This window comes from Nicotiana tabacum, chromosome 17 (genome assembly GCF_000715075.1).
Source record: "Nicotiana tabacum cultivar K326 chromosome 17, ASM71507v2, whole genome shotgun sequence".
NCBI lineage: Eukaryota > Viridiplantae > Streptophyta > Magnoliopsida > Solanales > Solanaceae > Nicotiana > Nicotiana tabacum.
Genome location: NC_134096.1, coordinates 128,870,721 through 129,014,899, shown reverse-complemented (window position 1 = coordinate 129,014,899; position 144,179 = coordinate 128,870,721). Strand labels below are relative to the sequence as shown.

General features: G+C 37.5%; 3 protein-coding genes, 1 long non-coding RNA gene and 2 pseudogenes across 8 annotated transcripts; 1 reads left to right on the top strand and 5 right to left on the bottom strand.

The window, feature by feature from the left end:
• Nucleotides 1-47,007: 47,007 nt before the first annotated feature.
• On the bottom strand, nucleotides 47,008-51,289 carry LOC107810728 (alcohol acyl transferase 1 allele RGa-like; annotated as a pseudogene).
• A 705-nt stretch (nucleotides 51,290-51,994) lies between these two features.
• On the bottom strand, nucleotides 51,995-63,100 carry LOC107785816 (cationic amino acid transporter 1). Its single transcript, XM_016607194.2, has 4 exons — nucleotides 62,799-63,100; nucleotides 61,942-62,375; nucleotides 52,982-53,632; nucleotides 51,995-52,879 (listed from the first exon to the last, which is right to left on the bottom strand). Exons 2-4 carry the CDS (start codon nucleotides 62,363-62,365, stop codon nucleotides 52,122-52,124), a joined length of 1,833 nt encoding a protein of 610 aa, XP_016462680.1. The 5' UTR covers nucleotides 62,366-62,375; nucleotides 62,799-63,100; the 3' UTR covers nucleotides 51,995-52,121.
• On the top strand, nucleotides 53,743-59,391 carry LOC107785817 (uncharacterized). 3 transcript variants are annotated; one of them, XM_016607197.2, is made up of 2 exons: nucleotides 53,743-55,872; nucleotides 56,940-59,391. In XM_016607197.2, exon 1 carries the CDS (start codon nucleotides 54,824-54,826, stop codon nucleotides 55,817-55,819), a length of 996 nt encoding a protein of 331 aa, XP_016462683.1. In that variant the 5' UTR covers nucleotides 53,743-54,823; the 3' UTR covers nucleotides 55,820-55,872; nucleotides 56,940-59,391. The 3 variants fall into 3 exon arrangements, with proteins under 3 accessions (XP_016462683.1, XP_016462681.1, XP_075091163.1); XM_016607195.2 differs by lacking the exon at nucleotides 56,940-59,391 and adding an exon at nucleotides 56,193-56,652 and having other exon boundaries at nucleotides 53,744-55,872; XM_075235062.1 differs by having other exon boundaries at nucleotides 53,746-56,834.
• A 4,855-nt stretch (nucleotides 63,101-67,955) lies between the features above and the next one.
• On the bottom strand, nucleotides 67,956-92,447 carry LOC107785819 (cation-chloride cotransporter 1-like). 3 transcript variants are annotated; one of them, NM_001325409.1, is given in 13 exon segments: nucleotides 67,956-69,237; nucleotides 71,793-71,954; nucleotides 73,433-73,833; nucleotides 74,671-74,865; nucleotides 75,008-75,122; nucleotides 76,525-76,752; nucleotides 77,013-77,074; nucleotides 77,216-77,316; nucleotides 77,587-77,701; nucleotides 78,030-78,121; nucleotides 89,586-89,664; nucleotides 91,226-91,372; nucleotides 91,981-92,444. In NM_001325409.1, coding segments are annotated over 13 exon segments (2,973 nt in total). In that variant the 5' UTR covers nucleotides 92,178-92,444; the 3' UTR covers nucleotides 67,956-68,158.
• Nucleotides 92,448-103,096: 10,649 nt separating this feature from the next.
• On the bottom strand, nucleotides 103,097-103,195 carry LOC142172183 (small nucleolar RNA R71; annotated as a pseudogene).
• A 38,398-nt stretch (nucleotides 103,196-141,593) lies between these two features.
• Nucleotides 141,594-143,113, bottom strand: LOC107785820 (uncharacterized). Its single transcript, XR_001647973.2, has 2 exons — nucleotides 142,951-143,113; nucleotides 141,594-142,278 (listed from the first exon to the last, which is right to left on the bottom strand). It is a non-coding gene; the product is annotated as an uncharacterized LOC107785820 (long non-coding RNA).
• Nucleotides 143,114-144,179: the final 1,066 nt, after the last annotated feature.

Genomic DNA, 144,179 nt, shown 5'->3' with positions numbered 1-144,179 from the left:
TCAAGGTTTCACGTATTGATTTTGATGGTAACAAACCAACATAATTATTAATCAAAGAATATTTACTTGTGATAATCTTATTCTTGCACAGGTTTATTCAAGAAAGAAGATGCTGGTAAAGATCCAAACAAATATGAAAAAGAGAATATCATGTGATAAATTTATGAGTGAAAATATTATTATCAAGGAAGATTATTTTCAGAGATTTAATCTCCAAGCGTCATAGAAGGAATAATATTTGAAAGTCAAATTTCAAATATTAAATGGCTTACTATAATATAAGAAGAAGAATCTATGGAAATTATGGAAGGAAAGTTTTTCAATATCTTCAAAGGAAAGTTGCTAAAATAATGGAGAAGATCTATTATTTTGTGGAAAGAAGATACTAAATGGAAGAGAAACTACAAGGCCAAGGAAGAATATATTTTCTATGGGGAAAGAAAATATATTTATGGGTATAGTATAATCTATATTATGGAAAGTGCTTTGGTCAACTAAAGAGAATATTGGTTAGCAAGGAAAGAAAATTCAAAAAAGGATCATCTACTTCAGATTCGCTGAAGTGCTAAGAAGCAAGGAAATTGTTCGAGAATGAAAAAGGATATTCACCACAATTTGTAGAGGAAAAAGAAGCTGCTGAAGATTTCATTTCAGACATGGCAAGGAAACAAATCCAGGAATATCTATTTGTTATCTGTCAAGACAAGGAGTGTGATTCTTATTCAAATCAAAGGTATCCAATAATTAAGATATTATGATAAGTTGCTGGGAAATATTGGCGTATACGGTAAAAACCGTTTAGTCCTCCGTACGAACTGGTTTAAATGGTAATACATCGGATTGGAGAAGCGTCTTCATAGTTTTAGGTTGAGGTCCGAAGTTAGGCCACCAAGCTTCGAGCCCGAAGGACCTATCAATGTCGAGCTCGATGTTATTATCTAGCCCGAATCCAAGTCGAACTATGATGCAAAGTAAAGTTATCGAGCTTATGATTCAGAGACCGACCAACACTGACCCTGAATCAGTACAGGGATCCGAATCAGAATCGATGTCGAGTCAAGATCGAGAGCTCGAGTCAAGACTGAAAACTCGAGTCGATATCGAGCTCACAGACAAGAGCCATTGCAATCCCACTAGAGGAGAGGATCCTGGCAGGAATTATGGAAAAGCTGATTTGTCATGGATCTCCACTATGTATTTTTAATTATATCTAAAAGTAGGATCCTCCACTATAAAGAGGATGGCTACATTTCTGTAAAGGACATGTTTTTGGCTTACATTGTAACTCAAGCATCATATATTCCTATACTGAAGAATTATTCTTTCAAGGTTCATAAATTGATTCATCTTGCTTAGTCCCAAAAGTCATCTTCTTTCCAACCTCGTTTATTCTGCATACTTTGCAATCTGTATTTGATATTTCTATTTATCCTACGATTTGTATTAAGCTTTACCATGTAATCTTAGAACTACGTACAAATTCAACTCTATCTATTTTTCGGGTAAACAGTTTGGCGCCCACCGTGGGGCTAAGGATAACAGTGGTTATTTGATACGAATCTGCAAAAACACATCATTTTGCGCTTGTTTCCGATAGTATCTTGGATTTCGGATTAGCAACGACTAACTATCAATCAAATGGCCTTACCTATCGACAACGAAGCTGGTCTTCAAGATGAGAATAACAACTTGACACCCAATATTGAAAGACCACTTGCCAACGCCATTGGAGCTCGAATCGAAGTGCCGATAGATATCAATTCGCATGTGGCCATTAGGGCGAACCTACATTCTGAACCTAAAAATAGCATTCATGATGGCACTCGGTCTGCAACTCGATATACCTATAATGTCGAGGACAACGGCGTCAACTTGCGTATGATTTTCGAAATGTTGCAAGCTCAACAGGCAGCAATCGCTCAGTTGCAGAGTCAAACCCAGATACCGAGTAGACCGGAGCCCAGTCAACCCCGAGAAATTGCCCATACAACGGAACCTGCTATAGTGAAATCAAATGAGTAGGAGTCGGGGACTAATCCCGAAATTGCTAAGATATTCGAAGAACTGAACAAACAAATAGAATCGGGAGAAAGGAGGATCGAAGCAAATGACAAAAAGGTGGAGACATGCAACTCCAGGGTTGATCAGATCCCGGGGGCACCACCAATATTGAAGGGCTTAGATTCCAAAAAATTCATACAAAAGCCTTTTCCCCCCAAGCGCGGCTCCTAAACCGATCCCAAAGAAGTTCTGCATGCCCGAGATTCCTAAATATAACGGAACTACCGACCCCAACAAACATGCCACCTCATACACATGTGCCATCAAAGGGAACGATCTAGAGGATGATGAGATCGAATCCGTATTATTGAAGAAATTCGGTGAAATCCTGTCAAAGGGAGCAATGATATGGTATCATAATTTGTCATCTAATTCTATCGATTCTTTTGCTATGCTTGCGGATTCCTTCGTAAAAGCACACGCCGAGGCCATAAAAGTCGAGACCAGGAAGTCGAACCTGTTTAAGGTAAGGCAAAAGGATAACGAGATGCTAAGGGAGTTCGTGTCTCATTTTCAATTGGAATGAATGGATCTACCCCCAGTCACAGACGATTGGACTGTTCAAGCTTTCACTCAAGGTTTGAACGAACAAAGTTCGATGGCTTCACGGCGGTTGAAACATAACCTGATCGAGTACCCCGGCTATCACTTGGGCCGATGTGCACAATCGGTACCAATCAAAAATTAGGGTCAAAGATGATCAGTTGGGGTCTGAACACGCTGCTCGAAGGGATATCAATCGAGAACAAGGTCCGATCAGGGATCGATACCGACCGTATAATGAAAACCACAGAATCAATGAATCGAGACGTAGCCCCAGACAAAGCAACAAAAGAAATGATCGAGGTCAAGGGTCTCGGGGGCTGATGAACAGAAGTGGGTTCGACAGGCCTACCATACAAAGTACCACATGGCCATGATAATAAGGTGTATAAAGTGTATTAAAAGTGAGTAGAAAGTATTTTAAGTAAATTGATATAATTCTTAATTATGTGAGAAATTAATTAATTATTGGGTAACGGGATATTACCTAATTAACTAATGAGTTATGGATAAAGATTAAAACCACCCCACCGCCACGAGGTAGCAAGCCACTACCAAACCATATGACTCTTAGTCATTATGGGTTAGGTGGAAATCAATTCATCATAGGGCCTTTTAATTTAAAGATAGATACGTATCTTTCAACCACTTTAAAAGAATAGCAAAGATTCTGATTTTGGTCTCTTTCAACAATTTAAAGAAAACAAAGACTCTAATTCAAACAGAGATTTCAACAAGTAAGCTTATCAAATTCATTTGTTGTAAGAAATTACACAGAAAGGAAAGAAAAGGAATGAAGGTGACGAAACTTTTGAAGTTCATATGAGACTTCATAGCGATGGCAGTTCTTAAATTTGTAAGAAATTCATACAAAATTGCACTGCGTAATAGCAACTTGAGATTTTGAGATTCTAAGGAAGTACGATGCAATCTTTTTCCAGAACATCATACGTATTTTTCCCTACTTTAATCCGCTGTTACGCGTTGTCGCAATCAATGGTGTTAAAGGGATTGTCAAGATAATTGGTTCAGGTATGTTAAGGCTATCCCTTCTCTCTTTTTGGCATGATCTATACGACACGAACGAAATGAGCAAATGCACAATTTCCATTAATGACTCTATTCATAGAAATATTAGGGGTATCTATATTCTTGATTCCCCATGTGAATTATTATTATATATTTTGTTCATGGATCTCAGAAAAATACGTATTTGATAAAATTTATCCGAAAGGCATATTGATTTTTATGACAATCCGAGAAATCTTATTAACGTATTTCTTATGCATTTCATGAATTTATACATGTACATTGACCCATGACCAGATGGCGTTATATACGCGTATATATGTATATTATATTGGTAAAGGTTGCGGCGTTATATACGCACCACCACCTGATCAGCTGGTATACGTTGATGATTTGCCCACAGTGGCCGAGATGATATGATGGGATGCCCTCAGAGGCTTGAAGATTTTATGAATACATATACCTATGCATGGTATGAAAATTATACGCATATGCATGACGTTATGAAAAATGAAATGATTCACAGAGCTATGCAAACGTACATGTCGAGTCTTTTACTTCATGTTTCTCTCATGTCTATTATTTACTGATTTTCATTCCTTACATACTCGGTATATTATTTGTACCGATGTCCCTTTTGCCTGGGGATGCTGCGTTTCATTCCCGCAGGTCTCAATAGACAGGTCGAGAGTCCTCCAAGTATGCGATCAGCTCAGCGGAAGATGTTGGTGCACTCCATTTGCTCCGGAGTTGCTTGTTTAGTCAGTATAATTTAGATGTGTATTGTTTGCTATGGCGGGGCTCTATCCCGACCTTTATGACAATTATGTGTTCTTAGAGGCTTGTAGACAAATATCATGTATGGATACTGGTATGGCCTTGTCGGCCTATGTTTTGAGTTTACAAATGATCATATTGGCCTTATAGGCACGTATGTCACGTATGTAAGTTTCTATATCAGGTTGGGTCGTTCTATGTTTATTCTGGTTAGCCCATGGTGGCCCGTTTGGCCCATTTGCCAATGATAGTGCGATATGAAAGATACGGTACGTTGGTACTCGGTTGAGTAAGGTACCAGGTGCCCGTCACGGCCCATCAGTTTGGGTCGTGACAAAAGTGGTATCATACCAGTTCTGTCCTACGGAGTCTACAAGCTGTGTCTAGTTGAGTCTTGTTCATGGGTGTGTTGTGCACCATACTTATAAGCAGGAGGCTACAGGGCATTTAGGATTGTCACTCTTTCTTATTACTCTAGATCGTGTGGTAGAGCTCACTTGTAAGAACTCAATTTCCTAAACTCTATCTCATTCATAATACGACGATTCCCACATCCAGAAAGATGGTTGGTAAGAGATATAGCTGTGGAAGAGTTGAGCAGAGGAATTCGATTTCTGCATCATGCTTATGATGGATAAATATGAGGTATCAAGCAGATCATGTGTGTACAAAGATGTGTGAGTTTCTTGATAAGGATCTCTAAGGCAAGAATGTCTATCCACTCTTACGGTAAAAAGGAATAAGAGAATCGGAAGGTAGACACAAGTTTCAGCAAGTAAAAAAAGCAAGATGAAGAGGGGTATGAGGTACTCAGCTAGCAAAGATTATCATTACTTACAATTCAGGAAGAGATATATAAGCATTCTGAGTTACCTTCAACGGTAACAGAGGTATGTACAATTGGCCACACCCATCTTAGTTATGCCCTCTAAGAGCTAACAGATGTGGCTTAAGAGAAGGACAAGATATCAGGATCCGACTGGAGTTAGAGTAACCCAAAATGATGGATGAATTGTTTGCGTTAGTTGACATTTCCGAAGGATAGTGCAAATATGCTAATAGATCTCCTTGTGAGACACCCAGATGGTGCACTCTAAAATAGTACAGCTAGATATGAGTACTACAAAGATGGGCACAGGAGTGGAAAGGATAAATATTACCTTAGTGTAGCTCCCGTCCCTAGTGGAGAAAGAATGTTAGGCAACCCAAAGAGCCAGTAGATGGAGCAAGGGGAGCTAAAAGCAAAAGAATGTCTTTTTCGAGTTTTTAGAATAAAGTACAACAACAACAACAACCCAGTATAATCCCACTAGTGGGGTCTGGGGAGGGTAGTGTGTACGCAGACCTTACCCCTACCTTGGGGTAGAGAGGCTGTTTCCAAATGACCCTCGGCATCCTTCCCTCCAAGAACTCCCCACCTTGCTCTTGGGGTAACTCAACTCACAACCTCTTGGTTGGAAGTGGAGGGTACTTACCATCAGAGCAACCCACCTTGTCACAGTTTTTAGAATAAAGTGATAGACATAAATGTTAGCGAGAAATAAGAAGAGAGTTAATAAAGCATTATAAGTAAGATGTGATACATGGATGACAACGGTAGATCAAAAAGATGACAGTATTACAGAGTCTATAGTCAAGTGAAGGAAAGGACGAGAGGTGACAGGCCTTGAGACAACAAAAGAGTATAGGCCATAAAGTCATATCCTCATTTTGAGAAATAAGCTCGTGACTCCAACACGACTACCAGAAGGATAAGTTAGACTCTAGAGTAATAGAAATCAGTATGGGCTGGTGAACAAGATAAACTAAACATGAACTAGGGACTGAGTGATATAATAGTCGGTGTCGTGAGAATTTCAGATTTCGTTCCGGCGATTATAGAATGAACGACAGAAGAATAACCTTTAAAGGTCATTCAGGAAGACGTTTTCCCTAAAGCAAGCAATGTGAGCAAAGTTAAGCTTAAGGGACTATGGGTGCCAGATACACTAAGTGTCACCCTCGCAAGTAAGGTATTTTGTTATCCTTGGTACCGAAGGATTGCTGCAAAGGCGAGTAAGGGTCATCGATGATGTGAAAAGATGCTAAAGATGACGAGATAAAATATCTATACGTAGATCATCGTAGCACTAAATCTTAGTACTCCCCTAAAGGGGGAATATGCAGTTATATGGCATTAAGTCGGAATTAAGTAATTCTAGTAACTATGGAATGGTAAAGGAAGAGTGCGACAAAAATGAAAAGGGGATGATATTGCACTTATTCAAATCCTACATATGTGCTACGATTCCAGAATATTATGCAAGCACGACGTCAAGGAGAGGAAGTAAGGGTTCCTGCCCGAGATGTTATTAATAAATAAGGAGCCAGTGCGAGAGGTAAGTTAAGACAAAGGAAATAGCCCAAGAAAGTTTACGCGGAATATTGATATGAGAATGGGCCAACGAGGAGTTAGTAGTTGATCCAGGAAGAGCCTAGTTATATATAAACAAGAAGACACATGCAAATCAACAAATTGTGCAAGATGAACATAGTAAACCCCAACATGGGGAATTCAGTCTTACAGATATGACATCGTGATCCTTGAGAAATATTCAGATAGGAGTTGGGGTAGATAAAGATATAGTATGAGTGTTACGGAAATAAAAGAGAGTACCACTGGGAAGTAAGTCAAAATAATAGTTCAGAAGCAACCCTACCAGCACAAGGATGTGGAGATAAGTAACTACGGATAATTATAGGCGAGGAAGAACATCAAAAATTCCGTCAAGCATACGATATGATAAGCTCGCAACTTTATAAGAGTCATAGGGTCCCCCATAAGTACTACAATGAAAGACTAGCTGAGGAAATAAGGAAGAAAGCTTCAACCTAAGCACAGTGACCTAAAGAGGAAATGGTCGTGTAACAATAGTCTCACTACAAAATTGTATGCACTCCAAAAGAAAGTGGCACCTACCATGGTAATGAGCAGGGAATAAAACCAAAAGTAATATTCGAGACCATATGAGTTGCACAAAAATTTTGGCATGCATGAGAACTCAGATAAGCTAAGTATGCACCCAACAAGGGGGCAAAATGACCAGGAAAAGCAATTGCTTACGTTTGAAGAAAGCTGAGATGGAACAAAAGGAATTATTCGATTAATGATCAGCCGTAGAAGACTCCGGTATAAGTTAAAAAAAGGAATTGGGTCTAGGTCATAGACAAAGGATTGAATCATTAGAAGATTGTATCATGGTTTTCCATAGCGTCTATGAAAGGCTAAATTAATACCATGAGCCGCAGATCGGAAGATAGTTTATGCCTACATAAAGGTTGATCAGAAGAAAGAAAAAACTAAAGAGTTACATCAACAAAGTAAATCAGGAGTCTGATTATTGGGCACAAAAAATTATAGAAATCATTATTGAGGACACTGCAGAATCACTCTTAATATCAGAGGTACAAGAGAGATAGTACAACAATCATATTCTATAACGGCTTTACGAGAAAGCCAGTTAGAAGAATACCATCCTCATAAGAAGTCAGTATGAAGCTCCCACCGGATTGAGAGTGCACCAGAGGTACAAGTATTATAATAGAGCCTCAAGTTGTGGATGTGAATTATACCTATGTGGAAGGGAAGTCATAAAAGATATAGAAGATGTGAGGCGAGATTTTAAGGTAAGTAAGGTAAAGGTGAACAACGTACGAGATACTCAAATGCAGAAGATTGTGAATAATCCATACTACAGATAGAAGGTTAAAAGTGCTGGGATTCAGTATCCAGGAATAGTAGTGGCATCGTCAGTAGCATATCTTCCAACCTATGGTTTCTAAGTATCGAAAGGTCTAATTAAGAGAGTAAAGAAGAGTTAGAGATGATGTTATGTCTCTCTTGATGTTCCAGAATAACACAAGGAAATCTATGGTGCAAGCAAGTTGAAGGAAGGTTGCGAGTAGTACAAACGAATATGTTTAGGTCGCAAGCTAAAGTATGGTAAAGCGACAAGGGTTTAGGAAGATAGGAATAAAGATAGGAAAGGGCGAGTGAGAAGGTGACGAGAATGGATAAGTCATCGGGATTAAGCCCATAAAAAAGAGTGCTTATGGTTTCTCTAAGTCATAGAAAGCTCAGTATAGCCTGAATGAACTCAAAGTAGTCTAAGACTAGTAGCATTTAGAAGAAATGGAATACTTCCCTGGTAGTAGAATGAGGGTGTAATTGTGATAGATGAAGGATCACGTTTGGGCCTTCGATTGAGTAATGATTTCATGAATTGTACAGGATTAAAATACCTATGTAAGGTGAATCACATTGGGATACTATGAAATACGGTTATGGGAGTATAATATCGCCCCTAGGTGGATTAATCTAATTACTTCAAATGTTCCACGATGCAACGTAAGCCCTAGTGATTATGTAAGAGGTTTCAAGTTATCAGTAGTAGATTGTAGATCAATATTGAGGTGAATCAACAATAGATGGATAAAGTTCCAACATATGAGAGGAGATAAGGATTCCATCCTTTAGATGAACAGTAATAAGGAAGCATTTAAGGACTTGGATTTATACATCTATGATTAAAAGCAATAAGAGTAACATAGCAAACCTATAGATTGGCTAAAAGCTGGAGCAAAAAGGAGAGAAGAGTCGCATAGGCGCACTTACAAAGTCAGAGTCGTACAGGCTACATGATAAAAGGTAGCAACAGTTACAAGATTGGAAGGATTTCGACCACTAGTCGTGGTGTAAGAAAGAGGCCTAAAGGGAGGGGGAATGCCCTGGCCTTTGGATTTATTTATAGAACAGTTGACGAGATGGCAAGAAGAGTACAAAAGTATTCGGAAGACATAGGTTATGAACATGATAAATGCATCAGTACATTCGAGGACGAATGTTTCAAAGGGGGGAATGATGTTACACCCCATATTTTCGTACGTGAAAGTACGCCATAATTAAACTGATATAAGCTCGGAAATGAGATGTTACATCCCGCATTTTCGTACGTTAAAGTTTCGTCGTAAGTTAATCGACGTAATTCGGGAATGGGATTATTTTGAGATTATAAGCATTATGTTATTTCAAACAAGTGACGAGTAAATTCATGAAGGTTAGAGGGTAAGCAAATCGAAGAAAATAAATTTCATAGAAGTTTGACATTTTGGATAAAATACGACCCGAGCTAAAATACCTGGTATTTATGGACTAGTACCATATAAGGTACCACATGGCCATGGCAGTAAGGTGTATAAAGTGTATTAAAAGTGAGTAATATTTTAAGTAAATTGAGATAATTCTTAATTATGTGGTAAATTGGTTAACTATTGGGTAACGGGATATTACCTAATTAACTAATGAGTTATGGATAAAGATTAAAGCCACCCCCACCCCCACCCCCACCCCCACGTGGCAGCAAGCCACTACCAAACCATATGACTCTGATTCAACATAGGGCCTTTTAATTCAAAGATAGATATGTATCTTTCAACCATTTTAAAAGAATAGCAAAGATTCTGATTTTGGTCTCTTTCAACAATTTAAAGAAAACAAAGACTCTGATTCAAACAGAGACTTCAACAAGTAAGGTTATCAAATTCATTTGTTGTAAGGAATTATGCAGAAAGGAAAGATAGGGAATGAAGGTGATGAAATTTTTGAAGTTCATATGAGACTTCATAGCAACAACAGTTCTTAAATTTGTAAGAAATTCATATCAAATTGCACTGCGTAATAGCAAGGTGAGATTTTGCGATTCTAAGAGAGTACGGTGCAATCATTTTCAAGAACATCATACGGATTTTTCCCTACTTCGATCCGTCGTTACACATTGTCGCAATCAACGGTGTTAAAGGGATTGGTAAAAGAATTGGTTCAGGTATGTTCAGGCTATCCCTTATTTATTTTTGGCATGATCTATACGACACGAACGAAATGAGCAAATGCACAATTTCCATAAATGACTCTATTCATAGAAATATTAGGGGTATCTATATTCTTGATTCCCCATCTCATAGAAATATAGAGATGATATGATGGGATGCTCTCAGAGGCTTGATGATGTTATGAACACATATACCTATGCATGGTATGACATTTTTACGCATATGCATGACGTTATAAAAAATGAAATGATTCACAGAGCTATGCAGACGTACATGTCGAGTCTTTTACTCCATGTTTCTCTCATGTCTATTATTTACTGATTTTCATTCCTTACATGCTCGGTACATTATTTGTATTGACGTCCCTTTTGCCTGGAGACGCTGTGTTTTATGCCTGCAGGTCTCGATAGATAGGTCGAGAGTCCTCCAAGTAGGCGATCAGCTCAGCGGAAGATGTTGGTGCACTCCATTTGCTCCGGAGTTGCTTGTTTAGTCAGTATGATTTAGATGTGTATTGTTTGGTATGGCAGGGATCTGTTTCGACCTTTATGACAATTATGTATTCTTAGAGGCTTGAAGACAGATGTCATGTACGGATACTGGTATGGCCTTGTCGACCTATATTTTGAGTTTACAAATGAACATGTTGGCCTTATAGGCCCGTATGTCACGTATGTAAGTTTCTATATCAGGTTGGGTCGTTCTATGTTTATTCTAGTTAGTCCATGGTGGCCCGTTTCGCCCATTTGCCAATGATAGTACGATATGAAAGATACGGTACGTTGGTACTCGGTTGAGTAAGGTACCAGGTGCCCGTCACGGCCCATCGGCTTGGGTCATGACTCCGATCCTGCCCAGAGGAATCCCAATCAAATATGCAAATATCATGGCACCCATGGCCACCGAACCGAAGATTGCAGGCAACTAAGAGAGGAGGTAGCCCGATTATTCAATAAAGGGCAACTTCAAGAATGTTTGAGCGACAGGGAGAAGAACCATTTCAAAAATAGGGATTTCGGCAAACAAAACGAACAAGAAGAACCACAGCACGTCATTCACATGATCATCGGCGGCATCCATACCCCTCAAGGGTCGGTGCCTAAACGCACTAAGACATCGATTGTGAGAGAAAAGCGATCTCGAACTCAGGATTACGCACCCATAGGAACTATGTCCTTCAATGATGAAGATGCAGAGGGAGTCATACAACCTCATAACGATGCACTGGTAATATCCGTACTTATGAATAAAACTAAAGTTAAGCGTGTGTAAATTGATCCAGTTAGCTCGGCCAACATCATTAGATTAAAGGTCATACAATATCTCGGTCTATAGGACCAGATCATACCCGCGACCCTGGTTCTAAACGGATTCAATATGGTATGTGAAACTATCAAAGGCGAGATAATTCTGCCAATAAACGTAGCCGGGACCGTCCAGGGAACGAAGTTCCACGTAATCGAAGGTGACATGAGGTACAACGCCATTTTTGGAAGGCCATGGATCCACAACATGAGAGTTGCATCTTCGACCCTACACCAGGTTCTTAAATTCCCTAACATCGAGGGGGGTCAAAATAGTTTACGGAGAACAACCGGCCGAAAGAGAAATGTTTGCCGTCAAGCAAGCGAATCCAATATCCTCGCCTTCGCCAATAAAGGGATCGGGCTCAAAAGGGGAACAAGATGCCAAATAGCAATCACATACATCAGCTTTAACCCAAACAAAAAATCAGAAGATCGATGAAGATGATGATCAAAGGATCCCTCGATCCTTCGTGCTTCCCGATGATTTCGACGCTACCCAATTAACGATTAAAGAGTTGGAGCAAGTCATACTAATCGAGCATTTGCCCGAACGAAAGGTATACCTGGGAACGGGATTAACCCCTGAACTCAGGAACATGCTTATTCAATTTCCTATCGATAACATGGATTGTTTTTATTGGTCCCATTTAGATATAACAGGGATCCTACCGGATATAACGACGTATCGGCTAAACCTGGACCCTAGGTTCCAACCAATAAAGCAAAAGAGAAGGCCCCAATCCGAGGTAAAGCATGCATTCATATAGGATGAGGTAACTAAACTTCTCATAATAGGGTCCATTCGGGAGGTGAAATATCCCGAATGGTTAGCCAATGTAGTTGTAGTCCCTAAAAAGGGAACAAACTTAGAATGTATGTAGATTACAAGGATTTAAACAGGGCATGCCCCAAAGATTCTTTTCCACTGCCTAATATCGATCGCATGATCGATGCCACGGACGGACACGAGATCCTTACTTTTCTCGATGCCTATTCCGGGTATAATCAAATCCAAATGAACCCGGAAGACCAGGAAAATACTTCATTTGTCACCAAGTATGGAACATATTGTTATAATGTGATGCCCTTTAGGCTAAAAAATGCAGGAGCTACTTACTAACGCCTAGTAAACAAAATATTCGAGGAACAAATAGGTAAATCAATGAAAGTTTATATTAATGACATACTAGTTAAGTCTCTGCGCGCAGAGGACCATTTGACCCATTTGCAGGAAACATTCGAGATTTTAAGGAAATACAACATGAAGCTCAACCCCAAGAAATGTGCTTTCGGGGTCGGTTCTGGAAAGTTCCTCGGCTTCATGGTGTCAAATCATGGGATCAAGATTAACCCCGATAAAATCAAGGCCATCGAAGACATCACCATCGTGGACAACGTAAAAGCCTTGCAGAGGCTAACGGGACAGATTGCAGCCTTAGGCCGATTCATTTCAAGGTCGTCAGATCGAAGTCAGAAATTTTTCTCTCTACTCAAAAAGAAGAACGATTTCTCTTGGACCCCGTATGCCAATAGGAATTAGAGGAATTAAAACGATATCTATCAAGCCCACCACTGCTTCATACTCCAAAAACAGATGAAAAACTTTGCTTGTACTTGGTAGTATCGAAAATAGTGATAAACGGTGTCCTAGTTCGAGAAGAGCAAGATACACAATTTCCTGTCTATTACGTAAGTCGAACCTTAGGAGATGCAAAAACTAGATATCCACACTTAGAAAAATTGGCACTTGCACTGATAAGCGCCTCTAGAAAGTTAATACCGTACTTTCAATGTCACCCCATATGCGTATTGACCACTTACCCACTCCGTAATATTTTGCACAAACCCGAACTATCAGGCCGATTGGCCAAATGGGTTGTCGAACTCAGTGGGTACAATATCGAATATCAACCCCGTACGGCTATCAAGTCTCAAATTTTAGCAGACTTCATGGCCAATTTCATGCCGACCCTCGTATCCGAAGTTGAAAAAGAACTCTTATTGAAATCGGGTATGTCATCGGGGGTATGGACTCTTTTTACGGACGTGGCTTCGAACGTGAAGGGGTCCGGGCTAGGCATCATTTTAAATCCACCCACAGGTAACACTATTAGGCAATCTATCAAAACTACTAGGTTGACTAACAACGAGGCCGAGTATGAGGCCATGATTGCAAGTCTCGAGCTAGCTAAAAGCTTGGGAGCATAAGTCATTGAAGCCAAGTGTGACTCTTTGCTGGTGGTAAATCAAGTAAACAAAACTTTCGAAGTTCGAGAAGATAGAATGCAAAGGTATTTGGACAAACTGCAGGTCACTTTTCACCATTTCAAAGAATGGACTTTACAGCATGTTCCACGAGAGCAAAATAGTGAGGCCGATGCACTTGCAAATTTGGGATCAACGGTCGAGGAAGGCGAGATAAGCTCGGGGACTGTCGTTCAACTCTCGAGATCTGTGATCGAAGAAGGTCATGCCGAGATAAATTCTACAAGCTTAACCTGGGATTGGAGGAATAAGTATATTGAATAATTAAAGAATGGAAAGCTCCCATCGGACCCTAAAAATTCGAGGGCCCTACGAACCAAAGCTACTCGATTCACATTAACTACAGATGGAACGTTATATCGAAGGACATTCGATGGACCATTGGCAGTATACTTAGGTCCAGGAGACACCGACTACGTCCTACGTGAGGTACATGAGGGCACTTGTGGAAATCATTCTCGTGCCGATTCATTAGTCCGAAAAATAATCAGGGCAGGGTATTATTGGATCGATATGGACAAAGATGCAAAGGAGTTTGTTCGAAAATGTGACAAATGTCAAAGGTTTGCACCAATGATCCATCAGCCCGGAGAGCAACTTCACTCAGTACTATCCCCATGGACATTCATGAAATGGGGAATGGATATCGTCGGCCCTCTGCCATCGCCCCCAGGTAAAGCTAAGTTCATTTTATTTATGATTGACTATTTATCTAAATGGGTTGAAGCACAAGCGTTCGTGAAAGTAAGAGAGAAAGAGGTTATAGACTTTATCTGGGATCATATCGTATGTCGATTCGGGATCCTCGCCAAAATAGTGTGCGACAATGGGAAACAGTTTGTCGGCAGCAAAGTAACGAAATTCTTTGAAGACCACAAAATAAAAAGGATATTATCAACACAGTATCACCCCAATGGGAACGGACATGCCGAATCAATGAACAAAACTATCATTCAAAACCTAAAGAAGAGGCTGAACGACGCTAAGGGAAAATGGAGAGAAATCCTACCCGAAGTTCTTTGGGCATATCGAACAACATCAAAATCTAGTGCGGGGGCAACCCTGTTCTCCTTAGTATATGGCTCCGGAGCCTTGATTCCGGTTGAAGTCGAAGAACCCAGTGCCAGGTTTTGATATACAATAGAAGAGTCAAATAACGAGGCTATGAACATTAGCCTCGAATTATCGGATAAAAAACGAGAAGCTGCTCTCGTCCAATTGGCCGCCCAAAAGCAACAAATCGAAAGATACTATAATTGAAGAACCAAGCTTCGCCATTTTAAACTCGGAGATTTAGTGCTAAGGAAAGTCACCCTCATTACCCGAAATCCAAATGAAGGAAAACTAGGACCGAACTGGGAAGGACCGTATCAGGTTCTCAAAAACATCGGAAAAGGATCATACAAGCTCGGTATTATAAACGGCAAACAACTATCAAGCAATTGGAATGTGTCGCACCTAAAACGATACTACTGCTAAGGTACAACCCTCCCATATTTATTTACATTTCGAAACTAACCCCTGCAGGACTCCGATCAGGAGCTAGGATGGATCCTTCAATACGAAGCCCTAGATCTGAAAGCACGCATTGCACTCTTTTTCCCTTAGATCGGTTTTATCCCAAATTAGTTTTTCGGCAAAGTTTTTAATAAGGCAACCATTGATCGTGCTAACTTATAAACAATTCGACAGTAACTGAGGCCTCTTTACAATCGACCACGAATACTGGGGGGCATTAGCCCTCAAATATATCAAGTTCGATGCAAGAAAGTTACTTCATAATAACAGGGTTCTGATAGGAACAATTGTAAGAGCTAAATGGTCAAAACGAACCATGCTCATGTAGTTGGCCCGAGCCCTGACACAAAACATGGACACATGTATAATGACTTGCAAAGAAAAATTTCTTCTTTACCGATATCTTATATCCAAGAAAGATTCCTCTATTTCGAGATTTATTGCGCAAACAGGCTTAAGGTAAATCAACGAGTTCGAGCAACACTCACTCAACCATAAATCCTACGGGCTACATTACTTCGAGTTCGAAATCACTCACTCGACTATTAAGCCTACGGACTACATTACTTCGAGTTATCACTCACTCGACTATTAAGCCTACGGGCTACATTACTTCGAGTTTAAAATCACGCACTCGACTATTAAGCCTACGGGCTACATTACTTCGAGTTCGAAATCACCCACTCGACTATTAAGCCTACGGGCTACATTACTTCGAGTTCGAAATCACTCACTCGACTATTAAGCCTGCGGGCTACATTACTTCGAGTTCGAAATAACTCACTCGACTATTAAGCCTACAGGCTACATTACTTCGAGTTCGAAATCACTCACTCGACTATTAAGCCTACGGGCTACATTACTTCGAGTTTGAAATCACTCACTCGACTATTAATCCTACGGGCTACGTTACTTCGAGTTCAAAATCACTCACTCGACTATTAAGCCTACGGGCTACATTACTTCAAGTTCGAAATCACTCACTCGACTATTAAGCCTACGGGCTACGTTACTTCAAGTTCGAAATCACTCACTCGACTATTAAGCCCATGGGCTACATTACTTCGAGTTCGAAATCACTCACTCGGCTACTAAGCCTACGGGCTACAATACTTAGAGTTCAAAATCACCAAGCCTACTTTCTACATTACTTCGAGTTCGAAAATGCTCACTCGGATATAAAGGGTACAAAATACGAATTCAATCAAATTGCCTAAAGCCTTATGAAAACATTCATAAGACATGAATAAAACGAAACCTTCACAAGACAGAAAATAAAACAAGAGGCAAGACAGGAGAAGAAAAGATATTTGTATATATTTACGGGATTGTTTACATAATTATTTGCAACATCCGGAATAGAAACTAAGGGACTAAGTTTCTTGGTTATCCCCGGGGGCGGTCTCTTGTCCATCGGGCTCCTCTCCGCTCTCGGACCCGCTCATGATCCCATCATCGTCATCATCATCATCGTCATCATCGGAAACCAAGGCTTCAGCATCGGCTTCGAGCTCCTTATCCCTTTTTATCTCTTCAGAGAGGTCAAAACCTCGAGCGTGAATCTCCTCGAGGGTCTCCCTCCAAGATCGGCACTTAGCAAGCTCAGCAACCCAATGTGCTCGAGTGTTAACGATCTCGACTGCCTCTCTTGCTTGTACCTGAGAAGCTTCAGCATCGGCCTGATAAACGACCATGAATGCATCCGCATCGGTCTTTTCCTTTTCGGCGTCAGACTCGGCCTTAGCAAGTTCAGAGGCCAACCGAGCCTCAAGCTCCTCTATTCTTCTTACTTGAACCGAGCTTTTCTCCTTTATACTTTGAATCTAGTTTTCGGCCGATAACAATTGGGCTCGAGCAACCTCTTTCTCTGCAGCAAAGCGTTCCCTACCTTATTTCCACTTCAAGGACTCCGCGTTTATCACATCAACCTCCTCAGGGAGTTTCCCGATCATCTCAATTTTCTGCTGCAGCTACGAGACCGAACAATTAGCCATTGTTCCGGTATTGAGCCCATAGGCTTTTAAAAGTATCACTACCTGCTCAGACATATAAGTTTGATCTTGGTGAGCCTTGGCTAGCTCAGCTCGGAGGTCTTTGATTTCCTCTCCCTTTTGACCTAAGAGGAGTTTGATGGAGTTCCTCTCCTCCGTGACTCGTTGAAGATCGGTCTCGAACCGATGCAACTCATCTCGAGACCAAGAACATGCTTCTCGATAAACCGCCACGACCTGCGAAGAAGGAAGAAAATGAGTAAGGAAAGAATAGGAAAATATGAAAATAATATCAACAAAGGGAGTTAAGGGCTTACCGATTCAGATCTATTTGCGCTTCACAGAGAAGGCCCGAAACATCCCTAGAGCCAGCAGCATCCTCGACCCCAGTAAACAGATCACGGAAAGGGTCCTCCCCTCCATGAGACCGGATCATCTCGAGGGCCCCCAAAGCTTGGGCTTCCCGAATAGCCCCTTCGAAAAAAGCAGGAAGAGTGGGCGAATCTCCTATTACTATTGCCCCGGGTGACTCGCTTGGGGCATTCTCCTCAGTTCGGAGAGCTTCAGGACCGGCCCCTTCCGATGTACCCACCATTTGCTGGCTTCGGTAGGAAGCATCCTCGATTTCTAATGACTCGGGGACTTTTCCTGAACCTTTATCCGATATCTCCTCGGTTCGAGACGGAGCCTTATGAATCACCATCGATTCAGCCGCGTTCGGGGCATCGGTGCCTTTCTTCATTCGGGCCATCAGCACGGACCCGTCATTTTCTTCTTCTTCTTCTTCTTCGTATTCATCCCTTAGATGCAAAACTGATTCCATGGTCAAGGGAATTGTATTCTTCTTCAGCGTACGAGTCATCCACTTCTTCGGTTTTGGATCTTCGGGAACGGAGGCCCTTTTCCTCTTATTATCCTTCACCGGCTTTGGAACGGACGCCGAAGCCTCTTTCTCGACGGACGAGGGCCTCAAAACCGAATCCTTGTCCACGCCTACATACTGGAAAATTTATTGAAGTATATGGAAAGCATCTCGTTCGAACTACCAAAAAGTACGAGAAAGGGGCTTACCATAATTTTTGGCCTCCCATCGGCCCTTTGACAAATCACACCATGAGTGCTCGGCGTATGTGGAGGTCGAAACCAGAGCTCGTACCTAGTTCTTGAGATCAAGAACTACGCGGGGCATCCAAGGAACCGCTGCATCACAAAAAGGGGAATGTCGGTGAGAAAAGAAATGAAAGGGAAAAATAGAAGGAATTAACAGAAGAATTACACTTACGTTTCATATTCCACTCCTCGGGAAAAGGCATATTTTTAGTCGAAATCAGGTCTGACGTCCTTACTCGAATGAACCTGCCCATCCAGCCTCGATCCATGTCCTCGTCTATGCTCGAGAACAAAGCCTTGGTAGACCGACGCTTAAACCCTCCTCAAAAAAAGCAAGGACGGTACAATTGAATGAGATGGTTGAGGGTGAACGGCATCCCCTCGATTTTGTTCACAAAGTATCGAATCAAAATAACGATCCGCCAAAAAGAAGGATGGACCTGGCCTAGGGTTATTTTGTATTGATGGCAGAAGTCAATAATAACAGAATCGAGGGGACCTAACGTGAAAGGGTAAGTATACACACTTAAAAACCCTTTCACGTAAGTGGTGATATCTTCGTCAGAAGAAGGGATTATTATTTATTTGTTCTCCCAATTGCAACCTTTCTTTAGTTGTTTGAGGTGCCTCTTGGTTATCGAACACATGTACCTCGATACTGGCTCACATCGGCCGGGAACCGATGAGCCTTTATCAACCTTAAAATAAGAGGAAAGAACACACGCCCCAGGAATGCACTCCTCAGGTCGTGGCTCTACCAGTGTTTCGCCGGCGGTAGATTGTAAAGATGAAGCTTTCTCTTTCTGAGGAATGGTTTGTGATGTTTTCGCCATTTTTCAATTTAAAGGTTGAAAATAGAAGAAAGTGACAAAGATTTAGTAGTTTTGAAGAAGGACTTTTGCAGAGAGGAACCACAGATTTGCGAATAAACTTAGAGGGTACGAAAAAGAACTTGGAAAATTTGGAAGATTGAAGATGTAAAAGTGACAAATGGTAAAAAGAAGGGCTATTTATAAATTAAAACAATGGCGATTATAAATCAGCGGTGGCCGACCACCGTCTGACATAGATTAATTGCCTTGAAAAACTAAACCGACGGGACAGCTACCATGTGTGTCATAGTCGAGCCCAATGTGAACGTCAGCTTATAATCTGATCGAACCGTTGTGAAATCATGTCGTTTCTCGCTACATCATTCTCGAGAAACGAGGAGACTATCTATGTACGGTAAAAACCGATTAGTCCTTCGTACGAACTGGTTTAAATGGTAATACATCGGATTGGAGAAGCATCTTCATAGTTTCAGGTTGAGGTCCGAAGTCAGGCCACCAAGCATTGAGCCCGACGGACCAATCAATGTCAAGCTCGATGTTATTATCTAGCCCGAATCCAAGTCGAACTATGATGCAAAGTAAAGTTATCAAGCTTATGATTCAGAGACCGACCAGCACTGACCCCGAATCAATATAGGGATCCGAGTCAGAATCGAGTACGAGTCAAGGCCGAAAACTCGAGTCAATATCGAGCTCACAGACAAGAGCTGTTGCAATCCCACTAGAGGAGAGGATCCTGGCAGGAATTATGGAAAAGCTAATTTGTCATGGGTATCCCACTATGTATTTTTAATTATATTTAAAAGTAGGATCCTCCACTATAAAGAGGATGGCTACATTTCTGTAAAGGACAGTTTTTTGGCTTACATTGTAACTCAAGCATCATATACTCCTATACTGAAGAATTATTCTTTCAAGTTTCATAAATTGATTCATCTTGCTTAATCCCAAAAGTCATCTTCTTTCCAACCTCGTTTATTATGCATGTTTTGCAATCTGTATTTGATATTTCTATTTATCCTACGATTTGTATTAAGTTATATCACGTAACCTTAGAACTATGTACAAATTCAACTCTATTTATTTTTTTGGTAAACAATTGGATAATAGAATTCAGAAAGATTACCTATATAAGGTATGGTGCACGTAGAAGGTATACAAAGAAGCCGAGATTCTCGCTTTTACACAAGCAGCAGAACAAGATAAGCAATCAATTAATTAGCCGTGAAGATTTGCTATCTAATCGAGATTACAAGGAGCCTTGCCAAACTATCTAAGACTATCAGAAGCTATTAAGGAAAGTCTAGCAGTGCACAAAAGAATATCTCTATTCAAAGACTTAGTGGCTATGTATGGAAAGAGCAGAAAGAAAAATTATTTTGTCCTGCAATTAAGGAGAGACCCACAAGGAAAGGATTTCAAGTTAGACAAAGTCTATATTCTGTCCAAGTTAATAAGAAGCAATTCAACTTCAGACAAAAATCCACAAATCATACTGGTACGAAGGAGGATCTCATGGGGTGACCAAATTTATATCAAGGTTAGATATGGAAACAAATATTTCTCCAAGCAAACATCAAGCAGCAGTCAATATCAATTATGGAAGCAAATAACTTCAAGAAGAAATAAATCAAGGAGTTGACATTCAGTAATCAGAGAAGATTTACTCACACGGGTCCAGAAAAAGATATTACTCCAAGATTCAAGTAAATAATGAAAAATGGATGCAGCGAAGAGTGCTAGAATATTCAAAATTCCCTTGGATCATGAAATAGCCGGAACAAGTTGAAAAGGCTATAAATAGGCGCTTCTAAGAAAGAAGAAAAGTACGCAACCTTCTATATAATTGTCTATCCAACTACAAATTCTTTATTCTACTATTAACAAGCATTGTAATTCACTTTTAGTAGATTTACTGTGTACACAAAAGAGTGAAGACATATAAAAAAATATTGAAGAGGCAGTGTGTTCTTAGAGGTTGTGTCATTATTCGTTTCTTTGGTGAGCGAGTGAAAACCAAAGAGTCGTTGTTGGTGAGCGAGTAAAAACCAACCTTTTGCGTTGTTGGTGAGCGTGTTAAAACCAACCCTTATTCGTTGTTGGTGAGTGAGTGAAAACCAACCTTGTAAACGTTGGTGGTGAACGTTGACAATCACACAAGCTGTACTCAACTCATATTACAAAGTGATCAAGAGATAACATCCTTGCAACCCAAGGAGACTGGAGTAGGATACCACAATGGTTCCGAACCTGTATAACATTCCTGGTGTTATTTACCTTACTGCTTTCATATTTTATTATAAGCAATTATTATTTGTTGAGATTAGTATTTGATAATCGAATTACTAACAATATTGTGCAGGTTGTCTTCGTATTAGTCGACTAGGTTTGAGGAGTAGTCGATTAGAAATTTCAAAATGCTACAATTCAACCCACCCCCACCCCTTGTACTTTCAATTGGTATCAGAGCAGGTCTCACATCTTTAATTTTGCTTAACAGCAAGTGAGAAAAGATCCGTGGTAGGTCATCAAATTACTGGAACCATACTTCAAGAGGGTTACTCAACAAGAAGGCCATCGTAATTCAATAGTCAATACTATAGCCATTGGAAAGAAAGAATGAAGGTTATGTTCAATCAATGGATTATCGAGCCTGGCTAGTTATTCATAATGGACCAAGGCCTATTCGAACAACAATGATGGAAAGAATCTTGTAAAAGGGGAATCTATATTTGACTACATAAAAGAACAGTTGGATATTATGCATGCAAACAAATGCAAGAGCAATCAACATGCGCTATTGTGCGATTAATGAAGAAGAATATAAGAAAATATCCACTTGTGAGACTGCTAAAGCTATATGGGACAGATTGGGAAATATGCATGGGGACACCACAAAGATAAAGAAATTGAATCCAAGTCAACTCTAGAAGACTCTGAAAATGGTGAAGATCGAGAAGACTTGGCAATGATACCCTGTAACGACCCGACCGGTTATTTTGAGCATTTACGCTCCTTTCAACTATTTAAAGTTTTGAATAACTTCTTACGAGGAATTATGACTTGTGTGAATTGTCGGTTTTGGTTTTAAGATATTTCGGAGTTAGCTTGGAAGAATTAATTTTCATGTTGGAAGCTTAAGTTGAAATAGTTGACCGGATATTGACTTATGTGTAAATGATCTCTGAATTTAATTCTGATAATTTTAATAGATCCGTATGGTGATTTTGGACTTAGGAGCGTGTCCGGAAAATTATTTGGAGGTCCGTAGTGGAATTAGGCTTGAAATGCCAAAAGTTAAATTTTGGGAAGTTTGACCGGGGGTTGACTTTTTGATATCGATGTTGGAATCCGATTCTAGAAATTGGAATAGCTTTGTTATGTTATTTATGATTTGTGTACAAAATTTGAGGTCAATCGGACGTGATTTGATAGGTTTCAGCGTTATTTGTAGAAATGGAAAGTTTCAAAGTTCATTAGGCTTGAATCTATGTGTGATTCGTGTTTTTAGTGTTGATGGATGTAATTTGAAGACTCGGCTAAGTTCGTATGATGTTTTAGGACTTGTCGGTATAGTTGGTTGAGGTCCCGAGGGGCTCGGGCTTGTTTCAGATGGTATTCAGACTATCTTCCTTCATTTTTGCACAGCTGGTAGCTGCTGATTTCTAGTGTTTCAAACCTTCTTCGCAATCGCGATGATTGGGACGCAATCACGTAGGGTTAACTGGGGCTGCTGATTTTTGTTCTATGCAATCGCGTGAAGAGGGATGCGATTGCGTAGCTCTAGGATTTTGTGACTCGCAAACGCGTGAAGAAGGTCGCGTTCGCGTAGAGTAAGTGGAGAGGAGGTAAAAGTCACTCGTTTTGTGCTTCGCGATCGCATGGACGAGTCCGCAATCACATAAGGTCTGTGATGTTGTGCATCGCGATCATGTGGGAAAGTCCGCGATCGCGTAGGGTTAAATCTGGGATGTGAAAAAATGTTTTTCGCGATCGTGTGGGAATGTTCGCGATCGCTTAGAGCAAATGACTCGGCAGAGAGTTTAAGTTATGAAAATGGGACTTCGTCCCATTTTTCAATTTTAACGGATTGGAGCGCGGGAAGAGGCGATGTTTGGTAGATTTTCAGAGAAAACAACGGGGTAAGTGTTCTTAACTCAATCTTGGTTAAATTACCCGAATCCATAATTATTTTAACATTTAATAGGTGAATTAAGTTAAAAAATTGTGAAAAACCCTCTTGGTTTAATTTGGAGATTTGAGGGTCGAGTTGATGTCGGATTTGAGTAAAATTTATATGGTTGGGCTCGTTGTTGAATGGGCGTTCATATTTTATAACTTTCGCCGGATTTCAAGACGTGTGCCCCACGAGTGATGTTTGAGCTAATTTTTGGGTTTTTATGAAAAATTAGTATTTTCTTATGGAATTAATTTCAATAAATTTTATTGACTGAATCGAATAATTTGTGGCTAGATTCGAGGAATTTGGAGACAAATTCAAGAGGCAAGGGCCTACCGGAGTAAAGAATTACACGGTTTGAGGTAAGTAACATTTCTAAACTTGGTTCTGAGGGTATAAATCCCTGAATTTGGTATGATATAAATTGTTTGTAGGTGACACACATGATAGGTGACGAGTATGTAGACGTGCACCATATAAATTGTGTCTTGAATAAATCCTGTACAGTTGTAAGATTAATGAATCGTGTTATTATTTGAACATTCTCCGCGTGTTAGAGAAATTGAGTTGAGGCTCCTATTAAAGATCATGTTTAGGCTAGGTGCCAATATTTTGGGACCCATGGGGTCGTGTTGCTGTTGAATTAATTGTTCAAAAATATACATTTCACACTCAGTAATATTTGTCCATTGTGAGGATATTTATGGGATTGAGTTGCGCGACGATGCAGACCATAATAGCTTTATACAATACTATTTTATGGATCGGGGCTGCCCGCCTGCGGCATGCCTTATTAGCTGTATTATTAAATGAAATAGGGATGCCCGCCTGCAGCAGGCCTTATTGGCTTTATTATTATACAGATCGGGACTGACCGCCTGCAATAGGCCATATTGGCTTTATATTACGCTTGGGCTGAAGGAGCCCCTCCGAAGTCTGTACACACCCCCGGTGAGCATAGATGATTATGTATATTCGGGATGGATTTCCCAGGGCATGGACTTGGCTTACTTATTTGTATTGTAATGAGTTTACCTGGACATGGATCTTGTCCGTATCATTTATATTTGGGGATAAATTATCCCACGACAGGATTGGCCTTATACGGTACTGGTGACTGACTGTCAGTCGATGTGTATTTATATACGAGTTGGAACACCCTGAGCTGGATTGGCCATAAACAATACCGAGTAACCGGATAATTTGTGACCAGTATTTACATGGGGTCTTTCTACTGAGATGTCATATTCCTCATATCGTGCAGTATTGATCTATTTCACGTGTACTGAGTTTAACTGTTAAATTTGAAAGCATGCCTACATTTTGTACCATTATTTATATTGGATTGTACCTGCGGAGCTCGTCATTGCCTTCAGCCTAGAGGTTAGTCTTGTTACTTATTGAGTTAGCTGTACTTATACTACACTCTGCACCTCGTTTGCAGATCCAGGTGCTCCCGGATATGACGGCTGCTAGATTTCAAAGTTAATGTTATTGGGAACTATCAAGGTAGCTGCTTGACGTCCGTAGACTCGATTCCTTTCCTGTTTAATTATTGTACTATTCTATATTTTCAGACAGTGATTTTTATCCGTCAGACTTTGTATTCATATTAGATGCTCATGTACTCAGTGACACCGGGTTTGGGGAGTGTTATAATTGAAATTGTGAGTTTTCTTCCGCTGAATTTAATTATTTTATTCTCAAACTTAAAAGATATGGTGATTTATTGAGATTGTTGACTTGCCTAGTATTTAGATAGGCGCCATCACAACAAAAGAGATTTTGGGTCGTGATAAGTTGGTATCAGAGCACTAGGTGACATAGGTCTCACGTGTCATGAGCAGGTTTAGTAGAGTCTTACGGATCCGTACAGAGACGTCTGTACTTATCTTCGAGAGGATGCCAACCCCTTAGGAAAATTTCTCTTTCTTGTATTCTGTCATGCAAACTTGTTGATTCCGGAAACTAAAAATCCTGATATTCTATTCTCTCACAGATGGTGAGGAAACGTACTACCGGATCGGACGGTCAGCCACCAGTGCCACTAGTTAGGGTCGCAAGAGGCCAGGATTGTGGTAGAGGCCGAAGCCGAGGTAGAGGTCGATGTGTAGCTCGTACCACTGTGGGACCAACACCTGTAGTACCACCAGTTGCACCAGCTGTGCCCATTGAAATTTCAGGCCTTCAAGAGACTTTGGCCAAGATATTAACAGTTTGCATTGGCCTCGCTCAGGTGGTTTCGGCTCAGGCCGCACCTTCCACTTCGCATGCTGGGGGAGGTACTCATACCTCTATTGCTCGTACTCTAGATCAGGTAAAATAGGGACTTCAGATATCGGGGGCACTACCAGCCCAACTTGTTATAGCAGCTCAGGCCCCGGTAGTCCCTGTTATGTCAGATGATGAGCAGAGAAGACTTGAGAGATTTCAGAGGCTTCAACCTCCACCATTTAGCGGCGTTAAGTCAGAGGATGCTCAGGCTTTCTGGAAAAGTGCCAACGGATGCTTCGGACAGCAGGTATTTTGGAGACCAGTGGGGTCTTGTTCACTACTTTTCAATTTTCTAGGGTTGCCTTCAGATGGTGGGAGGCTTATGAGAGGCACAAGCCGATTGGTTTAGTACAACTCATATGGCAGGAGTTATCCGTTCTCTTTTCGGAGAAGTTTGTGTCGTAGTCTCGCAGAGAGGATCTGCACAGACAGTTTGAGCAGTAACATCAGGATGGCATGTCCGTGACGCAGTACGAGATTAGATTTTCTGAGTTGGCTCGTCACGCATTTTGGTTGGTTCCCACTGATAGGGAGAGGATTAGGAGGTTCATTGATGGCCTCACGTATCAATTTCAGTTTCTTATGACTAGGGAGAGGGTATCTGGTGCCACATTTGATGAGGTGGTTGACATTGCTCGACAGATAGAGGTGGTTCGTAGCTAAGAGCATGGTGACAGGGAGGCTAAAGGGCCTCAAGGTTCAGGAAGGATTGGTGGGGTACCTTTTGGAGGGCAGTTCTACTATAACAGGGGTCATCCAGTGCACCGTGGTTCATCATCCAGTCATGGTTCATACAGTTCTCATCAGCGTCAGTCATCTCTCAGTGCACTTCCAGCCCCGAGTACGCTCCGTGCACCATCAGTTCAAGGATCATATGTACCAGGTCCTTCTGGTAGTTATTCTGGTTCCCGAGGTCCGCCTCAGAACTCGTCACCATTCTTCAAGATGGAGTGCTATGAGTGTACAGAGTTGGGCCATGTGAGGAAATATTGTCCCCACCGTACGCGAGGTCCAGTTCAGCATAGGAGTCAGGCTACTACTTTTGCACCAGTTGCTCCACCACCAGCTCAACCAACTTAGGGTGGAGCTCAGTCAGCGAGGGGTCGCCCAATAGGGGGAGGCCGATCCGGTGGTGGTCAGGGCCGATTCTATGCTTTTCCTGCCATACCAGATGTTGTTGCTTCAGATGCAGTGATCACAGGTATTGTCTCAGTGTGCCACAGGGAGGCATCTATATTATTTGACCCTGGTTTCATATATTCGTATCTTTTATCATATTTTTGTTCATTTTCTGGATATGCCCCGTGAGTCCTTAGTTTCACATGTTTATGTATCTACGCTGATGGGCAATACTATAATTATGTACCGGGTGTATTGGTCGTGTGTGGAAATTATTGGGGGACGAGACCAGAGTTGGTCTTTTATTGCTTAGTATGATCAATTTAGATATTATCTGTGTATGGTGAGATATCAGATGTTTTGTTATATGGACTTGGGCCAAGTGGGAGAGTTTGCTATCTACGATTTGATTACGCGATTATGTGCGGCATTGGTTTCGATCCAAGGTACACTTGTGGATTAGTTATGACTTGCAGAGGTTGAGATCGGGGATGATTTGAGAAGAAAATTTCTTGAATATGGGTTATATTGCACTTTATGAAAAATTATGAGATGATTAAATTATTATTTTGAAGGATGTAGTGCGCACGGAGTATGAATTTGATTGGTGGTGTTAAGGCAGAGTTACTTCTTTGGGGGCTTGTGTCTTTTGACCCGTTCGGGCGGTGCAATTTAGATTTGAGCATAATGGGTGACTTTCTAAAGGGTTATAATGGATTCAAAATGTATATGTGGCAATTAAAAAAAAATCGGATTCGTATATCGCTATAATCGATTATTTACATTGGATGTTGTCGGAACTTGCGGTAATTATGTATGACTATGGATTCTACATTTTTAATATAAGAAAGGAAAGAGAAATAATTTTAAATTCACATAAGGTATTTTCAGAGTGAGTGTTACGGTTGTGGTACTTTTGTGGTGCTTAAGAATAATACAATGACTTATGGAACTTAGGATAGTGTGGTTTTATGTTGGGATGTCTTATAGTGAGCTTTGGGTAAGGGTAGTAGTGTTCTGATAAGGAGAAACATCAACTTGAGGGTAATTCAGGAGAACCTCAGAGAAAATAGGACCACTGGGTAGTAGGCTAGACCAGTATGGTAATGGCATGCTCAGTTCTTTTGGGTAATAATGATGTGGAAGCTTTACAGATGTTTTGGTGGCAATATTTTTGGGTTTTGGTGACCAGCGTGGCTTGGACGAGATAGAGGAAATTAGTTCTGTTAGCTTGATTAGGTGAAAATAGATTTCAAAGTGTTCTTAATGGTTTATACCATGGTTTGAATTGGATATTTTCTACCGATGTGGGGAACGTGTTGTGCATTGTGATTTCCTCCTAGAAAGAAGCAAGAGAAAAGTTTCCAACTAATAGGGTATGTAATTTGCTGGTGACTCAGAGTTTATAATGAGATTCTTGTGCTTTTCACGTGATAGATGTGGTGTTTTGTGAGGGATTTAGATTTATATGTACGAGGTGGCAGTTCATTCTTGAAAGCAAGATCACGAATTCTGAATGGAATGGTCAGTGTTATATATTTAGATGAATGTTATAGTTACTCGGTAATCCCTGAGAAGGGTGTGCGGTTGAAAGGGGCATTGTGTTTTGATTTATAGATGGTCATTAGTATTACGGTACTCTCCTGGTTGATAGACTGTTAATAATCAAATTATTGATATTATTGGCACGTGAGTTGTCTGTGCAGGTTCACATATTAATACTATAGCACGTGAGTTGTCCGTGCGAGTGATGGTAATGTGAGATCTAAAAGAGATGGTACTGTTATTAAACTTGTGTGTATTGGTTGTACTATATATAATGAGATTATAGCATTACACTTCTCGTGGTGCTTGTTGAACTTACAATACGGTTCTCTACTTTGAGACATTTTCCATTTTTGGGTACAAGGTTGCGCAGTTGTGGATTGAGTTGTATTGGTGTGGCATGTCAATAGGATAGTTGTGTTTAATAATATAAGGTCATTGGACCTAGAATGGTTACTATCAGGTTGGATTCCGGTATATTGGGAGGATAATATTGAAGGCCGGCATAAAAAGTGATTATATCTGGGGTTATGGTTATGGTTTGATACAACTTGTTCAAACTCATACAGTGTGTAGATGTGAGATTCAGGTCTTCTGAATGTTGGAAATTGAATTCCAAGATTTATGGGCTAAGATTGAAGTAATGATTTTCAAATATGTTGTGTGGTCAGGCCTATATAGAATAGGGTAACGTGAGATCACCCCCGGGTATGTGCGTGGTAAGGTGGAATAGAGATTTGAAGGTTAAGAACAACTCTTGGCACATTCGAGGACGAACGTTTGTTTAAGTGGGGGAGATTGTAATGACCCGACCGGTCGTTTTGAGCATTTACGCTCCTTTCAACTATTTAAAGTCTTGAATAACTTCCTACGAGGTATTATGACTTGTGTGAATTGTCGGTTTTGGTTTTAAGGTATTTCGGAGTTAGCTTGGTAGAATGAATTTTCATGTTGGAAACTTAAGTTGAAATAGTTGACCAGATATTGACTTATGTGTAAACGACCTCGGAATTTAATTTTGATAATTTCAATAGCTCCGTATGGTGATTTTTGACTTAGGAGCGTGTCCGAAAAATTATTTGGAGGTCCGTAATGGAATTAGGCTTGAAATACCGAAAGTTGAATTTTGGAAAGTTTGACCGGGGGGTTGACTTTTTGATATCAAGGTCAGAATCCGATTCTGGAAATTGGAATAGCTTCGTCATGTCATTTATAACTTGTGTGCAAAATTTGAGGTCAATCGGACATGATTTGATAGGTTTCGGCGTTGTTTGTAGAAATGGAAAGTTTTAAAGTTCATTAGGCTTGAATCTATGTGTGATTAGTATTTTTAGTGTTGTTGGATGTGATTTGAAGACTCGACTAAGTTCGTATGATGTTTTAGGACTTGTTGGTATATTTGGTTTAGGTCCCGAGGGGCTCGGGCATGTTTCGGATGGCATTCAGATTATTTTCCTTCATTTTTGCACCGCTGGTAGCTGCTGATTTCTGGTGTTTCAAACCTTCTTCGCGATCGCGAAGATTGGGACGCGATCACATAGGGTTAATTGGGGCTGCTGAGTTTTGTTCTACGCGATCGCGTGAAGAGGGATACGATCGCGTAGCTCTGGAATTTTGTGACTCGCGAACGCGTGAAGAAGGTCGCGTTCGCGTAGAGTAAGTGGAGCGGAGGTAGAAGTCACGCGTTTTATGCTTCGGGATCGCATGGACAAGTCTGCGATCTCTTAAGTTCAGTGATGTTGTGCATCGCGATCGTGTGGGAAAGTCCGCGATCGCGTAGGGTTAAAGCTGGGCTGTGGAAACCTGTTCTTCGCGATCGCGTGAGAATGTTCGCGATCGCATTGAGCAAATGGCTGGGCAGAGAGTTTATGTTCTAAAAATGGGACGAATTCCATTTTTGACGGATTGGAGCTAGGGAAGAGGCAATGTTTGGGAGATTTTCATAGAAAACAACGGGGTAAGTGTTCTTAATTCAATTTTGGTTAAATTGCGCGAATCCATGATTGTTTTTAACATTTAATAGGTGAATTAAGTTGGAAAATTATGGAAAATCCTCTTGGTTTAATTTGGCGATTTGAGGGTCGAGTTGAGGTCGGATTTGAGTAAAATTTATGTGGTTGGACTCGTGGTTGAATGGGCGTTAATATTATATAACTTTCGTCGGATTCCGAGATGTGGGCCCCACGGGCAATTTTTGAGCTAATTTTCGGATTTGTATGAAAATTTAGTATTTTCTTATGGAATTAATTCAATAAATTTTATTGACTGAATCAAATAATTTGTGGCTAGATTTGAGGCATTTGGAGATAAATTCACGAGGCAAGGGCCTAGCGGAGTAAAGAATTACACGGTTTGAGGTAAGTAACACTTCTAGACTTGGTTCTGAGGGTATGAATCCCTGAATTTGGTATGATATAAATTGTTTGGAGGTGACACACACGATAGGTGACGAGCATGTAGACGTGCACCATATAAATTGTGTCTTGAATAAATCCTGTGCAGTTGTAAGATTAATGAATCATGTTATTATCTGAACATTCTCCACGTGTTAGAGAAATTGAGTTGAGGCTCCTATTAAAGATCATGTTTAGGCTACGTGCCAATATTTTGGGACCCATGGGGTCGTGTTGCTGTTGAATTAACTGTTCAAAAAAATATACATTTCACACTCAGTAATATTTTTCCATTGTGAGGATATTTATGGGATTGAGTTGCGCGACGCAGAAGGCCATAATGGCTTTATACAGTACTATTTATGGATCGGGGTTGCCCGCCTGCAGCATGCCTTATTGGATTTATTATGAAATGGATTGGGGATGCCCGCCTACAGTAGGCCTTATTGGCTTAATTATTATACGGGTCGGGATTGCCCGCCTGCAGTAGGCCATATCGGCTTTATATTACGCTTGGGCTGAAGGAGCCCCTCCGGAGTCTGTACACACCCCAGTGAGCGTAGATGATTATGTATATTCGGGATGGATTTCCCAGGGCATGGACTTGGCTTACTTATTTGTATTGTAATGAGTTTACCTAGATATGGATCTTGCCCATATCATTTTTATTTGGGATAAATTATCCTAGGGCAGGATTGGCCTTATACGGTACTGTTGGGAACTATCAAGGTAGCCGCTTGACGTCCGAAGACTCGATTCCTTTCCTGTTTAATTATTGTATTATTCTATATTTTCAGACAGTGATTTTTATCCGTCAGACTTTGTATTCATATTAGATGCTCATGTACTTAGTGACATCGGGTTTTGTTAGTGTTATAATTGAAACTGTGAGTTTTCTTCCGCTGAATTTAATTATTTTGTTCTCAAACTTAAAAGATATGGTGGTTTATTGAGATTGTTGGCTTGCCTAGTATTGATATAGGCGTCATCACGACAGGTGAGATTTTGGGTCGTGACATACCTAGGACGAGAAAAAAGAAGAGTAGAAAGAAGCAGAATAGAAAATCTCAATCCATCCAGAATCATCAAAAGAACCACAAGAATGAGGCTCAACAACAAGAGAACGTATGTTGCTATGAATGTGGTAAACCTATACATATAAAATTAAAATGTCCTAACCTCAAGAAGAAGAATCATAGAATCTCAACTTAGAGAAACGAGGATGATCAAGAAGAAATGACAAACATATGTCTCAAGGAAAGAGGAGAAACTCACAAGGTGTGCTTTAATGATATTCTGGATTGTGATCTCAAGAAAAGGAATTACAAATCTTGGAGCAACGAGAATGAATCTGGAGAAGAAAACGATCACGAAAGAATGAAGAACCTATCTTTCATAGCAATAGTAGAAATTAACAAGGTATGTCCTACTTCTATTACGTATTGCGATAAATGTGATGAATTGCAGGAAAATATTGAACTGGTTCTCAACGACCTTGAGAAAGTTCTCAATGAATATAATAAGTTGAGGAAAGAGAAGAAGAATTGGGAGATCCAACTTGAAGAATATAACAAGTTGAGAAATGAAAAGAAAGACCGGGTTATTCAGCTTGAAGAAAATCTGGTGAAGAACAACTTATTTCAAGAAGAGAATTCTGAGCTTCGCAAATAAATAACCAGCTTTCATAAATCCTCCGGCCACTACTTTGATCCATCAAAGTCGACTCCCAATTTTAACAGCTATAAGTCAACTGAAAAGGGATTTACTGGTAGATGTTCTATTTCAAACACGTTGACTCAAGAAAGTTTCAAGTTGACTAAGGTACATGTTGGTAAATACTCTACTTCTATTGTTACATGTCACTACTGTGATAATTTTGGACATAAGGTATTTGTATATAATTATGTCAAAAGTCATGTTAGATCAAAAGTCATTTGGAGACCTAAGCAATTACATGTATCTCCAATTAGACAAGCTACTAACCATGAAGGACCCAAAAAGATTTGGGTAGCAAAAATAAACTAATTTGTTTTGCGGGAATTCCTAAGTCCATCCATAAAAAGGATCAATGATGTTTGCATATTGGTTGGTCGAGGCACATGCTTAAAGATGATTCAAAGTTCTTATATATTCAACAGAGGATGAAGGAAATACGATGTATGATCTAAAGAAATGATTGGTATCACTAAGGATTATTCAAGTTCTTCTCGCTGCATTAGGTGATATATATCTAGTTATAGATTTAGTGAAGGATAGCCTGGTATATACATGTTAGTCACCTATATACACTCCGAGTCCACTAGCTACATCACATTGTTACTCTATTTGGTATTATTTTTTATCCATGACTTAGAGACTCTAAATAGATTAAGTATAGGTCTTTCATAAACCATGTCACTTGCGTAAGATATTAGGACAAGCAAGCATGTGATTTTATTGATATCGTACAAACGTGATTCATGCCTATATGTGTCTTAGATTATTCTTGAAGTGAAAAATATATGTGTGATATTTGCTTTCCTGGTACGAATACTAATGTTTCATTCAATCCATGAAAGTTATTCAATCTTGAGGTCACTTCTGCACATGAAAATTGTTGGGCAATACTCAAAAGGTTGAAGACAAAAGGTATGTATTTCTACTATTGATAATTATTCACCTCAATTGGGTTATGTTCTAGATCCATGTTGGAGAACAATTCATATGAGATATGATATGAAGAAAAATCAATTGTTGATTATGTTCATCCTTTTGGTCAAATGTCTATCCACTATCATGAAAATAACAAAAGTTGGTAAGATTGATGGTATCTTCCTAACCCTTACTACCAGCTAATCTTATGGACATGAGTTTATGTTTTGCACTAATGTATCTTTGAGCAAGAATGTGAATGCAGTTGGTATTGGTGCATTCATACAAGCTAAACTAGAAAATCCTTGAGGAACATTGTGGTGAATGATGTATTCTAGAAATCAAGAATAGTCGAATAGAGTCAAAAGAGATAAAGTATGAGAATCGACCAAGTGTACCACCAAGTATATTCAAATCTAAGCTTGATGGTAAGGTATTGAGAAATAAAGATAAACTTACAGCTCAAGGTTTCACAGCAAGAAGGTGATTGAATTTGAGAGTACAAGGGAGAATTAACTTTCCTCTTCAAATCTCAAAATAATGCAAAGTAAGAAAGAAAGTTTGTTCATATGGCAGAGCATTCAAAAGAACTATTCAAGAGGCTTGCATTAGAACTTTATAGTACATAAGTACTCCTGTGAGCCGTCTACTTCTCTAACCAAAGAGAAATATGCCAAAGGTAAGGTAATATGCAAGTATGTCTTGAGGATATTGAAACATTTTCTCAATTTGAGGAAAGAATTTGGTATCTTAATGATATCCTCATGTATCCTTTTTGGTAAAAATGATTCATTATCATCTTACCTCTTTTGTGTTTAGAATTTGTATGACTTCAATTCTATGATAGCATGTCTGTCACGCCCCAAACTCGGAGAGTGCGAGCGGCGCTCAACCGAGTAAACCCAACTGAGCAAGCCTGTTAGATTTTATTCTACCCAAACTCTTTCATGAAATAATAGGAGATGTACTCCATTAATTAAACACTGAGAAGATTTCATTAACAACTTCCATTCATTCCATTACCAACTTCGTTCATAATTTCCAAAGTATTACAAGTTTATAGATATAATAAAAAATATGCTTGCCAAATAGTAACAATTTTAGTTCAGTTCCCAACATCATACACCACCCACAACCTGACTATGGAGCCTCTATATATGACAGAAGAATAGTATGAAAGTACCGGCAACAAGGCCCCGGCTATACCTCAAGACACAAAGTGTAACATCATGTGACATCAAGCCCGAAATAGAGTAGGGCTCACCAAAACCTGCTGAATATGGAGTAACTGCCAACGAGGACCAAAGTTGCACCGCTGATGAATCACTTGCATCCATTGAAGATGCAGCGCCCCCGACAAAAAGGACGTTAGTACATATAGAATAGTACTAGTATGTAAAGCTAAATGTCCTCTTTCAAAATAGATTACCAATGTAAGAAAAGGGAAATCCATAGAAACAACAAGTCACAATCAATGATATTCAAATTCCAAGTTAAAACATAATAATTTTCAAAATATGAAGATAATACTGTGAAGTGCTAATAAAATTATGATGATAATATTATTTTTTTGTTGGGAGATCTTTAGCACCGATATACCACTGTTCACAGTATCACCGTTCACAATACCAATGTTCACAATACCAATGTTCACAATATCAATGTTCACAAAACCAATATTCACAATACCAATGTTCACAATACCAATGTTTACCAATGTTCACAATAACAATACCACAGTACTTTTAGCACGGAGTTCGATCACGACCCGACCGGCTAGGCTATCTTATTTGAAGACATCAACCACAATTACTATCAATACCAATACCACCATAATTTTAGCACGGAGTTCGATCTCGACCCATCGGCTAGGCTATCTCATTAGAGATATCAACCACAATTACTATCAATACCAATACCACCATAATTTTAGCACAGAGTCCAATCACGACCCGATCGGCTAGGCTGTCTTATTTGAAGACATCAACCAAAATCTCAATTTCAATTACAATTTCTAGCACAATGACCACCATGTGTGCGGTATGGTGTCTGATCACGACCCGATCGGCTAGGTTGTTTTATTCGAGACATCAACCCTTCTATATCAATCAATCTCATCCAAATTAAGAGGAATAATTTTATCACTTCAATCTCATCCCAAATAAGGGGAATAAATTTATCACATCAATCTCGTCCCAAATAAGAGGAATTATTCACAAAAATAACATAGGTGCAAATGTATTTACCTCAACATCTTTCACATTGTATAAATCTCCACTAGTATTTTAACCAATAACAACAACAATATTTTCTTGGCTCTTTTGGCCATTCACAAGATTCTTTATTCAAGGCACGGTGGCCATATTTGATATTTCACACTTTCATTTCTTCCCTCTCATATATCATCATCATAAATATCAACATACATATAATATTCCGAAAATCACAACTTTAAGTTCATTAGAAATGAATAATTTAAGCACAATAGATTTCTTTTCGAGAAATGGAGTAAATTAATTGGCAATTGATGCGTAAGTTAAAATCATCAACAAAATACACACCATTTATTCTTGACATATTTTTCCCCACAAAGGGCAATACGCAATTTCCACTCACGAATATGTAAGAACGCAAAACACATTGAAAATACTCACAAATCATAATGTATGTTAAAATAGCCATATATGAGCATGACTTGAGTTTATAAGCTTTTAGGCAATTCTATTTTCGAAGTCAATTCGGAATAGTTGAATCAAGGCTAATTTCATAACCTTTCTCACGTCATTTTATTTCATTGGCCCCATTTTCCATTAGTATAACTTTCACTTATATCAATCATCGCATTTTATACTTCTTTCACATCTTTTAATTCCATTGTCACCATTGGCCACAAGCATAACTTTGACTCTTGCACATTGGCCACACTTTATATCCCAATTCACTTATTTCACTTCCAACCATCTTTAAGTACACATATGAGGTTTTAAGAGTCTTAAGCATATTGAGTTTTCTCACACAATTTGGAATCATAACCTTCATTTGACACACAACTCAAAGACATACCATTTTAATACACATATCATTCTTGAACACGTTCCCAAAGGATAGCATAATGTGTTAGGAACATTCGGAACACGTTTTGAATACTTAATTCTTGACACTTTGCTTATTCGGGACAATCGAATTTATTGGGAATAACTCGGAACATAGAATAAAGAACTTGAGACAACCATACTTGAAACTTATGAAAACATCATTGAATTCAATTCTAAGAGAGTAGTTTAGCCAACATACCTCGTTTTGATCTTTTCTTAAATTACTACGACGTTCCAAAAATTCTAGCAACTTCAATCTATGTAGAATCATAATAAAAGTAAACCATAATTAGGAAGATATTCATGGGTTCACCTCACTTAAGAATTTCATCAAACACTAGGTGTGCAAATTTGACTACAAGATTTCCTTCACTCCACAACCCAATCTTTACTTATTTGAGCTTAACAATCTTCCAACAAACCTTATTGGTACATTCATGTATAAATAATACTCTTACACCCAAGAATCATACTCTTAATCAACCATCTTCGACCCAAATTCGAAATTGAAAATTAGGATATGGAACCTTACCTCTTAGATGAAGAACTTGAGGGATTTCTTGTTGGATTTCAAGGCTTGAGCAAGATTTTATGAACATGGGCTTAGGAATTCCTCCTCTCACTCTAGAGGACTTTACCCTCTCTAAAAATATCAGATTATCCCTCCAAAGTGACCCTAAGATCGTTTTATGTGAACTAGGGTCGGTTTATGAAATTAGAAAAACGGATCCTCAAAAATCCGGATCGGGTTACAGACCAGGCTAGGCACTGTTTATAGCGAGCTACAAACCAGGCTAGGCACGGTCTATAGGGAGATACACACCGGGCTTCGTGAGCTCTGTAGCGAGCTAAAGACCAGTCTTCGTGAGGGATATAGCAAGGTCTAGCGCGCTACAGACCTGGCTTCGCGAGGGTTATAGCATCACATTCTTCCAGCCTTTGGAAATTTGAACATAACTTCTTGTAGGAGTGTCCAAATGATGAACAGTTTGAAGCGTTAGAAACTAGACTCAAAAAGTTTTAATTTTATAGGTAGATCACTTCCTAAGTCATTATAGTTTGGTAGCAGCATGCGTTTGAAGTAGTATCTTATGTGAATTGAGACATCCTTTCCACTTAATGTATCCAACTTGTTCCACACGAATTCTTTCCATTCACAAAACTCCTTAGTATGTTCCAACACACCTTAAACATATATTTTTCATTTTAAAATAATGTGGTTCTATCCCATGGGTCTCATTTAATACTCAAACACGTTATTCCCAAATACCGTTGGCGCACTTTAAAATCTTAAATCGTTAGGAATTTTTAACGGGGCCTTACATTCTCCCCCGCTTAGGATCATTCGTCCTCGAATAAGGACTAGAGTCTGCCGCCAAACACTTAACATAACACATCTCTTCTCCTTCACACATCTCAAATTCTCAAATTTGACTAACTCCTAAAATATTTAGAAATTTCGACTCCTCTGTATTCTGGCCTATCCACCTGTCACAGAATCACCATAACGAGTCCTAAAAACATATCCACAACTGCATAAAGCATCACAATATATATCAACAGCATTAATCTTAACATTACAGACATCATATTATCAAGAGTGATATTTGGACATGATCTGCACATATTTAAATCATAACACATATAAAGTGCACTTCGAGCCACAATCATCTGACTATACACTCAAGTGAGAACATTTTATTTCCTTAACACTTTTGGACCTCTAAGTGGCCTCCTCGACTTACAGACTTCGTCATAACACATTAACGGAGGAAATCTCAACTCTCGGACTTATCTAACAAGGATGGCAAATAGATACTCCCTATAATCCAATTATCCTTTAACTTCACCTTCACTAGCTTTCACCGGAACGATAGACAAAGGATTTACAACTACATTAATAGACATAGACACATGATATACCGGGTACATAGAGGACAATAATAGGAGAAACATCATACTCATAGTTTGGCCTATTTCCTTCAAGATTTCATAAGGCCTAATGTGACTACACATACTTTACCTTTATTAACAATTCACATAGCATCCTCATGGAGAATATATTGAGAATAACCCGTTCACTTTCTTCAACTCTAAATCTCTACGCCGAACACCCAAACTAAACCTTTGGTGACCTCTAACAATTAGTCTAAGATGTGCTAGCTTGAATATGACCATAAAACTCTTATCCAATATATTTGATCACGGGATGATGCTTCTTCTTTGACATGTGACAATTGGGAGGCATAATCGAAAGGATAAAGACATTAGCGTCAATTATTCTTGGACGACTATGAGTCATGAAAAGGACAACAATAATTGTTGCATTCCATATATGCCTTGTTCGGCAATAGTAAGCCTCAAAGAGAAATGGCCAAGTACATGACACCAGTCGTCTCCTGGAGTATAGGGAAAATCAGTTCAACTCGAAATGAGAATATTTTGGCTCCCCGAATGTGATATGGGTTTTAAAATGAATGAAATTGCATTACGCTCTTAACATTATTTGACACAAGGAATCTATGTCACAAGCCTATGGGGATGAAAAAGAAGTTGAATACTTGTGAGATTATTATCATTCTCACAACTCAACCTTTGCCAATAGTTGATCCTATATGAGAGGACTAGAGATACGACGAATTTGTGAAAATCTCAAATTCCCCAGAAATTTTTATGCGGATAAGTGACCTTTTTCAATTGACAGCTACACATATTATAGGTCTTAAGATATGCGCTTATGTTACTATATGGTGAAAAGGATTCGTGATAATATACACAAAGGAACAAAGTGATTGTTCAAACCATAGGAGCCATATACACCGGAGAGAAAAAGATTGGCTCAAGAAGGATCTCAACACTAGGCTGCTTTACATTGGATTTGATACCACATAGACCTTTATGACTGTGCATGCATAAGCACAAGTGAGCAGATGTTATCCATTCAAATCAAAACGTTCTGTAAGAAATTCATCAGGTATAGTCCCTTGTTGAAAATTTAGGAAAGCAACTGGGAAGTATTAATCATAGAGTTATAACTCAATTCAAGGACATAATTATAGATCTCAATTCCTCAAGAGGTCGTAAATAAGAGAATTCTGATCATGAGGCTTCACGAATAATGCGTCTCGTTTAGAAAGTAACTACATGCAATGTTTTGTGATTCAACATTTTGGTTAAGACCATATTTGTGTAGGCCCCTCCAATATGGATGTACATATATGAAAAGGAAAATAATACGGAGTTCATAATGATGTACTAAGGAGTGACTTACTTGATGACTTTAGATTGACAGGGCAGTACCTTAATTGATGCCCATCTACTCCACATCCAAAACATACATTAGTACCATAGTGACATACCCCCCGAATGACATCTCATACACTTCACACAATGAGGATAGGGTCCGCTAAACTGATTCGCCCCACTTACCCGATATTTACCCTTTTGCATACATCATAAGCAATTCCCTTAGTCTTTCTCCAAGCCTTTATGGCGGGAGTAACAATCTCTGCAACAGCTCGTTGTATGAACTTTTGGAATTTCCCAAATCTACCACCCCAAACACGCTTTTGAGCATACTCACAACATGACACAAATTATTTTCGCCCGCATATTGGGCAGACCGGAATATGTGTATCCAACCTAAGGGAATTTATTCTTCTTGTGCCCCTTCTTTCCACAGCCATAACATATTTTAAGAATCATCCAATATAAATCTGAGTGGCTCCTCTTTCATATTAATTCTGGCTTATTGATGCCAATAATCCTTTTTTATTTCTTAGGTTCTCTCACGACATATTCCGGTGGCGCGGTAACATTAATAGGAACAAGTACACTTCCCCTAGCAACTAGTTCTTTCAATACCTCTTCGCTGCCTCGAACTCGTGGGTTACTCATATGGAAAATGAGATATGACGAGGATTTTAGCTTCCTATCTTGAGCTCTATCGCACGATATGGAGTATCAAAGAAGTGTGAAATTCCGAAATATCCAAGTAGCCTCCTCATTATAGATGTGGTCGACAGCACACCGATAAGAAGGACTCTACTAGACACGGCTCCGAGATATCCTAGGACACTTTAAAACCTTAGGCTTTGATACCAAGTTTGTCATACCCCAAACTCGGAGAGCGCGAGCGGCACTCAACCGAGTAAACCCGATTGAGCAAGCCTGTTAGATTTCATTCTACCCAAACTCATTCATGAAATAATAGGAGATGTACTCCATTAATCAAACACTGAGAACATTTCATTAACAACTTCCATTCATTCCATTAGAAACTTCGTTCATAATTTTCAAAGTATTACCAGTTTATAGATATAATGAAAAATATGTTTGCCAAATAGTAACAATTTTAGTTTAGTTCCCAACATCATACACCACCAACACCTGTCTACGGAGCCTCTATATATGACAGAAGAATAGTATGAAAGTGCCGGCAATAAGACCCCGGCTATACCTCAAGACACAAAGTGTAACATCATGTGACATCGAGCCCGAAATAGAGTAGGGCTCACAAAAACCTGCTGAATAGGGAGTACCTGCTAACGAGGACCAAAGATGCACCGCTGATGAATCACCTACATCCATTGAAGATGCAGCGCCCCCGGCAAAAGGGACGTTAGTACATATGGAATAGTACTAGTATGTAAAGCTAAATGTCCTCTTTCAAAATAGAATACCAATGTAAGAAAAGGGAAATACATAGAAACAACAAGTCACAATCAATGATATTCAAATGCCAAGTTAAAAAATAATAATTTTCAAAATATAGAGATAACACTGTGAAGTGATAATCAAATTATGATGATAATATTATTTTTTTATTGAGAGATCTTTAGCACCGATATACCACTGTTCACAATATCACCGTTCACAATACCAATGTTCACAATATCAATGTTCACAATACCAATGTTCACAATACCAATATTTATAATACCAATGTTCACAATACCAATACTACCGTACTTTTAGCACGGAGTCCAATCACGACCCGACCGTCTAGGCTGTCTTATTTTAGAGACATCAACCACAATTACTATCAATACCAATACCACCGTAATTTTAGCACGGAGTTCGATCTCGACCCAACCAGCTAGGCTATCTCATTAGAGACATCAACCACAATAACTATCAATACCAATACCACCGTAATTTTAGCACGGAGCCCGGTCACGACCCGACCAGCTAAGATGTCTTATTTGAAGATATCAACCAAAATCTCAATTATAATTTCCAGCACAATCACCACCATGTATGCGGCATGATGTCTGATCACGACTCGGTCGGCTAGGCTGTGTTATTCGAGACATCAACCATTTTATATCAATCAATCTCATCCAAATTAAGAAGAATAATTTTATCACATCAATCTCATCCCAAATAAGGGGAATAATTTTATCACATCAATCCCATCCCAAATAAGGGGAATTATTCACAAAAATAACATAGGTGCAAATGTATTTACCTCAACATCTTTCACAATGTATAAATCTCTACTAGTATTTTCAACCAATAACAACAACAATATTTTTTTGGCTCTTTTGGCCATTCACAAGATTCTTTGTTCAAGGCACGGTGGCCATATTTGATATTTCACACTTTCATTTCTTTCCTCTCATGTATCATCATCATAAATATCAACATACATATAATATTCCGAAAATCACAACTTTAAGTTCATTAGAAATTAACAATTTAAGCACAATAGATTTCTTTCCGAGAAATGGAGTAAAATAATTGACAATTGATGCGCAAGTTAAAATCATCAACAAATAACATACCATTTATTCTTGACATATTTTTTCTCACAAAGGGCAATACACAATTTCCACTCACGAATATGTAAGAACGCAAAACACATTGAAAATACTCACAAATCATAACGTTTGCTAAAACAACCACATATGAGCATGACTTGAGTTTATAAGCTTTTAGGCAATTCTATTTTTGAAGTCAATTCGGAATAGTTGAATCATGGCTCATTTCATAACCTTTCTCACATCATTTCATTTCATTGGCACCATTGGCCACAAGTATAACTTTCACTTATATCAATCATCGCATTTTATACTTCTTTCACATCTTTTAATATCATTGACACCATTGGCCACAAGTATAACTTTTACTCTTGCACATTGGCCACACTTTATATCCCAATTCACTTATTTCACTTCCAACCATCTTTAAGTACACATATGAGAAATTAAGAGTCTTAAGCATATTGAGTTTTCTCACACAATTTGGAATCATAACCTTCATTTGAAACACAACTCAAAGACATTGCATTTTAATACACATATTATTCTTGAACATGTTCCCAAAGGATAGCATAATGTGTTAGGAACATTCCGAACATGTTTTGAATACTTAATTCTCAACACTTTGCTTATTCGGAACAATCGAATTTATTGGGAACAACTCGGAACATAGAATAAGGAACTTGAGACAACCATACTTGAAACTTATGAGAACAACATTGAATTCAATTCTAAGAGAGTAGTTTAGCCAACATACCTCGTTTTGAGCTTTCCTTAAATTACTATGGCGTTCCGAAAATTCTAGCAACTTCAATCTATTTAGAAACATAACAAAAGCAAACCATAATTAAGAAGATATTCATGGGTTCACCTCACTTAAGCATTTCATCAAACACTAGGTGTGCAAATTTGACTACAAGATTTCCTTCACTCCACAATCCAATCTTTACTTATATGAGCTCAACAATCTTCTCACAAACCTTATTGGTACATTCATGTATAAATAATACTCTTACACCCAAGAATCATACTCTTAATCAACCATCTTCCACCCAAATTCTAAATTAAAAACTAGGATATGGAACCTTACCTCTTAGATGAAGAACTTGAGGGATTTCTTGTTGGATTTCAAGGCTTGAGCAAGATTTGATGAACAAGGGATTAGGAATTCCTCCTCTCACTCTAGGGGACTTTCCCCTGTCTAAAAATATCAGATTATCCCTCCAAAGTGACCCTAAGATCATTTTATAGGAACTAGGATCGGGTTATGAAATTAGAAAAACGAATACTCAAAAATCCGGATCGGGCTAGAGATCATGCTAGGCACGGTTTATAGCGAGCTACAAACCAGGCTAGGCACGGTCAATAGCGAGCTACAGACCAGGCTTCGCGAGCTCTGTAGCGAGCTAAAGACCAGGCTTCGCGAGGGATATAGCACGGTCTAGCGCGCTACAGACCTGGCTTCGCGAGGGTTATAGCATGGTCACATTCTTCCAGCCTTTGGAAATTTGAACATAACTTCTTGTAGGAGTGTCCAAATGATGAACAGTTTGAAGCGTTAGAAACTAGACTCAAAGAGCTTTAATTTTATAGGTAGATCACTTCCTAAGTCATTATAGTTTGGTAGCAGCATGCGTTTGAAGTAGTATCTTGTGCGAATTGAGGCATCCTTTCCACTTACTGTATCCTACTTGTTCCACACGAATTCTTTCCATTCACAAAACTTCTTAGTATGTTCCAACACACCTTAAACATATATTTTTTATTTCAAAATAATATGGTTCTATCCCATGGGTCTCCTTTAATACTCGAACATGTTATTCCCAAATACCATTGGCGCACTTTAAAATCTTAAATCATTAGGAATTTTTAACGGGGCCTTACAATGTCTATGGCTCGATTCTATTAGAATAGATTCAAAATTGTGTCGTACTGCTCTACGTTATTGGAAGTCCAATAAGTCTCTTTAAATATTTGAAATTATTTTTGGTTGACCTAAATGAACTGAAATTTCTCATGCTTCGTGTAGTCAGCATGATTTGGTTACTCAAGAGTTTTTCCAACTGAATCAAACCTTTGGTATTGATTGCTTAGGGTTTATTATACTTGTCGTTGGTTTCACTTTAAACTGGATGAATTAATGGATTGTGCATTTACCTCTGGTGCTTTGAGCGTATGCTTTATTATTGTTTCTAGTAATTTATATCCTATTCTACTCCTTTGATGATGAAAAAAGGGGGAGAAAGTAAATGTGTACAAAAGCTCAAAAATTCAGGTAGAATGCATGGAGATAGGGGGAGCATAACTGAGGAATACATAGAGTGAGGGGAAGTTCACACTTGATGTACTACATACATTTCGAGAAGATTACTTTAGGAAAGTAACCTGTTTATCTAGATTATCCCATTACTGTCTTTAATTAAGTGTTTGATTAAATTTTCTTATTTTGTACTCAATGGTTTGTCATCATCAAAAAGGGGGAGATTGTTAGCTTCAAGGTTTCACGTATTGATTTTGATGATAACAAACCAACATAATTATTAATCAAAGAATATTTACTTGTGATAATCTTATTCTTGCACAGGTTTATTCAAGAAAGAAGATGCTGGTAAAGATCCAAACAAATATGAAAAAGAGAATATCATGTGATAAATTTATGAGTGAAAATATTATTATCAAGGAAGATTATTTTCAGATATTTAATCTCCAAGCGTCATAGAAGGAATAATATTTGAAAGTCAAATTTCAAATATTAAATGGCTTACTACAATATAAGAAGAAGAATCTATGGAAATTATGGAAGGAAAGTTTTTCAATATCTTCAAAGGAAAGTTGCTAAAATCATGGAGAAGATCTATTATTTTGTGGAAAGAAGATACTATATGGAAGAGATACTACAAGGCCAAGGAAAAATATATTTTTTATGGAAAGAAAAATATATTTATGGGTGTAGTATAATCTATATTATGGAAAGAGCTTTGGGAAACTAAAGCGAATATTGATTAGCAGGGAAAGGAAATTCAAAAAGGATCATCTACTACAGATTCGCTGAAGTGCTAAGAAGCAAGGAAATTGTTCAAGAATGAAAAAGGATATTCACCACAATTTGTAGAGGTAAAAGAAGCTGCTGAAGATTTCATTTCAGACATGGCAAGGAAACAAATCAAGGAATATCTATTTGTTATCTGTCAAGACAAGGAGTGTGATTCTTATTCAAATCAAAGGTATCCAATAATTAAGATATTATGATAAGTTGCTGGGAAGTATTGGAAAATAGAATTCAGAAAGATTACTTATATAAGGCTGACCAAATTTATATCAAGGTTAGATATGGAAACAAATATTTCTCCAAGCAAACATCAAGCAGCAGTCAATATCAATTATGGAAGCAAATAACTTCAAGAAGAAATAAATCAAGGAGTTGACATTCAGTAATCAGAGAAGATTTACTCACACGGGTCCAGAAAAAGATATCACTCCAAGATTCAAGTAAATAATGAAAATTGGATGCAGCGAAGAGTGCTAGAATATTCAAAATTCCCTTGGATCATGAAATAGCCAGAACAAGTTGAAAAGGCTATAAATAGGCGCTTCTAATAAAGAAGAAAAGTATGCAGCCTTCTATACAATTGTCTATCTAACTACAAGTTCTTTATTCTACTCTTAACAAGCATTGTAATTCACTTTTAGTAGATTTACTGTGTACACAAAAGAGTGAAGACATATAGAAAAATATTGGAAAGACAGTGTGTTCTTAGAGGTTGTGTTATTATTCGTTTCTTTGGTGAGCGAGTGAAAAACAAAGAGTCGTTGGTGAGCAAGTAAAAACCAACTTTTTGCGTCGTTGGTGAGCGTGTTAAAACCAACCCTTGTTTGTTGTTTGTGAGCGAGTGAAAACCAACCTTGTAAACATTGGTGGTGAACGTTGCAAATCACACAAGCTATACTCAACTCATATTACAAAGACATCAAGAGATAACATTCTTGCAACCCAAGGAGACTGGAGTAGGATACCACATTAGTTCTGAACCAGTATAAAATTCCTGGTGTCATTTACCTTATTGCTTTCATATTTTATTAGAAGCAATTAATGTTTGTTGAGATTAGTATTTGTTAATCGAAGTACTATCAGTATTGTGCAGGTTGTCTTCGTATTAGTCGACTAGAAATTCAAAACGGCTACAATTCACCCCCCAATTTGTGAGAATAATTAGAACATTAGAGTGAATTTAAATAGAGCTAGATCCCAAATAGCCATCTTGCACCAATCCTGTCACGATCCTTATCTCTCCCATTGTTTACAACCTGTTAGTTTAACTCTCCTTCTCTATGATCATGGCTAATTATTGGTAATCTTAATTTAGTAGTTAATTATAGTAGTAATCACTCGAAATCAAGTGTTGATCATTTTGAATAGCAAATAAGCCAGACATTACTCAAACATTATTTAAATTCAATCCATGTGGAGACGATAATTTAACTATATTATCTTTGGCTAGTGAGCATCAATTTCATGTTGTGTTTTGCGCTCGTCAAATTTTAGCGTACGTTGCAGGGATTGACAATCAATAGTGTTCAAAATATTTTTTTGTACTAATTCGGGATTTAATTTTTTTTTCTTTTTTTCTTTTTTGGTTTTAGTTAACTAGTTTTCAAGATTTTTTTTGTGTAGTACCTGGCAAGTGCTAGGGATAAAGCTTGAAAAATTATTCTTGATATTGAACTCTAATTGATATTGAAGATGGAGTACAAGCAGCCTAAGAAAACAGTTGCAGAGTTAGTAGTTGAATATTATAACAAGGTTGCTATATGTTGTTCTAGTTCTCTATTGTTACATTTTGGCTCTCCTAGCCGGTATGTTAGATGCTATCACGACAGGTTAAAATTTTGGGTCGTGACAAGTATCTTGTACAATCTCTTGAATTTTTTTCATGGCAAGTAGAGGCAAACTTATAGCTATCAAAATACCTTTTTCTCCCGTATTATTTTGGAAAAAGGCCCAAAACTGACCTTGTGGTATTCGAAATTGATCAATTATAACCCCCGTTTAAATTTAAATCCAAAAATAACCCTGCCATTATAAAATGGGTCTAATAATGCCTAGGGGTGTTCAAAACCGAACTGAAACCGAAAACCGAACCGAAATCGAAGCTTAATGGTTTATTGGTATCGGTTTAACGGTTTAACGGACGGGGAATGGATTGAAATATTTTTATTAACGGCTTATCGGTTTGGGGGCGGATTATTCAATTTTCTTAATGGATAATCCGTTAACCCGTTAAGAATATATATATATATATATATTAAATAATCAAAAACCCTTCTTCCACTTCCAGTACTCTATCTATTACTAATTTACTATTAGACATTTAGTTATAATTTACTATTCCAGTTAGTTACTATTAGATAATTTTGATGTCATGTGTTATACCCAGTGTTGTCTTCTATTTCTTCTGATAGTTATAAATTGTTAATAGGCTCATCCCCAGAGATGATTCTACTGGAAAATACGCTGGAATGTAGCTCTATATTTCTTCTATTTAGCTCTCTTCTTAGGTGCCATATTCTATAGACTGGAATGTAGTCTGCTGAGCATAGGAATTTTATTTTGAGTCACAGCGGTCAGCAAACAATCCGATAAATCGCCCGATAAGAGCTAAACCGATACCAATCCGCCCGATATCTTATCGGGTGGCTAGCGGATTAATACATTTAAAAGCCGATAACCAATAAGCCAAACCGTTAAGAGTAAATAACCGCCCAATCCGCCCGATAAGCAGCCCTAATAATGCCCTTGTGTTATTCAAAATAGATCAATAATGCCCTGAATTTTTTATTTTTTTTTAAAATACTTTTAAAAACTGAAAAATATATATTCTGTAAAAACTAGAAAAAGAAAGGAAATTGCAAAATATATATTTTTAAGTCTTTTCAGTTTTTTTAAAGTATTTGTTTTGTAAAAACTAAAAAAAATATATTTTTTTAAAAAACTGGAAAAAAAAAACTCTCCTAAAGCAGTGGACTGCATATGCATTAGTTTTAAAAAAATAAAAATATTTTGTAATTTTTTTTTCAATTTGACGGTTCAATATTTTTTCGATTTATTTTTATAAAATAAAAAATCTACCATAATTATCGGTACAATTATAGATTTATATAAAAACATACGATTTTATTAAAAAAAAACCTAAAAATCGGTTCGGCACGGTACGATTATGTCGGTTTAGTCGGTTTTTAAATATTCATTTACACTGACATATAACTGTAAATGAATATTCATTTACACCGACATATAACTGTAAATGAATATTCATTTACACCGATATATAACTGTAAATGAATAGTCCACTACTTTAGGAGAGTTTTTGTTTTCCAGTTTTTTAAAAATATATTTTTTTTTCAGTTTTTACAAAATAAATACTTTAAAAAAACTTAAAAGACTTAAAAATATATATTTTGCAAATTCCTTTCTTTTTCTAGTTTTTACAGAATATATATTTTTCAGTTTTTAAAAGCATTTTAAAAAAAAAAAAAAATTCAGGGCATTATTGATCCATTTTAAATAACACAAGGGCATTATTAGACCCATTTTATAACGACATGGTCATTTTTGAATTCAAATTTAAATGGGGGTTATAATTGATCCATTTCGAATACCACAAGGTTATTTTTGGACCTTTTCCCTATTATTTTTAAGAGGAAGACAAAAACTTATCACAGATATAGCTTTTGGAACCCCTCCAAAAATGGGCACTCCTCATCCAAAATCTACTTCATCAAATCCAGCAGATCTATTATCTAAGATAATAAAATTCCAAGATTTTGTCAACTCCGGTCTCCCTTTAATCACTATTAAATCTGCCACTTATCTGACGTATTCTTCATTCATTTGATCTTTAACTTTCTTAACCAAACCAACTGCATACGTTAAAGGACTTGAACATAGCAATCTTGCTTTTGATACTGTTGCCGGAGAAACCCATGCATTCCCATAATATCCTAACGGGAGTTCGAATTTTAGTGATTTTCCACGTACATTAACAAGGTAAGTCAAATGGACAATCTCTTCAGGATGTAGACCAAGAGCAATCGTACGACACTTCAATAAAAACGCGACTAATAGCGCGAATTTTGTATAAATTGCACGTTGGTTTGGAGAAACTTGATCTTGAATTGCTCGCATCTCTCTATTTCCAAAGAATAATGATTGTTGTATCAACTTAGTATTGTCTTGATCACATGCATTAATATTATTGCTTGTGTGATCATCAAACTCATGGTGCGTACATGTAATGCATGGGGATGATCTAGCACTTAAGAGAAGCTTTTGCCACATGGGTAATATAGTAGGTGTTGAAGCTCCTTGGATCAATTCAGTTAAGGCATTTAGAAACAATTTCACACCATAGGCATCCGTCATAGTGTGATTAAATCTGAATCCAACAGCAAATTCACCTATGAATACATATATGGGGGGGGAGGGGGGGAGTTAATCATATGTTAGCTCAATTACTATGGGAAATTAAATCATGAACAAAAAACTCTTGGCACACATCATGCTAATTAGGAAAAGAAGAAAATAATATGGCCGTCATCATTTTTCTATTTCCGATCTCATTTTATTTTCATCGTATTATCGTTTTCGTTTTTCTAAGGGATATATATCGATTAATTCATGTTATTTTGTCTATTAACAATACCAATAGTAACGACGTCATCTAACATTAATGTCATTAAGATTTTGTAAAAAGTTCTTTTATAAATGCGACATTTAATTCTAAAATTTAGCAACTTATGTAAATACTAGATTTTTAAACATAATTTTGTTTTTTTTGAAAAGAGAGTATTACTTTATCCATCTGGCTTCATCAATATATTAAAGCAAAATGTGACACTGAAATTATAGCGCAGGGAATAAATGCCTGTAAGGGCGTTTTTGCTGTTCAAGAAATAAAAAAGAAGAATTTTCATAAGTTTAAATTCTAAGGTAAAAAATATTTACACAATCATGTCATTTATTAAATAACTACATATAAATCTCTTAATTGATAAATATTACTTACTATAATAGATAATTCCGTAAAAATTCAAGTAACATGCTGCTGCTATCACAAGTTAAAAAACCTTCACATTATGGACGTATATATAACTTAAATCATTCCATCTAAATCAAACATAAGGAGATTGTTTACCTGAACTAACAAAAAAGGACAGCCAATGATACCAGCAGAACCAGGCACATTATATAGCAGTTGATCCAAGTATGGACATGGTGGTTTAATGGAGTCTCCTAACTTGTCAAGCTCCACTTGGGCATCAGCTTCTACAAACAAGATTCCTTCACCATTGCAATCCACAACAAGCTTCCTATCAGGCATTAATTCAACGATCCTACCAGCTAATGGATAGTAAAACACTAGTGTCTTTGACAATCCTTCTTTGATGAGATTTACAGGATCTTTGCCTTCCATTGAAGGATTATATTTGTAAAACATTAATATGGGAATTTGAAAACGAAGACTCCCTTGATCATCTATATCAGAAAGATGTTTTCTCTCACGAGGTGTTGTTGTTGCTGGAATTACTAATTCTGGCTTTTGCCGTGTCATTGATATCTCTAATATTGGTCTTGAAATTGACATACTGTGGTTTCTGAAATGTATTTTTAATTGAAGTATGCATTCAGAGTAAGCATTTGGATTTGGATTTATTGCAACAAGAAATCTGTAGATGATCATTATCAGCTACAAGAATGTCATGGATATTATAACATACAACAACAACAACAACCCAGTATAATCCCACTAGTGGGGTCTGGGGAGGGTAGTGTGTACGCAGACCTTACCCTTACCCTGGGGTAGAGAGGCTGTTTCCAATAGACCCTCGGCATCCTTCCCTCCAAGAACTCTCCACCTTGCTCTTGGGGTGACTCGAACTCACAACCTCTTGGTTGGAAGTGGAGGGTGCTTACCATCAGAGCAACCCACCTTGTCAATGGATATTATAACATATTAGTATTATTATATTCTTTGTTAAAGTGTGATTTAGCGTGGTATTATTATCTGTTTCTCCAAATATAGGTAATTTGTGTTTGGTTAGCCTATTATTATTCGTTACTTTGTAATTAACCGAATTTACTTGATAGCTTGTGTTTGTAATAATTTGACTCAAAATTTATCATCCCGCTAGTTGGTTTGATCTTATACTCTTGTTACTTTCCTGAAAAAGGAGTTGAAATAACATCTTTTCTTATGGCAGAGGTTTAATTCTGGTGAAAGTGGAAAGGGCACTTGGAGGGTTGGGCTTTTGTTTTGGTCTCAAACAAAAAAGGGCCGAGGAAGAATTTGTTTTAGTAGTTAAATGGGCTGGGCTGGTTTTCCCTTCTTCTTTTTTAGAGGTTGACCTAAGAAAGGGAGGATTTGTGTTTTGGGGTTGTGGAAAACAGTTATCAAATCTATGTCAAGAGACAGGGAGCTGCTGTTCTTTCTAAAGATACTGTGAATTTTAACCTATAAGTTTTTACCAATCTTAATCATATTTATCAATTAATGTTTATCGGGAGATTTACCTATATACCTAACAAATGACCTGATTGGATAAATATTTTTATATTATGAGTACATAGAAGTTAAACTCTTCCTAAGTTAATCCAAAGCGGCTATGCTTGAGAAATACAAGGATAGAGTTAAGTACAATACAGCAACCGTCAGTAGTTTACTTTTAGAAACGGAGTCTGTACAATGGACTAACATAATATGCATGAATAAGACAAATAAAATAGGAGCACTAGGAACATAACGTTGTAACATTTAGACACAATTCAGTTGCCAGAAGCAACAGGAGGAGCACTAGGAGCATGTTTTAACCCATTAGAGCTAACTGCATTTCCTTCTTCAATATTACTCTTCCACCCTGCTTTGCTCCTTTCCAACTCCTTTGCGGTGTCATAAGAAGCATGTAGCCCAAAAAAGAAGTAATACACCAAAAGAAACCCTGTCCAGCCAGCAAATCTTATGAACGAATCTTTATCTATTGAGCCTAGAAGGAAAATGTTTATTGCTATTGATGCTGATGGCAACCAAGGCACAAGAGGCACGCCCCATAGCTTTGGATTACGAGCTTGAGGAACAAATATGTAAATCCCCGCAGTTGCCATAAACCAAATAGGCAGAGTAATGCAGTATGCAATCCATCCATTCTCACTAAGTCCCCAATAAGCAGCCGTGGCAATTGAGGACCCGAGGATGAGCAATAGGCACGCAATTAGCTTGTTGCGGTCCGCGTTAGTAGTCACGCCGCTTGCATAGTAACGACGAACGAGGAGAGCAAGCGCCACGAGCATAAAGATGAAAAGTGTAGAGATCGAGAGAAGATTGGAGAGAATTTTGAGCTTCGTGAAGAAGGCGACGATCGCGGTAGCACTCATCATGACGGCCGTGGCATTAACGGGCGTTCCTGTTTTTGCATCAACATAGGAAAACCAAGGAGGCATCATGTGAGTCCGTGCAATGTGAGTGAGATAACGCGCCTGACCAACCGCGCCTACAAGCAATACAGATGTCATTCCTTTCAATGCACCTGCAACCAATGACAATGTCAGAAATTTTGTTAAGAGTGTTCAAGATTTAATATATATGTATAAAAAGTAATACATGAAAGCAGTTGTAGCTCTGCCTCTACCTGCAGCCACAATGTATTGCGCCCAACTCCATCCAACAGCTTTGAACGCGACAGAAAACGGAGCATTAGGATCAATGTTCTGATAAGGCTGCATAAGACAGAGCGTTATAGCCAATATACAGTATATAGTGGTAGTAATCACCATAGAACCAACTAGGCCAATGGGGATATCTCGAGCCGGATCCTTAGTTTCCTCTGCCATAGTTGAAACAGCATCAAAACCAACATAAGCAAAGAACAAAACTGCAGAAGCTTTGAAAATGCCACGAGTGCCAAATGGCGTAAAGGGGGTGTAGTTCTTGGTATCCGACTTGATTAGGCCACAGATGATGATGAAAATAATCACGACGATGTGAATGATCGATGCAACGTAGTTGAGACGAGAAGATCCCTTTGTGCTGCGAATTGCAATGATGCAGATGATGAAGCAAACACCAACTGCGATTGGGTCAAGTTGGTTGTAGCCCTTGGCTAAACCGTTTGCAGTGATGAGAAATTTGTCAGCCCTGAAGTTCAATAGAGTTGCAAAGTAGGAGGTCCATGAACGAGCTACTGCAGCTCCACCAATCACGTATTCGAGGAGAATATTGCCAGCAGCAATGAAGGCTACGAAGTCACCAAGCTCTACCCTCAAGTAGGCGAATGAACCACCTATATAAAATCAAAATTTCAGAACTTAGTAAATATTCCTTAACAAAACCTCGGTCAATATTGTTGAAGCCATAATTAAGTAAATAAATATGTGTTTTCACTAAATGTTTAAGCAACCTCCACTTCCAACCAAGAGGTTGTGAGTTCGAGTCACCTCAAGAGCAAGGTGGGGAGTTCTTGGAGGGAAAGGATGCCGAGGGTCTATTGGAAACAGCCTCTTTACCTCATACTAGGGGTAAGGTCTGCGTACACACTACCCTCCCCAGACTCCACTAGTGGAATTATACTGGGTTGTTGTTGTTGTGTTGTTGTACTAAATGTTTAAACTTTTAGATGAGATAGTTACACAATTTAAAAAATACTAATTTGCATTAGTGATTAGACTTATTGCAAATTCAAGTGTCAAAGTATAAGTACTACTATCACGGATATTCGATGGAGATTATCTGTCAAGGTTCACTTCGTCTAGACACAAATTATTAATCTGCGTGCCTAATATTGTAATGAAAAAAATAGGGATACATCGATTGTTCATGTCGTTATACAATTCTTATTCTGAGATTTTCAGTCAAACAAACCATAGCATTAATTTCTTTTAGTTTAATCATATTACAGATAGCCTATGAACAGAGAAAATACTTATAAGTTGCAGTGAACGATTGTCATGTGATAAAATGTTGAAGGGTTTTATGCAAAAGCTAATTAAATGTGGAACAAGATTTTGCTGATCCAAATGCAATAGAGAAACATTTTACAATTAGTTCAAAATAATTTGGATGGCGAAAGAATTATACTCCAACTAGTTAGGACTTGAACTATATGCTTTGAAAAATGAAAATAAAAAAAAGTGTAGAAGAAGGTGTTACTTAGTCGAGGGTATAATTGTAAATAGCTGTTAGAGAGTCGGCTAATTATGTTAGATATTGTTAGGAGTTAGTTAACACTATTACCTTTTCTTATAAGTAGTTAGTGGTTGTAAAGCTATTATTTATTCAAAACATTTTCATTCTGCTGATCAATATACAGAGCTTGCATGTGCGCTCTTGCTCTCTCTTCTTCTCCCAATCTAGGGATTTCAATTGTTGATCTCGCTTAAACTTGACATGGTATCAGAGCTATTAGCCACAATTGTGAGCTAATTACCTTCGATTTTGTTGTCAAATTGTTCAATGGTAGAGTCCGATCTCAACAATGGCGAAAACAGATCTCGATCACAATCACATTTTGTATCTTCATCCTTCAAACACTACCCGAGCGCCGATAGTCTCAATTCAGTTGACCGGAACTGAAAATTACTCTGTTTGGAGCCGTGCGATGCGAATCCAGTTGTTAGGAAAGAACAAATTAGGGCTGATCGACGGAACTCTAAAAATAGAGGATTTTGAGGAGGATCTGGGTCATCAGTGGGACAGGTGCAACGCAATTGTGCTTGGATGGATAATGAGCTCTGTTTCGAAGGAATTGTTAACAGGCATAGTGTATGCAAAAGATGCATATCATATCTGGGAAGACCTGAGAGAGCGTTTTGATAAAGTCAATGCATCTAGGGTTTATCAGCTTCACAAGGAGATTGCAACACTTTATCAAGGAACAAACAGTGTTTCTGTGTATTTTACCAAACTCAAAGAGTTATGGGATGAGTACGAGAGCATGACTCCTCCAAGCTGTGACTGTAGGAGATCTAAGGATTTCAATAAACATTTGCATAGGCAAAAGCTAATGCAATTTCTGATGGGACTTAATGAGAATTATGAGCAGGCAAGGAGTCAAATCCTTATGACTAATCCCACTCCAAGTGTTAGCAAAGCATATTCTATGATAATTGAGAGAGAAAGTCAGAGATCATTCTCAAATGTATCTATGGTAGGAGAAGGATCAGAAGCCACAGCTTTTCTGTCTACAAAAGGAGGCAGTTATCCAAAACCTAAGAAGAATTGGAACATTCAGTGTGAATTTTGTAAGATGAAAGGGCATAGTAAGAAGAATTGTTATAATATAGTAGGTTATCCTGCGGACTTCAAGTTCAGAAAGAAAGGACAGGGCAACTCAACTGCTTACAATGCCAATGTAGGGAACTATGCACCAAATGTTCCTGGACCTAATGCAGGTAGAAATGATGATGGAGACACAGCTGCTTTGAATGAGATTCCTAGGCCACCAGTGTTTACTACTGATCAATACAATTAAATCCTCATAATGCTAAACAAAGAGCCTTCTCAGGAAAATGGCTAATATGACAGGTACTATTCATTCCTTTATGGCTAGTGTAGCAAAGAAGGATTGGATTATAGATACAGGGGCAACAAACCATATGATATCTGATTTAGATATGTTACATTCTGTTCGCAAAGCTGATTCCTTAAGCAGTAAAATAGTGCAAATGCCAAATGGTTAGGTGACTTCAGTGTCTCATGTTGAGGACTGTTTACTCTCGAAAGATGCAGTAATGAAGAATGTATTATTTGTTCCTGATTTTCAGTATAACTTGATGTCAGTATCAAAAGTAACTAGAGACCTTCACTGCTCTGTTACCTTTTTTCCTAACTTTTGTTTGTTCTAGGACCTCTCAAATGGGAGGGTGAAGGGAATTGGTAGAGAGAAAGGAGGGTTATATCTCTTTGTTTCTGATGCTGACTCAATAAGCAGAGGATTGATTGTTACTGCAGAGGAGAAGAACATTGATGTTTCACTGTGGCACATGAGATTGGCCCATGCTTCTGGAGGAGCTATAAGGAAATTGCTTGGAGCAGATATTAAAGATTATAAAAGTGTAGTTAATAAGTGTGGGATATGCCCCTTAGCTAAACACACTAGATTGTCTTTTCCTTCTTCAAGTACTAGCAAAACTACTGCAGTATTTCAACTATTACATTTGGATGTATGGGGACCTTATCATATTCCTACTTTTGATGGTAATAAGTTTTTCTTAACTGTGGTTGATGACTTCTCACGTGTAACTTGGATTTTCTTATTGAAGTTTAAGAGTGATGTGCTCCTAGTCTTGAGAAATTTATTTAAAATGGTGCATACTTAATTCAGTACATATGTACAGTCTGTGAGATCAGACAATGGTGGTGAGTTTGTTAATGCTAATTTCATTGCACTCTTGAGGGAATTGGGCATTGTCCATCAGAGGACTTGTGTCTACTCTCCTCAGTAGAATGGTGTAGCTGAGAGAAAACATAGACACATCCTTGAAATTGTAAGAGCCATAAGATTCCAAGGCCATATTCCTTTGAAGTTTTTGGGACATTGTATCATGGCTGTTGTTTACATCATTAATAGATTACCTTTTGTTATTTTGCAGGGTAAATCACCTTATGAGCTGTTTTATGGTAAGAAGCTTATGGTTCATCATTTTAGAACTTTAGGTTGTCTTTGTTATGCAAGTGTTCTGTCAAGAAGTGATAAGTTTGGTGCCAGGGATGTGAAGGTTGTCTTCATGGGATATTCCAATGTTACAAAAGGATATGTCCTCTATGACTTGCAGAAGCAACAATTCTTCATTAATAGAGATGTCACATTCAGAGAAACAGTGTTTCCCTTCAAGGACAATCAGACCAGGATCAAACCTGTATACCTTCTTATTTCTTTGATTCTGCAGAAACAGCTCCACTTAGTTCTAGATCCCAGAATACTTCTCCATTTGCAGCTGATGCACCAATTTCAACTGAGTCTCCACCTACAGTTTCAGTGTCATCACCAGTTATCCCACCTTCTAATTCTCACTAGCTGGATGATTTATCCTTCACTTTTGTTGATAACTTTGAGGAGACCTTAGTATCTCTACTAGTTGAAGAGGATACTTCTCTTAGAAGATCTCAAAGAGTCACCAAACAGCCTTTAGGGTTACAGATTATGTGACTACTACTTCTACTAAACAGCCATATTCCATGTCTCATTATGTGTCTTATAATCAGTTGTCCAGCCCATACCAAGCCTTTTTAGGTGCTCTCTCAGCTACATCAGAACCTAAATCTTTTCGTGAAGCCTCTAAGGATAGTCGATGGGTTGATGCTATGAGTGTTGAAATCTAAGCTCTACAAGACAACAAAACTTGGGAGTTAGTTCCTTTACCACCTGAAAATCACCAATTGGGTGCAGATGGGTGTACAAGGTGAAACTGAAGGATGATAGGGAGGTTGAAAGTTTAAGGCCAGATTAGTGGCTAAAGGATACAGTCAAACTGAAGGTCTTGATTATCATGAGACATTTTCACCTGTGGTGAAAATTGTCACTGTTAGAACAGTTCTTTCTTTAGCTGTTATGCAAGCTTGGCATATCCATCAGTTAGATGTGTATAATGCCTTCTTGCAGGGTGATTTGCATGATGAGGTGTATATGGAATTACCTCAGGGATTCTCAAGCCAGGGGGAGTCCAAGCTAGTATGCAGACTTCTCAAATCCCTGTATGGATTAAAATAAGCCAGCAGGCAATGGAACTTGAAACTCATAGAGACACTACTACAATCAGGCTTCAATCAGAATAGTCTTGATCACTCCCTGTTTATCAGAAAAGAGGGAAGCAATGTAGTGGTGATACTTGTCTATGTAGATGACATGTTAGTTACTGGGAACAACCTGAAGATGATACAAGACACAAAGGAGTTATTGCACAAAGCTTTCAAAATTAAAGACTTGGGAGAGTTGAAATTTTTCTTAGGAATGGAATTCAGCAGGTCAAGCAAAGGCATTCTAGTGAATCAAAGGAAATATGCACTAGAGATTATATCTGATCTAGTCCTGGGAGATGCAAAACTATCCTGGACACCATTGGAAGTCAATATGAAGTTGACAGTACAAGAGTATGATAAACTGATAGAGAAGAAAGAAGATCATATTCTTGCAGACAGAAATCAGTATCAAAGGCTGATGGGAAAATTGTTGTATCTCACTTTGACAAGGTCAGACATTGCTTATGTTGTACAGACACTGAGTCAGTTTTTACAACAACCAAAGAAATCCCATTGGGATGCAGCCATGAGAGTAGCAAGATACATCAAAAGAGCGCCTGGTTTAGAAATTTTGCTCAACAGTAAAGGATCTAATAAACTCGTTATATACTGTGATACAGACTGGGCCTCTTGTCCAAATACAAGAAGATCAGTTTCAGGATTTCTAATCAATTATGGGGATTCTTTAGTATCATGGAAGTCCAAGAAATAAAGCACAGTTTCTAAAAGCTCAGCAGAAGCAGAGTACAGAAGCATGGCAAGTGTAGTTTCAGAAGTTGTTTGGTTGACTGCTCTATTGAAGGAGTTGGAAGCAGATGTTGCATTACCAGTTGATCTGTTTTGTGATAATAAGGCAGCTTTACAAATAGCTGCAAATCCAGTATATCACGAGAGAACCAAACATATGAAATAGACTGTCATTTTATTAGAGAGAAGATATAATTGGGCCTAGTGAAAGCACAGCATGTTAGATCAAAGGATCAGGTAACAGACATATTGACAAAAGGATTGAGCAGGGTACAACATGAATACTTGATATGCAAGCTGGGAGTGCTGAACATCTGTGCACCTACCAGCTTGAGGGGGAGTGTAGAAGAAGGTGTTACTTACTCGAGGGTATAATTATAAATAGTTATTAGAGAGTCGGCTAATTATGTTAGATATTGTTAGGAGTTAGTTAACACTATTACCTTTTCTTATAAGTAGTTAGTGGTTGTACAACTATTATTCATTCAAAACATTTTCATTCTGCTGATCAATATACAGAGCTTGCATGTGCGCTCTTGCTCTCTCTTCTTCTCCCAACTAGGGATTTCCATTGTTGATCTCGCTTAAACTTGACAAAAAGACAATCGATGGGCGTGATATTGGGAGGAATATAAATGTGTAAACGGATAAAAGAATCCTAACCCAGATGGCCACATCCATATATAACATTATCTTCGTTTTGTTTTTATGAAAATAGAAAAATATATGTTGCAAGGTTCGACACTCGTCAGATAATGGATTCATTAGTAATTAATTTTCACTTAACTATTTTTATTTATGATCGATTTTAAACTCATGAGGTACATTTAACTCACACATGACAAATCATGTGTTGCACTTACCATTATCCCAAAAAATCTACTCCAAAATTCAATCTCATGCTTCCCATGGTAATAAAAAACAATAGTTCTATTTTTTATTCCCATTTATTTGTGTCACAAACTATCCTTTAGTAGCCCCAGGGGCGAAGCTACAGTGTAGCAAGGGTGGTCAACTGACCACCCTTCGTCGGAAAATGTCGGAAAATTAACACTGTGTATATAGGTAAAATTTTGGATTTACATGTATGTAATACATATTGAACACCCTTACAACAATGAAGAATCATAGCTCAGTGGCAAAGGGTGGTCAAGAGTGCCTCATGGTCACGGGTTCAAGCTTCACTCTCCACAATGTTTATTTTTCTTGTTCAAGTTTGAACACTTTTGAAATATTTTCTAGCTTCGCCACTGAGTAGTCCCCCAAATATAAAAATAATTAAGAAGAAAGATCCTAAAAGTCAAATAATGCAGCCGTAAATGAGAATTCTAAGCATTCGTCAATTTTGACACTAATTAAAACATAAGCTGACCCCCAAAAAAATGAAAGAAAATGAAAAGTGACGTAGTTACGTTGGAGGCTTGTGCTTCCAATTTCAAACCTAAAATTTTGACTCTTCAACGCCCTACTACACTGGTAACATGGCCATAAGCCAGGTGAGAGATCCAATATTCCTGGTTTGCTAGCGTTGACCGCAGAAAAGGACAACCACAACCTTTGGGTTCATTACGTTTCCAATATCCGGCTGTACACAACACAAACGACATTTATATTATATTGGATCATTCCCCACTAATATTAGGGAGTATAAAGTAATCCTTATACCCCATTTGTGAAAAACTAATGGGTTTGTTGTTGTTGTTGTTAGAGAGTATCAAGTCCTTTAGTGGGTATTGAAAAGGAAGAATTTAATAATATCAAAACGTAAAATAATCACAGGTTTGAAAATAGTAGAAGATAGTGGCGGATCCAAAATTTTTAAATTATGTGTGCTCAACTATTTTTAATCTAAAAATTACTAGTGAGGCTGGGTGCTCAATTAATGTATTTATAGAAATTTTTTTTTTTTTTTATATTAGTAATAATCTTTAATTAACTCTAAAAGCAATGGGGGCTCAAGCAACCATAACCGATAGCATAGATTTGCCATTGATAGAAGGAGATACATAGGATCATGACTTTACACCAAAGTAGTAATAGGTGTAGCTGTATTCATTAATTATTTGAGATGGTTTTGTCATTCTTCAGAAAAATTGGATAGGACTTTATTGATGAATTTGCAATAAACAGAAAATTGACACTTCAGAAATTTCAGCCAAAATGCATATACAGTACAATTATATCTTAAAAGATTTTATACCCAAACATAGCTTCATGACAATATACCCCTAAGTTAAAGCCTTAGCTGCAAACAACACAATAATTAACACCAGCAACATGGTGGCAGGCACTTGGAAGTGACCGTGGGATTATTTAAGAGATGTAGACTTTTAATTTATTAAAAATTACTACTTTTTAGGATCTAGTTTTTCAACTCGAAGTAAAAGATTCCATAAACTTCGGACAGTTTTTAAATATATAGTGCAAATCATTGGGCAATCAAGGCAAATGCATGTGTACACTAGCTGTTGATTAGTATTTTTATTTTTAGAACGTCAAAAGATTCGTAATCCTAACTTTCTTTCTTTTTTATAATTCCATACCTGTCAAACGACGAAGAAGAAGAAGAAGAAGAAACAAAGAAATGCAGACAAAAAAATGAAGAAAACAAATCATGTTATAGACGTATATAATCCGCTTTCAAACAGTTGTCACTATCATTTAAGTCCCCGTTAATCCAACGGAGTACTTTGCCTAATATTTTTTAAACATATCCTCTCATCATATTAATATAGAAAAACGTAAATTCATAAACGCTTTGTATATTAAATAACAAATTAACTATATTTCGAATTTTCTTTTACTTGCGTCTACTTTACCATTGAGAAGTGATTTTAAGAATAGTGCGTAATCTACGTACACTTACACTATCAATGTATTATAAGCGGTGGCTGAGCTGAAAGTCTTAATACAGGTTTGGCCGAACCAATTGTATTTGTGTTAAAAAAAATTATTAAATATATACAAATATTAAATTTAAAATCGATTTAGTAGTTCTTAAAATTATTGTTCTAAAATCCAAAACTAATAAAATTGAAATTCTACCTACGCCTTAGATTATAAGTTAAACGATCCTTAGGAAATGAAAAGGTACTGATGATTGATTACCTGCAACCGGAATCTCAACGGCAAATTCAGTGTAGCAGAAGACGGAGAGCAAGGCGGAGACACCGGAAACGGCATATGACAGTACTACAGCCGGTCCAGCGTCTTGGCTCGCTTCAAGCCCCGTCAGTACGAAGATCCCTGCGCCTATCACGGCTCCCATCCCGAACCATATCAGGTCCCACCAATTCAGTGTCTTCTTCATTTCGTGCTGACTTCGCGACTTGGACTCTAACTCCGCCTCATCTCCCGATCGTGTCAGTACCCGTTCTATTAACCTCCTCGGCGTTTGCCTCAGCGCGTTCGCGTAATTGCTCCAGCTCTTAAATGACTCCTCAGGTAGAAAATCATCTTTTGTGCATAAACAATTTCTTCTCCTAATTCCTCCGCCTGATTCTGTAATTACTTCATCACTTTCTATCCCCATGCTTCACTTTCTGCATATTCCGAATATAACAAAAACTAATTAGTAAGTAGTACATTAATTAAAACCTGATTAAGAGTGAATGGCAACATAGTAATATAGTAAATGAAAGAAGAAAATTTCAGTATGAAAACAAAAATTGTTGAATGAGCTGATTGCAGGGAGATCATCTGTTTCTCGTTGATGGAGAAAACTTAAAAATCTTTTTGAATAAGGAGGACTTCATGGAAAAGCAACGTTGACTCCTGGTAATATTTAATTTTTAACTTCATAATTCAAAAATAGAAGAAAAATCTCAGATCCCAAAATATGAAACAAATAATATTAATGCAAAACAAATAGACCAAATTCCTTTCACTGCTTGAAAATATTCCAAAAAAATACTTGGAGAAAAGAAAATAGAAGAAAGAAAAGGAAGTAAAACCATATACAGTACCTATTAGAAACGGATTTTGGTTCAAAGCTCCAAGAGAATTCACAGAGACACAGTAATATGCATGTACGTATATAGACGAATAGTCGTGTACTATATATAAAGAGTTGTGTCCTATGTGTGTGTGTGAACCAGATCTCCTTGATTTGTCGATCGTCTGGCAAAAAGATAGTACTAATTAAAGAGCAACCAATAGTGTCTGAATCATTCTTTTAGGACTATAAATAGTTGGGGGTGAAGGTTGGGTAGGAGGGATGAATGTGAAAGAGTAAGATTGTTTTGTTCTTAATGTGATCGGACAAATTAAGATCCTGGACGAGTTGTGTTGCTTATTTAATCAATCAATAAGTTGTCAACTTGTCCTAATGTAAAAATTTAAATATGTATTGCAATAATTACTGCTTAAAACATAAATCTAACACATAACTGATACTCCATTCGTCTCATATTATCAATCGTGGTTACTAAAAATAATTGTCTCAAATTATTTGTCATTTTAAAAGTTCAAGACAATTAATTATTTTTTTCCTTTTTTACCCTTAATAATAATTGTTCTTGAAGATGGAAATAACACATAAATAGAATAAATAAATATTCAATGAAAGAGATTATATCTTATGACATAAATAAAGGTAGAATAGTCCAATCTCTTTCCTAATTAATATTTCTTAAGAGGCGTGTAAAAAAAAATACGACACATTATATGAGACGGAGGGAGTATAATAAAATGAAAGGGAAAAAACAAAGACCATACATTATCCTAGAGTTAACTCCGGAATCCCTTAAGTCAAATAAAAAAATAAAAAATATTTGACGCAATCAGTTGGACTTATAACAGCACTGACTTCCAGGTTTGCGTCCTCTTATCATCTTATGACTACTTGCGTTCAGACGCAAGTTGCTAGTCTTTTCCTGCTTATAATTAAAGGATATATAATTACATTATTCAGTTCAGCTGTGTTGACTATTTAGTTTTCCTTCCCTTAAACTATAATACTAAATTTTAAAAGAGTCTTCTTTCAAAGAATTTTAATTATTTCATCGGAAAAGGTCCAAATATGCCCTTGTACTATATGAAATTGAACACATTTGTCATTCGTTAATATTTTAGCTCAAAAATGCCATTACCGTCACATAGTTGGTCCATATATGCCCTTAGAGTCACACAGTTGGCTCATATATGCCCTTTTCGAAATGGAATCCACCCAAACTATTTAGCTCTTTCGTTAATTGTATTAAAGTGTATTACAAATTTCTTTACCTTTCTCTTTTCTTTCTTCTTTTTTCTTTTCTTCTCTTTTTTTTTCCTTTTTCTTTCTCCCTTATCCGATTTCCTTCATTGCTGATGTCTTCTCCATTTTCATCACCAATTTCACTTGACAAAACTCATGAATTCCTGCTAATTTTACTATCACAAACCCCACCACATTCTTTCCAAATTTTCGTATTTTCCATCACATTCAGCAAGCGAGAACCTCCATTTCCGTCACCAATTTTACGTGATTTTATTCCTAAAAATCAAACCTACACCACCAAAAGCTTCCCAGCAAGAAGGCTCTGGTTCTTCTGAAAAGAAGGAGATGAAAATTATCGGAGAAATTTTTTCGGTAGTGTTAATTCGGTGAAGGCGGGAATTCATGAGTTTTGTCAAGTGAAATTGGTAACAAAAAAGGAGAAAGTATCAGCAATAGAGGAAATCGGATAAGGGAGAAAGAAAAAGGAAAAAATAAAAAGAGAAGAAAAGAAAATAGAAAAAGAAAAGAGAAAGGTAAAGAAAAAAAGTACTACTAAAAAAGAAATAGTGTTTGTAATACACTTTAATACAATTAACGAAAGAGTTAATTAGTTTGAGTGGATTCCGTTTCAAAAAGGGCATATATGGGCCAACTGTATGACTCTAAGGGCATATATAGATCAACTATGTGACGGTAAGGGCATTTTTTAGCTAAAGTATTAAAGAATGACAAATGTGTTCAATTTCGTATAGTACAAGGGCATATTTTGACCTTTTCCGTTATTTCAATTATGAAAGAATTGAACCCACGAGGGGATAGGATCCCCTCCATTAATATAATGTCCAGTAATTCTCAATAGATTAATTAGATGATGACATGTGTGCAGCTGAAGTTCCAATGGCCTGGATTTATTTTATACTAATTCTTTCTTTATTTTGTTTTGTATTTGCTTAATTAATAAATAATGCTTAGAAAATAAAAATAAAAATTGACATGATCAGTTTACGCCATTTTTCTCACCTTCCTCCGCTAACTTTGTTCTCTTCTTCAACCTTGTGATTTTCTTCACACACATTATTACACTTTCACATTATTTTAAAATACCCAAAATCTCATTTGTTTCATATTTCTAGATGCCAATTTTCTGAACATTCATTTAGTAGAAGAAAATTCAATTGAGTTTCCAGAGAAAACATACCTTGTTTCTACATAGATATGATGAGAATTTTCTTAAATTTAAGATTCACAAATTGATCTTTGTTTGAAAAAAGAATGAGCTGGTCCATTTTTTGTCTCTTTAATAAATAAATAAATAACAGAAACTATAATTTATGAATAATGCAAATAGAAAACTCTAAAAACCACAAAGTAAATCCAAACCTTTGAAACTTCAATTGCACAGGTGGCATACATCTTGGTATTAGACTATTAGCTATTGAGAATTACTGGATATTAGAGTACCGGAGGGAATCCCATCCCTTGGACGAGAAACTATACATTATTAGAGACGTCCCAAAAATGAAACAAATAACTGAACGAAAAAATGTGTTTATTTCCTTTATCTTTATTTAATTTTTCAGCACCGAGCACCTTTGGATGAAGATATAATAAGATAAAACTAAATAACACCGATTTATAAAATGATCCAAGAAATCGAAGGAAGTGAAATCGTAAAGAACTAAAATTATCATATTATATAGAGGATAAGAAATATTACAGTCTAAGCAAATACAGCCACTTCATACCTCTCTTCTCTAGATCAAGCCATTACTTTGAAATAAGGTATCTTGCCTTAGTTACACGAAACACTTCAATCCACGTGGTAAGTAAAAAAAAAATGAAAGTTTACCTCCCTATTTATTATAAACTAAAATTATTTTAAAATATTATTTTCTATAGCTACCTTTTATATTTTATAGCAAAATAAGTATTTATGATATATACTACCATTGAGGCATGAAATATGTTATTTATGTTTTTCTTCTCTCTTTCTTTCAATTAACACAGATTCTCTCTCAGATTTTTTTTTTTTTCTTTCTCTCTTTCTTCTCTCTCTTCGAGCAAAATAGGCCAAATCATAGATACACGAAAGAGAAACAAATCATGAAAGAAAGTCTAAAAATCTCAAAATCATAAACATGAAAGTAAACATATAATCAAAAAAAAGGAAGCAGAGATACCTTGGGCGACGGAGAGATTGAAAAGAAAGAGGGATTCTTAGCGCGGTAAGTAAGAGGGAAAAGAGGAAGAAGCGATCGAATTGGAAGCGCTGTAAATTGTAATGGAAGAGGCACTAAAGCGATATAAGAAGTCTTGGCCGAAAAACGCCATCTCCGACGAACTTTCTTCTCTTCTTTGCTATTTAGTCACATACAATGATACAAATACATTGTATTCTGTACAAATTCACTCAAACACATTGTATTTTTATATAAATATATATTTTTTTGCATGTATTTATGTATTTCGAAGGTCTATATTTTTTTAATACAGCTGAATACACATGTATTCATGCATACTGTACATACAGTATGCATGAATATAAGATATAAATATTGAAATACATTGAATACAAACATTAAAATAGAACAGAATATAAACAGTGAATATATTTAATTTTAAAATACAGTAAAATACACTGACTAAAAATAGAAATACAATGAATACAAGCAATGAAATATATTGAATACAACAGTAATAACATGTATTAGGAATAACTAAAATATTGTTAATACAAATACATTTGAATACACTATATAAAATAGCGAATACAGTAAATACAAACATTGAATATAATGAATGCAACAGTAAAAAAAATATTGAAACACGCTAAATACAAAAGTTATATACAACTGAAAAATTATTCTAATTAATTGGGTTGATAATGAGGCATGTTAAAATTGATTTTGTTGGGTTATATTAGGAGTGTATCACGCTAATTGATATTATTTCTGTTGTTAGACAACTGGACATACCTATTTTTAAGGTGATTGTCGTTATTGTATTCATGAATACATGTGAATACATGCACGTACAGCTGGACTACCCTATAGCTATATTATGTATATGATAGTTATAGGAAGTTAATAGTCACTAAACAATAGTGATTTTTGAAAATTCCTCTAAAAAAATGGATACAGAATTTACAGCTACTTTACCTTAACCTGAAACATTGAGACCACAACGTCCTAAACCAAATCCTTTTGCTACCTTTGGGCCAATGATGCAAAACAATAGGGTATTTCGCATCTATACGCGGTTTTGGGGTTACAATTGAAGTTTTACCTACTTTGCAAAAATATTGCAAGTCTACCCATTTTACGATCAACTTTAGACTTATCGGGTCTGAAATTAAAAAAAATAATCTTCAATTTGTTGTACTTTAGACTTATCGGGTCTGAAATTGCACTTAAAACTTCAGATGCACTTAAAGTTCAAATGAGCTCAAATTTGAAACATAACCTCCAAATATCATCAAGAACAAACCTCAATCTTCAATTTATCAAAACGACAATAAATCTAACGAACCGATTTTGCAATTAAGAAAAAGAAGAAGAAGAAACCCTAAGCAATAGTAAAAATAAAGCATCACAGCAACTCACCACTATAAAACATCATAAAACTACCTTAAATATGTTCACAAACACCGTATAAAATCACTGTCACCCGAAGAAGAAGAAAGAGGGGGAAAAGGCCTAAAGTTGTTTAAACTTTGGGTACTAGTTAAAAAAAAAGTGGATACATATTAAATGGGGGCGACCAAATAATGTCCACGTGCAATTTTTAATAAGAGATAAAGAGCCTTTAGAGTACCTCCTCTTTTCCAGGGGAAAGGGAAATAGGGTGATGAGGAAGAAGTTTCCTCAATGGTAACAGGTTAACCAAGTCTGTGACTTGGACCACAGTATAGTTGACAAGGTAAAAGTTGTATAAAAGGCTGCATTGACCTGAGATTCATCGGTCACAAAATTTCGTCCAGATTTCCCGGTTGAAAAAGAAAGAATTATACAATGAACTATATTGTACACCCCTCCTGCTCGCGGAGGGAAAGTAAAAAAAGAAATGAAGTTAAGGCAAATAAATTGGATGTTTTTAGCTAAAGAAAAAAAAATGGTATTTGAACAAGAACTACGTGAATAAAGTGACAACATCTTTGTGATATCCACGAACGATCAAGAGCCTTGGTACATTTTCAACCAACAGGTCCATGTACTCCATGTAGAAGGATGCAGGATGATTGAAAGGGGGAGGAGGTAGACTTACGAGCACAACTGCAGCCATTCTCGAGTATTTCTGTATCATTAAATTCAGCTTAAGAGTGGTATAGAGGAATTTCTCTACTTGTTGCTCTTCAACAAACACAGGCTTTCCATCAGCCAACAAAGGGGTCCCGTCTCTCCGCGCTTGCTCTTTCATTTCTTCCAAGTAACTAGCAACTCTCTGCTGTGCAGCACTGAATGCTTCAACAGATTCTTGCTGCTCCCCTTGGGCTTCCCATGACTTCATCGAAATGACAATAACTTCAGCTTGCATCCGGAGATCATAAAGAAATTTCTTTACATCCGCCTTGAGACCCTCTGCATCAGAATCTTCCTCTGCAATGCAGAACACCTGTATCTTACACCCCTCAAAGCTATCTTTTGTAAGGAGGAGCTGAGAGAGCAGAAGCATAAGACCACCATCTCTCACTATCCAGTATAAATCGATGGTACCATACTGTCTTTGATACTCATTTGGCCATTCATCTAGACCCTTAACAATGACAACAGCCTTGTTTGCAACAATGCAGTCATTTATTATTCCTACAAAGGTAGCAGGAATATCGGTCAAATTTTCACGACGCCAAATCTCAGGGTACCGCATTACGATTATATTTGGCTTGAGATTTCCGAGACCCATAGTCTGAACAATGCCTCTAAAGCCTTCTGACATGTTGGGGGCAACAACAATCTCAGCTACACCTTCACATTGCTTGTACTCTATATAGGTACTTAGCTGCTCGCAAGCAGCCTTAGCATCCTCAGCACGTTCATGGTAGTCTCCATCTATAATAGAGACAAAGATGGACATTCCCCTGCCTTTTTTCTTCATGCAGTTGGCAAAGTCGGCAAGCTTTGGATGGCACGGCACATTTTCTGGCAGCTTGCCCCATGGACGACAAAATACAAGCGGGATAGGATACCAGTTTTTCGGGTGTACTTGGTTTGCTGCATTTACAATTGAATATTTATTGCAGGTCATCCCATCAAGAGGCACTAAATAAAATCATATAAGAATAAAATCTTACATACTTGAGCATAGTGAACCAAGAGAAGAAATTCCCCAATGATAAGTCGCAAACTCTTCAATTTCTGTTTTGTACAATTATTATTATTATTATTATTATTATTATTTGATAGGTTCTGTTTTGTACAATTAATAACTTAATGCATTACAAATACTCGCAGAAAGTAATTGCATTTCTAGTGATGCAGTCTATTCCAATAACCACAGAAAAAGTAATGGAAAAGGAGGCAAGGTTTGCCATTTAAAGTTAATAGCCAATATATTCGTTTTTTTCCAATCAAGTAATAGCCAACATCTTTTTACACATTCCTTCCCATTTTAAGACTATTTTACTGCACAGAGTTTAAAACTTTAAATTGTTAATCTAACTTATATGTTATATCAATGATATTGGAGAAAGTATTAATAATGATTGAAAGTTAGTTTGAATATAGAAAATATCACATCAAAGGTTAAATATAGTCTAATGAATTTAATTCTTGAAAGTTGTGAATGTTGCAATAAAAATGGATGATATCAACCATTTCCGGATGTCCCAAATGACTAGTTTCATACAAATTGAGACAGAGGAGTATTAAGTAGGAGTAACAATTTACTACAGTTATACAATTCGATGCCTATGAGGAAATTGGAGAAAAATATTACCTAGGTAGTTTCTCTTCGTTTTACAAATATTCATGCTTTACCAACACTTAGATTGTAACAAATTCAGCTAATCTTAGAAGTACATTTTATGCCCTACATAGCAGTAGGATTGCAGGGTCTATGCGGAGAACAGAAATTGATGAAGAATAAGGCAAACTCATCCACTTGAACCTTTTAAAAGTTTGAATTCATTGATTTCATAGGAAAGAATTGTACGATGCCAAAATCCATGACTCAGAATTCTACTGGGAGAAATCAATACATAAACCATACTTGTACACAGAACATAAAAATCAACTAATCTGCACTCTGCTAATTAGCTAATTACAATTTAAGCAATCACCCAACGAATAAGAAATAGAGCAGAAACAGTTAAGTAACCAAATATTCTCCATCTCCAAAACAGATTTATCATTGGCTATAACACTATTAGTGGCCGCAGAGCCAGAATTATGACTCATAATTTTAACCCCCCAACTCTTCTGTAGCTTATCCTTTATTTTACTCTTCCATTTTCAAGAAACTTACAGCATCTTAAATATGTGAATTCAATGTGAAATTGATTTGATAGTGGTAGACCAGCTGAGATGGGTATATTGTTAAATAAGGGGTAAACTACAGGTACCAACCATCTACTTTAGCAACATTACAGACAACAATACCCCTTCCTGCTCTAATATGCATACATGGAGCTCCCCTCCTTAAAGGCAAAAACTATACCAAAATAAAGACATTTATGCCTTTGCCTAATTCCTATATGTCCTCTTCTTTTTCCTATATTGTGGCATCACTCATTTTCTTATTCAAATTATATGAGCTAAATTATATCTGAAACCTCTCAGAGATTTTCTAATTAGAACGCACACTTTTCTTAATATATTTCTTTTGGGTGAAACCGTGAAAGTTCTTTTTGACCACATAAAGAGATGTTAAATGCAGTTTTCACTTAATCGAAAAAATAAAATTTCAACAATTTTAAAGTTCAGCACTTATTTGATGTTATTCTTTTTGTTTGACGGTGGTGAGTGGAGACAAAAAGGATATTTTATATTTATTTTTTTAAGCTTATGTACCTCCACATAATAGGTAATGAGTCAAGTTAATAATAATATGAAATGGGCAATTGGGATTTGACTTTTATTTTTGAATTTTTGTTAGAGAGGAATCACCACTCCAAAAGCAAGTGAGCCGAGGTTTCACAGTTTCAGTAATGCATTTTTAGACAAAAGAGGGTATTAGTCTATTTGATGTAATTTCGTAAGCTGGAGGAAGGTTTACATCTATCATTAACCTAAACGGAAGGTAGCAATAAGTTCCTTATTAAATTACTAATAAGGAAAAAGATAACAAAACTGACCCTTCAAACAATTATTCCCTCTACTCCATTTTATGTGGCGTTGTTTGACCGGTCATGGAATTTAAAACCAAAGAAAGAGTTTTGACACATATATGTAAAGTACCATAATTGCCCTTTATATACCAACAATTAAATGAGAGATGGTGAGAGTTCACGTCCTTTCATATTTCTCTCATAAAAAATGAACTTTTAAATCAAATGGATCCCAAAATGCAACACAAGGATCTGGAAACAAAACAAAATGCAGTTTCACTTAAATAACAAATTAGATAAACAACCTATCATAATGAATACATTATGGCTCCTTAGTGACAATCTAAACTTTTGTATTCCCTCACTCAATCTTTGCCCAAATAAGAAGATACAACAAAGGCGAGGAAACAGTAAGTTTTGAGAAAACAAAAGAAGGGCCAGTACAAAAGAATCTGAGCTGTGTAAGTTAATAAGTAAATTATACAAATTACTCATACATACCTCCCAAAGATCGTAAACTGCGAAGAGCAAGCTGAAAATACGCACTCTTAAAACCATCACCCCAGTCTCCTGCTTTCCCCTTGATACTTACGTAATAATATATGAGGCTTGCCAGGGCTAGTGATACAATAGTGAATGCCCAGGAAATCAAAAACATGATCACTGTAAACAAACAATAGAAAGAAAACATAAACAAACTCTGACCTGGAGGAAGAGATCAGATGAGTGAAAACATTAATTTCAAGGTAAGTCGACCACCTCTATAGGTTGTCCCCTAGCTTATTCTAGCCAACTACATCACTAAAGGTGCAAATATAGGATAAATTATAGAAAAGCAAACTATAGTGTCTTTACTATTTGAATCAATCTTTGGATTGGGTAGCAGAGGTGGAAAGTCAAGACTAACACAATGAACTCCTCTAAGTGGGAGTCCTCGAGCACAAAGATGACATGAGAATATTGGCTCCATCAGGGGTGCTCAAAGTTTAATCTTATTCAGGTATAGAAAGAGTGCATCCTTCATAATAGACATCTTACTTTTATAAATCAAGATTTTAAAATAAACTAATATTACTCTTTTATATCAGAGAACGTCACGAGTGTCTAGAGAGAAGAAAAAAAGAACTTCCCAAGTTCCACTGCCTGTTCAATTATTCTACAAATTTCGATCATAACCTGTCCCACTATAAGTTCAAATTGCAAAAGTTGATCAAGTGAAGATGGCATAAAGTACCCAAGAAAGAATGACATATCAATTCGTAATAAATTCTGCCAGTTGAGGCCAGCCCACATGCTACAGTATACGAGGGCAGAAAGTCAGAGCAACAAGGTCATTTCACATGTCACAAAGTTCTCTAACAAAAAGGATGAGCAGGCTCTGGCAGCATCACACACATGCCAAATAGAAGAAAAAAGGACTGAATAAATACCAACAATAGAAAACTAAAGGAAGGAAGAGCTATGAAGATATCAATAAGATCCCTTAGTCTACTTTGCTTAGATCATCAAACTGAAACGACCAACTTGTAGAAGAAGAAAAACATGGGAAGTGACAACAACCATAGGACATTTGGTTTCGGACAAGTTTACAAAAGCATGGATAGAACCCATGAGCACTTCACATCATCGTGAAATGCTGTGATTGAAAATTGAAATATCCAAGAGAAACTTATTTGGTGGTCTAAAGAAAACTTTTGTTCAGAACTTATAAAAATTGAGAGAATCCGGAATCTTGGGCAATCTTTAAAAGCCCTTAGGATGCCCTTTGGAACCCTTTATACAACCTATATAGGAAATTTATCACTCAACACCTTCCTGCATGTATAACCTGATTTTGGGTTCACATTTGAACTTTAACGTGGACTTGTGAGTGTGAGAAATAGGTTTTCGCTCTGATACAATGTGAAAAAATCCGACCAGCCAACCTAAAACCTTAAGCGAATGGGGAGAGCAGGCCAAGAGCTCTATAAATTCCTTTGGAAGCACTTACACAGTCCATGTGGAACTGGTATATCTCTCAACAAAAAGGTAAAGTAGGAAAATAAATCCCAATTAGGATCAATGGTTTAGTTATTGCCATCTACATTATCCATAACTAGGAAAATAAAATCATTATCCAACAGCTGAAGCAAAGAAGATACCTATACAAAGTAATGCTCCAACAAGAGAGAGGCCCCAATGGTGAAATTTCCATCGAGGTCGCCAGCTGGGAGCATCTAACAGATCCAGAAGGAAGGAGGATAAGTTCACACCAGCATAGCATACGAGGTAAAACATTGTTGAAGTAGGTGAGACGAGATCTAGATTCCCAATTACAACACAACCAATGCAGATGAAGGCAGTGAAGAGAGTAGCCACATGAGGCTCATGTCCATCTGCCACCTTAAAATAGTTAAGAACAGGTAGAATGTCATCATTTGCAATTGCTGCAAGGAGACGAGGAGCACCAGTCAAGCTTTGAAGGGCTGCCCCCAAGGTTGAGAGGATTATCCCAACATAAACAATAGCTGGAAGTGGCCATGCAACTGTAGCACTCAACAACCTGCACAAATACTTTTAGTAATGCAGTGAATCCAAATTTAAGATTTCTTGATCAGTGAACCAAATACCATTAAGCATCATGAAATAATCTCTTCCACACAAAATGAAGAGTTAGATGCGCTTTCAGGTAGAATGTCATCATTTCCAATAGCTGAGTAAACGGAAATAAATTTTACCTTCCCTTTTTTACTTCCTCACCTCAAACCTTCCTCTTTTTCCCACCCAACAAATATGATTAAATATGGAGAGGCTATAGAGAGGTATTCCTCTTAAAAAATTCTCATATCATACTCTAAACTGAGTTTTAGAACTTAAAAGAAATAAAGTGTCTTAATAAGTTGATGATGTCCACTTTAGAAAAAGAGATGTCTTAACCCACTTCCCTTACATACTCGATTTACGGATTTAGAAGGGTAAAGTTTAAAATTGCACTACATGGAGTAACACGGATAGAGAGGATTCATACGGCCGATACCAACTTGCTAGGGATCAGTGGCGGAGCCAGGATTTTTATTAAGGGGAGTCAAAATATAAAGAAACAAACTCACCAAGAAGTCAAGGGGTGTCATTATATAGTTATATATACATATTTTTGAAAAATTTACCGAGCTAAACAGAGTAATTTTCTGACGAAGGGGTGTCACCCCTTGGGTGCATGTGGCTCCGCCGCTGCTAGGGATTGAGGCGGAGTTTGTTGTTGTTGTTGCTATATCTTTCTCTACCAAACATACTCAACATTCATTTTCAAAAAGCAGATCACTCAAAACTACAAGTGCAGGTAGGAACAAGGACAGCACCACGAAGTATGATAATGTATCATAAAGTCACTTCATGCTACCTGTCAGTCAAAAGCTTATCTCTAGTTGAAACAGCTCCGAATAATAGCACAGAAACCACATATAAACCGGTAGTAGTCAAAGTTGCAGCTAAGGTCCCAACAGGAATTGAACGTTGAGTGTCCTTTAGTGATGCCGAACGGTTTGAACCTGCCATGATCCCAGTCACAGCAGGGAAGAAGAGACCTACCAATGCACTAACATGGAGAAGGAAACAAATGTTAGACCTAGTTCCAAATGCTTTCAGTATGCACATTGAAGTAAAAGGTAGAAAGAAGAACGAATAACATATCCTAGCAAAAGGATAGTGTAAAATGAAGGAACAAATGAATGCCTTACTTAAAATCCCAGTATATCTTGCCATTGGGATCTGGAATTCCAGCATTATTAGTCATCTGATAAGAAGATCCCCAGTTATTTTTGAAAGATTCCAAATTCAACCCTGTGATCCCAACTGTACCATGCATAGCAACAGTGGTGTCACATATACATATATAGAGAAATGAAAATCATGATTAACAAAACTTCAGGGAGGACAAAGCTTATATCACTTAATTCAATCAACTAAACCTCAATCCCAATATAATTGGATTGGCTATATGAATCTTCTATATCCATTGCTAAAGTGATAAGTCAGTAAAATTAAGCCATCTTAACTTTACACCAGTCCTCAAAATATCATGACACAGTAAACCATCCCACTAAAGCGAAGAAGAAATAAGTGAATTAATCTTCGGGCTTCCATTTCAAAAATCTCATTCATCCATTGCCTTTTCATGTTATAATTTAACAAACGAATCATACGTAAAGGAACACACAAATGCTTTCTCATAAAATGCAAATGATGCAGGAATAGAGGGAGCAAATAAAGCACTGTCCACGAAAGCACTGTGCAAGTTCACTATTCACAGTTCGTGTAACAAAGCTGTTACTGTAGCCAAGGCTTTCGCCATCTACAGTTGGGACTTCTTTTTTTCCTTTTTGTAACTTTTCTAGTTGTTCCTTAGTAGTTTTAGTTCTTCGATGCTATTTGATTGCCTTCGAAGTTAGCTTTAGGATTCCAGTCTGCTTGTAGTTAAAAGTTCTTAAGAGACTTTATTCTTATAAAAAAAACAGTAATTAATTTGTATTCTACAGCCTTCTGTTATCACCAATATGTAGCCCTTGACTTCCATCTGCAGCTTCAAAGATGCAATTTATTTAAAGCAAAGAAACATAATGTTCAACAAAATGTTCAACATTACTATACTCCAAGATGGCCCCAAACTAATAAGATGAGCTAGAACGATGTACGAACCATGGAAGGGTCATCACTAAAGCAACATAAAATGGTGAGAATCCCTGAGGTTGAGATATCAAGTTCTGATCAAGAATTAAAGACCATTTTACCAATACCAGTAAACATAGACTCAACTAACAGGGCCAAGGCTGATGAATTTGCATTACCATCACTGTCAAGCATGCTCTTATATAAATTATACTCCCTCGGTTTCAGATAATAGAGTAGTGTTTGACTAGGAATGGAATTTAAAAAAGAAAGGAAGACTTTTGCCACATACCAAGAGTGCTTTGTGGTCTTAAACATGTCATGATATTTCTGTGACTATAAGAGCATGTCATTAAGAATAAAATAAAAAGTTTAAAGTTAAAGAGTTTCCAAATCTAGAAAGTTGTCATTCTTTTTGGAACAAACTGAAAAAGAAAGTGTGTCATATAAAATGGAAAATAGAGAACTCATACAGAGAAAGGGTATAGCACACAAGAATTACACACAGAGATTTCAAAAACCTCTCGAGGAAGAAAGGAAAAGAGTAAGACAGAAAAAGAGTAAGAATGAAGGCATAGACAGCATAAACCTGCAGGACGATCATGCCTCGCAGAAAAGATGCCGACAAATATGCAAAGCAGTGAGAATAAAACAGGTACAAGAAATGCCGGTGCAACGCGATTGATCATTTTTACTCCACCAAAAACTACAAAGCAGAGAAGAATAGAGACGACAATCCCATAAATCTGCAGGTCATGCAAACTTGGACTTGTAATGGGCTCTGCAATATCTGTGCCATTAACTCGTGTGATAGTTTCTGCATCGATGATAAATTAAGTTCAGATATACAAATGAATTTGGAAACGATAATGTATTATCCATTAAAAATCAACAATAAATTACTTATATCAATGTTATGATAAAGCCAAGTAGGACATCAGATGGTTTTGCAGTAAAAGTACATACAACAGCCAAACCATTTTTCTAAAAAGCAGGCATAGCAAAACCATAATTTAAAGTCAAGTTGGATTACTAATTTGTAACACATCATGTAAATCAATCTCACTTAAGAAATACCTCTAAAGATGCCAGCACTTGGTACAGCATTTAGAAAAGTCTCAACAGCTCCCAGTACATACCTAACCAGCAGGCACATGAAAATACAGACATCAAAAAAAAAAAATTAGATAGTTTGAAATGATGAAAGCAACTTAAACTACTTTGGCACCTCCGCCAAGTTAGTAGCTCCTTCATACCAATATAAAGTGATGTATACTCACATTGCTCCAGCAATTGCATTCCCAAGGAAAAAACAGAGCCCAATGCTGACACCAACTTCTGGACCCAATGCACGACCAATGAGATAGTAAGGCCCACCACCCTAGATTAGAGAAAACAAATCAAGGATATCATTAACCAAATAAGCACAAGGACATTGTTGACGACATAGTAGTTAAGTAATCAGAAGTGTGCTTTCTCTAACAAAACTTAAGCTTTTAGATGAGATGGCCACACAGTGACTCATCCCTATCCTTGTTTAACCAATGTTGGGCAACAGAAATACACATATCAGTGCACGCTAGTTATACTGTGAAGCGACATTGAAAATCTATGCTCTTAATCTGCATCAATCTGATGAACAGTTCCCCACCTTCATGGCACCATTGCTTGCAATCGCACTTAACGATACTGTAGTCAGGAAAGTACATGATCCACAGAACACAACCAGCAACAATGACTCACCAATGCCAGCCATACCAACAATCCTGCAGTATCCACAGAACAAACCAAAGCAAATAGAGCGGTTATTTCATTTTAGAGTGTATCATCAAACTAACACAGGTAGATCAAAGTAGTGGGAGCATTTGCTCTTTGTTCCCTTTTCCTGTTCCTTTTCACTTCCTCATCTTACCCGAAGATATCTTTTCTCCCCTTCGATCTCTACTTGCAATAATCAATTTCTATAGGAGGGGATTGTCAGAGGTGGAGGCTAAAGCAGATCAGTTTGAGTACATCATAATATCAATATAACCACACATTTATGGAGTAACAAGAAGAGCTGATTGGTACTACACCAGATAGTATGAAACTTACCATGAAAATCTAATGTAGTAAATGATCCCCAAAATATTTTGCAAGCATGGCATGAACACTCCCATCCATGTGCCCGACTTATCAGCAGTTGGCTTAAAAAACATTTGACATAGAGAGATGTTAAAAATGCACTCAAAAGCCTCATTAAGCAATCCATCGTTACAAAATTAACTGGCCAGGTATGTGCAATGATTAAGTGTCAACGAAAACATGGAAACATCAACAAATTCCACGGCTATATTTTCTCAGAGGAAAGAAACATGTGACAGACGCTCTTGTTTTCTTTGCGAGAGAATGAAAAGTGCAACCAAGCAATTAGCTGCATATCTAAAGCTCATCAACAAGTTCCATATCTATCCTTTCTCTTATTGGAAAGAAACATGTGAGTCACTCTTCCTCTTCTTTACAAAATAAAGAATATTGCAACAACACAGTAAGCTACATATCTAAAGCTAGAATAGTCCTTCCTTAGGAAGTTAATATGAGCCAACAATAGCTGATTGATTGGATCAGTACTACGTGAGCGGATGATAGAATATGCTCCCAGGCACGCTTCCCGAGACTCTACTCTCCCTTCTTCTTCCTAAGACTACACCACCACCACCAAGAGCCAAGCTTCCCGCGTCCAAACCCCAGTGAAGTTAACCGGCAAACGAGCCCTCACGCGCGGCCAACTCGCGAGCTTTTCCGGCGAGATCTCAGCCACGCGCCGGCGCGTGTGGCTTTTCCCGACGACTTTTCAAACTTTTTTCTTCAGACAACCTCCTCGCGAGGATTTTCCGAGCCTCCCTGTCTCGGTTTCACCAAATTCCGACATCTCTTTCTTTTTCCGGCCATTAAACATCAAATTCCGGCGGAATCAATCATTTCTTTCTTCTAAATCAGTATTCACCCACTGTGATTACTACCAAACCTCCCTTTTCACATAACCTAAGCAGAAGTTAGCACTAATATGGGAGAAAACAGGATATACTTCAATGCCGGCTTCAAATCTTTCGATATCACCAGATGGAATTCCAACAAAGACATATGGTTTGAATGGGTGGAGAGAAGTCGCAATATGATGAGACGCTCATCCATGGGCAGAAAGACAATGGAATGGATTTGCTACGTACTTAAAGAAGCATCGAAAGATCACAAGAATTTAGTAAAGAGATGGAAAAATAAGGACCAACTGACAGAATATTTCTGTACTAGGAAATTCAATGCCCATGGAAGGTATATGAGTATTTTGTCATCAAAGGGAGAAGGAAGATCAGTCTGGCCTCGAATGCAGGCTGGAAAGACATAGCATTTAAGATAGAAAGATTCATTTATTATGCCCCCAAGCTGAATGTCACAATACCACCCAGAAACACGGTGGATAACTACTCTTATGTCAAAGCAGTTAAGGAGATTAAATGGCATTCCAATACTCTCCGGGAGGCAGATGTCAGTACAAAAAATGGAGATATCTCTATTTTGGAACCACCCGGAATTTAGGACATTGGTTTGCTGAAAAGATACATTATTAGGTACTTTGGGAAGGAAATCACTGAGAGACCCTCATTAGCAGACATAAGGCGATGGGCTACTGCTTCATGGAACAAAGCCTTTGGGGTCAACATGTATGAGATGACTGGTAACATGTTTCTATTCGAATTTCCGAATAGATACATGGCTGAGCAGATTCTTCAAGGAGAATGGAGATGGAAAAAGTTCAAGTTTCATCTGGAATGGTGGAACTACACTGTTGGTTGCATACCAAACTCTCAAATTGATGAAAACCTGTTGGATTAGAGCCATCGGGATTCCCCTGCATCTGTGGTCACAAAATATCTTCAAAGAAATAGAAGATCTCTGCGGGGGTTGGATAGCTACTGAAGAAGAAACTGATCTCAAAAACCATCTCAAGTGGGCCAGAGTACAAATTGCTGGTGATAGCAGAAAGATACCTAATGAGATAGTGATTGAAAGAGAAGGGATCAGATTTTTCATTCCAATATGGGCTGAAAAACAGGCAAGATTTGAACTTTAAGTCATTGGAAAACCTAGACAATGTCGGAGAAGATAAAGAATCGAAACTCACAAGAGACCAGTGGACAAAGGAATCCTATAAGGAACTAATGGATAAAGGCAGTCAAACAGCTGTAGACGTGATGGGTGAGAACATGGGGTGTACTGTATTGCAAATTAAAAATAAGGGAAAGGCACGTGTGCAACACATGCAAGGTCCAAGTTTAAATACAATTGATATGGGCCTTAATGATCCAATTACTGAGTTGAAATTAAATGGGACTGATTCTGCAGCCCAGGTCATTTTTAATGACCTTTTACGTGAGCCCACTGAAGAAAAAAGAATGACGCCTTTTATTGAGGAACTGGGCAGCGCCTCTTGCTCGAAAATTCAAGAAACCAACGCAGGGGATCCAATTCCCACTGCAAACCTCGAAATTATGACACAGGCAATACCACACATGAATTGCGACCAGCCAGAATGTGTAGCAGAGACAAGAAAATCGGGACAGAAGGCAGGGGAGGATACTATATGCATGAAAATGGGGGAAGATCAAGTTGATACTAGATTGGAGCACCAACAGCAGTTATGTCACCTCAATTCTGATCAAAATTGGGAGGTGGAGGAGGTTACTCCTCTCTCAGTACAACACCACAATTCAGTAATGGAAAAAGAGATGGATGCGACACTGTGGGTACATCAGAATATGATTAAATTGGGAAAAATGTTCGGAGTAGACTTTCAAGGCCATGAAGAAGAAGCACTGGAGTTACTCATGCAAATTGACAGCTGTAGACAAGTCAGAAGACTGGAGACAGAGGTGGAGGTGAAGAAACAAAGGTTCAAAGGCTCACTGGAACTAAAAGGTTTGGCCTCTTTTGATGTCAAATTTAAGAGTGATGGGAAAAGAAATAGGGGAAAAGATCTGTCTATTATTGCAATATGAAGATCAATTTAATAACATGGAATGTAAGTGGATTAAATGACAAGAAGAAAAGGGAGATCATAAAGAGTCAAGTACTCAATTGGAAGGCGGACATTATTTGTCTGCAGGAGACAAAATTGGAGGGGGAAATCAAGGAAATTGTCAATCAAATTTGGGGTGGGAGATGGGTGAGGTATGCATGCTTAGAAGTTAGTGGCACGAGAGGGGGAATTTTGTTATTATGGGACTGCAGAGTATGGAAAGGGGAGGTGTTACAGATTGGTGCATACACTTTGACATGCAAGTTCGAGGCTCTTTTACAGAACTTCCAATGTCATATAACAGGGGTATATGCTCCTAATTGCATAATAGAAAGAAGAACAGTATGGAGGGAAATTGGTGCAGTGAGGGGCCTGATGGAAGGCCCTTGGGCAGTTTGTGGTGACTTTAATGTCACAAGGTACCCCTCTGAAAAACGGGACTGCTCGAGGAGGTCCAGTGAGATGGTGGAATTCTCAAATTTTATAGAAGACATGGAGTTGATAGATCTTCAACTCGAAGGAGGCTCCTACACTTGGTTCAAAGGGGATAATCATACCACTGCTTCTAGAATTGACAGATTTCTAATTTCAGAAGAATGGGATGATAGCTTCAGAAATATCAAGCAAACTATCCAACAAAGGCTGATCTCTGACCATACCCCTGTGGCCCTACGTTGTGGTGCTTGGGAGCAAGATAAATCATACTTTAAGTTTGAAAATTGGTGGCTGAATTCCGAAGGTTTTGATGACAGAATCAGGAATTTGTGGTCTTCTTTTGAATTTTCAGGAAGACCAGACTATATGTTAGCTTGCAAACTAAAAGCTCTCAAAGGTAAGTTAAAAGAATGGAGCAGAAGTTGTAAGGGAAATCTGGGAATGCAAAAATCAAAACTGCTGAGTCAATTGACAGGTTTTGATGCAACACAACAATCAAGAGCTTTGACAGAGGAGGAATCAATGAGGAAGGCAGCTATCCTCAAATTTGGAATTTGAGGACCACCTCAAGAATGAAGAAAGTGCATGGAGACAGAAATCAAGGGCCCTGTGGCTCAAAGAAGGGGATAGAAATACAAAGTTTTTCCATCGTACTGCCAATGCACACAAGAGATGCAGCAATATTGACCAACTAGTGATTCAAGATGAAACAGTGGAGGAACCAAACAGAATAAAGAATGAGATCATTGAATTCTACAAGAAGTTATACATAGAACCTGAAGAGTGGAGACCTGCAGCCAATTTCGACAATTGTCCCAAAATTTCAGAATTAGAAAAGGAGTCTCTACAAAGCAAATTTGAAGAGCAAGAGGTCCTGAGCTGCCTGAAGATGTGTGCAAGTGACAAGGCCCCAGGTCCTGATGGATACACAATGGGCTTTTTCATTAAGTACTGGGATATTTTGAAGCAGGACATCATGGAGGCTTTCAACAACTTTCATTCCCAGGAGATGTTTGAGAAAAGCTTCAATGCAACATACATAGCTCTGATTCCAAAGAAGACGGGGGCCAAAGAATTGAGAGATTTCAGACCAATCAGTCTGATAGGGAGTTTCTACAAGCTGCTCTCAAAAGTCTTGACTGAAAGACTTAAGAGGGTGGTAGGCAAACTAGTAGATGCTCAACAAATGGCTTTTATCAAAGGAAGACAAATAATGGATGCAGTGTTGATTGCTAATGAAGTTGTGGACTCAAGAATCAAACAGAAAAAACCAGGAATTCTATGTAAACTAGATATTGAGAAGGCTTATGATCATGTCAACTGGAGATTTCTGCTGAAAATGTTAGAACAAAGGGGTTTTGGACAGAAATGGGTCAATTGGATGAAATTCTGTATCTCTACTGTCAGATTCTCCATTCTCATAAATGGATCTCCTGAAGGCTTCTTCCCTGCTTATAGAGGTCTAAGACAGGGTGATCCCTTATCTCCCTTCCTTTTCATTATAGCCATGGAAGGCCTGAACAACATGATTAAGGCAGCTAAAGTTAATTTATGGGTTAAAGGTTTTGAGGTTGACAGGAATGGAGCAAACAGTCTAGAGATCGCACATCTCCAATATGCTGATGATACTCTAGTCTTTTGTGATGCTGAAGAGGAGCAACTGAGGTTTCTGAGGATTATCTTGGTTCTGTTTGAGGGAATCTCAGGACTCCACATCAACTGGAGAAAGAGCCATATTTATCCCATTAATGAAGTTTATAATATGGAGCAACTGACTTCTGTACTGGGAGGAGGAGTAGGGTCTCTACCTACTATACACCTTGGGATGCCGTTGGGTGCAAGATCTAAATCCAAAGAGATTTGGAACTCAGTTATTGAAAAATGCGAGAAAAAGATGTCAAGGTGGAAAGCACAATATCTATCAATGGGGGAAGGCTAGTCTTAATCAACTCAGTATTAGACTCACTTCCTACCTACATGATGTCTTTGTTCCCAATTCCAACCGGAGTTATACAGAGATTAGACAAACTCAGAAGATCATTCCTTTGGCAGGGGAATAAGAAAAAAAAGGTCTTCCATTTGGTCAAATGGAAAACCCTCACAGTGGCGAAAAGGCAAGGTGGTCTGGGAATCAGAAACTTGAAGAATCAAAGCAAGGCTCTCAAAATGAAATGGCTATGGAGATATTCTCAAGAATCCCAAAACTTATGGAGCAAAGTGATCAAAGCTAAGTATGGTGAGGAAAATAACTGGGTGTCAAAGAAAGTCAGCACATCATATGGAGTTAGTGTGTGGAAATCCATCAGGGCACTTTGGCCTACAATGAAGAATCACACTTTCATTAGAGTGAATAATGGAAGGAAAACATCATTCTGGAATGATAACTGGTTGGGACATAGATGTCTAAAGGAACTTTACCCTGATATGTTTGGTTTGGCACAAAACTAACAGAAGACAGTAGCTGAAATGTGGACTTCTCAAGGATGGGAACTCACCCTTAGAAGACTGTTATATGATTGGGAGATAGCAAGATTAACTGACCTCTACAACAAGCTGGAAGCATTCAAAGGAATACAGGAAGGGGTAGACTCACTTTGGTGGCAGAGGCACAACAGAGGGGTCTATCAGGTGAAGGCAGCATATAAGATTTTGAATCAAAGTGATCTACAGATAAATGATTGGCCATGGAAGCATATATGGAGAACCAAGATTCCCTATAAGGTAGCTTGTTTCACTTGGCTACTAGCAAAGGAGGTTGTCTTAACCCAGGACAATCTCATAAAGAGAGGAATCTCTTTGTGCTCAAGATGCTTTCTATGTGGGAAAAATGGAGAGACAATTAGCCATCTATTTATACACTGCAAGATAACAGACCAACTATGGAAAAAATTTATTAGTCTAAGGGGTATTTCATGGACAATGCCATGCAGGATTACAGAAGTTCTTTTTAGTTGGGAAGAAGCTGGAGCTGAAGCAACTAACAGAGATAGATGGAGGACTGTTCCAGCATGCATCTGGTGGACAATTTGGAAAGAAAGGAATGCTAGATGTTTTGAAGACAGAAGCAACTTAGTGCAGAAGATCAAACTCAATTGTATTCTTCTTTTTTGTTTTTGGTGTAAACAGATTTACACAGAAGATACACTATCAATCCTAGACATACTAGGATCTTGCTAGGACTGCACACTAGCACATCCAGCTAGCATTTACCTGTAAATATGGTTCCCAGTACAACCAATGTACTGACTTTATTAATATATACTAACGTTATCAATTCAAAAAAAAAACAATAGCTGATTGATTGATGGAGGACAAGAGAGAGGATAAGAAGAACCAAGTAGTAGCTACATATTTAAATCTGGAATGGTCTTTAGGAAAGTTCAGTGTGAACCAACAACAGCTGATGGAGGATAAGAGGGAAATCACCAAGCATCAGCAATACAGCACCAATGCAATAAAGCAGTAAGCCAAAGAAGCTAGAATTACCTAGGATAACCTCCACAGGTAAGGTTGCATAAAGCACCAAAGAAGCAATAAAAGGTTCTGCGAAAACCATTGGAGATCAAAATAAAGTTCCCCATACTAAATTAAACACCAGATGCATAGTTTTTATGAGCTGGCTAAAATCCTTTTACGATACAACCAATTATATGAATTACAACTGAACTCCTCAGACAAATAGGACGACAGATAATCCAGGGAAACAACAGATAACTTACCTCAGATAAATTCTCCACAGGACTGTCGCAAAAATGAAGAATTAGCAAACTACTGCTCGCTTGTGCCACTTAAACAATTAATTCAAACATAGGAGTAGCTAAACAAAAAAATTAAACACATTGTTTTATACGTCAAAGCTCCACCCATGTAAAATAAAAATATCCGGTTCCTTTTCTCCACTTGCTTCCCGCATCACTGGAAAAGATCCTTGCTATCACACCGAACAAGCTTTTAAAGTTTAAATTATCTCCAATATGTTCAAAAATTGATGAGAAGGAAATTCTATCATAAGAAAGGGATTTTACACAAATAGCCAGCCGGATTCACGGTTTACTTTTCCTAGCCAGTATACATAAATGGCACACGATTAATACACATATTATATACATGAATTATACATATATTATACATCAGGGGTTATTTTTAGTTTAAGTTGTGGGTTGTGCAGTTAATTAGGTTAATTCTTCTTAAACAAAGGAGAATAATTGTATGTTTAAACTTATTTCGATGAAAGAACGAATATGGAATGGTGTGACATAAAGCTCAAAATTCTGCAGAACATACTCCCTCCATCCCAATTTCAGTGACGGTGCTTGACTGGCACAGAGTTTAAGAGAAAAAATAAAGACTTTTGAAACTTGTGGTCTAAAACAAGGCATAGAAATTTATGTGGTTATAAATTATTTCATTAATGGTAAAATGATAAGTTTAAAGTTAAATCTATACTATATTAAAAGCACGAAGACCCTTAGCGAAATGTCGTTCGCCTTTTTTACTCTTTAAAAATATATTTTGCATTGGATAAAATTGTAAAGTCAAAACTTTCCTAATATTTAGGAGTTTTAAATTAAAGAAGTTTTTTTTTAAATATAATTAAGTGTTTGATATCTTCTCCTAATAATGATGCATAATATTAAGACACCGAAAGAATACAAAAAAGTAGGAGGAAAGTTTCTTTTCCAACAAGGAAACTCTACGATATTTTCTTTTAGAAGCTTGGTTGTTAAATCCATTTGTTTCTATTCTTAAAATTTACTACGGCGTTATGTTTTAAAATAGTAATTATTGTTGAAAAAAATAGGAATTATTAATTTGTGATAAAAAGAATTAATTACCATAATTAATTTACAGAAGTACCTAAATTATTATTTTTTGGTAAAAAAAGAAACATTTATTATTACTAAGAAAGTTTATTACATAATTTGACTTTATAAAATAGGAATTAGTTACAAAATTCATCTTGTAAATAATAGGATATTTTAATAACCTGTAATATGATTAGCGATGAATTATTATTATTTAGCTACATAATTGGTCCATCACTAGTTTTTTTCTTTTTGTAGTTGGCATGTCTATAATAAGTACTTATACGATCATTTTGATACGAAATTAAAATAAAAGAAGGGATACATAATAGAACACTTATCTTTCAAGATTATCTTGGTTGTTTTCATGCTTAGCTAGGCCATTCGCTACCTTTTGACTAAATAAGATCAATATTCGTCATTTTCAAGAGCTTATATTTTTTAAAATTTATTTTCAAGGGTTTATATTTCTTATAATTTTATACACATCGATATAGGGCTAAGTTGCTCTGACACGGGTGCGGATCTAGAGGTCAGATCCTTTAAGATGGAAATTTTAAGATTCGGGGATACGGATCCTAGAACCGACACAGGTGCGGGAATCCGGCTAAAAATAATTCAAAAATAAAATAAATATATCTCTAAATTATGTGGAGTACCTACCTATAACTTGTTAAATGTGAATTTCTTCTTTATTCGTGTTTTTGCTACTGTTCTCTTATTTTACATAGTCAAAAGAATCAAAAGCTTAAAGATTTCAAAGCAAGCTCCACGTATAGTTTTTTGGGATAAAGAAAATCTTGTCCTTTTATGGTCAATTGAAATGTATAAATAAGAGTAAATCAAATATAAAAAGTTAGATAGTGGTGGGCACGAGACAAAAAGGTTTGCACACGGTCATGACAACTAGAAAGCATATCACTCTTCAAGAAAGCATATCACTTTTCAAGAAGAAAACATATCACTTTTCAAAAAGCATATCCTAATTTGTCTCTGTCTTCTTCATCTATCTGCACTCGCCTCTTCTTCTTTCCTTAGTCTTCTTCCCCAACAAAACCTTTTCCATGTCTCTGTTTATTTGAAGTATAAAACCTTTTCCTTCTCTGTTTGGTCAACGCACCCGATCTTGTCTGACCGAATCCGATACAGATCCCACACCCTTACCCGTGTCAGTGTCGTGTCGACATGGGTACGGCGCCCAAATTGCCGTGTCCGAGCAACTTAGATATAGGGTACACGTGCATCGCACGTGTCCTAATGTTGTTCACCTTTTTTATCCTTTAAAAATAGATTTTACATTGGATAAAAAAATTAACTTTAAATTGCTTTCCTAATATTTAGGAGTTTGAAAATAGTTAAAATTTTCTTACTAAACTATTCCTTATTTGAATTGGGTAGTAATTTTTCACGTTCTCTTCAATATTTTTTTACTTTTCCTAAATTTTCTGAACGTTTTAATTAATAGAAGAAGAATATTACGATATTAATTTACATAAACTTTACGGCACACGTTACGAATGTAATCATAATGTTGTTTATTTTCAAATTTTCTTTAGGTGTCTAACATTTTTAACTAATTAAAAGAGGACTCCGCATACAAAGACTTTACTGAATACGATAGGAGTGCTTTGCTTCTTTTCAAATTTTTACTATCTATTTCTTTTTCTTTCCTTTAGAGTTATTTAATCATTTTATACTAAGTTAGATTACAATAAAATTAGCTTTATTTCCTTGCAGGTGAATGTGGTGAGAATATCGCTTTTGTACATGTTTTTACTATCTATTTCTTTTTCTTTCCTTTAGAGTTATTTAATCATTTTATACTAAGTTAGATTATAATAATATTAGCTTTATTTCCTTGCAGGTGAATGTGGTGAGAATATCGCTTTTGTACATGTTTTTGTCTATTTCCTTTTCTATGTTTTGTTAGAATTAATTTAAACATAGACTAAATTCTATGTCTTAAGATTTAAGATTTATAATATAAACATTAAATATACGCAATTCACCAGTATTACTTTTATGGAGTCTGATGCAATTAAATTTGAGTCTTCGATAGATAAGATTTGAGTCTTTTATTCCTAATCATGCAAAAACTAATAAGAATTATTCTTGAGTTAGAAAAAGCAAATCAACAAGAAGATTTTTTTCTGCGGTAAGTTTCTCTTAGTCCAAACACCTCTACACAAACTTCATAACTGTCTTCATTAACGACACTATTTAGGTATTTCTACAGATAGAAATTTTCCTTTTTGTTTCTTTCGTCGAATTGGTTTTGAATTGCTTTTCCTCTTTAATTGCAGTTGATTTCTTTTTTAAAAAAGAATTAGCATGAACATGTTATTGTGATTAATATTGGATAAGATTTACAGGTTACAATTCTGTGTATTCTTTTCTAACACCCTGTAGTCCTCTAACCTATTGGGTTGGTGCAAATATTAATTATAAAAAATCATAGTAAGATATCTGAGGCCTTTTGTAGAGAACGTGATTTCTCCCTTTATTACAACAACAACCCAGTATAATCCCACTAGTGGGGTCTGGGGAGGGTAGTGTGTACGCAGACCTTACCTCTACCATGAGGTAGAGAGGCTGTTTCCAATAGACTCTCGGCATCCTTCCCTCCAAGAACTCCCCACCTTGCTCTTGGGGTGACTCGAACTCACAACCTCTTGGTTGGAAGTGGAGGTTGCTTATCATCAGAGCAACCCCTCTTGTTGATTTCTCCCTTTATTGAACAAGCTAAATATAATCAACATTCATTTATATTCAAGGCCTTTTGTAGGACATGATTTCTTCCTTTATTGAACTAGCTAAATAGATCAACATATTAATTCATCATTTTAGGAACTTACATTTTTTCTTTAATTTTTACTTTATGACTCAACCATGTTGTTTAATAGTATTAACTATTTTAATTACATACTCATTAATATAGGGTACACACGCAAAGCCCGTACCCTAGGACTAGTTATTACTAAATGTAGAAAGATGTCATTCATTTTGGGCCCAAGTAAAAAGGGATGAGTGTCCATAAATTGGGATAGAGGGAGTACAAGATTTGACATCCTAAGTAGAAAACCGAAGTACTACCATACTCTTGTCTTCTTATAAGCTTGATTTTACGGCCAATATTATAGCCTACTGTGCATTACTGTTCATTCGAAAGGAAATAATCACTCACTTTTACCCCTAAGTAGACTGACAAATGCATAGGAGATGAAAATGAATGCCACAGTAATAAAGACTGAAAGTAAATTCCAAAACTTTTGTGAACATGATACAGTCTTAACTGTGCATGATGAAAAAGCTTCAGGGAAATCAAATAGATGCTCAACAAATCAGTTCAAGTACCTTAGGTTGCTCAAACGTGATAGTTACATCCTCACCATCTCTTGGACTAGACGGTGCCTGAATTTGATCCCCTGTCATACTGGAATGACAACATTGATAAGAACTCTTCCATTATTTAACCAGCAAAATTGAGACAAAATTGAAGTTAGAAAGTACTTTAGTTGTTAAGGACATTTTTATGTTTTGATAAGTAAGCAACTTTATTTCATATAAACTGCAACCAAGAGGAGAAGAATAATTATAGTACAAAATCCCAGTCTCCCATAACACATAAGCGGAGCTTAGGAAACCAAGCAGTATGCCTAAATCATATACATCCAGCATGTTAAACCAAAAGGACGGAAAATAACATTTGTATCAAACTCTATTTATTGATTCTGCTTTTTCTTTAATACTTCTTTCATTCCTTTATGTCCAAATTACCTAAAGCAGGTAAGCTCCTATAGATATTGGGGCAGATACAGCAGCCGACATTTGAGTGTCTGCATATCTCTATCCAGCATCAGCGGTGAGCTATCCATCCGTGGAGGCTATGTCTGAGTTCTTTTTACTTTATATTCGGTATTGGGTTATGTCCCATCTCACTTAGCTCTCTTATTCAGATACTCCATGTACGTTGTGGCCTATACGTATGGGATATATTGACTAGTACTATTTCGACTGTTATATTTCTGTTATTGAATGATTATTGCATAAATGGATGTCATCTGTATCTGTTATATGAGATGCAAACTATTTTGCTTAACTTGTCCCCAGTGATTCAAGATTCACCTAGTGGTAGTTGCTCGCTAAGTGCCAGTCATGGCCCATCTGGTGTTGGGTCGTGAAACTTATAAAGCACTTCTCCAACTGTAGTTCTGAAGTACATGGTAATCAAAAAGTTCCCCTGTTCTCCTCTATCTTCCCCAAATCAAACCCTTGCTTCTGAGGCTGATATCAGTGTGTTATGAAACCCACGCAATTTTTGCATTCTATATTGATTTTACTAACAAACTATCTTCTTCTTTCACACCAATTGAATCTACATGCTTTGCCTTCTAAAATCTCACATGATTTCACCCGGGAAAAGAACATTCTCCTCTCCATCTTGACAGTATAATAAATAAAAGGAAATAAGAGTAAGAACACGAAATATTTACCCTATCGAAAAATGTATAAGAACATGACATAAGACTGATGATTTCCATTTCTCGTCACCTTATAGCTAGGCAAGTTACTTTGTATATCAAAACTTTTAATTCAAAAGAGGAGACTCAAAATATCACTTCAAAAGAAGAATCAATGGATACAGATTCTAAAAGCCGATATGACTCAGAAAAGTAAAAGATAGACGGACTTTGGAGGAAAATTTTCTTAGAAGAAAGCATCCTAGACAAAGAGAGACGCTAGCCGGAAGCTCTAATCAGTAGATTCTAGATAGATGGAAGAGCATCTCTCTCTAGACTTCGATTCACAGCACCCACCAGAAAACTTAAATTCTACTCCAATGATGTCAAAATGCAACTATATCTAAAAGTTATTAAGCAAAAATATAACAAAAGAGATCGAAAGAATTTCATGAATTATTTCACCCGCAAATAAAAGTTTGTGGACTAGAAGGAAAATAAAACAAAAAAGACACAGAATTTTGTACCTCTTACCTCTTGAGACCTAGAATATTTACTAGAGAATCAAAGCCAAATAATTCCAGTTTGGACTCTCTTTGAGGACCATTGATGTTATGATTGGCTGCTGACTCTTCTCTTTCTTCAGAGGCCATATTTGGCTGGACACCCACTTTAACTTTCCTGAAAAGAAATGGTGCAATCAGAACAATGCTTGAAATGGTTTTCAAGAAATAAAAGAGACAACAAAATTCTAGACGACATCTCTGCACACCCTTAAACTCATATTAGAAACAATGGTGGACATGCCAATGCACCCAATTTTGGCATAATAACTATTCAGAGTAATGGAGCATGTGAGAAAGCAGTCGAGCACCCAATGTGTTAAAGAAATCTACCAAATATGTACAAATATTAAATTTTGAACCCAATAACTCAAATGGTAAGTGGGTTCAACGGCATCTCGAACACATCAAGTTCAAATCCTAGATCAGCCTTTGAGGGCACAGAATATATCGATTTTTTTTGGGAGGGGGAGGGTTAAAATTCACTAAAATATCTTTACACTCTCAATGTATATTGTATAACTTAAATCCTTTGCATAATATTGACGATGGTTTAAATGGAGTAACGTGATCAGTGAGTATTCATATCCCAAACTTGTTTCAAGTTGGGAGTGAGTTGTAGTTGTTGTTGTTATTTGATCTCAATAAATCCCACAAAGAGTTATTATTATATTTCCAGTCAGTACTAGTCAACAGGAGAAGAGAGAGAGAGAGTAGAGAGAGTACTTGAGCTCGTGTTTAGGGAAAGAAGAGGAAGATCCGGGATGAATAGAAGTCATCTCAACAACGGCACTATCATTAACGTCGTGAGCCACTACTGGACTGTACTTTCGTCCCACACCTGTTGGGAACTGATTAATATCATCCGCAATCTCAATATCTTCTCCATCGTCTATTGCCTCCTTGTTTTGATCCGAATGCATCCCAAATTCTAAGCTGTCAAGTCTGAACTATGCAACAAGTGTTAAACGCGAAAAAAGAAGAGAAGCAAGGAAGAAAGGGTTACTCAGATCCAATTCAACGCAGAAATTGAAACGGAGGAGAAAGTGATCTAACAATTCGTGGAATATTTCCTTATATATAGCGAGAGAGAGAAGGGGGGATTGGAACTCGGGACTTGAGAGTTGAGAGAGGAGAGAGGAGGCCGGTGGGTTCTCTTTGGAAGAAGAGGGAAAAATATGCAGCGCTTTCTTAACGGAGTCATTATCTGTTCGGACCGTAACCTTCTTATGCTTCTTAGGAAGGCACGAGGAAAATAATTTCAAAGCTCGTTGGGAAATTCATTTGACCAAAGTGTTCTTCTAATCAATTAGGAAAAATTATGTCAAACATTCTTATAATATGATTTAATTACGACTTTCTATATATTAAAATCAAATTCCTACACCCCTATACTATTGAAAATAAATTTTATTCAAACTAATATTGCATATAATTTTTATAGTATAAAAAAGTGTAATTGTGTAATTTTAAATATAAAAAATAAAAATATATGCAACTGAATTATATTACATTAATAGTTGGTATATATATAACTTTAATCTTTATATGCAACTAAGTCATATTACAATATGATTAATATAATTTAATTTTGAATTTTATCTTTGTCTATAATGGAATAACATAATCCTGCGATTCTAAGCTATTCTTATTTGCTCTATGGAGACTTTTGAGCAATCCAAACTGACCAATTTCAGTTCCTGAAAATAATGGCCAATGTCTAAGCATTAAGCCCCGTATTCCCTTCTTTTTCTTTTCTTTCTTACTACTTTTCCTCGAAGCAATTTCTTATTGTTTTACTCCACTAAGAAGTAAAATTTCTATGAGAAGTTATGTCAAACTAAGATATGGGACAAAAATATTTTCTCATTTTCTATTGTTTTGTTGTACAGAATTATTTGAAAAATATTTTCTTAAATATCACATTTTTCTGAAATTAGAGGAAAAATAATTTCCCTTAAAAAAGTTAGAAAAATATTTTCTAAAAACTCCACCTACCCTTACATCTAACCCCAACCCCTCCCCTTATCTCCCCTACCCCACCTCTCCCACCCCACCTCTTTCCAAAAAGGCTTCTTTTTTTTCGGATTTCAGTTTTTTTTTCTTTTTCGTCACCACTCACCCTGCTAAACCACCACCACCATCACCATTACCACCACCCCCAAAATTATTTTATTTGGCTTTTTTTGTATTTTCAATTTTCTGTTTTTTCGTTTTTCTCACCACCCACCCACATCCGGCAAAAAATATTTTTTTTTATATTTTCAGTTTCTGATTTTTTTTATTTTGCAGTTTACAGGTTCGAAATTTTACGGTTTTCAAAATTATGAATTCGGAGGTTTATGTGTTTGGAAGTTTGCAGATTTAGAAATTATAGAGTTTAAGGGTTCGAAAGTTCGCGGGTTCGAAAGTTTAGCGGTTCGAAAGTTTATGGAATTTGTGGGTTCGGAAGGTTGTTGGTTCGAAAGTTTATGGCTTCATGTTTATTGTATCTAAATTATTTATGAATACTCTTGAGAAGTTATTTTCCTTCATTTGCGTACCAAACACCGAAAAATGAGTAAGATTACTACTTGTTTTTCAAGAAAACATTTTCTTAAAAAATATTTTTCACGGAAAACATTTCCGGTTATACCAAACACACCCCTAGTGAAACCTTGAATTTCTCATAAATTTGTTAAACATGAAAAAGTTTGGATCACATTGGCTTGATTTTTTTATAAACCATATTTAAAATCTACATTTGATCCAATCTAGTCAGTATATGAAAACTCTCAAGCCGCCTTAGTATTTGATCTAAAAAAAATTATAAACTATATTCAAATTCCTAGTTGATCTATAGTTGCTTGAAATTGTTGAAGTGTATTAGGTTTGTGTTTAAGAACTAATAATATGAAAAAATTAAAAACTAATTATTAAAATTTTCAGCTAATATGGATTTTCCATCAGTCTCTACTACTAGTTTTTAGTAGAAGTATACAGACATTTCCTCATTATCAGTTATATATATGAGCTACATTAGATTTATAATCATAAGATATCTTTTTCCAGGAATTAGGTTATCTTTTACAAGTACTGGCATAACCCTTTTTGTGATTATCAAATATTGCACACTCAAAGTAGTTCGAAATATAAATCTTAGTACATTTTTTCTTAAGTAGGTATTGCGTGTGTTTGATAAATGATCAACTTAGACTAATAAATATGTTTTTTTTTCTAAAGCATCCTCATATTTGTAATCGAATAATAACAACGAACTATAGTACTACTACCCACTAATATGTTGATCAACGGAATTCAAAACTTTAAGTATTTAGTGTATCTTCAAACATACTTGTAAGGTATTGCTAAGTTAAATGTGTCATTGCAATATATAACAGTTTTGAACTTAAATACCTATAATATTAATCTTAAGATAAATGAAAATAAGTTTAATTTGTTAGATCATGGTTTTAATGATGAAAAATAACTTGTTCTTATTGTAGGTAATCAAGGATCTCTAAAAAGTAGACGTTGCGAAGCGGAATGATCAAGAAAGAAGATATGAGTCAACTATGAATCTTGGAAGCTATCTAACGAAGGAAGGCTAAGATAGCAGAATCAATTCGGCAAAAAATCTACTCCTAATTTTCAATCAAGAGCATCAAGGAATATCACAATCTAATCTTGATCTCCAATCATGGACGTCAAGGACAATCACATCAAACACGTTGTTTGGAAGATCTGCAAAGCCAATTAGTTACGCCAATCATGCCTATCACACTGAACTTCAAGGATCAACAATAGGAAAGTTCCATCCTTATTCTTGGAAGGAATCAATTAAAGATTCGCATAAGGATATAATTATATATATATATATATATATATATATATATATATATATATATATATATATATATATATATATATATATATATCTTTTGGCTGGAGCAGATCTTCGAGAGATGGGAAATTCAAAGGAATTGATCCTGGCTCTACGAAAAATATACTTTGATCGAATCAATTTTAAGCTTTTTGTTCTACTACAAGCAAGTATTGTAGTATATTTTAGATTTACTGTGTGATTAGGGGAGAAAAGAAAGAGACAAAATCACTCGTGATATATTGTATCAAAATCGTAGGAAGTCACTTGTGTTCTCAGAAGTAGTTGGTGTATGGTTTGCTTGAAATTGTTGAAGTGTATTAGGTTTGTGTTTAAGAAATAATAATATGAAAAAATTAAAAACTAATCATTAAAATTTTCAGCTAATGTGGATTTTCCATCAGTCTCTACTACTAGTTTTTAATAGAAGCATATAGACATTTCCTCATTATCAGTTATATATATATGAGTTACATTAGATTTATAATTATAAGATATATTTTCCCCCCAAATTAGGTTTTCTTTTACAAGTACTGATATAACCCTTTTATGATTATCAAATATTGCACACTAAAAAGTAGTTCGAAATATAAATCTTACATTTTTTCTTAAGTATTGCGTGTGTTTGATAAGTGATCAACTTAGACTAATAAATATTTGTCACGACCCAAAACCTAATCCATCGTGATGGCGTCTATCGTGATACTAGGCAAGCCGACCCTTCCAAAACACTTTCAAAATTTAATAGAAATGAATTAAGACATTTAAAATAACCGGAGTTTTTTTTCATAAATACGGGGGTAAAACCCAAATAATACATAAGTGCGGAAACATAGCCCGACATCGGGGTGTCACTAAGTCATGAGCATCTAAGAACCAATCTAGAAAACGGAGTCTACTATAGTCTGTGCCAAATGCCAATACAAAAGAGAAAAGATAATAAGAAATGAGAAACAAGGACTGCGGACGCCGGCAGCTACCTCGTAAATCTCCGATAATCAGCCCGTGCACGAACTCAGCGACCGCCAGAACCGTACACACTTGGATCTGCATATGAAGTGCAGGGTGTAGCATGAGTACAACCAACTCAGCAAGTAACAGAATTAAATAAGTAACTGAGAAGCAGTGACGAACTATAATAATACATATCATTTCAAAAAAATTCAGTAAAGAGCGAACATGCTTTCAAATCCGGTGGTATAAGTCAAATCAGCTCGAGCTCAAGTAAAACGGATATGAATCTTCCAGAAATTTCACATCAACAACAAATAACAACTACGTGCAACAATAAATAAAAGCAAGTACAACCTCTCAAGGCAACAATCGCTCAACTCATCTCAACAACTCATACTCTCGGCTCTCAGCCCTCAATACACACTCTCAATAGGTACCTCGGCTCACTGGGGATGTACAGACTCCGGAGGGGCTCCTTCAGCCCAAGCGCTATATTGCTACGGCGCGCAGCCCGATCCGATATTTATTGTGGTGTGCAACCCGATCTAATATTTCTTGCGGCGTGCAACCCGATCCAATAATATATATATATATATATATATATATATATATATATATATATATATATATATATATATATATATATATATATATATATATATATATGCTCGAAGGCTTGTTACGGCATGCAACCCGATCCAATATTATTGCGGCGTGCAACCCGATCCAAAATATCTCACAGCTCGGGGCTCAGTCCCTATCTCAGTCACTAACCTCTCAAGCCCCTCGGGCTCACAAAATATCATAATAATTAGCCCAAACAGAGAATACAACAAGTATCAACAAGAAATGAGAGGAAATGGAGATATAACACACAAGTAAGACTGTGACTGAGTACAAGACAACAATTAGCAGTCAATTCAATAAGTATTCGACCGTTGTGGGTCCCAACAGTGATATCATATGGCCTAAGCATGGTTTCTAACATAAAAGGCAGTCAATTGCTCAAAGACAAGGAAAAATAAGTAATAACAATGGCTATTCAACTTTACAGTCTCACGGGACGGACCAAGTCACAATCTCTGATGGTGCACGCTCACACGCCCGTCACCTAGCATGTGCATCACCTCCAAATATTCACATCATACAAATTCTCGAGGTTTCATACCCTCAAAATCAGATTTAAGACTGTTACTTACCTCAACCGCGCAGAAATCGTACTCTGAAATGCCCTTGCCTCTCGAATCGGCCTCCAAATGCCTCGAATCTAGCCACAAACAGTACGAGATAATCAATATTGGCTAAAAGGATCAATTCCACAAGAAAACTACTAAAATATAGTCCAAAATCTGAAATCGGCTCAACCCGACCTCCCGGGCGCACGTCTCGAAACCCGACGAAAGACACAAAACCCGAAAGCCCATTCACTCACGAGTCTAACCATACCACATTTATCAAATCCGACCTTAATTGCCCCTCCAAAACCCCAAAATTCACTCTCTAATTCTCAAGCCCTAATCTCCCAATCTCACATCAAACACTCACCAACTAGGTATAAAATTAGTAGGGAAACACCATTATTGAATATAAGTAGGCACAAAGAACTTACCTCAGTGATTACTCCGAAATCTCTCTCAAAATCCCCAAAATACGAGCTCAAAAATGATGAAATGGTAAAAAAATCTCGAAGTGTTCTATTTATAGGTTCTGCCCAGACTTCTCGCACCTATGGCTCCATATCCGCATCTGTGGGCAAAGCCCCGCTTCTGCGGAAAATCCCTAAACTCAGCCTCCGCTCCTGCAATCCAGTGACCGCATATGCGGTCTTCGCGGATGCGGGAGGTACATCGCACCTGCGGTCCAAACTCGCACCTGCGCCCCTAAATCCGCTTTTGCGACCATCGCAGGTGCGGGAATGCCATCGCACCTGCGTCCTCTGCCTAGGCCCTCCTTAGCCGCGTCTGCGGCTCCTCCTTCGCTTCTGCGGCCTCGCACCTGCGGTTCCCACTCTGCAGGTGCGGTTACACCAGTAGCAGCAGCTTCAGCTGCAATTCCTCAACTCTCATCAAGCCGTTAACCACCCGAAATCACCCCGAGGCCTCCAGGACCTCAACCTATCATACCAACAAGTTATATAACCCCCATGCGAACTTAGTCGAACCTTCGAATCACTCTGGACAACATCAAAACATCAATAACACCCGGATTCAAGCCTAAAGAACTTCTAAACTTTCAGATTCCACAAACGACGCCGAAACCTACCAAACCACGTCCGATTGACCTCAAAATTTACACACAAGTCAAAAATGACACCACGAACCTATTCCAATTTCCAGAAATCCGATCCGGCCCTAATATCAAAATTTCCAATGCCGGCCAAAATCGCCAAAAATTTTAACTTTCGCCAATTCGAGCCCAATTCTACTACGAACCTCCAAATCACATTACGGACGCGCTACTAAGTCCAAAATTACCTAACGGAGTTAACAGAATCATAAAAATTCAAATCCGAGGTCGTTTTTCCACAAGTCGATGTCCGATCGACTTTTCCAACTTAAGCTTCCAATTAAGAGACTAAGTGTCTCAATTCACTCCAAAACCACTCCGAATCCGAACCAACCAACCTGGTAAGACATAATACAGCTATAAAGCAAAAAAGAAGTAGAAATAGGGGAAACAAGACTATAACTCTCAAAACGATTGGTCGGGTTGTTACAATATTGTTTCAAGCATCCTCGTATTTGTAATCGAATAATAGCAACGAACTATAGTATTACTAAACACTAATATGTTGATCAACGGAATTCAAAACCTTAAGTATTTAGTGTATATTCAAACATACTTAGTATGATACTGTTAAGTTAAATGTGTCATTGCAATATATAACAATTTTAAACTTGGGCGATAAATATCGATAATATTATTCTTAACATAAATGAAAATAGGTTTTATTTGTTAGATCTTGGTTTTAATAATGAAAAATAACTTATTCTTATTGTAGGCAATCAAGGATCTCTAAAAAGCAGACGTTGCAAAGCGAAATGATCAAGAAAGAAGATATGAGCCAACTATGGATCTGGGAAGCTATATATGGAAGGAAGGCTAAGATAGCAGAATCAATTCAGCGAAAAATCTACTCTTGATTTTCAATCACGAGTATCAAGGAATATCACAATCTAATCTTTATATCCAATCACAGACGTCAAGGACAATGTCACGACCCGAATTTTCCTCCGTATGATGTCGTTATAGCATCCAGTCTCTAAAATTAGGTAAACCTAACACTTACTGATTCAATAACAGATTTTTGACCAAATAACTATTAAGCATGAAACGGAAATTTTTATAATAAGCCAACAATCCAAGGTAGATACATAACATCCCAAAATCGGTAGTACAAGTCATAAGCTCTATTGAGTTCACTAGGAAATTTTTAATTACAACTATTCTGGAATAGAAATAAAATGTACAAAATGAACTTCAGAAGGTGACTCTGAGGCTTGTGAACGCGATGACAGGTATACCTTGAGTCTCCACATCAATGCCCGATCAGCTAGCTAATGATCAACAAACTCCGAAGTACCTGGATCTGCATAAAAATATGCAAAAAGCGTAGTATGAGTACACCACAGTGTTACCCAGTAAGTGTCAAGACTAACATTAGTAGAGTAGTGACGAGGGGCAGTCAAGACACCTACTAGTCTTAATAACCTGTACAAGTATGAATGTGAAACTAACAGAGAACAATATCAATATAAAGCTAAGCATGATAAAAATAAAAAAAAATACTTGCAATAGAAAACTAGAAGCAACAATTAGCAACAAGGCACAACACGTAATAACGCCGTAGAGCGAACTGAATACAGTTTAAGTCTGGTGAAACCAAGTAAGGAAAACAAGTAACAACTCAAGAAGAACAACCGCTTTCACACAAGATTTATTCAAGAATTTCCTAGAGGTACCACACCTCATAAACACAAATCACGAGTCCCAATTCACGAACCCTAATCACTTGGCATCTTGTGCCCAGATTACAAATCACAACCGCACGGACAACTCATGTGTCAATACCATTAATATCTCATATCTGCACGGATAATTCATGTGCTAAGGGAGTGACAATATTTCATATTCGCACGGAGAAATCACGTGCCAGCAATAATAATAACTCATAACCGCATGAACAACTCACGTGCCAATAGTACAACTCTCACACAGAAGGGAAGTAAATGAGAATACATGTAAATGATCAATAAATTTCAGGATTCATCTTCTTAAACCGATATGAGTGATTAATTACGTGTATTTTTGTGCAAGTGTTGTATCACAACTCGAGTCAACAAGTAGTAGCAGAGACAACGAATGACACATGAGAGACAACACAACAAAGCGTAAAATGCATAACTCACACAAGGTAGGCACACCACTACACAAATATCATCAATAACAATGCCCGCAGGCCATCACAAGTCATCACAAATCATCCCCGACATAGCCCCCTTGTATCGCCACATGCGCAACAATGAAGTAAATGCCCGTCTTGTCTCGTAGCACGCGCATAATAATATTCTCGTCTTGTCTCACCACATGTGCAAAACCCACATATATAGCCCGCCTTGTCACGCCGCATGTGCAATATCAATAATAATAATAGCACGGACAACACATGTGCGAACACCCCGACAATCCTCTCGACAATATCATGTGTTCCAAAAATATAACAACACAATATAACAACTCGCACCATATGTGCCCATATGCCACAACATTTTCTCAAAATAATTCCAATATCACATTCACACATAACCCCCAGCTCAACAATAATGAGTACAACAACAACAACGATAACACGGGAGTGCGGCAAGTAAATCAACATAAGAATTACAAATACAAAGAAATGGAAGAACGAGCTCACAATAGAAGATATAACAAGTAATAATGGTTTCAAAAGGAATAACTCAACAATGGGAGAGATAATGTGTAATAACGATATCAAATAAGAGTAACTCAACAATGGAAGGGATAACATGTAACAATGATTCCATATAAGTATAACTCGACGATAAGAGAGATAACATGTAACAATGAATCTGAATAAGTACAACTAAGCGATAAGAGAGATAACATGCAACAATGATTCCAAATAAGGATAAGTCACCAATATAAGGGATAACAATAACTTCAATTAAGGTTAAGCAATTACGGAATACATGGCAATAAAACAGACAACAACTTCAATTAAGGCATATAAGAGTATATTCGGTAATAAGGGTAGAGCATGAATCAATCAACTTCAAATAAGACACATAAGATAAATTTAGCAATAAAGGATTTAACATGATAAGACAACTTCATTTTTAATGTACATAAGAACCTAAGAGTCTAAGCTGGTCAAATTTACACATATAAGCCGTGTACACACTCGTCACCTCGTGTACACGTCTTTCACGTAATTTAAATAGTACAAACAACCAATACATACGGGTAGTTCCTCCACACAACGTTAGGCGAGATACTTACCTCAAAAGCTCTCAATTAATACTCAAAAATAGCTTTTCCTTTACAATTCATCACCGCTCGGCACAAATCTAACCAAAATCGACTTAATAACATCAAATAATGAAAGAGAAATAAATTCCAATAAATAAAGTTACGATCTTTACACAATTCCTCAAAAGTCAATTCGGGACCCTAAAGAGCACAATATCTTTGCATTATATTGATTAAACCTAGTTAGGAGATTAATACAGAGAGGTTATCCTAAAGATCAATCCACTACGCATGTTCGCATATCTTCACGTGCTTAAATTGGTTCATCTCGTGAGGTTGAGACTTAATTGAGAGAGGAGTTTCTACTAAACGTTTGAACTAATAATTGAGTGAATTCGAGAAACTCACTTAAACATTATAAGTGAATTATCTCGAGTTAGATCCCAAATAATTATCTTGCACATATCCTATCAACCCCTATTTTCTTCCACTGATAACTTCCTTGCTTACCTTTGTTGCGATAGTCATTAGTCAATAGCTTTAGATTCTTAGTTAATTTTAGTTATTAATCATATAAATCTCAATTGTTGATTCTCCTGGATAGAAATCAAGCTAGAAACTAAGAAAATACTGTTTAACTCCAATCCATGTGGATACAATATTATGCTATACTATCTTTGACTAGCGAGCATAATTTAAGTGTGTGTTTCGAGCTCGTCAAATTTGACGTCATTGTCGGGGATTGGCAATCAATAGTGTTTGAAATAGTTTGTAGTATTAATTCAGGAATTTTTCTTGTTATTTTATTTTATTTTTCCCTTTTTACGATTGGTTTTCTTTGACTGTGCGTAAGTTACAAGTTCAGAGTGGTGCATGACTAGAACTTCTGTGAAGGAAGTGCTATCATACGAGCCAGAAATTGAGAAACAACTGCGACAGCTGAAGAAGGAAAGAAATCTTACCGAGACAATAGAAAAGGTTGGGCAATCCTCAACCAAAGAACTTATGGCTGGAAACGGTGAAGATAATGTGGATTTGGATGCGAGAGAAGTAGCCCAACGAAGAGAACAAGATGCATGGGATGTTGAGGAAGCAGTTATTAGAGATGCACGGAACATCTATGAAGAAGAGAGGGGTATCAGACTTAATCAACATCAACCATTGCTTGGGAGACCACTTGGCGATTATGCTAGACTGGTCTACAATCAAGGTTTATCAAGTGTTGAACCACCTCCAATTGCAGCAAACAATTTTGAATTAAACCAAGGGTTGCTTCAAATCCTTTAGAATTGTTGTGTCTTCAGAGGGAAGCCAAACGAAGATCCAAACACACATCTAATGGACTTCAAGGAGATTATGAACACCTTTCAATATAATGGTGTGTCACAAAATACAGTGTATCTAAGGACATTCCCCTTTTCTCCTGAAGATGATGCTAAGCAGTGGCTTCGGAGCTTGCCCACGGGATCAATTAGAACTTAGGAAGAGATGACCAGAAAATTTCTTGATAAATATTTCTCCTCAGCTAAAACGAACAAGTTTAGAAGAGAAATTTATAACTTCTGCCAGAAAGAGAATTAAACTTTTTTTGAAGCATGGGAGAGGTTTAAGGAGATTCTTAGAAAGTGTCAACATAGAAGAATTGAACTCTGGATGCAACTCCATAACTTTTGGGATGGATTGACACCGGCCTCACATAGAATATTGAGCAATGAAGATGGAGGTCCGTTGATGAAGAAGACTCCCGAGGAGATAGTCACAATTCTTGATGAGTTATCTGAAGATGCAAATCAGTGGCCCTCTGAGAGTGCTGAAAGAAGAAGATCAACTGGTGTTCACCAGATTGATGCTAACACATCTGTGCAGGTACAACTTGATGTTATGGCTAAAGAAATAAGAAAGCCGGCCTTAGCTTCAATACAAAGTGATTCTCACACAGCTTGTGATATATGTGGAAGAGGATACCCTACTCATGAGTGTCGAGCCTCAGCTGAGGAAGTAAATGCTGTGGGAAACTACAATTTCAATGCAATGGGTCAGAGGCACCCTGGTTTTTCACGGAGTTCACCTGGAGGTACTGCGAATGCTTGGCAGCAAAATAACTCTAGACCGCAAGGACAAGGAGCTCCAGCATACCAAAATCAGCAGAGGCAGCAATTTCAGCCTCAACAACCCATTCAGCATAGTCTAAAGGATCTAATGAAGGCTTTTATTATCAAAACTGATGAGAGGCTTGAAACTCATAGCGCAGCTATACGAGAACATGGAGTTGCTATCAAAGAAATAGGTACTGGTTTTTGAAACTTGGAAAGACAGGTTGGGCACTTTATTGTCTGAGAGGATTCCAGGTACTCTTTCTACTGATACAGAAAAGAATCCTAAAGAAACAGTGCATGCTGTGACCTTGAGAAGTTGGCAAGTGTTAAAAGATCCCACCCCGATCCAAGATGATATGATACCTGAAAAAGAAAGTGAGAAGCAGTTGAAAAGTGATGATGACAAGAAAAAGAAGGGCCCGATGAAAACTGAGAAGAAGAAGAAGAAGAAGAAGAAGAAGAAGAAGAAGAAGAAGAAGAAGAAGAAGAAAGAAGAAAAATCGAGAAGGGAGGAACCTGAGAAGAGCGAGCATATGTCTGCTTTACCTTTCTCTCAAAAACTATATAGAGAAAAGCTGGACAAGCAATTTGAGAGATTTTTGGATGTGCTAAAACAGGTTAATGTAAACTTACCATTCACATAAGTGCTCTCACAAATGCATGTTTATGCTAAATTCTTGAAGGAGATCTTGACAAAGAAGAGAAAAATAGAGAAGACCCCAGTGGTCAAGCTTACAGAGCATTACAGTGCTATATTGCAAAACAAACTCCTACAAAAGTATGGAGATCCAGAGAGTTTTACTATACCTTGCCCATTAGGAACTATAAAGTTTGATAAGTCTTTATGTGATTCTGGTGCCTCAATTAATCTAATGCCCCTATCTATTTACAGGAAACTTGAGAAGGAGATTGGAGAGATAAGGTCGGTTCTAATATCGTTGCAGCTGGCAGACCAAACAACTTTAATACCCGAGGGGATAGTGAAAGATGTGTTAGTTCGGGTGGATAAGTTTGTATTTCCTGTAGACTTTATAGTGGTGAATATGGAGGAGAACAAGGAGGTCTCCCTTATCTTAGGAAGACCATTCTTAGCGACGGGTAGAGCTATACTAGATATACATGAGAGGAAACTCATGCTTAGAGTGGGTGAGGAGATGGTGACTTTTGATATGAATATAGAAAATGGGGAACAAAAGGAAAAACCAGCTGCGAGTGTTGAGTGAAAAGTGAAAGGCTGCACCGAGTGAGAAAGATAAGTGTGGGGTGTACCCCAAAAAGGCTGAGAAGAAGTTGTCTGCATGGATGTGTGCGTTAGTTCGAAGGCAAGGAATGGATTCCGACTTCGACTCAGGATGAGACTAGGTGTTCAGGGAAGTTTCCTTTACCTTATACTTTTTAATTGTGTGTCATGGGGATATGCCACAACTTAAAGTGTGGGGTGGGGGATAATTGTATGTTGTATGTATATGTATTAGTTTTGTTAGTTGTAGTAGTTGGAAAATCAAAAAAACCATAAAAATTTGAAAATATTTCGATTTTTCTCGATGATGGATATCATTCGACGGGTTTCTTGAGGGATTAAAGTCGAAAGAAAAAAAAAGACAAAAAGATTTTCTTTTGTTAGGTAGTGTAATAATTTTTCCTTGGTTTTTCTTTGTGTCGCGGTTCTTTTCACAGGGTTTTGTTTGAACCGGGTGTAGTTAGTTTCAATATTTTTTAGGATTAGGAAACCCTGTGCTATGATTTGAATTGAAAACGATGTCTCTTGACTTTATTATGCCTTGAGAATAGTGAGTGCTTTAGTTGTGATGCTTAGTCACAGTTTTTAACTCTTGTATAAGTATCTTAAATTGTATGATCTTAACTTTGCTTAACTGCTTTGACTAGAGCGTCTTGATGAATCCGATCCTGAGTGAGTTATGTGCCATGTGTGTGTGAGGTTTTGTGTTATTTTGTGCATTGCATTTGATGTCTAGAACTTGCCATGTGTGTTTGCAAAGTGAAATAGTAGTTTTATTCAGTCTTGGAAGTGATCTAAGCATTTCTTTGTTGAGCCAGTTATATGCTTTTACCTACCTAATTATTATGTATCGTAGTTAACCACATTGAGCATGTAATCCTGTTTCTTTGGCAACTACATTACAAGCCCTACTCATTTGTTTGAATTGACCATCTATTTGAACCTTTTACCTCGCGTGAGCACTTGAATTTGTTATGAACTTTGTAAAATTTGAAGTGTGGGGTGGTTGGTTTGGCTTTTGAGTGGAACTATTGAAATAAGGAGAAAGGTGCAATGTTTTGAAAAAGTAAGAGCCACTTGAATTGGAAAAGAAAAAGAAAAAAAATTATTGTATTGTTTTGCAAAATATTCTTTGATAGTGGTGACTCTTGATGTAATTGTGCTTAAATAAGTAGGGAGTTAATGTATATTACTGTGAAGGTGGAGTTATGGTTTGACATAAGTGTGGGATTTTGAATTGTTAATGTATATGTATTAAAAGTGCTTAGGGAGGTGTAGTCACTCTTATATCTAAATGTATCCTACCCATCCTGCAACCTACATTACAACTAATTAAAGTCCTACTTGATCCTTGACTGAATGAGCTCAATTATTAGAGTAGTACACTACGGGCAAGCCTATGGTACGTCTTTTGTGGCATATGAATGTTGTTTCTGAGAGTGAGCGAATTCTTTCTATCTTGAGTTCCTAATTGTTCTTAATGTCTATTGTGTGTGGAACTACTCTCTATTATTGTGTGAGGGCACTTGATTCACGAAGGAAAGGTAATGTTGTTGACCTCTATGTTTAGAGTAAGTGAGCAGGTTGTGAAAACTGCGCGGTGCTTTTGAGTCAAATCTTGAGGCGAAGATGTTACGGTATTGTACTTAATCCATTTTAAATATTCTTGGTGTGATGAGTTATGAGAATTATTGAAAAAATGTCGTATCTATATAAAGTGTAGTTGGATTGCTCGAGGTCGAGCAATGGTTTAAGTGTGGGGTGTTGATGGTAGGCTATAATCTCATATGTTAGTCACTTATTGCACTCTAATTCACTGCACTTTACTTGTTTTGAGCTTTAATTTATAGTGTTTTGTACTTATTGTGTGTTTTATGCCTTGTAGGAGTGATTCCGAGCTATGTAGATGTTATGGAATGAATTTGGGTGATTTGGAGCTTTGAAGTTTGAGTAAAACCCCAAGGGATTAAGCCGGGATCGTGTTCGTGGGTCGAGGACGAAGTCTGGATGTCAAAACGCAAGAAAAATCCGTACTCTGAGAAAACCTCATTGTCGCGGTGCGTGGGGCACCACGACTGTGCAAATTCATGCTGCATGTCATAACTAACTCTCTGAATTTCCCCATATATGCCCTGCATGGCGCGTCGCCCCATGCGGCGCGGCTGCGCAATTTTATAGAGTAACTTTCCTATTTCGACTAGGAGAAGGTGATTTTTTCTGGGCCCGACCCTACTTGGTATAAATACATGGAAAAATATTATTTCCTGGATTTTTGACACATATTAGACCTAATTACACTACAAAACAATGGTGCAATTGTGGCGGTTTTATAATGGCGGTTACATGAAATCGCCACAATACACAACATTACGGTTGTTTTCAAATTGCCATAATATGAATTTACAAAATAAGACGGCGATTAATATCGTCCCCTGTTTATACTCTCACAAATTAGAAAACTTCGGCCCACCTTTCCCCACTATCTTGCTTCCAGTAAACCCTATTTTTTTTTATCCAATTTGCCTTTGTCCCACAGATCGCCAAATTGCCATAGCCGGCAACTCCCTCTCCTCTCTTAATCTCTCACTTCCTTCTCCTGTTCTCTGCAGCTCTTCGATAAAGCTGGCAAGAATTTCGCTAATCTCCGTCGTGCCTTTGAAATATGTGGATCAATTCACCTAGGTACTCTCTATTTCTCGCTCCTTTTTACTTATGTACGTATGTATTTATGTGGATATACGGTTACTTATAAGGAGGAGTGGGATCAGCAAAAGCACAAGGATTTCATCATTCCTTCCTCACTCAAGACTCGAGTTTGGATCGAATTTATGTTTTCCTATCTTTTAATTATATTTTTGATGAATTACTCCATATATCTGGAGTAGTTCTCTTTAGGGTTTGATGGATTGGGTGTATTGATGATTGTTTGTGGATTATAACTCTAGTTTTATGTATTGAAGCATTTTTTGATGATTTCATTGTTGCATCTATATTCACTTGTTCATATAATCAAGAGAGGCATAACTTGTGATATCTTCATTATATTGTTGGGTGAGTTCATTGATTCTTCTTAGTAATCGAAAGAGGCTAGTTGAATTATTGATTAAACCTAGTTAGGAGAATAATCGAGAGAGGTTCTACTAAAGACCAATCCACTATGCATTCTTGCATATCTTCGCGTGCTTAAATTGGTTCATCTCATGAGGTTGAGACTTAACTGAGAGAGGAGTTTCTACTAAACGTTTGAATTAATAATTGAGTGAATTCCAGAGATTCACTTAAACATTAGAAGTGAATTATCTAGAGTTAGATCTCAAACAATTGCCTTGCCCTATCATATCAACCCCTATTTTCTCCCACTGATAACTTCTTTGCTTACCTTTGTTGTGATAGTCATTAATCAATAACTTTAGATTCTTAGTTAATTTTAGTTATTAATCATATAAATCTCAATTGTTGATTCTCCTGAATAGAAATCAAGCTAGAAACTAAGAAAATATTGTTTAACTCTAATCCCTGTGGATACGATATTATACTATACCATCTTTGACTAGCGAGCATAATTTAAGTGTGTGTTTCGAGCTCGTCAACCCGCCCGGTCAAAACCCGGGTCCAATGGATGATTCCGACTACTCATGACCCCACAAGTTCATATATGTGGTTAGTTTCAAATTCCGTGTCCAAATTGACTCTCAAAACTCATTCTTATTTTTTAAAAACTTGACCAAGTTTCACAAATTTTTACTTTGATTCACATGATTTTAATGTTAAAATCTAAGATATATTGATGGAATATGATTAGAAATAGATTAGGATCACTGACTCAAAGTTTGTAGATAAAACTCCCTCTTTAAAATCGCCTCTTACCGAGTCTACAGTTCCAAAATATGAAAATGAGGCTAAAAATCCCGCCCCTCAGCTTTTTGTCCAGTCACAGGCCCGCAAATGCGAAGAAACAATCGCAAAAGTGAAGCCCTTCTATTCCTGTTGCCATCGCAATTGCGATGAAAAGTCCGCAATTGCGAACATGGACATATCGCTAATGCGACCAAGAAGATCACAAATGCGACCCAGCTACCCAGGCCACCCCATTACAAATGCGATCACTGGGATCACAAATACGAACCTAGCAGACCTTGCCTAATATCGCAAATGCGATCCAAAACTCGCAAATGCGAGACCTGAGGCATCTGATCACACAAGCAATTTCCAAACTCTTCCAAACATTCCAAAATGCGTCTAGAACTCACCCGAGCCCTCGTGGCTCCAAACCAAACACCAACACGAGTCTAAAAATATAACACGAACTCGCTCGCGCGATCAAATCATCAAAATAACATCCGAAATCACGAATCGGACCTCAAAACATATTTATTCAACATGAAACTCAATAACTTCTAAAAACACAATAGCGCGTCTGATTCCTATCAAATCAACTCGGAATGACGCCAAACTTTGCGGACAAGTTCCAAATGACAAGACGGACTTATTGCAAGTCCCAAAACAGAAATCCAAATACGACAGATATGAAGTCAACATACAGTCCAACTTATCAAAATTCTAAGCCCCAACTTTCGGCAAAACAATATGCCTAAGTCCAAAATCACGACGTGAACCTGTAGGAGCCATCAAAATACCATTTCGAGGTTGTTTCCACAAAAGTCAAACCTCGGCCAACATTTTCAATTTAAGCTTCTAAAGTGAGAATCACTCATTCAAATTCATCCCGAATCATCCGAAAATCAAATCCGAGCATGCACACAAGTCATAATATATAATAGAAAGCTACTCAAGACCTCGAACCACTGAACAGAACCTTAAAGCTCAAAACGACAGGTCAGGTCGTAACATTCTACCCCTCTTAAACAAACGTTTGTCCTCGAACGTGCCAAGAATCTTTCCCAAGCCATCACATCACTGTATGAACTCACCATGTACATACACACAGGTGATCCTACGTCACCCCGACCAACACAAGCCCGACAATTCCATCTCAACCGTAGATTATTCCTTCCACTCATGCCGAAAAGCCTTATAATGAAATTTCCACAACTACCAAGTGTCCTATTATCACACAAACACAGCGTAAAATCCTCAACTAGCTACACCAGCTCATGCATACACCCACAAGGTATAACCACGTGACATAACACAACATCCTTATGCCCATTGCAACAACTCTAAACATAATAACTGCCCATTACCAAGCCCGGTACCAGCATACATACTCATATCGACTAGAACATTGTTCCAAACCCTCACAACTCTAAAAATAATGCAAGAAACATGCAAAACGCATAGCTGCTCACCCGATCAACAAGCCATCTCAAATGCCACCTAGGCACATATATCGTAATCCAAACCTAACAAGCACAACTTGAATATGACTAAATACAAAAATAAGAACACATGAGAGAATCGCCAAACAAGCCAAACATGCAGAACTCCCCACTGATACCATAATGCGGATACAATCCACAGGGAAGAAGCAAGACACACGTAACAATCATAACAAATCTTACCTTAATATGACCTCACTTTGGCGCATAGCCTGGCACCAACACACCTATTCATAAAGAAAACCAGGTCCCCATCCTCCACTCGGAATCACGAGTAAGGTGAACATCTCAGCAACTAGACCATCCTACTAACTCAACCTCGTAGAACCAGAACCACAACACGTAACAACTTCCCATACTTGTAGAGCACCCAAACCATCCAGAGATCACATCAAATCCTACCGTATTTAACTAACATAAAGTCCACCCAATTGTCATGACCTACAATAACAACCAAACCAGAATGATAGATACGGGCTATCACAATAAAATTCTCAACTGGCGTGAACACATGAACAGGGTACAAGAATCACAAAATACAACCATATCCGAAGCAAGGTAGGATGAATCTTACCAATAAATGGGAACAGATCAAAGTAAAACAAATGCATCTCTATACTCAACTGAAACCATACCTATAAGGACATCTTCTAGTGCATCGGCTTCTACACAACCAGAAAAAGCGTAACATTGGGCCCGACCTCTCCCTCTAGGGCGACTTTTACCCGCCTGACCTCCACCCCTAGCCGGCGGTACAGATATAGTAGCAACTGGAGCATAACTCATAGCCTGAATACCCCGCTGTGGCACATCTTCCCGGAGTATGGGACAATCTCACACCATGTGGTTGGTATCTCCACACTCAAAGCAACCTCTCCGCTGACGTGGCTATGGAAGCTGTCTGGTACGGGTACTCTAAGACCTATGGATATCTGAAATGCCGCATGAATCCTGAAGTGGAAACTGAACTGACCGACCCACAAAACCTTTATCATGACATACCCTGCCTCCAAAATAAGGATCAGTAGATCCTCCCAGTCCACGAGGCTTCTTAGCCTCCTTGTGCTCTCTCTCCTGACCCCACATACCCTCTAATATACGAGCGATCTCTACCACCTGCTAAAATAGACCATCCGTCTCCAACTCCCGAGCCTTGCTGAATCGGATACCATAACTAAGCCCCTCAATGAACCTGCATACTCACTCTCTAAATGTAGAAACCAAAGCAAGTGCATGCCTGGACAAATCACTAAATCTAACAACATACTTTGACACTGACATAGTACCCTGGCGCAACTACTCGAACTCCGCGCGCCATGCTTCCCGAAGGGTCTGGGGAACAAACTCCATCAAGAACATCTTTGAAAACTGAGTCCATTAAAGTGAAGTTGCATCGGCTGGGCTACCCTCCTCGTACACCCGCCACCACTGATATGCCGCTCCAGACAACTAGAAAGTAGTGAAAGCAACCCCGCTCATCTCCATAATACTCATAGTGCGGAAAATACGATGGCACTTCTCTATAAAACCGTGTGCATCCTCTGAAGCTAAGCCACTAAAAGTAGGAGGACAATACTTCTTGAATCTCTCAAGTCTCAGCTTCTCCTCCTCGGATTCCCCTGGCCTGACCTTAAGCTGAACCGGAATAACAGGTTGTGCTAGCATGACACCTAAAACCTAACCAATATGGACTAGCTGCTCTGGAGTACGGGCGGCAGGAGTCTGAGCTCCTCCCCCGGTATGTGAAGAAGCTGGTGCAATCGAAATCAATCCCAACTGAGATAATGTACCAAACATGCTCAGGAAGTCGTGGGGTAGCAACAGACGCCTATGGTGCATGTTGCCCAATCGGAGCTACTGGTGGCTCCTCAGCTGCTACTCTAGTAGGTGCTCTAGCTGTAGCACGTGCTCTTTCCCGGTCTCTACCTCTACCCTGACCCCTAGCAACACCGGCCTTGGGGGCAGTGTCATCAGTAATTGCAACTCGTGTTCTCACCATCTGTGAGAGAATAAAATGACAAAGGCTCAAACTCCGAAATCAATAAACTCGCATGATAGGAATGAAAGAAGTGAAGTTTTCTAATAGTTTTGTAGCCTCTCAAAGATAAGTATAGACGTCTCCGTACCAATTCGCAAGACTCTACTAAACTCGCTTATGTCTCGTACCACCTATGAACCTAGATCTCTGATACTAACTTGTCACGACCCCAATTTCCATCTGTGGGATGTCTTGCGGCACCTAGTCTCTAAGACTAGGTAAGCCTAACACTTACTGATTCAATAACAAATTTTTAACCAAATAACTATTAAGCATGAAACAAAAATTTCTATAATAAGACAATAATTCAAGGTAGATATATAACATCCCAAAACTGATAGTACAAGTCATAAGCTCTACTGAATTCTCTAGGAAATTTCTAAGTATAATTGTTCTAGAATAGAAACAAACTATACAAAATGAACTTTAGAAGGTGACTCTGAGGCTTGCAAATGCGATGACAAGTATACCTTGTGTAAGGCCTTGTAAAATTTTACCTAAAACCCAGGGTTTTATGGTGACAAAGTGGACCTATGAGTTTATGATTATAGAGATGCGGTTCGGACTTTGTGGGTTGAATAGTGCGTTGGGGAGTCGAAGAAAAAATTTGGAAGTACAGGGCATATCAGCGGTCCATTCTGCGATTGCATAACTAATATGCGGACCGCATATCAGCCGCAGACTGAAGCAAAAATTTGGGAAAAATATTTCGACCATTATGCGGTCCATTATGTGGCCGCATAATCATTTTACGGGCAACATAACCCCTCGCAGATCCAACACAAAAAAATTTCGGAGGGCAGTTCTGCTGTGCATTATGCTACTGCAGAATAGGTCTGCGGACTACAGACCGGTCGTAGAGTGAGGCAGGAGTGCCCAATTTCGGAGGGCCATTATACGGTCTATTTTGTGGACCGTAAAAGCGTTGTGCGGTTGCATATACGACCGCAGATTTGCATCGGGGATTCATTTTTTCTAATTTTTGACCCGGCCCTATTTCGATATATTAAGCCAAAGGAGACCGTCCTAGAGGTAAGATTCTACTCCTCCCTAGCCCTCAATTTCGTGATTTTACTGAAAATAAGTAATGGGAAAAGCAATTATTAGGTGTGGGAGTTGCCCATTATGCATGCATGTACTATCAAGGGTTGGGGGAAGAATGTTGAGATAAATTGGGTAGACTTAGGGTAGTGGGATGGAGAAATCCACCATAGGAGGATATTTAAATCATAATACCCACCTAGTATTTGATAAAATGCTCAAATGAGCTGGAACCATAATCTCTCTCCTAATTTGTGTTCAATTTTGCTATATTTCTAAATAGATCGAAGATGCTAAGAATTTCGGAACATTGTAGTAATTTAAAAAGCTCAAAGCGAGGTATGTTAGCTAAACTCATCTCTTAGAATTGAACCCCATGATATCCTTGTAAGTCCCGAGTTGTTCATTATGAATTGTTTATTCTGAATAAACCTTGTGTTGAAAGATATATGTTCAATATGTATTCTAATGTTCTTGTTATGTTATATTCTATTTGAAAATGTGCTCGAAGCATGGGTTGCATATCCAAATATTATATCTTTAAGTCATGATTCAAATGAAGGCTATTATGCCAAATTGTATAAGAAATCTCAATGTGTTTAACATTCTTATTTGCTCAATATGTGGAATTAAAGTTTTGAATAGAAATGCTCTGTTGTTGATGATCCGTGATAATGTTTGAAAGTGAAAGAGATGAATATAAAGTATGAAATACAACCAACGTGCCAAGAGTGACATTGTGTTATGGCCATTGGTTCCAATGAAACGAATGGTATATAAAAGATAATGAAATGAGTTGTCAGAACTTTAAATAATTAAACACACTGGAGTGTCGTTAGTCACCGAGGAAGGGTAGTTGAAATAACCTAACCCCGAAACTACATGTGTAGGTGTAGGAGCGAAGTGTGATTGCACCCCTTTATGAGGATGAGATTGATGTAATGAAAATATTCCCCTTTATTGGGATGTGATGATTGCTAGAAAAGGGTGATGTCGATCCACACAATATTGTGGTGAGACGGCCTAGCAACTCGGGTCGTGATCAGACGCCATGTCGCACACATGGTGGTGATTGTACTTGAGATTACGGGTAAAACAATGATTGTGATTGTGGTTGATGTATTGGTGTGAGACGACCTAGCCGATCGGGCTGTGATTAGACTCCGTGCTCAAGATCACAGTGGTATATCGGTGCTAAGATCTCCCAAACATAAAATATGAAAATTTACCTGAAAACTTGTCTTGCTCTTAATTTGATGTTTTGGTATTTTTTGAGGCTCCCATTGATTTTATGATTGTCCTTACTTGTGTTATCATTCGTTCTATTGAGAGGGTGTTTAGTCATTCATACTAGTACTATTCCATATGTACTAACGTCTTTTTTGCCGGGGGCGCTGTATCTTTAATGGATGCATGTGGTTCCGCAGCAGGTGGCATTGATCATTGATAGCAATACACATACACCCTCTTCTCAGTAGATTTGGTGAGCCCAACTTCATTCGGGGTCGTGTATCTTTTGTCCCACGTGTATTATGTTTTGAGGTATAGTCGGGGACTTGTTACGGCATTATCATAGTATTTTGCATCTGTAGAAGCTCCATAGACACAGTGTGGGTTATATAAGGATGTTGGGAAAGTCAAACTAGCCTTGTTGTATTTGAATCACTTGTGCACTTTAGCTATGATTATGTATGTATTTTGAGACTATAAAATGAAGTGACTAATAGTAATGGAATTGGCATTGTTCACGAAATCCAGTTAATGTTTAATTAATGATATAAATGTATCTTTTCTTTATTCATGGGTGAGTTGTGTAGAAGGCATTGTAAAGGCTTGCTTGACCGGGGTATCTTGGTTGAGCACCGGTCGCTCTCACCAAGGTCGGGGCGTGACAACTTGAGTCTCCACAGGAATGCCCGATTAGCTAGCTAATGATCAACAAACGCCGATATACCTGGATCTGCACAAAGATGGGTAGAAAGCGTAGCATGAATACACCATAGTGGTACCTAGTAAGTATCAAGACTAATCTCGATGGAGTAGTGACGAGGGGCAGTCAAGACACCTACTAGTCTTAATAGCTTGTACAAGTATGAATGTGAAACTAACAGGGAACAATATCAATATAAATCTAAGAATGGTAAAAATAATAAAACAATACTTGCAATAGAAAACTAGAAGCAACAATTAGCAACAAGGCACAACAGGTAATGACGCCGTAGAGAAAGCTGAATACAATTTAAGTCCGATGAAACCAAGTAAGGAAAATAAGTAACAACTCAAGAAGAAGATCTGCTTTCACACAAGATTTATTCAAGAATTTTCCAGAGGTACCACACCTCATAATCATAAATCACGGGTCCCAATTTACGAACCCTGATCACTTGGCATTTTGTGCCCATATTACAAATCACAACCGCACAGACAACTCGCATGATGCACGGACAACTCACGTGCCAATACCATTAATATCTCATATCTGCACGGATAACTCACGTGCTAAAGGAGTGACAATATCTCATATCCGCACGGAGAACTCACGTACCAGCAATAAAAATAACTCATTACCGCACGGATAACTTACGTGCCAATTGTAAAACACTTACACAGAAGGCAAGTAAACGAGAATACATGTAAATAATCAATAAACTTCAGGATTCGTCTTCTTAAACTGATATGAGTGATTAATTATATTTATGCTTGTGCAAGTGTTCTATCATAACTCGAGTCAACAAGTAAGAGCAGAGACAACGAATGGCACATAGGGAACAACATAAAAAAACGTAAAATGCATAACTCACACAAGGTAGGCACACCATTACACAAATATCATCAATAACAATGCCCCATGCCATCACAAGTCATCATAAATCATCCCCGACATAGACCCCTTGTCTCGCAACGCGTGAAACAATAAAGTAAATTCCCACCTTGTCTCGCCGCACGCGCATAATAATATTCCTGTCTTATCTCGCCACATGTGCAAAACTCACATATATAGCCCGCTTTGTCACGCCGTATGTGTAATATCAATAATAACAATAGCATGGACAACTCACATGCGAACACCCTTGTTGATACCTAATTTTGCCCTCATATTTTTTAAATATATATATACTTTCAAAATAGCATATTTTCATCATTATTTAGTTTATAAACCTATACAAGAATTTTCTATAATTTTTCCATAATTTTTAGAGCTTTAAATTAATTTTTCTTATATTCTAATTTTTGATAAAATCCTTTAAATTATTTTTGTGATGACTTAGTTGCCTAAAATAATTATTTTTCACCTATAATATATGTTTCAAATATTTTATTTTATTCCATATAATTACATTAGCATTTTTTAAGCTATTTATCTAATTTTGTAATAATGGCCTATATTCTACAAATAATTGCGTTTATTATATTATTTATGTCAAAGTATCATTTTATATTTTTATAAGGTTGATTTATTATTTTTAAAATAGTTTTATAGCATAAATATTATTTTTACCATTTATTAGAAGTTTTAATAATTTATTTCTAATTAATTTTCAAGGGCTTCAAGAGCTGGCCCAAAACATGCTACTTTTCGGACCAAATTTTGGCCCAAACCATTAGCCCAACACCCCAATTACCCCAAGCCTAACACCAGCGACCCAATACCATATACTCGTCCATTAACCCAACCTAGCTCTTTTAAAATCCTGGCCGTTGATCTCTAAGATCAACGACCCACAATCAATCCCCCCTTTTATTATCCTAACCCCTAACCCTAATCCCCATTCCCTCTTGAACCGCCGCCCTAAAATCCTCTCCCCTCTCTCCCATCGAAACCCTAGCCGCCTTTTCAATCTTCTCTGAATCCATCTCAATCATGAATTCCTTCTATGATTCTCTTGCCTTTTATGTGTTACCTCAGTATTATTTGCAAGACTATGGTGTTACATAGTACTTGCCCCAATTTTGGTAAGTACCAGTCCTCAAATCGGATTCCACCGCCTTCAACCTTTGAGACTTAGACGATATTTCATCTATATGCATTCACTATCAGGCTATATGGTCCGATTCAGTGAGATTTTCGACCATATGTTCTTTCCTTTTGAACTAGGGTTCGAGATTTTTATTTATTCCTTACTAATTTTCGATTGATACTCTTCCTTTTCTCGTGTTTGATCGATATTTTCCTTATTTCTGTTTAACCTACCGTATTTCCCTATTTTTACTTGTATTTGCCCTAAGACTGACTTTAATTGATTTTTATATGATATTTTCCTTATTCTCTGTTCAATCTATTGTATTCCCTTATTTTAAGTGTTATTTACATGTTATTTTTCCTTATTCTCTGTTTAATTTACTGAACTTCCTATTCTATGTATTATTTGCCCTAAATTGATTCTAATTGATTCTGGCATATTTCCTTATTTTGTGTTTAATTTTACCATGTTTCCTATTTTATGTGTGAAATATGCTACTATATAAACCCCTCCCCTAAAACCCCTTAGACAGATTTGAATCCTGATCCCTGCTACTATTTTCACTACTCTCTTCTCTCACTCACTCACTTACTGTTACACTCGAACACTCTCTAAATTATTGAACAACCTCCTCCGGTGCAAACACTGCTCAGAGCCCATTCTCGAGGCTCTTGTGAACTCTGAAGCATCAGGGATTTGGGGATTTTACAATTACACTCTTCATTCTTTGATTCTGCTACTGGTTAGTGTATAAACTCTTGCAATATTCAATTTCCCTCCTTCTTTTGCAATATGTATTTGAACTTGCATGAGCATGATTCAACTATGATAATGTTCAACATTTTGATGTCAGACTTTGTTAATTAAACGCATGAGATAACCTACTGTTTGTGTTATGCTTCTCTATGATTTGCACTCTGTGATCTCTTATCTTCTGAGATGGGTTCTGTACCCTGTAGCATCTTAACATGTTTAGTTTTGGACTTCAATAGAATTCCACTTCAACATGGGCTTGACTATTGTGATTGTATGCTGTTAAGTTACCAATTTCTGCATATTGTGTTTAGATATTACCCTAACTCTATGGAAACCCCCTCCTTTACTTGAATGAACCTTTTTGGTACCTCTATGGAATGCTGCCCTAAAATCTGCTCTAAACTTGTTTCATGCTATCCTGATTTTCTAAAAGACAAACACTCTATTTTCTATTGACTAGGACTTTACTCCTACGCTAATACTTTTCCAGTATGCCTTGGTTCATTTGCTATTCTATCCTTTCTGTGATTATCAATGTGTGTATCCCTCCATCATGGCTAAATATTGATTAATATGGCATTAGGTTAGACTTAACTTAATGTAGACCCTTAGGTTTCAACCAGTTCAACTTCATGCAACCTATGTATGTCTGCAAACCTATTTCTTCTCATAATTCCTATAATGTTTGTCTATGTGGTACTTTGGCTATGTGAACCTTGCTGAATTTACAGGGCTACTTGACCAGTTATGTTGTATGCTCAGTCTAGTGATTTATGTCCACTCTTCTTACTTGTTACTCTGATATTCTAAATTCCTATTCTTAGCCGGCTGAAAGCCAAGGCTACATAGGTTCTATTATTGTCCTCCCTAGTGTGAGCACTGCTCGGGGTCCAATTGAGGCCCTTGTGAACTCTGACACACTAGGGCTTGGTCCTAGTCATTCCTTTAACCTCCAAAACATCCCTAATACTCTACTTCCCTATCATGTATTGTGTTCTATATTGGTTGTTCCAAGTAGTGCAACACTTGGTGTCGTGGCTCATTGAAAGGGGTCTAAACTCCCCTATGGATCTGTGATCGTATGGTTCTTTATTGAAGGCCTAAAGTATGCTATGCCAAAAGTAATGAAGTCTCAGTAAGGCTGGGTATCTAGTTATTTTATTTGGGCCTACTATAGGCCTGTCTACTGTTATGTAATATTGTTACTTTATTCATTATTGGGCTTGTAATTGTATAAACAATTGTGTTAGTAAAAGGGAATGGGGTAAATTTTAATATTTACATGCGATGGGTAGATAACATGCCTATAGGACTTAATAATGTGTTTGCTATATGTGTCGTTCACTCTCTATGTACACTATAGAGATCATGCTATTAGGAGAAGCACACACTCACACTACTTGTCTACTAGCAAAGCATGAGCTCAAATGCTTCAATTATCCTTGTTGCTACATGTTATTAGAAAACATGCCCATAGGAAATAAATATTGTTGAACATTCCTTCAATTTGCATTGCTATAAATCATGCCTATAGAATTTGGATCATTTCATTTGCTATTGTATCACACTATTCACTAGAAACCATGCCTATAGGACTAAGTATAACAATAAAATCAGTTCCAAGTGCTAATCTTTAAAGATCCTACCCATATGATACCACAATTCGCCTTAATAAATGTTAATGATGCCCCTCTCAACATTGTTTATTGTGCACTTAGACCACTATCAAAAGCATGAGTAATTCTAGTTTTTTCCTGATAGATTCCATTGTCTTTACTACATAAATCACTTAGACGCAACATCTATAGGATTAATAACTGGAAATCTGCAATTTCAACAATCAATATGCGATAGATGTACCATCCTGTCTATGGGCGACACTTGGTTTCTGAAACTGCTTGCATGCCTTAACGCCTTGTCACATAGAAATCATGTCTATAAGGATCTAAGTTCTTGATTCTAAACTGCTCAACATACAATTTGTCTTGCGTGCATTTGTTGCTTAAGCGTGGAGGCAAACTTGAGCCTTGACTGCCTATATGTGAAGTCCAATATGTTTTGTATGTCACCTAATTTTGACATTTCTAAGCAGCCTAAGCGAGGTCTAGAACCATCCAAAGTAACGGTCCAATACCTCCTGGACCATAGGTATGTGACGGGTAGTGCATGCATAGGGTACGACCTATAATTGAATTAGAATACTTTTAGGTAATAACTTTAACACAGTAATCGGGTAGCATGAGATCATAGTCTGTGCCCGCTGAATAATATGAGTAACACCCCATCTTGAGGGAGTTACGAAGTATTATTTATATTGCACGGGGTGATCCTTTAGGCTAAAAGAACTTAGGATCCCCTCCTCTTTATATGTTTTTATTAGATCTAAATAGTTGTATCCCTATATTCGCACTAAGATTTGTATTAATCATGTTGTAATAAAGTTCTTTGACTTCTGAATTCCCTTTGTTTACTTGATCACCTAGCTTAATCGTAATCCACATAATCTTAAGTTCGGCCTGGACCCACAATTGTGGACCTAGAGGGGTGCCTAACACCTTTTTTTTTAGGTAACTTGAGCCTTTACCCGATATTTGGTGGCGTTGACTAGTCAAACAAAATTATCTGCATAATAGGTGCCCTAACGCACCTTATAAAATCGTTAGGCGGCGACTCTTCTCCTTTAGCACTCTATCCCCCATTCTAAAAGGAGTTGTCACGTGTCAAAGCCCATTTTTTGCGAGAAAAACGGAGCGCGACAGCCCCAACAATCCTCTCGACAATATCATGTGCGCCAAAAATATAACAACACAATATAACAACTCACACCACATGTGCCATATGCCACAATATTTCCTCAAAACGATTCCAATACCACAACCACACACAGCCCTCGTCTCAATGACCCTAAGTTGTACGACAACAATAACAATAATACGGAGTACGACAAGTAAATCAACACAAGAATCTCTAAACACAAAGAATATAAGAACAAGCTCACAATGAAAGACATAAGAAGTAATAATGGTTTCAAACAGGACTAACTCAATAATGAGAGAGATAATGTGTAATAACAATATCAAATAAGAGTAACTCAACAATGGAAGGGATAACATGCAACAATGATTCCAAATAAGTACAACCCGACGATAAGAAAGATAACATGTAACAATGATTCTGAATAGGTACAACTCAACGATAAGAGAGATAACATGTAACAATGATTCCAAATAAGGATAAGTCAACAATGGAAGGGATAACAATAACTTCAATTAAGGTTAAGCAATTATGAAATAGATAATATGTCAATAAAAGAGGCAACAACTTCAATTAAGGCATATAAAAGTATATTTGGCAACAAGGATAGAGCATGAATCAATCAACTTCAAATAAGACACGTAAGGGTAAATTTAGCAATCGAGGATTTAACATGATAAGACAACTTCATTTTTAATGTACATAAGAACCTAAGAGTCTAAGCCGGTCAAATTTCTACATATAAACCGTGTACACACTGGTCACCTCGCGTACACATCTTTCACGTAGGCTAAATAGTACAAACAACCAATCCCTACAGGGTAGTTCTCCCACGCAATGTTAGGAAAAATACTTACCTCAAAACCCCCTAATCAATACTCAAAAATAGCTTTGCCTTTACAATTCACCTCGGCTCGGCACAAATCTAACCAAAATCGACTTAATAACATCAAATAATGCAAGAGAAATCAATTCCAATAAATAAAGTTATGATCTTTACACAATTTCTCAAAAGTAAAAAACATTCAGCCCGGGACCCGCCCCGTCAAAATCCGTGTCCAATGGTAGATTCCGACTACCCATGACTCCACGAGTTCATATATGTTATTATTTTCAAAATTCGAGTCCAAATCGACTCTCAAAACTCAAATTCTTATTTTTCAAAAACTTGACAAAGTTTCACAAATTTTCACTTTGATTCACATGATTTTGATGTTAAAATCTAAGATATATTGGTGGAATATGAATAGAAATAGATTAGGATCACTTACTCAAAGTTTGTACAGTAAACTCCCTCTTTAAAATGGCCTCCAACCGAGTCTAGAGTTCCAAAATATTAAAATGAGGCTAAAAATCTAGTCCCTAAAGTTTTTGTCCAGTCGTAGGTGTCGCAAATGCAAATGCGAACCCTACAAATGAGAACAAACAATCACAAAAGCGAAGCCTTCCCATTCATGTTGCCATCGCAATTACGATAAAAAGTTCGCAATTGCGAATATGGACATATCGCAAATGCGACCAAAAAGATCGCAAATGTGAACCAGCTACCCAGGCCACCCCATCGCAAATGCGATCACTAGGGTCTCAAATGCGAACTTAGTAGACCTTGCCTAATATCTCAAATGCGATCCAAAACTCGCAAATGCGAGACCTGAGGCATCTGATCACACGAGCAATTTCCAAACTCTTCCAAACATTCCAAAACGCGTCTGAAACTCATCCGAGCCCTCGGGGCTCCAAACCAAACATCAACACAAGTCTAAAAACATAACACGAACTCGCTCGCATGATCAAATCATCAAAATGAAATCCGAAATCACGAATTAGACGTCAAAACACATGAATTCAACATGAAACTCAAAAACTTCTAAAAACACAATATTGCATCTGATTCCTATCAAATCAACTCGGAATGACGCCAAACTTTGCGGACAAGTTCTAAATGACAAGACGGACTTATTCCAAATGACAACTCACTTGTACCAAAAAATTTTAAGGAACTTGAAGAGAGAACCCTCTTGAAACCCAAGGGGACATGACTAGGATTCGCATTGAATATGAACTAGTATAAAAATCTCTAGTGACATTTAATTTATGCTCTTTTCTTTTTGTATTTACTATTTATCTCGCATCTCATCTTAGTCGACTAATTAACAAGCCAGTCAACTACCTAGTCACAACCCCCCCCCCCCCGTACTTTCAATTAGTATCATAGTAGGTCTCACATCTTCACTCTTTTGCGTTACAGCTAGTGAGAAAAGATCATATCAAATCAATTAATTGTGGGAGCATTGTTTCAAGAAGGGACATCACAGGCAAGGCCACCTTATTTCAATGGACAACACTTCTCACACTGGAAATCTATGCAAAGTCCTATAATATCAAAGCATGGCGTGTAATCAAAAAGGAGATTATCCAATTCCAACAGCAAAGTCTGATAAGAAAACAAATAGACAAACATCTACTAATCCAATGGACATAGATGATTACTCTAATGAGCAAATGGCAGTAATTCAAGATAATACAAAGGCACAAAATCTTCTATACAATGCTATAAGCGGAGAAGAATATGAGAAGATTTCAAGTTGTGATACGGCCAAGAAAATGTGGGACAAGCTAGAGGCTACCTATGAAGGGACGAGCAAAGTAAAAAAAATAAGGATAAATATGTTGATCCATGACTAAGAACTTTTTCAAATAAAAGAAGGTGAATCCATTGAAGAAATGTTTATCAATTTCAGTAAGATCATTGGAGATATGAAAGCCATTGGTAGACCATACTCGAGTGGTGAATAAGTTCGAAAAATTCTACGAAGTCTGCCTACTGTCTGGCAAACAAAAGTAATTGCACTCGAGTCTCAAGACCTAAACAAGTTGTCCTATGATGAGCTACATGGAGATCTCATCGAATTTGAGAAAACATATCTCAAAAAGCGAGAACAAGAAGAAAAGAAGAAAATAGTTGCTTTTAAAACATCGATTGAAGGATCTGAGGATGATAATGACAATGAAGCTGAGACTTTAGAAGAAGAAATTGCTATGGTCTCCTAAACAATAAATGGAATAATGAGAAAATACAGGAACACCAAGAAGGGAAGAATGTTGTTCAGAAGAAACTATACAACACAATGAACAAGACAACAACGATGAAAAATGCTTTGATTATGGCACATATGGTGTGCAAGCTGAATACCCATAACTCAAGAGAAAAGCCTCTAGAGGATTTCACAAAAATAAATCCTTTGGAAGTTGGAGTGATGAAGATAGTTCAGAACATGAAAAAATAGCTAATATTTGTTTCATGACTATATTAGAAAATGATATGAATAAATTTTCAGTTTGCTGGACAGATGAAGACATATTAGATGATGAAAGTAAGGAAACCACGGAAAATTTCTTAATGACACGCGGCGAATCCAGCGAGGTAAGGACTTACGATAGTGAAAGATGTAATGAATTACAGGATACCCTTGATCTCACCTGAAAGAGTCTCGAAAGATTCTAAACGAATTAAAGAGACTGAATAGGGAGAAGAAAGACTAGAACTTAAACTTGAATTTTGTGAAATCGTGGCGAGCACAAAATCGGTGTATAATACTTAGGCTTGCTAGTCAAAGGTAGTATAATATTAAATGGTCTCCATAGGGATTACTTTAAATAATATTTAAATAAATCTTCAGCTTAACACTATTCAGGAAAATAAACCTTTAATTTTGAGTTATCAACAAACTAATAGTAAAACTAAAATTATCAATTACGAACGACTAATGGAAATTGGGGCTAAGTAGCAACAATCGAACATCAATGAGAGAAATAAAGGCTTTGACAAGGTATGTGCTCAATTATTATTCGGGATATAACTTTATTCTATGGTTCAGTCTTAAGTTCTAATGACTCTTTCGATTTCAATAGCTGATTAGTTTATCTTTAGGATTCAGATTCTTCTTTCGAATGAATGAGAATTTCGTCGAACAACCTAATGGCAAGTGCTATGAACATATGCAAAAACACATTGAATGAATGGTATTACGAAGAACGTCTCTCGACTATTCCTCGATATTAGGTCAATTGATAACTCTATAAGCTCTTTCGATTACCTATGAGAGTCTCTTTCGATTACACTATAAGAGTCGTGAAATTTACCCACAAGATAATACAATGAAATTCATAACAACACTTATCTTCCGATTAAAGTGAAACCACAAATAACTTTGTAATTCAATTCAAAACTCTTTCAAAGAATCAAGCAACTAATAGAAATCAAATCCTCAAATAATTATCAAGTCACAATATCTGCCAATAACTCTAAGAAAGACTACTCCATAGTGGAGAAATTGTTCGTCACAAGAGTATTAAGAGGACACAAACATATTACAACCCACGAATTCAAATAAACTTTCGTATTAAATGATTCAAATGAAGTATTAAAAGTTTATATTGTTTCCTTGCCTTCTTCTCTCCAAAATTTGATCCAAAATCCAAGATGCCTAGTTTGGGATGAACTTAGGCTTCATATAGGTCAAGGGGATTGCTCCTAATTAACAAAAATAGGCCTGACTGATATTTCCCGGAGGCGTACATGCGGTATATGGATGCGTCTTGTCCTGGTCGTCTGTGGTATGTATGCGCTCAGGTGCACGTTTGGGGCTACTCGTGCGCGGCTGCACATGCCCTTTTTTCTCTCTCTCTCTCTCTCTCTCTCTCAGTTTTTCCTCCCACTTCGTGCACTATCTATCCATTGATCCCTCTGCATCACCTGCACGGAAAGGCAACATATTAGACCATAATTCAGGCTAAGTACCTATCAAATCAACCAAATCAAGGACACAAAGAGGGTCTAAATGTCGAGTAATTTTAAGCTCATCAAATCGAAAGAGATGTTCTTCATGAAGAAGTTCAGGAATTGCAATTGCAACTCAATGACATGTGCAAATCCACCAGTCACAACTCCGTCAAGTCTAACCAAGCGACTCATAAGTTAACTGGAAAAAGACCTGTTAGAAATGAATATAATACTAATGACGCCACTAGTAGATCTGGTGAAAAATTCGTTACTGTATGTCACTACTGTAATAAAACTGGTCATAATTATTCCTTTTGTAGATTTTGTCATTCAAATATTAAGGGATGGATTTGGAAGCCTAATAATGGTCATGATATTGATAGAACTAACCAAAAAGGACCCAAGCAAGCTTGGGTACCTAAAAGTAGGAAATAATTATTTTTTGCAGAAACACCACAGGAAAAGTCGAAAAGAAAAATGGTATCTTGACAGTGCATGTTCCAGTCACATGACGAGCGACAAAAATCTATTTAAAGAAGTCACAAAGATAAATGGAGGAAATGTCAAGTTCGATGATGATTCAAAAGAAAAATTGTTGGCACCAAAAAATTCCATTCAATAATAACTGTGATATCATAGAAGTTTATCTTGTAAATGGAATTAACTGCAACCTGCTGAGCATAAGTCAAATATGCGACTCTGGATATGAAGTGAAATTGAAGAAAATTGATTGTGTTATCGAAGATGAGTCGGGTAAAATCATTCTTCTAGGAAAAATGTATGGAAACATCTATATTATAGACTGCATTGATAACTTAGAAAATCATATTTGTTTAACATCTATATCTGATGATCTCTGGCTTTGGAATAAGAAAGTTGGTCATGCAGGCATGCACCTGATTTAAAAATTATCTAGACATGACCTAGTCATTGGCCTTCCCAAACTCAATTTTTCTAGAAATTATGTGTGTGATGCATGCCATCTAGGTAAGCAGGCTAGAACCTCTTTCAAACCCAAAGATGTTATCTCCACCACCAAGCCCCCACATTTATTACATATGAATTTATTTGGTCCTACTAGAACTGCTAGCATTGGAGGAAAATGATATGTATTTATTATTGTTGATGATTACTCATGTTTTACATAGGTAATATTTTTGACTTACAAAGATGAAGCTTAAAGAACTTTGAGATTTTCTGCAAGAGGATTGAAAGAGAAAAGGGTACCTTATCTCAACTATACAAAGCGATCATGGATGAGAATTTGAGAGCATATCATTTAAAGATTTCTGCAATGAACAAGGATACACTCACAATTTCTCAGCACCTAGATCATCCCAACAGTATGGAGTAATGGAACTCAAAAATCGAACTTTGCAAGACATGACCAGAACAATGATATTGGAACATTCTTTGCCAAATCACTTTTGGGCAGAAGCAGTCATCACATCATGTCACATCCTGAATTGATGTCTTATTCGGCCCATTCTGAAGAAAACTCCATATGAACTATGGAAAGACAAAAGACCAAACATTGGCTACTTTCATCCTTTTAGAAGCAAATGTTTCGTTCATAACAATGGTAAGGATAATCTTAGTAAATTCGATCCAAGGAGCGATGAAAGTATATTTATTGGTTACTCTAATAACAATAGATATTTTAGAGTTTACAATAAACATATCTTGTATGTAGAGGGATCAGTTCATGTTATTTTCGATGATAATAACTCTATGACTGAGAAATGAGTCATTGCATGTAACGAAGGAATTAACCAAGAGCTCTGCAAGATCAGTGAATCTATGAGTCAAAAGAATCAACTCACAACAGTAATGAAACTTTAAAGTCGACTAATAAATCTGTTGGCAAGCATGCTGAAACTCAAAAGGAGTCGACTATTCAACAAGCTGAGACAATACCAAATGAATGGAGAAGTGAACCTGAGTATCCACAGAAGTCTATCATAGGAAATCCAAATGACAGAATAAAAACCAGGGGAGCTCTCAAGAAAAAGGCTAACATTACGTTCATATCTCAAATAGAGCATAAGAAAGTTGATGAAGCCTTGAAAGACTCTAGTTGGGTACAAGCTATACAAGAGGAACTTGATCAGTTCGACAAAAATCAAGTATTGACACTGGTACCCAAGCCAGCAAATGCAACAATCATTGGAACTAAATGGATATTCAGAAACAAGTTGAATGAAGAAAGCAAAGTTGTTAGAATCAAAGCAAGACTAGTCGCACAAGGATACTCGAAATACGAAGGAGTCGACTATGATAAAACCTTCGCTCTGGTAGCTCGGTTTTAATCAATTCATATATTTCTTGTAGATGCTTCTTTAAAGGTTTTAAAATATTTCAAATGGATGTAAAAAGTTCTTTTTATATGGTTTTATTGATGAGGAGGTCTATGTAAAACAACCACTCGGATTTGAAAAGTCACAATTTTCTTACCATGTGTTTAGACTAAGGCTCTTTATGGACTCAAACAAGCAGCTAGAGCTTGGTATGAAAGATTAAGTTCATTTATTATTGATCATGGTTTTTCAAGAGGTTAGATCGATACCACTCTCTTCATCAAAAGATCATCATCAGATAATCTTATTATTCAAATTTACGTTGATGATATTATATTTGAAAGCACTAACTCTGATTTGTGCGAGAAATTTTCACATCTCATGCAAAGCGAGTATGAAATGAGCATGATGGGAGAATTAAAATTCTTTCTCAGACTATAAATTCACCAGTCAGAAAATGGTACCTTCATATGTCATACCAAATACACAAAAGAACTGATATAAAAGTTTGGAATGAACAATGCAAAGGCTCTTGGAACTCCCGTGAGCCCATCTACCACCTTTGACAAAGATGAGAAAGGAAAGCTGATGGATGAATCAAAATATCGTGGAATGATTGGGTCACTACTTTACTTAACTGCCAGTCGACCTGACATCATGTTTAGTGTGTGTAAATATGCCAGTTTTCAGTCAGCTCCTAAAGAATCTCATTTGATTGCGGTTAAACGAATTATTAGATATCTTATTGGAACCACGTCACATGGCCCATGGTATCCTCGTTCTAACAATTTTAAGCTTAAATTAGTTTTAGATGCAAATCTTGCAGGAGAAAAAGATGATAGAAAGAGCACGAGTGGGACATGCCAATTGATGAGAAAATCACTTCTCTCCCGGAATAGCAAGAAACAAGGATCAGTTGCACTATCCACAATAGAGGTAGAATATATTGCTATCAGATAATGTTGCACTTAACTACTTTAGATGACTCATTAATTAAGTGATTATGATCTCTCCTTTAAACTTGTTCAAATTTTCTATGATAATTCTAGAGCAATTTGTCTATCGAAAAATCATGAGCATCATTATAGGGAAAATCATATAGATATCAAGCATCACTTTATTAGAGATAATTTTTTTAAGGGTAATATTGAAATATCTTTTGTTAGCATTAATAATCAATTAGCTGATATTTTTTCTAAGCCTTTCTAGAGGATAGGTTCCAAAATCGTAGTGACTTACTTGGTATTATCGGATTATCTCCATAATATTTTTCTACAATTTTGTAATTTTCTTAAAGTTTTGAGCTCAAGTAATTATGGTAAAAATCTTTCTTACTAACATATCTTTTCACTCAGTTTCTCCCGCTAGACTCATTAATTAGGCGCTTCCATTTTTAGTCTCTCTTCACACATTTTTCGTATCTCGAGAAGAAAACCAAATCAATCACTGATGCCTTTTCCCTTTCTCAGCATCCATTAGTAATGTCTTTTTGGTCACACCTCTTCACTTCCCTCCTTCTCTATAAGGTTCCATCCTCTTTATTCTTCCACATTGTAATCTTCACCCCGTTAACAAAAGCTAAATCTTCAAAAAATCCCTCTGCCTCTACTCGCAAAAGTACCCGTTCTAAAGGGAAGTTCTCCTCTCAGTTATCAGACCCACATATGATTGGGTCTGACCATTCTGAGGACTTCTCCTCTTTAAAGATAGATTTATCTAACGATGCTCATAGCCCCACCGATAAAGCCCCAGGAATGCGTCCTATGGAGGAAGATGTTGAAGCCCTCACGCCAAAGAAAGTGAAGATGGACTTAGAGGGTCTGTTGGAGTCTGAAGTCAATTTTTGGGATACCCCCAACAAAGACAACTTTGTTGCCTTCAAGAAAAAATCAATTGCTCATGGAAAAATCGTCAACCTAGATGATATGGAAATCCTAAATTGCAAGGTAAAAGAGTTTTTCGATTTTCAGGGTTGGATAAATTTCTTTGTTTTAACCCCTCCAAAAGTCGAGGAAGATCTTGTTCGCATGTTTTATGCAAACCCTTGTTCCCTCAAATCTGATAAGATTGAATCGTTAGTTCTAGGTCAGCGTGTTCTAGATTGTTCTACCTTTGATTCTATTTTTCAATGTAAAAGTTCTGGTTATTCTGCCCTTGTTCAAAAACTTATGACCTGAAGTGTCATTTGACCAAGCCAAAAGATGCATAGATAAATCTCTGTCCGACTCCTTACCAAACTAACTAGGGCCCAATAATATTAATTTTAAAACTCATGTTCTTGATCACATGGTTGCCACCACCATACTTCCCAGAATAGGATCCTACACCACAGTCTCAAAGAGATACTTTTCTGGTCTACTGCCTTCTTACAAAACACAAAGTGAAGTTGTCCTCATGGGTAATAAATTTCATAACTGAATTCTCTAATGAACCCTCAAGTCTTCCTTATGGCATGGTAGTTACCCGTCTTCTCGAAGCCCATAACATCTCCCTCTCAAACTATCCATATGTCTTAGTCTGCAGATGTTATAATACTCGAGCCTTTGTTAACATGAGTTATGTTGTTGTGAATGGGTTCTGGGTAAAGAAATAGGAGAATAAAGCCAAGGTGATTCTCTCAAGCTCTAAAGTAAAAGCTGGCGCAACCCAGACTGCAATGAACGACCCAGATTTGATTGAGAAATGTAACGATCTGATATGTCATTTTGAGATCTAGCGGTTTGAGACCTTGAGTAGCTTCACTTCATATATTATGACTTGTACGTGTGGTTGGAATTGAATTTCGGGAAGTTCAAAGTTGTTTCGGAAGGAAAATTCTCAATTCGGAAGCTTTAAGTTGGAAGAGCTGACCAATATTTGACTTTTGGGTAAACGACCTCAAAATTGGAATTTGAGGGTTCCAATAGGTTTGTATGATGATTTCGGACTTGGGAGTATATTCTAGTTGAGTATCGGGTGGTCTGGGAGTATTTCGGCGCTTATTATGGAAAGTTGGCATTTTGAAAGTTAAAGAATTTTTTAAGTTTGATTTGAAGTAAATTTTGGTGTTATTAATGTACGATTTGGGTTTCGAGTCTTGGAATAGGTTCTTATCAAGATTTTTGACTTGTGCTTAAAGTTTGGAATCATTCCGGAATGTTTAAGTATGAATCGGACGCGTTCGTCGAAGTTGGAATGTTTGAAATTTTAAAGAAAGGTTTTGACTGTCGATTCATAGTTTTGACATTGTTTGGCATGATTTAAAGCCTCGACTAAGTCTATATCGTGTTTTGGGATGTGTTTATACGTTTGGATGGGCCCCGAGTTTGAAACGGATTGAAATTTGGATTTGAGGAAATGATGTTATTGCTGAAGACTGATGTCATCGCACCTGTGGGAAGAGTGGCCGCATGTGCGGTCACGCAGGTGCGGAGGGGGTCATCGCTGATGAGAAATTCATCAAGTAGACTTGGAAGCGCAGGGTGAGGAATGTTTTACACCTGCGAGGTCACAGATGCGGAGAAGAGATTGCTGAAGCGGAATTGGCCAAGAAAAGCGGACTTGGTCACGCAGGTGCGTGAGCGCAAAAGTGCTTGTTGTCTGCAGATGTGCTACTTTGGTCCGCATAAGCGGATTTGCCTGGGCTTAGTAGGAACCGCGCCTGCGATAGATTTTTTCGCAGGTGCAACTGAGAGGCCGCAAGTGCGATAGTCGCTGGGCAATGTGGTGCTTTTAAATCGAGACTTAGCTCTCATTGTTCACTTGAATGGCCGAATTTGGGGAGCTATTTTGAGGAGTTATTCATCAAGCATCATGAGGTAAGTGATTCCCACTTATTGAGAGTTAATTTCATGAATTCCATAAGGATTTAACATGAAAAATTATGGAAATTTTGGGATTTTAAGAGGAAACCTAGAAATTGGTATATTTGGATTTTGACCGCGAATTTAGATATGGAATTAGGAATAAATTACATATTTGAGTTCGTAATATTATGGATGACGTTTATCTTAGAAAAGTTTCTAAATCCGAGCCCGAGGGTTTACTTTGTTGACTTTACGAGCGGAGTTGGAAATTATTATAAATTAATTAATTATGATGTTGGAGATATATTTTTATTGATTTTCCTGATTGTCTAACTAGTTTCGGATTGATGGGCATCAGTTTGAGGTGTTAGAGAGGCGCTGGAGCTAGTTATGAAACTTCAGAGCGAGGTAAGTGTCATGTTTAACCTTGTGAGGAGGGGGAATTACCTCGTAGGTGTTACATTCTTATGTGCTACATGTTGTGGGATCTACGCACGTATGAGGTGACGAGTGTCCGTGTGCATGCTAGGATTTCTGATTATCTCCGGGTAGACTTAGACTCACACCATGTTTAAATTGTATTATTTGAGTCCTTCTTGCCTGTTTAAATGCCTTAATTTACATTTATCATGAGGCTAGACTCGCGTAGAGTATCGTACTCGCTTTTCTTTAGATATTCGATGAGCTACTTGATTAACCACGGAAAATTATGCTTCCCTTACTAATTTCTCCCGCGTTGTGCATATTCATCAAAATATTTTCTTAAATTTTATAACTCACACGTATATTCGTGAGTGGGATCAAGGACCCATTAAAGCTTCTTATTCTAATGGGATCGGTTTGTTCGCCTCGGTAGGATTATGCACCACACTCTTATGGGATCGAGTCGCTCGCCTCGGCATGATCATGTACCATACTCTTATGGGATCGGGCCGTTCGCCTCAGCAGTATCATATTCTTATGGGATCGGGCCGTTCACCTCGGCAGTTTCATATTCTTATGGGATCGGGTTGTTTGCCTCGGTAGTATAATATTTTTATGGGATCAGGCCGTTCGCCTCGGCAGAATCATGTGTAATATTTGACAAGAAGCCAGTGTATCTATGAGTTTCCTGATTTGAATTGTGACGACCTATCTGGTGGGGACTATTTTATATATATACTCTGGTTGAGGAGGTAACCGATAATTAAGAACTTGTGTTTATTGTTTAGAGGAGGATCATACCACGTACTTATATTTGTTTACACTGTTTATTTAACATGCCTCATGTTTGTTTACTTTCTACTGTACTTGATTTATTGGACCACTAGTAGTGTCGATGTCGACCCCTCGTCACTACTTCTCCGGGGTTAGGCTAGATACTTACTGGGTACGTGTTGATTTACGTACACATGCTACAATTCTGTACTTATTGTGCGGGTATATATATTTCTGGTAGTCTTTTGGGCGTAAGGGAACGGGTATTGTGGGGACTTCACAGTGAGATGCATCCTATGTTACGATCCGCAGCATATGGAGACTCCATCATGATTATTTACATTATCTTGTCTCTTGTATTCCAGACAGGGGTTGTATTATTATTGTACTTTCTAATATATGCTCGTACACTTATGACACTGGGTTTGGGGGTTTCCTGATGGATGTTCACTATCGTAGTCCACGTTATTATTACCATTTCACTTTATGATTTATTTATTTTCAGAAATTTGTAAAGAATAGCATAGGTTTCTATGAGTGCCAGGTTTTACTCTATTATTTAATGGGATTCATAATTTTAAACATAATAAAATAAACAATTAAGTTGGTTGTTCATCGTTGGCTTGCCTAACAGTGACGTTGGGTCTTATCATGACCTATAGTGGGTTTTGGGTCGTGACATCTTGGAATCAGAGGTTCACTTAGGTTTATCGAGTCATGAGCAAATCTAGTAGAATCTTGCAGATCGGTACAGAGACGTTTGTACTTATCTTCGATAGGCTGTAGGGCTGTTAGGAGCACTTCCCTTCTAGATTCCTCGTCGTGCGATTTGATTCCATTGAGGCTTATGCCTTCATTTCCTTCCTACTCATTCTTATATGGTGTTGAGCGCTGGTTATCACTTGGGCATCGAGGAGTTGTAAAGGTACTGCAAATGTGGTGCATGATGTTTCTCCCTATGTATTCAAGTGGGCTATTATCATCGCCTTGTGGAAGGGTATTCTGTCATTTCAGCCCAGTGTTGGTGTTGCTTACAGTCGAGATTTGATATTTTTGAATTTGGTGGAATTCTTGTTAATATTGTGGTGTCGTCCTCCTCGATTAATTGCATTGAGGCTCATCGGCATGCTAGTCTTCATTTGTTTGCCTCTGGGCACAGTGTTGTGAGATGGAACCTAAGAGGAAGTTATCAAAGATGGTTGTGCGTTGCGGCTTCAGAATCGGATTAGTGTTTCCAGTATTGATGGTTCGAGGAGATGATCTCTGAGGTGGTTTCTATGCTTAGGAATTTTGAATGTGACGAGAAGGGCTTGATTGTAATGTAGGAAAAGTGTGAAGTATTCGATCATTGTCTTGGATGCAATACTGCTTCGAGTTTCAAACACGTTATTGGACCTTTGGGTAATGTTAATGAATGATGGGAATCTTACGGCTGGCGGATCAATGTGGACCCAGGGAGGTTAGTTGATTTCATGATGGACATAGGTGTAGCAACGACGTTGGTGGAGGTCAATATGAGGTTACACAAGTGGGCTATCTCCTATGAGCAGGTTAGCAGTTGCATGATTTTGATGAGGTTCCTACGAAGAGTCCTACTTCCTTCCCAGCATGGGATACAGGTACTGCGATATGAGCTTGGGTCGCTTAAAGAAGATGGTATGACCCCTAGGAGGTTGAGCGTACGATGGTGGCGGATAATTCGGAATGTGTTATGATCGGTGCAACAAGAGCTTGTGAGAAGCTGGCCGGGTAATGGTGTGGAATCATGGTAACTGGGAAGAAGAGGTCGTTGTGGGGTTTGGATCAATGTTATTATAGTGTAAAGCTAAGTGGGGGAGCCCGCCGTCTATAAGTGAGTCGCATGGTCGTGTGCCTATATAGTTTTGAGTTATCGGTGCATTGGTGGATTACTTGTAATCAAGAGGAGAAAAACATCAAAGGTATTTTGAATAAGGAAATTTGACGTACATGTGTCACATTTCGCCTTATTGATTCGTGTACAGGTGTTGGGATGACTCAGAGTTTATGCTTCTAATGGATGTGATGTACAAAGAAAGAAATTCATCCGGTTGTTTCTTTGGAGGAGTCCATGTGCTAACGGAGCACCAGTGTGTGGTTACATATTCAGGACCAGGTCAGAATGGGTGACTCTCAACAGTGATCCTAGCGGGGTCAGGGATTTAAGCGTGATGTCTAAGAATTTTGAATTCATCATATGGCTGAGGACCGGGATTTTTGCAGCAAAGTGTGAAAAATACTTGGGGAATTTCTACGTTATCATCGAGTCTGCAGTGCGGTATTAGAGGAATGGTAGAAACAACTCCGGATTCGCGGGAGGTCTTTCAGAATGGGTGTATCAGTTGGGGGTACTATAGAGTGCACAAGGAGGGTGTGAGATGGCTTATGGGTATCGGGACGACGTAGTCTCATGATTTGGGTCACTCCGGATGAGTATTGTTTGAGATTCGTTTTGTACTTGAGTAGGACTATTATTCCAAGGGCAAGTCAAGAGTAAATTGGAAAAGTTGAGTCAATTAGTTATGGATAGAATTAGCATGGTTCTGCGGTTAATGAATTCGGATGCATGTTGCAATTGTTCTTCTGAAATGAGTTGGGTAAAAGGGGTTCTAGCCGATGAAGTAGTTATTCTACTAGTGGTTCAGGGTTGTGATGAAATTCTTGTACTCCTGCGTAGCTGCAGGATAGGTGCGGTGAGCAGTATAGTGATTGGAAGTTGAGGATCAAGGTTGTGGTTCACTTTCGATAAGAATGTCAGGAGCTCGGAGGAGCACGAGAAGATTTTAGATGTTCGGAATGTGATGGCACCATTTTCGGGTGGCTGGAGGATGGTCTGTTTTGTGGAAGAAGTGTTGGGTATTGAAATGCGGATGCTTGACTAGCACTATGGAAATAGCATGGTCGATGACCATTAATGTTTAGATTTTACTACCTGGTGCGAAATGTTGTGGGGGGTATATCCTACCAGAAGATCGTATAAGTGTGACGTGCTAGTCATTCGATTGTTAGAGATTTAAATCAGATATGGAGATTTTGGTACTGTCGCCAATGGGAGAGGTTATGACGGAGATGCGCTCTATTTCTTTAGTTGTGGTCTGTGTGAGTTGTTTTGGATTTGACGGCTACTCTTATGTGTCATGAATAGGGTCATTGTGGATCCTTGGAAGATTAGTGACCCAGTATGGGATGATCGGAATTGGCGTGAGGTCCGCTAGTAGACTTAATGTGAATGTGTGCTCTACATCAGATCAAGTCAGATGTGTTCATTCAACATAGCACTGCTTATGGACGAGTCTTTGGTATTTGGTGTTATTCTTATCATCAGATATTCTCTGTAATACTCTATTATGCCATGTGGGTTGTGAGACGGCTTGATTATTTGCACGTGCATTGTGGTCCCATGTATCTTGTTATTATTGCACCTCAGTCGAGCTCGAGTTTTGTAGTGCATGGCGCTATCCGTCTCCCCAGGGTTGTATTTTTTCACTTTGCGTGCTCGTGGTCGATATTTGGACATTTCATAGGTTTGAGCAGTTTGGCTTGGTAGATACTTCCTTGTTGATTGTTATATGTGGATCAGGTGGCACGCCGCCACGGATATGATGTTTGGATCGGGTTGCACGACGTAACGGTATCATGTATGGATCGGGTTGCACGCCGCAACAGTGAGATGTTGAGTATGGTTCCCTATACTTGTTTTGTGTGTCTTTTTTCTCTTCTTCGATAAAGGTTCATAGCATTTGTTAGCCGTTTAATTCATTACGCGGGCTGGATAGTTCTTTTTCAGAGTTCGTTCTTCCTTAGGTGTCATATTCGAGTTGTAGCTTGTTGGTGCATTGATGGTGTCATATGAAATATTAGTCAGTGTTTGAGGTGGCTTATCGCCTGAGCAGCTTGTACTGGTGAGACGAGATTATTGGACCTGAAATCGGTGCGATCGGATTTATGTAAGGTATATTATAGAGAAAATGTCAACGATCAGTCCAAAATGAGGAAAAGGTTCTTGCCGAACGGAGAAACTCCGTGAGTTATTGAGTTGACGGGTGGTTATGAGTTCATGTGCATCTCTTTAGTCGTGGCAGTATTGCGAGAGTTGGAACCGATCTTATATGTGTTACGAGGTATACTACATGCATCTGATTCGTAAATTTCCTGCTATTATAGCCAGGATGTTATTATGAACATACGAATTATGTGGTACATTGTGTGATCTCAGTGTGGGTGCATAATTATATTTGGTATAGTGGGTGGAGATTGTGTCAGGGTTCGTATGTTGGAATCAGGCCAGGCAGATAACTCCGGATGTTGGAATTTAGTTTTATGGCTTGTGGGCTAAGGTAGCAGGGAGGATCTTCAGTCTGGCTTGAGCTAATGTATTCACCTGGGTTGTGGTCGCACGAGTAAGTGCACAAGGCTTTAAACAGTGATTTTGGGGCAACTCTGGATCAGTTCTTAGCACGTTCGGGGAAAATCGTATGTTTAAGTGGGGGAGAATGTAACGACCCGACCAGTCGTTTTGAGATCTAGCGTATCGTTCGGCGGTTTGAGGCCTTGAGTAGCTTCACTTCATGTATTATGACTTATACATGTTCGGAGTTGTTTCAGAAGGAAAATTCTCAATTCGGAAGCTTTAAGTTGGAAGAGATGACCAAGGTTTGGATTTTCAGTAAACGACCTCGGAATTGGGATTTGAGCATTCCAATAGGTTCGTATGATGATTTCGGACTTGGGTGTATGTTCGGATTTAGTATCGGGTGGTTCGGGAGCATTTCAGTGCTTATTATGGAAAGGTGGCATTTTGAAAGTTTAAGAATTTCTTAAGTTTGATTTGAAGTGAATTTTGGTGTTATCGATGTCCGTTTGGGGTTCCGAGTCTTGGAATAGGTTTGTATTGTGATTTGCAACTTGTGCGTAAAGTTTGGTATCATTCCAAAATGTTTAAGTATGAATCGGACGCGTTCGTCGAAGTTGGAATGTTTGAGAGTTTAAAGAAAGGTTTTGACTGTTGATTCATAGTTTTGATGTTATTTGGCGTGATTTAAGGCATCGACTAAGTCTGTATCATATTTTGGGATGTGTTGATACGTTTGGATGGGGTCCCAGGTGCCTCGGGTTTGAAACTGATTAAAAACATATTGAGATTTGAATTTGAGGAAATGTTGTTGTTGCTAAAGACTGGTGTCATCACACATGCGGAAGGAGTGGCCGCAGGTGCAGAGGGGGTCATCGCAGGTGCGAAATTCATGGATGAGACATGGGAGCACAAGTGCGAGGAATGTTCCGCACTTGCGAGGTCACATATGCGGAGAAGAGATCGCAGAAGCGGAATTAGCCAAGAAGGTCTGGGGCCGCAGAAGCAGACTTGGTCACGCAAGTGCGTGAACGCAGAAACACTTGTTGTCCGTAGAAACGGAAGCACAGATGTGCTATTTTGGTCCGCATAAGCGGATTTGCCTGGGCTTAGAGGGAACCGCACTTGCAATAGATTTTTCCGCAGGTGCAACTAAGATGCCGCAAGTACAATAGTCGTTGGGCAGTGGGGTGCTTTTAAATCCAGACTTAGCTCTCATTTCTCTCATTTTTCACTTGGATAGTTGCATTTAGGGAGATATTTTGAGGAGTTATTCATCAAGCATCACGAGGTAAGTGATTCCTACTTATTGCAAGTTAATTTCATGAATTTCATAAGGATTCAACATGAAAAATTATGGAAATTTTGGGATTTTAAGAGGAAACCTATAAATTGGTATATTTGGACTTTGACCGCGATTTTGGAAATGGAATTAGGAGTGAATTACTTATTTGAGTTCGTAATATTATGGATGACGTTTATCTTTGAAAAGTTTCTAAATCCGGGCACGTGGGCCCAAGGGTTGACTTTGTTGACTTTTCGAGAGAAGTTGGAAATTGTTATAAATTAATTAATTATGATGTTGGAGTATATTTTTATTGGTTTTCCTGATTGTTTGACTAGTTTTGGATTGATGGGCATCGTTTTGAGGTGTTAGAGAGCCGTTGGATCCGATTATGGAACTTCAGAGCGAGGTAAGTCTCTTGTCTAGCCTTGGGGGGGAGGGGAGATTTACCCCTTAGGTGTTATATTCTTATGTGCTACATGTTATGGGAGCTACGCACATATGAGGTGACGAGTATCCGTGCGCATGTTAGGATTTCTGATTATGTCCGGGTAGACTTAGACCCACACCATATTTAAATTGTATTATTTGAGTCCTTCTTGCCTGTTTAAATACCTTAATTTACATTCATCATTAGACTAGACTCGCGTAGAGTATCGTACTCACTTTTTTTTAGATATTCGACGAGCTACTTGATTATCCGCGGAAAATTATGCTTCCCTAACGAATTTCTCCCGCGTAGTGCGTATTCATCGAAAAGTTTCTTTAAATTTCATAACTCGCAGGTATATTCGTGAGTAGGGTCAAGGACCCGTTAAAACTTCTTAATCTAATAGGATCGGGCCGTTCACCTCGGCAAGATTATGTACCACACTCTTATGGGATTGGGTCGTTCGCCTCGAACACTCTTATGGGATCGGGCCGTTTGCCTCGATAGTATCATATTCTTATGGGATCGGACCATTCGCCTTGGCAATATCATATTCTTATGGAATCGGATCGTTCGCCTCGGCAGTATCATATTCTTATGGGATCGGGTCGTTTGCCCCGGTATATCTATAAAACACTCCTATGGGATCAGGTCATTCGCTTCAGTAACTTTATGAAACACTCTTATGGGATCGGGCCATTCTCCTCGGCAGAATCATGTGTAATATTTAACAAGAAGCCAGTGTATCTGTGAGTTTCCTGATTTGAATTGTGATGACTGATGACTTATCTGGTGGGGACTATTTTATATATATACTCCGATTGAGGAGGTAACCGATAATTAAGAACTTGTGTTTACTGTTCAGAGAAGGATCGTACCACGTACCTATATTTGTTTACATTGTTTATTTACCATGCCTCATACTTGTTTACTTTCTATTGTACTTGATTTATTAGACCACTAGTAAGTGTCGATGTTGACCCCTCGTCACTACTTTTCCAGGGTTATGCTAGATACTTACTGGGTAGCGTTGATTTACACACTCATGGTATACTTCTGCACTTATTGTGCAAGTATATATATTTCTGGTGGTCTTTTGGGCGCAAGGGCGCAGTTATTGCAGGGACTTCACGGTGAGATGCATCACATATTACGATCCGCAACATATGGAGTCTCCATCATGATTATTTACATTATCTTATCTATCTTGTATTCCAGACAGGGGTTATATTATTATTGTACTTCCTAGTATATGCTCATGCACTTGTGACAACTGATTTTGGGGGTTCCCGATGGATGTTCACTATCGTAGTCCACGTTATTATTATCATTCCACTTTATGATTTATTTATATTCAAAAATTTGTAAAGAATAGCACATGTTTCTATGAGTTCCAGATTTTACTCTATTATTTAATGGATTCATGATTTCAAAAATAATAAAATGAATAATTAAGTTGGTAGTTCACTGTTTGCTTGCCTAATAACGACGTTGGGCGCCATCATGATCTATAATGGGTTTTGGGTCGTGACAAGAAGATTGTTGCAATTGACGAGATGGTGAATGTCATCAAGGACCTCTTCCTGGCCACTCAATCCACAGTTGGAGATATCCATGATATCTAAAAAGAGACAGGCTCAGATATGTCAAAAATGCGAGTCACGTTACAAAAGACTGCAGAAAAGGCAGTAAAAACATTCAAGGAAGTCCATGATCGCGTTGATAAGATCTCAGTCACTACGAACACAAGCTTTGACCGTTTCAAGGAAACCATTTGCAACACTTTTACCTACTTTCTCCATCACTGATCTGGTTGTTGGGTGTTTTGGACAATCTTAGTTTTTTTTTTTGGATGTTTTATGGTTGGATGCTTATTTTTTGTGTTTTGGATGACTATAATTATCAGGATAATCTAAACTGCTAATGTTATTACGTATTTTTCCTCTTTTGGTTGATGCCAAATGAGGAGAAAGGATTACTACTAACATATGCAGGAACTATATCAAGGATTACTACTAACATATGCAAGGATGATGATCGACTATATAAAGCTCAAGTCGACTACATCACACTAGGGGTGGGCGTCGGTCGGTTTGGTCGGTTATTATGAAAGTACAGTTTGGTTTATCGGTTTTTGATTTTGTAATATTAATAACCAAATCAAACCAAAGTATTTACGATTTGGTGCGATTTTTTCAAAGTTCGGTTTAATTATTTTCGGTTTATTTTTTCGATTTTAAACGGTTCAAAAAAATTTATGCTTCTCTGGAAAAAGGAAATAGATTGTCATAATGAATGAATAGAAAAGAAGATATTGGTCCAACAGCCATTGCACATAACAGAGACGATATTCTCAGTTCTTATGCAATAAACAAGGCTGAAATTTATTTGTTGTTCGTCCAGCCCAGCAAATTGTCATTTTGAGATAGAGTTCTCTTAAAGGAGGCAACAGAGAAAGACAACGGCATAGTGATATTGTCAGTTCTCATGCCATTGTTTATTTGCTGACAATATCACTCTAATGATAATGACGTTGTTTAATGAATGATAAAAAATCATCATTTTTCTCCAACACAGGACCAAAAGTACACATCAATTACTCCTAGCTGAGGATTAATTGCGGTAACAGAAATTGAATTAAATGAAGCGCACTCAATCAAAGGTACACAATGAAAATTTTATTTAAAAGATAAAAATAACCCAACCTCGGTGAGTAATCCGATCATCTATGCATATAATGTCATTTGTAATTCTTTTAACTCACCACACTTTGTAATATGGTGCAACTTCACAAGCATTTAGCCCTCTCTCGTACTTGATAGCCAGTATTTTCGTACTCTCCTTACAATTTTCTCAAATATATATCCTAGTCCTAGCTAAATGCTCAAAATCTACAGGCTAATAGTTCATAAAGCAGGTCTTGAAACTAATTTCAAAATAAATAAGAGTTTAACTAAGCAACCGAGAGACCAAGAACATACCATACTACATCTTGAACATAATTTAGGTGAGCAACTTTTGCCTACTCCTTTGGCAAATAAAAAGCTATGAACTATGCAGTCTCTGCACTAAAACCCAAGAAGTAAGGCCAATTCAGATGAGATTTGACACACGATAGACATATGGAGAATGCGTGTGAACTAGTTAGTGCAAGTTAGAGCCTCCTATATCCCTCACAAAAAATTTACACATTTCTTCGTCGTAGTTGGGATACACTTGAGAAGACATCATCCCATTCTTATCTTTTACGTTCAAGGATTCATGCCACCGTTACAAGAAGGTGCCCGAGTATTTGAGGATATATTCTCAGTTATCATGCAATAAACAAGCATGGAAATGCTGCAAACTGCAAAGTCATCAAAAGAAACTAGTGTAACATTTTGGTGATCACTAAAGAGGATATTTGAAACTACACTATAAATGAAACCAAGAATAGAGAACAAGCACATAGAGAACAGGGAGGCCTTCAGTGCAAACAGAACACAACAGCAAAAGAGGAAGTACTAATTGAAATGTCCTTAACTTTAGAGATGTTGTTGCTTGTTGATTGAATATAGTTTTCTAAAAAAAGATTGATTTTTTATTAGTGGAGACAAACACCACCCTAAGAAAAAACCTCAAATCCAGATATAACAGGAACATTCTCATCTAAATCGGGAAAATGGAGTTAACGTGATATGATTAACAAAATTACCACGACGCCATAGACTAAGACATTTTCTTTCTTCATAAACTTAAACTTGACTTTGAGCTTTCATATACTAGAGTTTTCTCAATCACATTTTTTTGCAACAATAAAAGGGAAAAGAATTGTTCAAAATTATTCCAAGGAAAAAAAGAACTAAAACACAAATAAAGAAGCCTTATCTTAATAAAAAATCAACAAAAGAAATCTTGAACACCTTTTTCAGCAAAAATTCTATCAGAAAGTTCGGCCAAAATGACAATAACAGTGAGCAAAACTGCAAAACGACACTGGACCTAACTCAACTTAGAACTCAGAAGAAGTCGCACTAACTTGAGGAAGAAGGCATCACAACCGAGCTGAGGAAGAAGGCAGCAATCGCACAGAGCTGAGTAAGAAGGCAGCAATCGCAGGCTCGCAGCAGTCGCAACAGAGACAGAGCTAAGGAAGAACCCTAAATCTAATTTTTGATTTAGGTTTTGGGAAATGGGAAGTAAGTGACTAAGGTCTAAGTGTAAGTGTGTAACGTATAATCAGACTATCAGTACAGTAAGTTTGGGTAAATTGGGCTTCAAAGTTCAAATGAGTATTGGATTATTGGGCTTCAGCCTAAAATGGGTAATAAGTTTTGGACTCTCAAAAGAACTCACATGTTCAAACTTATTTTTCTTAACTAATACCCAAAAATACGATTTTTTGGTTTAACCGAAAACCGAAATACCAAAATCGTAAACCGCACCGAAAAACCGAAAATTAATAATTTAAAAACCGTGCACCGACCGAAAAACCGATTAAACCGAAACCTAAAAACTAAAATTTACGGTTCAGCCGATTTTTTCGATTCGGCCGGTATTATGCCCACCCCTACATCACACTACATCACATGCAAAGTCTCTATGCAGGAAGAGATAACAAGTTGAGAGGGAGTCAGACTACAAGAATGATCGAATAAAGATGAAATTAGAATTAATTAAGTTATTTTTTCTGTCATCATAAAAAAGTGAGTATTGTTAGATCTCGGTTTTAATGATGAAAAATAACTTATTCTTATTGCATGCAATCAAGGATCTTTAAAAAGTAGACGTTTCAAAGCCGGATAATCAAGAAAGGAAATATGAGCCAATTAAGGATATGAGAAGCTATATAAGAAAGGAAGGCTAAGATAGCAGAATCAATTCAGCGAAAAATCTACTCCTGATTTTTAATCACGAGCATCAAGGAATATCACAATCTAATCTTGATCTCCAATCACGGACGTCAATGACAATCACATCAAACACGTTGTATGGAAGATATGCAAAGCTAATTAGTTACACCATTCAAGGTAATCATGCCTATCACATCGAACTTCAAGGATCAACAATAGAAAAGTTCCAACCTTATTCTTGAAACGAATTAATTAAGATTCACTCAAAGGATCAATTCCTTTAGGTTACCCATCTCTCGAAGATTTGCTCTAGTATACTTTGATCGAACCAACATCAAGCTTTTTGTTCTACTCCAAACAAACAATGTAGTCTACTCTAGATTTACTATGTAATTAGTGAAGAGAAGAAAAAGAG

Coding starts and splice junctions, on each gene's coding strand:
- LOC107785817 (XM_016607197.2), top strand. CDS start 54,824: ATGGCGAAAACAGATCTCGATCACAATCACATTTTGTATCTTCATCCT.
- LOC107785816 (XM_016607194.2), bottom strand. CDS start 62,365: ATGGGGATAGAAAGTGATGAAGTAATTACAGAATCAGGCGGAGGAATT. Junction 53,633..61,941: donor CGTTGAGATTCCGGTTGCAG/GTAATCAATCAT, acceptor GATTTTATATAG/GTGGTTCATTCGCCTACTTG. Junction 52,880..52,981: donor GCAATACATTGTGGCTGCAG/GTAGAGGCAGAG, acceptor CATTGGTTGCAG/GTGCATTGAAAGGAATGACA.
- LOC107785819 (XM_016607199.2), bottom strand. CDS start 89,663: ATGACAGGGGATCAAATTCAGGCACCGTCTAGTCCAAGAGATGGTGAG. Junction 76,753..77,012: donor AAGTGCTGGCATCTTTAGAG/GTATTTCTTAAG, acceptor TCATCGATGCAG/AAACTATCACACGAGTTAAT. Junction 75,123..76,524: donor GAGGCATGATCGTCCTGCAG/GTTTATGCTGTC, acceptor TGCATGGTACAG/TTGGGATCACAGGGTTGAAT.